At 51.9% G+C, this 139,023-nt stretch overlaps 7 protein-coding genes, 2 long non-coding RNA genes, 3 other non-coding genes and 2 pseudogenes across 12 annotated transcripts in view; 8 read left to right on the top strand and 6 right to left on the bottom strand.

Moving 5' to 3' along the window:
- Window positions 1-2,459, bottom strand: part of Ube2o (ubiquitin conjugating enzyme E2 O) — a 50,778-nt gene extending 48,319 nt beyond the window's left edge. The window contains exons 1-2 of the mRNA XM_032914199.1: window positions 2,454-2,459; window positions 1-387 (exon numbers count right to left, since the gene is read on the bottom strand). The exon at window positions 1-387 is cut by the window's left edge and continues 87 nt beyond it. Of these exons, the coding sequence (XP_032770090.1) occupies window positions 1-387; window positions 2,454-2,459 (393 nt within the window). The remainder of the gene's footprint in view (window positions 388-2,453) is intronic.
- A 9,026-nt stretch (window positions 2,460-11,485) lies between these two features.
- On the top strand, window positions 11,486-12,304 carry LOC116910243 (annotated as a pseudogene).
- A 2,697-nt stretch (window positions 12,305-15,001) lies between these two features.
- Window positions 15,002-19,597, top strand: Aanat (aralkylamine N-acetyltransferase). The gene is made up of 4 exons (XM_032913356.1): window positions 15,002-15,243; window positions 16,999-17,216; window positions 18,082-18,236; window positions 18,710-19,597. Exons 2-4 carry the CDS (start codon window positions 17,060-17,062, stop codon window positions 19,013-19,015), a joined length of 618 nt encoding a protein of 205 aa, XP_032769247.1. The 5' UTR covers window positions 15,002-15,243; window positions 16,999-17,059; the 3' UTR covers window positions 19,016-19,597.
- Window positions 19,598-21,081: 1,484 nt separating this feature from the next.
- On the bottom strand, window positions 21,082-48,305 carry Rhbdf2 (rhomboid 5 homolog 2). Its single transcript, XM_032913447.1, has 19 exons — window positions 48,220-48,305; window positions 34,186-34,361; window positions 30,076-30,232; window positions 28,982-29,106; window positions 28,186-28,381; window positions 27,904-28,107; window positions 27,253-27,381; window positions 26,804-26,922; window positions 26,528-26,725; window positions 25,232-25,343; window positions 24,935-25,009; window positions 24,669-24,830; window positions 24,360-24,466; window positions 24,162-24,225; window positions 23,971-24,065; window positions 23,690-23,765; window positions 23,459-23,559; window positions 23,123-23,276; window positions 21,082-22,272 (listed from the first exon to the last, which is right to left on the bottom strand). The coding sequence occupies exons 3-19, from the start codon at window positions 30,217-30,219 to the stop codon at window positions 21,853-21,855; spliced, it is 2,481 nt and encodes an 826-aa protein (XP_032769338.1). The 5' UTR covers window positions 30,220-30,232; window positions 34,186-34,361; window positions 48,220-48,305; the 3' UTR covers window positions 21,082-21,852.
- Window positions 48,306-55,259: 6,954 nt separating this feature from the next.
- Window positions 55,260-55,414, bottom strand: LOC116910753 (annotated as a pseudogene).
- A 9,835-nt stretch (window positions 55,415-65,249) lies between these two features.
- On the bottom strand, window positions 65,250-74,839 carry Cygb (cytoglobin). The gene is made up of 4 exons (XM_032913055.1): window positions 74,539-74,839; window positions 69,406-69,637; window positions 68,914-69,077; window positions 65,250-66,652 (listed from the first exon to the last, which is right to left on the bottom strand). The coding sequence occupies exons 1-4, from the start codon at window positions 74,679-74,681 to the stop codon at window positions 66,619-66,621; spliced, it is 573 nt and encodes a 190-aa protein (XP_032768946.1). The 5' UTR covers window positions 74,682-74,839; the 3' UTR covers window positions 65,250-66,618.
- Prcd (photoreceptor disc component) lies at window positions 74,655-77,934 on the top strand. The gene is made up of 3 exons (XM_032913056.1): window positions 74,655-74,739; window positions 77,421-77,606; window positions 77,862-77,934. Exons 2-3 carry the CDS (start codon window positions 77,536-77,538, stop codon window positions 77,932-77,934), a joined length of 144 nt encoding a protein of 47 aa, XP_032768947.1. The 5' UTR covers window positions 74,655-74,739; window positions 77,421-77,535.
- Window positions 77,935-79,440: 1,506 nt separating this feature from the next.
- On the top strand, window positions 79,441-88,895 carry LOC116909466. The gene is made up of 3 exons (XR_004389075.1): window positions 79,441-79,522; window positions 80,078-80,172; window positions 88,536-88,895. It is a non-coding gene; the product is annotated as an uncharacterized LOC116909466 (long non-coding RNA).
- Window positions 88,896-92,918: 4,023 nt separating this feature from the next.
- Window positions 92,919-92,994, top strand: LOC116910664. Its single transcript, XR_004389196.1, has one exon. It is a non-coding gene; the product is annotated as a small nucleolar RNA R38 (small nucleolar RNA).
- Window positions 92,995-94,036: 1,042 nt separating this feature from the next.
- Window positions 94,037-96,350, top strand: LOC116909718. Its single transcript, XR_004389092.1, has 2 exons — window positions 94,037-94,941; window positions 96,094-96,350. It is a non-coding gene; the product is annotated as an uncharacterized LOC116909718 (long non-coding RNA).
- LOC116910663 lies at window positions 94,713-94,788 on the top strand. Its single transcript, XR_004389195.1, has one exon. It is a non-coding gene; the product is annotated as a small nucleolar RNA R38 (small nucleolar RNA).
- LOC116910665 lies at window positions 95,210-95,283 on the top strand. Its single transcript, XR_004389197.1, has one exon. It is a non-coding gene; the product is annotated as a small nucleolar RNA R38 (small nucleolar RNA).
- Window positions 96,351-97,999: 1,649 nt separating the features above from the next.
- On the bottom strand, window positions 98,000-114,972 carry St6galnac2 (ST6 N-acetylgalactosaminide alpha-2,6-sialyltransferase 2). Its single transcript, XM_032913388.1, has 9 exons — window positions 114,645-114,972; window positions 110,840-110,900; window positions 106,821-106,995; window positions 106,103-106,271; window positions 105,377-105,515; window positions 102,854-102,957; window positions 100,967-101,050; window positions 99,019-99,118; window positions 98,000-98,282 (listed from the first exon to the last, which is right to left on the bottom strand). The coding sequence occupies exons 1-9, from the start codon at window positions 114,764-114,766 to the stop codon at window positions 98,115-98,117; spliced, it is 1,122 nt and encodes a 373-aa protein (XP_032769279.1). The 5' UTR covers window positions 114,767-114,972; the 3' UTR covers window positions 98,000-98,114.
- Window positions 101,051-102,725, bottom strand: LOC116909717 (pollen-specific leucine-rich repeat extensin-like protein 2). Its single transcript, XM_032913389.1, has one exon. The coding sequence runs from the start codon at window positions 101,918-101,920 to the stop codon at window positions 101,051-101,053; it is 870 nt and encodes a 289-aa protein (XP_032769280.1). The 5' UTR covers window positions 101,921-102,725.
- Window positions 114,973-139,023: the final 24,051 nt, after the last annotated feature.

Raw genomic sequence — 139,023 nt, 5'->3', positions numbered from 1 at the left:
CTCGTGGCCCGCGCCCCCGGCCTCGGAGCAGCCCGAGCTGCCGCGGCCGTCCTCCTCGCCCTCCGAGTCCGAGTCCTCACCGTGGATGAGGCGCACCAGCCCGAAGTGCACCGAGCCGCGGTAACGGCCCGACACCAGGTCGTGAGAGAACAGCAGGCGCTGCGAGCCCGCTTCGGGGCCGGAGTCGGAGGACAGCCCTGAGGCCGAGTCCGTGGCGGGCGCGGGCGGCGGGGCGGCGGCGGGGGCTGCGGCCGAGGTCGGGGCGGCGGCGGCCTGGGCCTGGGCGGGAGCGGGTGCGGGTGCGGGCGCTGGGATCCGCCATAACTGTCTGCGCGAGTCTCGGGCGGCGGCGGCAGCGACAGCGGCGGCGGTAGCGGCGGCGGCAGCCTAAGGCGCGGGAGGCGGGGCCGGCGGGGGGGGGCCGAGCGCGCTGACGTAGGCCTGCGTGCCGCCGTCGTTAGGGCGCCGGGATGCTGTTGCTAGGAGCCGCCGCCCGGTCGCTAGGGGACGCTGAAGATGCTTGGGGCGGGGGCGGAAGGACTGACGCGGGGCGTGGCAGGGCCGCACGAACGAAGAGGCAGGATCTAGGGCAGGAGGAAGGGTAGTGATCTACTGGAGTAGAGGGGCGGGGACTGTATGCAAAGCTGACTATAACTTGTTTTAAAAAAATTATGCCCCAGTCTGATGTGGTGGCCACGCCTTTAACCCCAGCACTGGGGAGGCAGAGGCAGGCAGGTCTCTGCCTGTCCAGGTTACACAGAGAAACCCTATCTCGAAAAACCAAACAAATTAAAAAAAAAATGCGGTTTAGCGATGGCACATGCGTTTAATCCTAGTACTTGGAAGGAAGAGGCAGGAGGATCTCTGTGAATTCGAGGCCAGCCCTGATTTACAGGACGGCCAGGGCTACAGAGAATCCAAAATAAATAAGAGTAATTTAAATTTAAAATTATGATTTTATATATATGTATATGATGTGTGTGTGTGGCAGAAATGTGCTAAAAGTGGAATACAACTTAGTGGAGTTGTTGGTTCTCTCTTTCCACCTTTGTATGGCCTCTGGAGATTGAACTCAGATCATCAGGCTTATGTGGTCAATGCTTTTCCTATTCAGCCAACTTTTTTCCCCCACTTTTCTATAATAATAATAATAATAATAATAATAATAATAATAATAAATGTATATATATTTTTTGAGGCAGGGTCTTACTGTGTAGCCCTGGCTAGCCTGGACTCTTCTCACTGACCCACCTATGTAAACTCACCATGTAAATCAGGCTGGTCTCAAACTCAATTCTGTCAGCTTCTGCCTCTCAAGTGAGTACTGTAATTCAAGGTATGTGCCCTCACTCCTAGTCAGTCAAGTTTCACCAGCTCCCTTAGCATCCCAGTCAAGATGGTAACCCTGCAGAGTGACAGAGTCTGTGTCCTCTAGGTGCCCACATGTGCCCACACTCATATAAGCAGATATAATCACAGTAAGTTATTTTTAAAAAGGTCAGCTGGGTGTGGTGGTGCCTCCAACATGTGCCTAGAGAACAGTCTAGTTGGGCACACAAAACAAATACTCATTGAATGGCTGAAAAAGCAACTCTTAGGCAGCTTGTAAGCAAGGCTGTAATAGACAGGTATAGAGTAAATAGGTAGAGTCCCAAGCAGAACCTGGAAGGTCGTGACCCCTTAGGAATTGGTCTAGAGGTTGTGATGAGAGCCCAGAGCCAAATGAGAAAGGGCGCCAAGGGGTTGGGGATTTAGCTCAGTGGTAGAGCGCTTGCCTAGGGAAGCGCAAGGCCCTGGGTTCGGTCCCCAGCTCCGAAAAAAAAAAAAAAAAAAAAAAAAAGAACCAAGAGAAAGGGCGTCAAATAAGAAACACCAGTGGTTTGCCTTCAATATAAGAAATAAGAAAAAAAAAAAAAAAACACCAGTGGTTTGCCTTCAAAGACCTTTTGGTGAATCCAGATCTCAGGGAGTCCCTCTATACATAACAAGATGGGGAGTTGGGAGTGGCTACAAGTTAGAACCAGGAGGATCTATGTGGGTTCAAGGCTAGCCTGGTCTACATAGTAAGTTCCAGGGTAGTCTATATAGTAAGATCCTGTCTTCAAAACAAGACAAAACAACAATTAAAAAAAGGGGAGCTGTGATTCCAATTCTTGACTGTTTATTGGTTTCGATGGTTTGAATATGCTTGGCCCAGGGAGTGGCGCTATTAGGCCTTGTTGGAGTAGGTGTGTCACTGTGGGTGTGCGCTTTTTAAAAAAGATTTATTTATTTCATGTATGTGGGTACACTGTCATTGTCTTCAGACACACCAGAAGAGGGCATCGGATCCCATTACAGATGGTTGGGAGCCACCATGTGGTTACTGGGAATTGAACTCAGAACCTCTGGAAAAGCAGTCAATGCCCTTAACTGCTGAGCCATTTCTCCAGCCTGGGTGTGGGCTTTAATACCCTCATCCTAACTGCCTAGAAACCAATCTCCTCCTGTCTGCCTTTGGATGAAGATGTAGAACTCTCAGCTGCTGTACCATGCCTGTCTGGATGCTGCCATGCTCCCACTTTGATGATAATGGACTGAACTTCTGAACCTGTAAGCCAGCCCCAGTTAAATGTTGTCCTTATAAGAGTTGCCTTGGGCATGGTGTCTGTTCACAGCAGTAAAACCCTAACTAAGACAAGGACCAAAGCCCAGGCTGGTCCCCTCCTGCACCATCAGATTTGCTTTTCCTGGAAGGACAACGTGAAGGGCCATAAAACCCAAACTAAGACACCCATGATCTATAAAGACAAGCACTGAGCTTCTCTATTCCTAAAACAAATAGTTTGGGGAGTGAAGGAGTCATGGTGCACATTTGGAAGGACAGCTTTCAGGGCCTGTTCTCTCTCTCCTTCCATCAGTGGGGTTCTGGGGATCAAACTTGGATCATCGGAGTTGAGCACTTACCCTCTGAGCCTTCTTGTCAACCCTTTTCTTTTCTTTTCTTTTCTTTTTTTGGAGCTGGGGACTGAACCCAGGGCCTTGCGCTTGCTAGGCAAGTGCTCTACCACTGAGCTAAATCCCCAACCCCGTCAACCCTTTTCTTAATTAAAAATTTTATTAAATTTGTTCTTTATTTGGTGTGTGTGTGTAAGAGAGAGAGAGAGAGAAAGAGAGAGAGAGAGAGAGAGAGAGAGAGAGAGAGAGAGAGAGAGAGAGAGAGAGAGAGAGATTGATGATTTGGGGGCAGGTGTAGGCCACAGCATTCCTGTAGGAGACATAGGACAATCCGAGAGAGTGAGCCAGTTCCGGTTAACTTCCTCTCACCTGCAGTACTGCAGTGCTGAGATTATGATGTGGAACAGGGCCTGGCATTAGCTCTCCCAGTAACGTTTAATCATTGCCGTAATGCTACAAACCCCCTGCCTAGACTAAACCACAGACTGTTACTCGACTGCCCTATGGTCGGCTCCTCATCACCATTGTTAAATATAAACAGTAATTCTATTAATTTGGTGCGTCACCTTGGTAAGGTCCTAAAGATTTAGATACAATCTCAGACAAAGGGTTTCTAATGGGTTGTTTAAAGGAGATTACGCACACTCGAGATCTGCCCCTAACCTTTCCCAATCATAAGCAGTTTTTCACACATTTCTCTAACACCATCCATGGCAGTTAGTCAGGTGCTTTGTTATTACAGTGCTCGGCACTTCAAAAGGGAAAAGAGGCCGAACCCTGCAGGTTGGATAATCTTTGGGATACTGGGGATATAGAACTACACGGAGGGAAAAATTAACACACGCACAGGGCCTGAAGAGATGACTCAGCAGTTAAGGGCACTGGCTGCTTTTCCAGAGGCGCCGGTTCGATTCTCAGCAACCAGTTGAGAGTTCACAACTCCAGTTCCAGGGGATCTGATGCTGTCTTCTGGCCTCCTCCAGCACTGCACCCTTGTAGTAGCAGACATACACACAGACAAAACACCCATATACATACAGTTAATTAAAACTTAGAGCTAGCATGGTGGAAAACACCTTTAATCCTGGCACCCAGGAGCTGAGCCAAGGCAGATCTCTGTGAGTTTGACACCAGCCTGGTCTACCAATCAAGTTCCAGACCCTGTCTCAAAAACAAGTAAAAATAAATTTACAAAAATTAGGAAAGAACCTGCATAGAGCCAGGTCCATGAGATGCCCTGGAACAAATACTTAAATACAATTAATTTTCGTCTCAGGCAGGTTGTCCATGGACCCAGATTTTGAAAATTCAAGTACACACACACACACACACACACACACACACACACACACACACACACACACACCCTTTGGCTAAAAGCAGAAGGAAAGGTAGGATATGATTTAGAAGCAATGTTGACTCTCAAGTCAGGGCTTCCTCCCCCCTCCCGAGGTAGCATGGTCATAAGTTGATGTTAGTTGGGTGTGGTGGTGCACACTCTTTAACCCCAAGCATTCAGGAGCCAGAGACAGGAGGATCTCTGGGTTTGAGACCAACCTGGTCTACATAGTGGCTTTCAGGACAGCCTGGATTACAGAGATGCCATCTCAAACCAACCAAACAAAAACCAAGCAAACAAAAAGTTAATACAATAAGATCTGGGGATGGGGGGCTGGAGAGGTGGCTCAGTGGTTCAGAGCACCGACTGCTCTTCCAGAGGTCCTGAGTTCAATTCCCAGCAACCACATGGTGGCTCCCAACCATCTGTAATGGGATCCGATGCCCTCTTCTGGTGTGTCTGAGAACAGCAACAGTGTACCCACATACATGAAATAAGTAAATCTTTTAAGGGCTGGGGATGAGGCTTGGATGGCAGAGTGCTTGCCTAGCATGCAGAAAAGCCTGGGTACCATCATCACTGAATAAAACATGGCGGCACACGCCTGTAATCCCAGCAGCCGGGAGGTGCAGGCAGGAGGATCAGAAGTTTGTCTTCAGCTGCACAAGAAGTTGGAGGCAATCCTGAGCTATAGGGATTCCTAAAAACCAAACCAAAACAAACCAAAACAAAAAGCAAACAAAACAAAACAAAACATTGCTAAGAGACAAGTTCTCATTTCCTCACCAAAAAAAATCTGGGCAATTTCACAGCTGTCATAGCAGCCTCTTAAGTACCCTTTCTGGTAGCTGGGTGAACAATCACAGTGCCTCAAAACAAAACCCCATTTCTTCCCACACCCCCATAACCTAACTCAATGCTTATTCCATATGTGTTTTTGTGTTGGCACTGTGCCAGGCTCGTTCACCTACGTCATCACAGGCATTGTTAACCCACCTTACTAACACAAGACCCTAGGTACCCACTGCCTAAGGTGCCTGGCACTGATGGCTTCAAGCACGCCAGGCTCTGACGCTCTGCCAGACCTCCCTCTGAGCAGCTCCTGATGTCAGGGAATTATCCACCTGTCCTTTTGTCCTTAGAGGTAGAAGTGGGGGTGAGGAAGAAGGCTCGTGATGTAGGACAAGGCAGGGCCAAATCTGCGTTTAGCGTTCCAAATCCGAGTGAGAGAGAGCACCGGAGAAATGACTTAGCGGGTAAAACACCAGCCGGACAAGTAGGAGAGCTCTTCTGAGTTTGGATCCCCGGCACTCCTGGCAACGCTGGGAGGGAGTGGTAACCTACCTGTAATGCCAGGGCTCGGGAGGTGGAGAGAGGGTAGCCAGAGCAAGCTGGTTACTAGACTAGCTAAATCAGTGTACGGTGGATTGATGTGGGACCACTGTGTGCGGGGTGGTTTCATGTCCATTTGACACAAAACTAGAATCATCTGAGAGGAGGAAACCTCAATTGAGAAAATGCCTCCATACGATTGGGCTGGAGGCAAGCCTGTAAAGCACTTTCTTAATTAGCGATTGATGGTGGAGGGCCCCACCCATTGTGGGTGGGACCAGCCCATTGTGGGCGGAGCCATCCCTGACCTGGTGGTCCTGGGTTCTATAAGAAAGCAGGCTGAGCAAGTCATGAGGAGTGAGCCTGTAAGTAGGACCCCACCTCATGGCCTCTGCATCAGCTCCTGCCTCCAAGTTCCTGCCCTGTTTGAGTTCCTGTCCTGACTTCCTTTAATGATTTCCATTTGCCGTGGAAACATAAGCCAAATAAACCCTTTCCTCCCCAAGTCGCTCTTGGTCACGTTGTTTCACCACAGCAAAATTAACCCTAACTAAAACGCCCTACCTCAATATGTTAGGGTGGGGAACAATCCCGGAAGACACGACATCCACGCTGCTGGCCTACACATCCATAAGCGAGCAGGTGTACACTCACCCAAACACACCCGTGCGCCCACAAACACGAGCACGCGTTCACACCGACGCACACCACACCACACACAGAATCTCAGTGAGTTTTGCGTCTTACTCCCATGTGCACCTGCGTTTGTTGCTCTGTTAGGAAAGAGCAGTGCCCTGCCTCCCTAATCGTTGAGTAGAACTCCAGGAAGATATGCCCCATTTAGTCCACGGCTTCTGGTAATAATGGCTAATAATAGCTTCACTCGTTGAGGTGTAACTTCGTGCCCAGTTCTATACCCAATGCTTTGCAATAGAGTATCCGGAACCTGTCTGGGCTGGGTGCCTCATGTCTGTCTTGTGTGTTTAAGTCTGGCAGCAGCACGGAAGTTTGCTCATGAGTCACATAGGTGCATACAAAATGATGTGAACTTCCCTTCCGTAAGTTTACTGTGCCCCCAATGCACTCTAGGTATTCAAGCCAGGAAGGGGAAGGACCCTGGTTCCACCCAGTTTGAGTTCTACTGGAACCACAGTAGAGACAGAACCCAGATGCGCTTCCTCTGGTGTCCGGCAGGGGGCGCTCCCAAGAGTGTGCCCCACTACATCTGCAGCGCCTGCGTCTCAGCTCAGGTCCCCTAGGAACTGGCCCTTGGCAGAAAATGTGAGGAAAACAACTCCGAATGGCACAATGCAGGATCTGCAAGGCCGACCTCAAGTGCAGGATACATGAAGTAAAGCAGGCTCCTGTCTGAAAGGTTTGTGGTTCCAGGGACCTGTGTCCTGCCCCAGGCTTAGGCAGATGCCCACGGCAGTTGCAGCACTGGACACTCCAACTGCCGCAGGCCTCAGGCCTGGGGATGAGGTGGGACTGCATGAATCTCCTCCAATCTCACTTGTTAGTGAGTCAGCATGCTTTTAGCCAATGATGTCACCCCACCACCTCTGCCTGCCACCCAGGTCTGTACCTGACCTCAACACTGTCCTCCGCTCTGGGAAGGAGTCTCTCTTTTTATTTTTCAGAGTAAGAGAGGACGTTTGCATGTGTGTGTGCTGTTGCTAAGAATCATCCCATTCTGCATCAGTCTTCTACGTGATTCATTGAGCCAGGGTCTCTCAATCAAACCCAGAGCTTGCCAATGTGTCCAGTTTTGCCAGGCAGCTTGCTCTGAAATCCCTTGTCTCTGCCTTGTGCGGTTAGAATTACAGGTGGACTTCTGTGCACACACAGCATTTACCCGGGGCTCAGGGGGTAAACTTCAGTCCCCGAGCTTGGGTGGCAAACACTTTTAACCAGAATCACCGCCCCAGTCTACTGTTCAAGGTTATCAGTGCCTAGCCTCGTGTGTGAAGCAAGATGGTCGTCATAAGTTTGAGCTTAGCTTAGGCTACAGTGAGGGACCAGGTTCTAGGCCAGCCTGGACTTCGAACACACACACACACACACACACACACACACACACACACACGCACACACACGCATACGCACACACACACACACACACACGCACACACGCCCCATAGGGGACATTAGGAACAACCTTGTTAGCAGATTCTGATCCTCATTCTTGGTGGCATTTGCTGCTGCTGTCTATTGTGCCCTTTGGGTTCTGGAACGTGTCGTGATTGTCCCCACCTCATGACCTCGCCATTCTTCCTGTCAATGGCTCCTCTACAAAGAGTCCACACCCCGAAGCCCAGCAGTCAGCGTAGCCAGCATGCCCTCCCCACCGTGCACCTGTCCTTTTACTTAGGCACATTTCAAGGTTCATCTGCATTCCTCCTGTTCGCTGAGGAGCACCCTGTCATATACATGCACAATTTGGTTAGCCACACGTCCCTGCAAGGGGACATTTGCTATCTTACATTATAAAAAACAACAGGGCTAGAGAGATGGCTCAGCGGTTAAGAGCACTGACTGCTCTTCCAGAGGTCATGAGTTCAAATCCCAGCAACCACATGGTGGCTCACAACCATCTGTAATGAGATCCGATTCGATGCACTCCTCTGGTGTGTCTGAAGCCAGCGACAGTGTACTTGTCATATATAAAATGAATAAATAAAATCTTTAAAAAAACCCAACTTTATTACTCATGGCAGTTTTTATGTAGGTGACAGCAAACCTGATTAGAAAGTACTCAGATTCTCCCTCCTCGCCTCCCCATAATCTTCTTCAGGACATCATCCCACACCAGAATGGCCCATTTGTTATGATCCTCAAACAGGGACGCACCATCGTACAGTGTTAGCGTTCACTCTTCTTGTTACACCTTCGATGGGTCTGGATACATACAGAAAGGAATTACGATATTACATGAGTCTCCTGTCCCTAGATATCCTCTGTGCTCTGAGGCATCAACTTTTAAAGGACAGACAGGAGAGGAATCTGACAGGAGAGGAATCTGGGCTGGGATATAGCTCAGTGGTAGATGGCTTCTTGCCTACCAGGCTTGAGGTCTTTGGTTTTAATTCCCAGCAGGAGGTGGGGAGCAGAGGAAGGGTGAAAAAAAAAATGGAAGGAAGGAAGGAAGGAGGCTGGAATGACAGACAAGCAGTGAGAAAGAACCAGAAGAGTGTGAAGTTGCAAGGGAGAGATGTGGTTAGTGTTGCCTAAGGCCCTGCAGACTCGAGTGCCCTGTGTACTTTCAAAGACATCCTGGTTGGAGGAGCTGCTTTTACAGTCCTACCCTACAGTGTTTCTCACTGTGAGAACTGGGCAGGGTCCTTTTGGATTTAACCACTGAGGAGTGGTTTGAGGATAGCCAAAGGTGTGTCGGTCCATGGTTTGGGGATGGCGGGAGGTGTCGGTCTGCTCTCCACTGCTATAACGAGTGCCTCACTCATTCTGGCTATTTCACAAGAGACTGCACCCCTGGAGGATGAAAAGCTTAAGATCCCAGAGCCCCCCTGTGTACTAAGTTCTGGAAGGGCCTTGTGACATATGATATCACATGATGGTGGGAGCATGTGTGTGAAAAGGTATCCCATGTCAAGAGAGCAAGCCAGAGAGATCCTGCCAGACACGCTCTTTACAACAAAACCCTCTCGACAGAAATAACCAGGGCCCCAGGAGAATCACACCAGCGCCCTTTGAAAGCAGTGTGCTTCATTACTGTTCACAGGGACACAGCCCTTAAGGGGTCCACACCCCCTCCTCAGTACACTACTCCTGAGGGACCCACTCTAAACTCATCCCAGCCACCTGATCGCAGGTTGAGGCTGAGAGAGGAGGCATCGAGAACAAAGACTCGGGGCTTACATCCACGTTGTGCTTCGCTATTCAGATGGCGCTTTCCCCCTCCATTCCCCTGAGCCCAGGCAGGAGGTCAGCACTCTGCTCTAATCAGCAGAGCAGACACAAACAGACGCCATTACCAGGGAGGGGTGGCCTCCCCAGGGGAAAGCAGGGGACGGGTGTTTTGAAATGGCTCCATCTCTGTGACATTCTGCTTTTCTCCAGGGATTCTTTTTTGCAGAGTGTGTGTGTGTGTGTGTGTGTGTGTGTGTGTGTGTGTGTGTGTGTGTGTGTGTGTGATTCCCCCTTGCTCCATCCTTAGTGAGCCTTAGTGAGCCTACTGGCCAGTGGGGGCTGAGGGACTCACTCCTCACAAGGAAGACAGACAGGTGCAACACTACCGGGCCCAGAAGGCTGTGGAGGGATCAGAGCTAACAGTGATTCTCAGCTCTGGTGAGCGGTGAGCGTTGGTGGCAGGGGACTGCCCTCAGCTTCTCACATCCTGTTCTAGAATGCTAAGGTCAGAGGAGTCTCTAGGGGTAACCCAGGTGTTGGATTATCCCCACTCCACCCCCCCCCTACCTCCCCCCCACCCCGCAGGGTTTCTCTGTGTAGCCCTGGCTATCCTGGAACTTACTCTGTAGACCAGGCTGGCCTCAAACTCAAAGAGTGTTGAGATTAAAGGTAAGCACCACCACCACCACCTGACTGCTCCCCCCCCCCACTGGAGCTGAGGACCGAACCCAGGGCCTTGTGCTTGCTAGGCAAGCGCTCTACCACTGAGCTAAATCCCCAACCCCACCTAACTGCTTTTTTAACATTATTTTTACTTTACGTGTTTGGGTGTTTTGCCTGCATGTGCGGTCTGTGTGCCACATTGCATGTCTGGTGCCCACAGAGGCCAGAAGAGGCTGATGGATCCCCTTGAACTGGAGTTATACATAGTCGTGAGTCACTAAATGAGTGCTGGAATTGAACCCAGGTCCCAGCTTTCGGTCATGGCGTTTGTCACAGAGGCAGAAAGCAAACTGGAGCTGGGGCTTTTATTCAACAGATTGTTCATCCTGGAGAGACGGCTCAGTGGTTAAGAGCACCATGTGTGCGCATGTGTGCGCGCGTGTGTGTGCATGTGTATATGTGTGTGTGCATGTGTATATGTGTGTGTGCGCGTGTGTATATGTGTATGTGTGTGTGCATGTGTGTGTGTGTGCGTGCGTGTGCTTGTGTGTGTGTGCTTGTGTGTGTGTATTCACATGTTCATCCTCTCAGTTCTGTTCTCCTAAAGAACCCTGACTACCATGCTGCCCTTGCAGAGGACCTGAGTTTGGTTCCCAGCTTCCACATTGGGTGACTCTCCACCACTTGCAGCTCCATGTCTAGGGGATGGTGGACACACTCCCGCCCTAAGCAAGCAACCTCACTCCCGTGCCGCCCTGCCCCTGTTCACACACAGACACACGTAATTTAAAAAAACAATAAAAACAAATAAAACGACTGAATTTCGTTGTTGCTGTCGCTTACTTGACATTTACACGTCAGCGGCCACTTGTATTTTCCAAATCTGCTAACTCTGGAAGTCCTACAAGGTGGGCAGTGTTTAGAAGACAGATATAGGAAGATCCAAAATTCAAGGCCAAAGTTCAGTACAAAAGACAGGAGTGGGGGCTGGAGAGGTGGCTCAGTGGTTAAGAGCACTGACTGCTCTTCCATGGGTCCTGAGTTTAAATCCCAGCAACCACATGGTGGCTTACAACCATCTGTAATGGGATCTGATGCCCTCTTCTGTCTGGTGTGTCTGAAGACAGCGACGGTATACTCATATACATGAAATAAATAAATCTTTAAAAAAAAAAAAAAAAAAAAAAAGACAGGAAGGGGACCAGGTGCGGTGGTGCGTGCGTTTAATTCCAGCAAACCCTATCTCAAAACCAAACCAAACCAAACCAGACACCAAGCCAGGCGTGGCAACATACACCTGTAATCCTATTCCGGACCGGAAGCAGATCTCACTGAGCGCCACCAACAATGGTGTTCAGGCGCTTCGTGGAGGTTGGCCGAGTGGCCTACATCTCCTTTGGGCCCCATGCTGGAAAGCTGGTCGCAATTGTAGATGTTATTGATCAAAACAGGGCTTTAGGGGATGGAGATGGCTCAGTGGTGAGAGGCAGGCCTGCCTTCAAATGCTTGAGTTCAATTCCCTTCAATCCACATGGTGGCCCACAACCATCTGTAATGGGATCCGTATGCCCTCTTCTGGTGTCTGAAGACAGGCAGTGACATACATAAAATAATAAATCATTCCTTATTTAAAAAAAAAAACAGAAAAAAGCAAAAAAGGACAGATTTTGAGTGGATGGACCCTGTCGGGTGAAGGCAAAGAAAATGAGGAACAAATAATGCAGCTGAATTGACTTCATCCCAGAGAGCTTCCCACACAGCTTCTCCTGAAAATGCATGGAAAGCTTGGGCTAAGGCAGACATCAATACAAAGTGGGCCGCAGCACGATGGGCCAAGAAAATTGATGCCAGAGAAAGGAAACAGGACAGATTTTGATCAGTTCAAAGTCATGAAGGCAAAGAAAATGAGGAACAGAATAATCAAGACTGAAAGAAGAAACTCCAGAGAGCTGCTCTCCTGAAAGACCTCCCAAAAAGGCACGCTGTTGCTAAGGACAGCGGCTGCAGCAAAGCAAAGCCAAGGTCCCAGCCGGGGAAGGAAACAGGTGGCCAGAGGCTTTTTGCACAGAAGGTTGCAGGCCGCAGGCCCCCTGCTAAAGGTCAGAAGGGTCAAAGACCCGGGCCCAGAAGGCACCTGCTCCAAGGACGGCCGGCAAGAAAGCATGAGGAGGCTACAAAAAGAATAAAGGTTCTTTTTGACTAAAAAAAAAAAAATTCAAAATCATCCTCGGCCACAGCGCAAGTTTGAGTCCAGTCTAGACTACAGAAGCCCCACCTTCAGGAGCCAAGTGAGCGGGCTGGTGGTGGTGCACACCTCACACCTTTATGCCCAGCAGTTGGGAGGCTGAGTCAGGTGGATCTCTGAGTTGGAGGCCAGTATGGTCTACATGGTGAGTTCTAGGACAGCCAGGGAAGAAAAAGGAGGAGGGGAAGAAGGAGGGGGGAAGGAGGGGGAGGAGGAGGGTGAGGAGGAAGAGGAGGAGAAACCAAATAACGATGGAGAAAGTTGGCTTTCTATCTGAAGATGACTTTAATGGTTCAGAGCACGGAGGACCTGGGTTCAGTTCCCAACACCCTCACTAAGGCTCACAACTGCCCGTAACTCCGATCCCAGGGGGTGGGGTGCTTTCTCCTGGCCTCCGAGAAACCAGGCACACATGTGCAGCATTTACACAGTGCAGGCAACACACTCATACACCTCAAAAATTTAATCTGAATTAAAAACCAACAGCAACCATCTGGCAGTCCTCCGCAAAAGCTGAGGTGAGGCCAATGTAATCATGGCCTCTAGAGAGGAGGAGCCTCCAGGGGCGGGTGTTCTGACAGGTCTCAGTGACGTCTCATTCCACATGGTTGGGAGTAGGAATGTCCCTCTGGATACTGGGGACACCCTGATCTGATCTTTGTTGCCATAAACTTGGGAAGCTTTCCTCTCTCCCATTCTCTCTCTCTCTCTCTCTCTCTCTCTCTCTCTCTCTCTCTCTCTCCTCTCCTCTCCCCCCACCCCATCTCTGTCTCTGTCAGCAGTTGTAACTAAGACTGCCCTTACACTCACTGTGTAACTCAGCATGACCTATGAACTCCCGACCCTGTCTTCCCCTCCCACGTGCTGGGACCCAGGTCTGCGCTACCACAGCAGACATGCAGTGCTGGGCTAGGTAAGCATCGGATCGGATCCATGTGCCCATGCCTGTAGTGTGTTTTCTTCCTATTGGCCAGAAGAGACAGACCCTAGCCATCACCTCCTTTCCCCTCCGTTTCCCTCTCTTGCCTGGTGCAGGCCAGGATCCTCTGGGTTACCAGGTAGGTTACCATGACTAATATATTGCCCTTCCCTGTTTTCAGGGGTTCACTGTGTTTAGAGGTGTTTTCCAGAAGGTACCTGGCCACCAGGACAGTCAAGGGAAAGGAATGCAGACTCACCATGGAACTGTGGGCATCAACACAAGTTTGCGGTTGGACACCAGGGGTGCAATGGAGCCGGTGACAAGGGAGGGACAATCTTGGCAAACTCTGGATGTTGGCAGTATGGGGTGCCTAGCTGAGATTCTCAGTATGCCCCCCCCCAACCAGGCCCAAGGGCTGGCTTTTTGTACTAGCTTTTTTTTTTTTTTTTTTTTTTTTTTTTTTTTTGAGCTGTGGACTGAACTCAGGGCCTTGCGCTTGCTAGGCGTAGCGCTCTACCACTGAGCTAAACCCCAACCCAAGAGCTGGCTTTTTGATCAGCCATGAGAAGTCCATTGAGGGGCTCCTGCAGAGGAAAAATGAAAGTGTCCAGGGAGCATACAGTTAAGGGGAGCAGGACCCCACAGATAGCGACTCTGTGTGTGTGTGTGTGTGTGTGTGTGTGTGTGTGTGTGTGTGTGTGTGTGTGTGTACCGGCCCTGGTCTTCCAAGGATCAGAGTTGGAACTGCACCTCTCTCTCTCTGAGGATCACTGGTCGTAGCAGGTGCACCCTCTGCTGGCGGCTTCAGGGAATGCTCCTCCTGGCTCAGTGCCTTGAGCTGGCAAGGACAGCTAATTCAGAGCCACACGGTGTGGAGCAGGGAAGCATATGGTAAGATGAGCTGACCGGAAGAGCTGAGGGAGGCAGGATGAAGTGTGAGTGGGAAGGGAAGGGGAAAAACAGAAGTGCGTGAGGGACAGAGAGATTGCAGGTGCTGAAGGCCCCAGGGCTGGCATGGTTGGAGCCCCGTTGAGCATAACATACGTGGAGACGGCTGCATGAGTTAGCACTGTCCGACTGAATAGTTACCTTGCCAGTGTCCCTGAGGCCTTCACCTGGGCATCCAGAAGCTGGGTCCTAACATCTGAACTGGATGTTGAACTAGAAACCACCATGTGTTTCTCAGCTCCTGTCACCGCTGTGTTGGTCTCCTTCTGGGGGCTGCATGATGCACCCCCCTTCACACACCCACGGTGACATTTTATATAGACCCATAGTTCTCTCTTCGGTTGATGGTATTGAGGTTTTTCTGCTCCGGAGACTGTGAAAACTGTTTCTAGAGACCTTCCTGCTCTCCTGGTACCTGACTGGGGTCCCTCAAGTAATGGAGCTGAGCCTCAGTTTCCTCCTCTGTAAAATGGACAGCTGCACTCACCTGACAGGTACCCTGTGGGTTGTAGAAGCTGCCTCCCTAGGTATGCGGCTGTAAGTGATAGGTTTCCTGACCAGGAAGGACCCTCAGAGGCATGGGCAAACTGACCTCTGAGGGACAGAAGGTGGTGACTGGTCCCCAGCCAGCTGGAGACAGAGCAGGGATTACAGTTAGACCCCAGGCTTAGCCCATGCTCTCCCTATAGCCTGAGATGGCTACTAGTAATTCTTCCTACGTCCTCAGTACCACCGATGACGCCAGCCCTCAGCAGGATTGGGTCAGGGCCTGACTGCCAAGGCCTGCTGGCATCATACTGCCTGGGTTAACATGGGAGGCAGGGCCAGGGGGATTAGAATCTCTGAGCCATCACATGCTGTCAGGGGGAATGTGGGCTACAGCTTCCTCGCAGGCAGGAGTCTCAGGTTCTCCTCGTTCCTGCACCCAGTAACAGCCCCAGGGTGACCAGCTCTGTGGTGGGGACACCTGGACTCCTTCTTACAGTTCTGGTAAGTGGGCCCCATCCCTGGCTCCTGTATGTATGTATGTATGTATGTATGTATGTATGTATGCATGTATTTGTGTATATATGTATGTGTATGCACATGTGTATGCATGCATGTATATATATGTGTATGTATTAGTGTATGTATATGTATGTGTGTATATGTGTATATGTATGCATATGTGTTTATGTATATGTGTATGCATGTATGTGTGTATGCATGTATTTGTGTATACACATGTGTATGTGTGCATGTATATATATATGTGAATGTATTAGTGTATATATATGTATGTGTATATATGTATGCATATATGTGTTTATGTATACGTGTGTGTGTGTGTGTGTGCGTGTGTGTGTGTGTGTGTGTGTGTGTGAGTGGAGACCAGACGTTAGCTTTGGGTGTCATTCTCTGGGAACTGCAGGAACTGTCTACTTCATCTCTTGGGGCAAGGTCTCTCACTGGTCTGAAGCTCACTAAGTGGGCTGGGTTGGCTAGGGGGGCCAGCGAGCCCCAGGGATTTGCCCAACCCTGTGTCTCAGGCCCCAGGACGCAGATGCTGGGTGATGGGAGCTGGTTTTTCACGTTCCGAGGCTCATGCTTAGGTCCTCGTGCTTGAACCATCGCCGTCGCCCATTTAAAAAGATTCCTTTCCAGTCACTTTATGTGCACGTGCGGTGCACACATGTGGAAGCCAGAGGACTTCTGTGGGAGTCTGCTCTCTCCTTTTATCATGTGGGTCCCTTGGGTTCTCAGGCTTGGTAGAAAGTCGCTTTACCTGCTGAGCGGCCTCACCTGAACTCCTCAGCCCCTTTCGAAGGCTGAGGGATGGAAGACATACTCTAAGGATCACCGCTTTTTAGGGTGTCCTAAGAAAGAGGCTATTGCATTGCCACGTTCTATGTGCCTAAGCTGACGGGACAGGCACGTCACCCTGAGTGTCCTCCAAACCTGACCCTCCTGACGTCAGACTCTCCAGCCTTAGGCTCTTTAACCGTCTTATTCCCCCATCTCCACAGCATGACCTAGTCTGACGTCAGGGCTCACATTAATTAAAGAGCTTTTTCTCCTGGTCTGAGACAATGTAAAAAGCTCTCAGCCCGGGGGAGGATAGATGGCCCAGAGAGTAACAGCGTGTCTGAGTTCCGCTTCCGCCCTGAGCTCAGTTCCCAGCACCCACAGTGGGGAGCTCACAACCCACCTGGAGCTCCAGCTCCAGGAGATGCATCGCCTCCGGGCTCTGGAGGCTCATGCACGCAGCTACACACAGCTACACAGGCACATACATTTCCTTCAAAAAACGAAAACTGGACAAAAACTCTTGGCCATACTGTCTCACTCAGAAGACAAGAAGTCTCTCTCTGGGTGAGGCAAGTCACAGGACTGGCAGTAGCTGCATGACTGGTGGTATGGCGGGGTTGGCGGGGACGGGGAGCTGGGAGCCTGCCCACCCCATAGACTCAGAAGAAGAGGCTACAGGTTCATGCTCCTTGCTCTACTGCGGTCTTGGGGTATGATGCCCACATATGATTATGGTGCTCACAGTCTCCCAAGGCTGGAGGACACGTAGAGTCTGGAGCTTTGACCAATTGCTTGAAGGGACCTCTAGCTCATGAGTGACAGCGAGGAAATCACGCGAACATCGCGAGCTCCTGTAATTGGCCTTGAGGTCCAGGCACCTGGGGACTGGCTCTACCCCAAGAGACGCCTGACATGCATTCTCGCAATGGAGGCCAGACTCTCTCTATTCTCTGACAGGTGCTAAGGGACCACTTCTGAAGCTGGGGAACCCCAGGGAGGGGTCAGTGGCCAGATACCCATGTTGAGCATCCACCCCCTGAAACCTGAGGCCCTGCATCTGCCTCTTGGGACCTCAGAGTTCCTAGGCTGCCAGCGGCGCCACACACTCCCTGCCAGTGAGTTCCGCTGCCTCACGCCGGAGGATGCCACCAGTGCGTTTGAGATTGAGCGCGAAGGTGAGTGGCGGCTGGGTGGGTGCTCTGAGCCAGTGTCACCTTCCCAGGCTTCCCAAGGGGTCAAATTTGAGCTCTGTCTGTCTGTCTCTCTGTCTGTCTCTCTCTCACACACATACACACACAGATACACACACACAGAAACACACACACAGATACACACACATACACACACACAGATACACACACATATACACACACACAGAGACACACACAGAGAAATACACGCACACAGAAACACACACACAGAAATACAAGCACACAGACACACACACAGAGACACACACACAGATACACACACACAAATACACGCACACAGAAACACACACACAGAAATACAGAGCACACAGACACACACACAGAGACACACACACACACACATACCACAGACACACACACATACACAGACACACACACAGAGACACACACACAGAGACACACACACACATACAGATACACACACAGAGACACACACACAGATACACATACACACACAGATACACACACGCACAGAGATATACACACACAAAAACACACACACAGAGACACACACACAGATACACACACACAGATATACACACAGATACATACACAGATACACATACACACATACACACATACACACACAGATACACACACACAAACACACACACAGACACACGCACGCACGCACGCACGCTCGCACGCACACAGAGCGTGTGTGAGGAGAGAAGGGGGAGGGGGGTGTGCTCTAGAGTAGGAAGCAACAGCCCAGAGTCACACGTCTTCCTAGATGGGTGGGGCGGGGATGAGCTGAGTGACCGCGTGTGTGCACAAACAACAGGCAAGCACACAGCAAGCGGCCATTCACCCTTGCCTTCTGCTGCAGCCTTTATCTCGGTCTCGGGTACCTGCCCCCTCCACTTGGATGAGATCCGGCACTTCCTCACCCTGTGTCCAGAGCTGTCACTGGGCTGGTTCGAGGAGGGCTGTCTTGTGGCCTTCATCATCGGTTCACTTTGGGACAAGGAGAGACTTACTCAGGTGAGGGCAGGGTGAGCTCCTCAGAGGTGGGAGTCTCCTTCAGAAGCAAAGCGTGAGTCCAAGCAGCAGGACCCCTCCCAAGGGAAGAGCCCTGTGCCCAACCCTTTAGAGCAGCAGTTCCCAACCTTCCTATCGCTGCAGCCCTTTAATACAGTTCTTCATGTTGTGGTGACCCCCAACCATAAAATCATTTTCACTGCTACTTCGTAACCGTAATTTTGCTCTTGTTATAAATTGTAATGTAAATATCTGTGTTTTCTGACGGTCTTGGGCGCGACCCTTACGAAACAGTCGTTTGACCTCCATAGGGGTCACAACCCCACAGGTTGAGAATTGCTGCTTCAGGGTCTCAAACTGAAGGGAGCCCTGGATACTCCCGGTACTCAGGACACCCTTCCTGTTGGTCTGGTTGGATTTGGAAGAGCAGGTATCAGCAGAAGTAACCCAGACATCTGTCCCTTGCTCACCCCCAGGAGTCGCTGACACTACACAGGCCCGGAGGCCGCACGGCCCACCTGCACGTACTGGCTGTGCACCGAACCTTCCGGCAGCAGGGCAAGGGCTCCGTCCTGCTGTGGCGATACCTTCACCACCTGGGGAGTCAGCCGGCCGTGCGCCGGGCTGTGCTCATGTGCGAGAACGCCCTGGTGCCCTTCTATGAGAAATTTGGCTTCCAGGCCATGGGCCCGTGCGCCATCACCATGGGATCTCTCACCTTCACTGAGCTGCAGTGTTCCTTACGGTGCCACACCTTCCTGAGGAGGAACAGTGGCTGCTGACCCAAGCTGCACACTTGGCCATGGCGAGGGTGGGAGTGACAAGCTTGGGGGCTCCTGTCCACTTCCCAGGTCACATCCTTCTCTGCCCAACTAGAGCTGGCTAGCATGAAGGGAGACAGCAGTTCCCAAGTGGAGTAGAGAGGTAAGGGTCAATAAAGAGGACAGGAGATGGCGTCCCTTCAGCACAGGCTGCTGTCTGTCCCCAGTGGACCGCTTGCCTTCTGAACTGTGCACAAAGGCAAGACCAGGACGTGGAAACGAGAGCAGCGGGAGGTTTGTCCCCACACTTCCTCCTCTGCCTGCTCTGTTTCTGGGCTCCAGTGCGGTGCCCTGGTTCTTGGGAGCCTCACTCTAGGCCAGGCTGACATCCCTTCCTAGCTCCTAAGTCTGGGAATGAGGGGCAGCCAGGAGCGGGGGACTTGTGAATGGTGGCATCATTGGGGTACGGACATGACACAGGGCCACACCAAACTACACTCAGGCACCCATGTGCTGGCCCACCTGCCTCCCTAGTTCCCCTTCTATCCTGGTCCCCCCACCAGCCCCAGTACTGACACTAATAAAGCAGCTATGTTCCCAGTGGCTGAGGCTTGTGGGTGTGTGCAGGGTCTTCTTTGAGCTGACTGGGGCAAACGCCTGGCCTCCTTCCCACTGGACCACCTCTGCCACAGGAGGCCATCCCTGCTGCTGGTCAGCCCCTGATGGCCCCCAAGGCAGGGGCAGAGCAGCTGGGGTTGAGGTCTCAGGGCTCTCTATGTAACCCAGTGCTCCCAGGGTCCTCGGGGGCTCCGTTGTGATCTCCATCTGGTTTCTGGTTCAACTAAACGACAGAGATCCCAAGTTTTCCAGTCTGCTTCAGTCTCATGGCTGCTCTGTGATAGCCACAGGTTTAAACTGTCTTGGCCACGCAATGGTGGCACAACTTTAATCCCAGCATCTAGGAGGCAGAGGTAGGCAGATCTCTTAAGTTCTAGGCCAGCCAGGGGTACACAAAGAAACCCTATCTCTGAAAAAATTTTCTTCTTTTTTTTTCCTTTGAGAAAGGGACTCACTCTGTAGCTCAGGCTGGCCTTGAACTCAGTGCTCCGTCTGCCCCTGCCTCTCAAATACTGGAGTTAAAGGCATGTGCCACAACTCCTTTGCTTTTAAACTTAAAAAACATTTTAAGGGTTGGGGTTTAGCTCAGTGGTAGAGCGCTTGCCTAGCAAGCGCAAGGCCCTGGGTTCGGTCCCCAGCTCGAAAAAAAAAAAAAAAAAAAAAAAAAAAAAAAAAAAAAAAAAGAAAAAAAAAAATTTTTTAAAATTATGTCTGTACCAGACATCCACGCAGGTGCCCGTGGAGGCCAGGTGGAGCTGCGTCCCCTGGATCTGTAATACAGGTGGTCGCCAACTGCCACACGAGCCCAAGGAGCCGAACCCAGGTCCTCTGAAAGAACAGAGCTTCAGTCCCTTCAGTCCCTGTGTGGCTTTTGATTGGTTAAGTCTTTGTCTATTTTTTGAGACAAGGTTTTTCTATGTAGCCCTGGCTGACCTGGAATTTTCTCTGTAGACAAGGCTGGCCTCAATTTCAGAGATTTGCCTGCTTCTGCCTCCCTAGTGCTGGGATTAAAGGCATGTATCACCACCTAGCCCAAATTTTTTAATATTGATTTTTTTAAAAAGATTTATCTATTTTATGTATATGAGTGTACTGTTGCTGTCTTCAGACACACCAGAAGAGGGCATCAGATCCCATTACAGATGGCTATGAGCCACCATGTGGTTGCTGGGATTTGAACTCAGGACCTCTGGAAGAGCAGCCAGTGCTCTTAACCGCTGAGCCATCTCTCCAGCCCCTTAATATTCATTTTTATTTATGTGTGTGTGTTGGGGGGGATGGGTGCTCACAGAGGCTAGAAGACAACATCAGATCCCCTAGAGCTGGAGTTACAGTAGCTGTGAGTCACCTGACACGGTGTTAGGAACTGAACCCAGGTTCTCTATGAAGACAGGAAGTGACATCATCCACCTCTGCAGCCCCAAGTTCTAACCTTTCCTTCCCCTGGAGGTCTGAGGCTAAAAGCAGTATTATGATAAAGAATGTCATTTAATAAACTTGAGACGTCGTCATCCATACAAAGTTAGCGTTACTTTACAAAATTAGGACCACAATATAAACTGGAAAAACAAATAGAACCAAGGGCCTGGCTGAGCCTCAAGCCTCCCCTGGGAGTTAGTCCTCAAGGAGGGCTCAGCCCACGGCCACACAGGAGTGACGCAGCGGTGGTGGGGACAGCCTGGCACCAGAGCCAACCTGTGCAGCCAGACGCAGGCTGGAGCTAGGGCAGCTGATAGGCTTAGGAGATCTGGCTGCTGTGCTTAACAAAAGCCCTTAGCATCCCTGTATAGCCGTCTCGCTACGCTTGTCATCCCCACAGACAACAGCCAGAGCCTTGCCCAAATGCTATGTCCAGGAGCCCCAGGAGCAGGCTCATGAGTCCATGGACAAATCCAGGAAGGGCCTGAAGGACAGGGAGGAGAGGAGAGACAGGAAAAGGGGGTCATAGCAGCATGGTAGAGACCTCAACCCTGGGGACAACTGAGGGAGCAGCTGTGTGTCTGGCGAGGTCACAGTCACAGTGACAGTGGGGAGACAGCACCTGCAGAAGCCCAAGCCCTGGGAAGAAAAGTTATCATCCCTATGGGGCCAGAGAGGCAGGCAGGGCCTGGGACCCGAGCCTCGGAGAAGCAGGTGTCCTGGATGTCCCCAAGACTTGGGTCAGGAACATTGGGACCTGAGAAAGGGAGGTGTCATCTCCCTGGGGAACCTGTCTCGTCTGGGGTCAGCCTTGTCTGTCGTTAGTGCAGCACCTGGTCTAGCTCGTACTTCTCACAGAAGCGGCTGGTGAAGGGAAAGCAGGTGAGGTACTCGATCCAGGGCCAGTTGATGGGGTAGATGTACAGCCACAGCACCAGGGAAGCGAAGAGCCCGGCGAAGACCAGCAGCGACACCAGGATGAGGGCTTGCTTGCGGTACCTATCGCTGGTGCCAAAGGTGATGTAGGGCAGGAAGGCGAAGGCCAGGAGCATGCCGCTGAGGAAACCGAAGATGTGCGCTATGTTGTCTATCCAGGGCAGGAGGCCACAAATGAAGAGGAAAAGCACAATGGCCGACAGGTTGAAGAAGGCCTTCCATGGTCGCTCCAGTAGCTGCCAGCTCTGGAACAGCTCCACGAAGAGGCAGGCGAGGAGGCCGAACTGTGACCCGGCTGGGCCCACCTGGGGTTGGGGAGGAGAGATGTGGCATGTTGATGCTGGGGACCAGGTACCGGGGCACATCTCCCACTCTGGGGATGCCACAGGAGCTGCAGGGCTTGCTCTGTCCAACCCCGCAGCAAACCTGGGTGTGGTACCCCTGCGCTTAGCACAAGCCAGCCTGCCCTAGGGGACCACAGGCAGTGGAGAGATCACAGGCCAGAAGGAGCAGCAAACAGACTCAAGACCTCTCCTCCTGAAGGTGGAGAGCAGCCACATGTAGGGCCTCACAGAACATGGAGGCGGGATCCCTGTTCCCTCCTGCCATGAATTCAGAGACCAATCAATAGGTCCCAGCCTAGCTGCCCATCTGTAGGTAAGCTTGACACAATAGGGACTCTCAGCAGATCCTGGGATGGGACCAGAGTAAGAAGCAGCGGGGTTGGGGATTTAGCTCAGTGGTAGAGCGCTTGCCTAGGAAGTGCAAGGCCCTGGGTTCAGTCCCCAGCTCCAAAAAAAAAAAAACAAAAAAAAACAAAAAAAAACAAAAAAACAAAAAAAAAACAGAGTAAGAAGCAGCATGGTTGGTCCTCCCCACATGCCAAATGATCCTCCCACATGCCCCTATGGTCCTCCCCACATGCCCCTACGGTCCTCCCCACATGCCGCTACAAACCTCCCCACATGCCCCTGTGGACCTCCCCACATGCCCCTACGGTCCTCCCCACATGCCACTATGATCCTCCCCACATGCCACTATGATCCTCCCCACATGCCACTATGGTCCTCCCCACACGCCACAATGCTTTAGATCCAAAAGGAAGGGCTCATCCCACCCTCTCTGCCCTCTCTGCCCTGTCTCCCAAGTTTGTACCTCTGCCCGATAGGGAAGGAAGATGGCGCTGGCCAGGTTGCCTGTAATACCACTGAGGATGAAGATGATGGAGATACGGTGCCAGCCGGCCAGCTTCTCTAAGTCCCTCAGGATGGTCATTTGGAAGACCACAGACACAAGGCAGTGCACTATGCTAGGGTAGAGACACGAGCACTATCAGCCTTCCCTGGGTGCCCACGACCACCAGCAGGTACACCACAGGGGCAGTCAAGCACCCGCAGGCTGAGCCCGTGTGCTTGGTCCAAAAGCCCTTTCTCCAGCATCTAAGACGGGAAACATAGGGGCCTGGGCATGGGGCGGCAAGCCACCTCTTACCCAGCATGCAGGAACAGAGATAGCCAGATCCGGTAGAACTGGTCGGGGATCTCAGGGTTGAGGAAAGGCAGAAGGCCACACACCTCATCCAAACAGTGCACCTGGGTGGGAGACACAGGGTTGTTAGTTCTGCCTTGGGAGGCAAGCCAAGTCTGAGGCTTCCACATGGAGAGGACCCCAATGGTCCTCAGGGTCCCTGCAGCTTCCACTGTGCAGTCTTCCTTCGCCTACCTGGGAACAGAGTGTTGCCTCTTCGTGGAAATAGCCATGCATGAACTCACAATACTCCCGGGTGGTGATCTCACAGCTGTGGACAGGAAGCACATGGGTATCGGCCTCCTAACGGGCATCTGCCCACTAGAGCCCAGCACCTGAGCACAGCAGGCTGGATGGAGCGAGCTCCCTTCTATCTCCCTGCCCCTCATCCCTGCCTCCCCCATCACCCAAGAGCAGAGCAGAGAAGACAGTTCCAGAGGTCCGTCTGTCTGCAGGGGTTGGGGGCACCAGCTCACCTGCCCTTGGTGCCGATGCAGCAGGGGCGGCCTTTGATCTTACAGTCTATGTGCAACAAGCCCGTGCGGTTGCTCTGGGCCTGCTCTGTGCAGATCTAAGAGAGAGGGGACCGATGGCAGTGGGTCTCATGACAGAAAGCCAGCTGTCCCCACCCTCATCCCACAGCCTTCGCCATCCATCTCCTGCTCACCGGCCACTTGGTAATGTCATCAGGCCAGATGTGGGCCCCACTGGAGGCTGGCTCTTCACAGGTCCTGGAAGTGGTGGTCAGATCACCCGATATAAAGATCTGGGACACCCCAGCCTGTCACACTCACCCACCCACCCACAGAAGGCAGCTCCAATAGCTGGGTGCCACTCTGGACCCATAGGAGGCTCTAGGCTGTACCTGGGGTCTTGGTGGCACACAACTGCTGATGGCTGCTTCTGGCCCAGGTCAGACTTGTCTGAGGACTCCGTATCATTCTGCCACTTCACAAACGTGGCTAAAGTCTCCTAGAGGGTGGACAGGAGGTCAGGCCATACCAGGGTGATGTCAGTCAGATGGTATTGGCAGTGAACCCTCCGGGACAAGAACTATTCCTGTCTCCCCAGGACTCGGGTACTTCCTAGGAACCACTGTCCAACTTTCCGAGCCCAGCTTTGGGCTTGCCCACTGGGCTGGGGAGGGAAGGAGGCTGGCAGGGGCAGGACCCACCGAGCAGTCCTTCTTCAGAGTCTGGATGCAGCCCGAGCGGTCATTCTGGACACAGCAGCCAGAGGTGCGCTCGATGTCACGCTCCCTCCGTATCAGCTGCTCAATTTGCCGGTCCTTCCGGATGCAGGGTGAGAACTTTGCTCCCAGGTGGATGAGGTCAATCTAGGGTGCAGGGAGGGGCTGTGAGCCAGCACTCACCCCACATCCACCCATCTGCCCAGTGTGGAGTGGCAGGATACAGGGCTCCCAGGCATCCTGGGCCTCACCGAGCTGGGGCCAATCCAGAAGTTCTCCTGCTGGATGTATTTCACGCTCTCATACACGCCTCTGTTTTTCAGCACCTATCGAGGAGGGAGTTTGTGGCATTAGAGGAGCCAGGGGAGAGAGGGACAGGCAGGAGCGGCAGGGGGCATCCCCAGAATAGGGCATCTGGGAAAGACTCAGGCTATGTGAGCCTCAGGCACCTCCAGCTTGGGCCAGGGTGCTGTGGTGGGAGAAATTGGTGCCAACTGTGCCTAAGCCCCTCGGGGGAGGCTGGGACCCCCAGGAGGAACCCTACTCACCAGCTGGGTGGTGACATGCTGGGCAAAGCCCACAGGTGCAATGCCGTAGGTGCAGATCACCAGCAAGGTGATGAGGATGTGCACGAAGGTCAGCCAGTAGGTGAAGTAGGGTCTGTAGGTGGAGGCCTCCAGTCAGCCTGGCAGAGCTCACACCCCGCCCTTCGTGCCTTCACCCGGGCACGGCAGACATTCCTAGGCTCTCGGATCACCCCAGCCCAGCCTTCCCCATAGACACTTGGACGTATCCCTGAGTGTCTCTCTCTGAGTTCAAGTCCCACGATGGCTTCCCACTGCCTTCTGCATGAAGATCAAAATCACCCCTGCTAACCTGAAAGCCTTGCTGTGCTTGCCTGCAATCCCTCTCCTCTGCTTGTGCTCCCTGAACAGGCTGTGGCCCCTGAAGCCCCAGGGCCTTTGTGCACACATCGCCTGGGGGGCCTCACACACCTCTGCTCTTGTCCTAACAGCGCCCCTCCACCCCAGCCGCTCGCCCGCCCGCCACACCTGTCACACTTCTTACTTTGAATAATCTGGAGTCCAAAGCCCAGCAGGTCACACTGTCAATCCCACGTTGGCTACCATTCTTTTCGCCCCCTGAACATCTCGGTGCCCAGCTTCCCCAGAATCCCTCACTGCAGGGTCCAACTTCCTTTGTTCTCTTTCAACTGCCTTTGGCTTTAAGATAATGTCCCTCTACGGAGCACTAGCTAGAACTTGCTGTTTTAGGCCAGGCTAGCTTTGAACTCATAGACCTCTGGCTGCCTCTGCCTCCTGAATACTGGAACTAAAAGCATGTGCCAGCGTGCTGGGCTTAAAAGATCCTTTTAAAATTTATTATTAGTGTGTACATGCATGACACATAGGGGCTGTGTGTGTGTGTGTGTGTGTGTGTGTGTGTGTGTGTGTGTGTGTGACACGCAGACATGTGGAGGTCAGAGGACAACTTCTCTCTTTCCTTTATATGGGTTCTGGGGATCCCAGGCACAGTGCTCTTCTCTCTAGGCTGTGTCCTAGAGCCTGCATATGGTTGTGCTTGACCATGTTTGTTGACTGACTGACTGACTGACTGACTGCTGTCTGTGGGCTATGTTGAGGATAAGGCAGCAGTGTCAGCTCTTTCTAGGTTACAGGCTGCTCCCTGGGCTTGTGTGTGCCCTGGAGCTTGTCATTACAAGCAGGACCTGCAGGAGGCGCTCTTGAAATGTTTACTGACATGAGAAGGGTCCACGTTGGGGTGAAGAGTCCTGGGAGCTCTAGCAGCTTAGCCCTCTGCCCGGGCCAGCTCCTGAGGCTCACCGGTGGCTGTCGAAGCTCTCCAGCTGCCGCTGCACGGTGCTGCTGATGCTGCGCCGGTAGCTTCGGTTCAGCCAGTTGCCCACCACGCCCAGGCCGTAGTGCCTCTTCTTCCGGTCAAACGCAAAGTGCTTGACTTTGGAGGCAATGCGCTTGCCGCGCTGGGTCCCGGGACCTGGGGCTCGGCTGCTGTATTCTTTTCTGAGGATGACAAAGGCTCTCAGCCTGAGGACCCTGCAGGGCCCAGCAGAGGCTGGAGCGTCCCCTCCCTGTACTCACAGTGGGATTTGCACTCCATCGGTGGAGACTGGGGAGGCGGAGGATGGAACACCTCGGAAGTAGCTAGCAGAGAGTGGAGGAGACTCAAACACGTCATCAGGCATGGAACTCATTTCTTCCTGGGGTAGAGGGGACACCAGAGACAGTGTAAGGAGCCACTGTCGACTGGCACCCCATCAAGGGAAGACACAGCTATCTACATAGTCTCTGCAGGGCGGAAGGGAAGCCAAATGCTTGTCATCTCTGAACTGACTTTCCCAGCCGGTTCATCCCCATCCCCATCTAATGGCTCCACACCTGAGACCAAAGGCTCACCCAAGACACACCCCATCCTGCCTGCCTTAGAACCTTCCCGGGGTCCTAACAGGGCACGGTCACGGCCAAGGTCACTTTTCCCAGCTCTCAGGCCACCCCATCCCCTGCCCAGAGAGTCCACGCCCCATGCTTGCCTTACTAAAAAAGGAGGAGTCGAAGGTGTCTGCTCCGTCCACGGCGTCCTCCTCCAGGAAGCTGGGGTAGACGAAGCTGCGCTTGACATTCCGGCACCGCTGCCCAGTTGCATCCAGCACGGAGCGCCCCTGGGCATGGAACAGAAGTATTCAGGGGGACCCAGAAGCCCAGGACCGGGTCGGCAGAGGCACAGAGCATGGATAAGTGCATGGGCTGAAAGAACTTCTCAGAGCAGAAGGATGGGGCTGCAGCTGCAGCCGGCCGTACACAGCCTCTCTTTCCAGAGTTCGGGATCAGCTCTTCCCTCACAACCTCCTGCCTGCTAATGTGAGCAGTTGGTACCCTGACACTCAAGGCGTCCACATGCCATACCATCAAGCTCCAGTCTGGGGCCTTGTGCCCTTGCTGCAGCCTCTTGTCCCAGCACACCAGGCCCCTCCCATGGCCTCATCCTTTATCTCCTGTCACTCTTCCCATAACCTACTCCAGAGGGGGTTGTGGGGGGCTCACAGGGGAACTGGGGCCTGAAGGATATAGGTTCTGGGCTTCAGGGTACGCATGCGTTCACTGCTCTGACACAGAGGGTCCATATGTGGCTGAGCGGAGTGGCTACCACAGATGGGAGCATATATCCCTCAACTGGGCCTTACCTTGAGGAGGGCTGCGGCTGCCTGAAAGCTCATATGGGCAACAGATATCCTCTTGCGGCGGGGCAGATGGGAGTAGCCAGAGCGGACGCTGGAGAAGGACGTGAGCGACAGGACCCCTGGGGTCAGAGGCGCGTGGGCAGCATGAGGCCGGTCCACCTCATCTGGGTGGCGGAAGGCCCGACCCCGAGCCAGTGGATCCACAATCTGCAAGGGACAGCGGGTGAGCAAAGCTGCCCAGGCCCTGGGAGAGCCACTTACTGCCCCTCACTCCGCGGAGTCCACCTTGGGCATCTTGCACGGTTTTGGAGACTCAGTGCCCTGGAAGGACGGCACCTCCTGGCTGGGCAGCTCCAGTTCTCTCTGGCACGAGGCCTTGAGGCGGCCGTAGTGCACGCTGCAGTGGTGCAGGCTGCGACGCTGCCAGTTCTGTCGCTTGCCCTCCCAGTCGCCGCTGACCCCAAACCACTGGGCTGTGCCCCTGCAGAAGAGATGGGGTGTGGGTGGGAACCTGTGCACGCACCTGTCCTGGTGCACACGTGTGCACCGGGAGTGGGGGTGGGGCGAAGGTACAGGTGTTTAAAGGAGGAGGGAGGGGGATGACAGTACACGTGTGTGCTGGGTGATGCGTGGGTTGTGAAAGGCTGTGGCGCATGTGTTTAGGAGGTGGCCTAGGGGTGGTGGCGTGTGTGTGTGTGTGGAGAGGGGACGTGAGGGTGAAGGCATGTGCGCTCCTGTGACATACAGGGTAACTATGCCATGTACCTTCAGGGCCCTACAGAATCAATTAGTCTTCCGTGAACCCCCAAGCCTAGCTACAGCCCAGTGACCAGGCTGAGGGTGAGGGCTACCCCACGAGGGGTGGGACTGAGAAGGCTGTGAACCTTCCTGTCAGGTGCACGTGCCCAGCCCCCTCCCCCATCTCCGCCATCACACTAGATTCTGGCTCTCCACCTCCACGGGGAGCTGCTACTCATTGTCTACACCTCTGGAAAGGGACACAAGGCTCAGGCCCCGGGAAAGGTCAGGTGCCCAGAATGTGCAGGCCACTGGGGTGCCCACATAGGGCACAGGCGCTCACTTGCGGATGCTCTGGGACAGGGAGGCCTGGCGGCGGAAGCCAGGGCGCTTCTCTGCGCCATCCTGCCATCGTCCCCGGGGTTCCTGGAGGCTGACGCTCTTCAGGAAGGCTGGGTTCTTGGGCCTCTGTGGGAAGACAAGGAGGACGTGAATGAGTGTCTAGCCCACTCACCTGCTGGCTGCTTGTGGGCTCCCTGGAATCCTTTCTATTGCAGTGTTGAAGACATAGCCCAGACCCTTTAGCACACTGGGCCACTTTAACACTAGGCCTGGCTGCACCCACTCCCTCCACAGGCCCTCATTCTGAACCTAAAATGGACATTTTCTAGCAAGGTCTGGGGGTGCAGCTCAAGTTGGCAGAGTGCCCAGCACGCCTAAAGCCCTGGGTTCCCGCCCCAGCACTACACACGCCAGGTGCAGCAGTGAGCACAGGCCACCCAGTGCTGGGTGGGGTAGTACAGAAGGATCAGCAGTTCAAAGACACTGTGACTATAGAGCAAGTTCGAGGCTAACCTGGGCCACATGAGGCCCTGTCTCAACAAACAAAACCCATGTTTTCCACTGATCTCCAGCAAATCCTCCCTACCCACGATCTGCCCGGGAATCAAGATGTCCTGTCTTTTCTCGCCTGTCTTGCAGCACTCAGGGTGAGTGGGCAGCCCCAACACAGCTCCTCTTTCTCTCTCAGGCTGTGTGCCAAGCCCACGCTATCTGGGGTCTGCTCTCAATGAGCCCTTTGTGGGACAGGAGCCCCAGATGGACGGGAACGATGACCTGTCCCCCTGAAGGACAAGGCCCTGCAGGGGTGTGCTGCTGGCACTGTGGGGCCCTAGGCCCACTCGGGCCTCCACAGATGGCCCACAACCCCGCAGGGTCAGGGAGGGGAACTGTAAACAGCCTTCCCAACAAGGCCTTTTCTCAAAGACAGTGTTCCTTGTCCCCTGGCCACCAGGCAGCGGAACTCCCAAGTTTCAGAGTTCAAAGCCTTGCTCCCTGCCCCATCTCCGTACACTGAGGCTGCAAGACTGTCATGGATGAGTGTCTAGGTGCCGTGTGGGCAGTCACATCCGTTGCCTGTGGCAGGCAGCCCCTCACCTCAGGAAGCATGGTAGCCTGCTCGCTGGGGGCCTGGGTCTCTGGTGGCGGGATAGTGATGGATAGGTTGGGTGGCTTCCGGCTCTGCAGGCGGCTACCAGACACGGATGGGAGGTTGCTGCCATTCTTGTCAGCTGAGGCCATGGTGGGCAGGATGCTGGAAGTGAAGACAGCACAGGCGTACAGAGGGGCCGAGGAGCTGAGGGGACGGAGACCTTGGCGCCAGGGAAGGCAGCCCTGGCATCAACCTGCCCTGGCTGGTCTCAGACCCGTGATCCAGAGAGATGTGGCTGGGTGGAGGATCTTGGAGTCTATTTCTGACTTTGATTTGCATTTCTGACCTGCAGGGGTGAGGAAGATCTCGACTCTTGCCTTAGCCCCTTTGTGGTCTCTCTGCTTCAGAGAAAACCAAACCACGACAGGAGCAGAAGAGTAAGAAGTGGGTGTGGTCAGAGCAAGTCAGTGGCCATGGAGTGGGGCGCAGACAAAGGGCCCCTCCTTGGTGCTGAGGGAAGGCTTGAGGGACAAGAACGTTCCAGACAGCCAGACACGCTACTGCTAACAGGGGGCTCCTGGTGTTGCTGGGCAGGCACCAGCTGCTGCGACCAGGGATGGGATCGACTCTGCAGGGCAGGTGCACTTCCTGGGGAACCAGGCCTTGAGTTAAGCACAGGAAGTGGTAGCTTAGCCTAATTCCCAGAGGGACAAGAAACCCACCATGCAGGTCCCCAAGGCTGCCTAGTCCCTCCTTGGAGTTAAGCAGAAGCTACTTCTAGTGGTATGCACCTCTAATCCCAGCTCTCAGGAGGCTGAGGGAGGGAGGATTGTTTGGGTCTGGGAGTTCGAGGCTAGCCTAGCAACATAACAGGCCCCTGTGTAGTTACTACAGGACTGTGATCCCAGTACTTGGAAGACCAAGGACAGAAGACTGCGAGTTTGAGGATAGTCTGGATGTAGCCTGGGCTACATCTGTTAGAAGAGCGGGAATGAGAAAGATAACTGAAACTGCTACTAGCCTGGTATTTCTCCTTTCGCTAAGGGGAACGTCTCAACTCAGGCTGGCCTTGAACCTGCTGTGGGTCTAAAGGTGACCTTGACTTCCTGATTCTCCTGCCTCTCCCTCCCGTGTGCTAGGATTACAGCCGTGTGCTGCCATGGTGTATGCGGTGCTGGAAACCAAGCACAGGGTTTCATGCCTGCTAGGCAATCGCTCCCCCGAGTAAGCCATGTTCCCAGTCAATAAAGGTGACTCATGCTCACTGATCAAAAAGACTGAGTGTGGCAAAGCAGAAACTGAGGTGTGTGTGTGTGTGTGTGGTGTATGTGTGAGTGTGTGTGTATGTGAGTGTGTGTGTGTGTGTGTGTGTGAGTGTGTGTGTGTGTAGGTGTGTGTGGTGTGTGTGTATATGAATGTGTGTGTATGTGTGAGTGTGTATGTATGTGAGTGTGTGGTGTGAGTATTAGTGTGTGTATGTGTGTGAGTGTGTGTGTTGTGTATGTGAGTGTGTGTGGTGTGTGTGTGTGAGTGTGTATGTGAGTGTGTGTGTGATATATGTATATGTGTGTGTGATGTGTGTGAGAGAGAGAGATCCCTCAGGGCAGCGTCTCTCTCCTGGAAACAGCCGAGGTTCTCTGGTCTGGTCTGGACATCTTTCCCTAGAGGACACACATTCTAGCGTGTTTGCCTTTGACAGAAAAGGCCCCACTGAACGGAACACACCAAGGCTCCATTCCTGATAGATGGGTACAGGTTGTCTTGTCTAGTACTGATCATGCTATGCGGTGTGTTAGTTAGACAAAGATCTAGAAGTGGGAAGCCGGAAAGAGCGTGGGTGTGGGAATTTCAGTGGGTCTGGATGGATGGTCCCATCAAGAGGAGGTCACTTTCCTTGCTTGGGCCACTGGACCGTACTGATGTCTCCCAGGCACCTGCTGTCTGCCTCTCTCCCTGCAGCTCTGGGAAGCTCAGGTGTCAAAGACCGGCAAAGTACGGGTGGGTGGTGCCTGACAGGAGTCACACGGAGCTCCAGTTTCCAGTTTGTCCCCATGTGCATGTGTATACTGTGTGCACCCTGGTGACCGTGCATGTACACTAGTGCACAGTAAGTGTGCCCAGTGCCTACGGAGGCCAGAAGAGGGCAACAGATCTCTTGGGACTGAGGTCATGGAGAGTTGCCTGCCCCCATGTGGGTGCTGGGAATTAAACTCAGGGCCTTTTTAAGACCAAGAGCTCTTAGGTGCAGTGCCATCGCTCCAGCCCCCCAGCTCTCTCCACCTTCACCCTTCTCCACAGCCTGCCTGCCCTCCCCACCCTCCATCTGCTGCCCATGAGTCCAGTAGACCTCTGCTCAGTCCCAAGACTTCCTATTCTTTAAGGCCAAGCTCCTCCATGTGGCCTCCAGGTCCCATGGGTTCCTCTCCCTCAGCTCTGCCTGACTGTCCACTTTGGCCCCTCAGTGAGAGAGAGAGAGAGAGAGAGAGAGAGAGAGAGAGAGAGAGAGAGAGAGAGAGAGAGAGAAGCCCAAACCACTGTCACTCAGGTTTGCACCCATGTAACAAAGACAACGCACTCACTACACAAAGGAACCAAAGTATCCCTCAAGTTCGCCCCCAGACACTGTGCTGGGAGGTACCAGCAGTGTGTTCACCAGAGCTAGAAGGTGACAACCACCAAATATCGGAGGGCTAGACAGACAGATGGTGCAGATCCACACAATAGCCTCATCCTGACATCTACTCAACACAAAGGGACCAAGGTGCTGACCCAGGCTGCGACCTTGAGCACCGTCTAAGTATAGATGTCACTCACAAGAGACCACCTGTGGGCTGGAGAGATGGCTCAGCGGTTAAGAGCACTGGCTGCTCTTCCAGAGGTCCTGAGTTCAATTCCCAGCAACCACATGGTGGCTCACAGCCATCTATAATAAGATCTGGTGCCCTCGTCTGTCATATATATGCAGAACACTGTGTATGTAATAAATAAATAGATCTAAAAATTAAAAAAAAGAGACCACCTGTGTTGGTGGCACAGTGACACACATCTGTAATGCCAGCACGCAGAGGACAGAGGCAGGAGGATTGTGAGCTATGGGATAGGGCTGGTGAGAAGGCTCAGAGACCTTGCCGCCAAACTTGACAACGAGAGTTTGATCCCTAGAACCCATATGGTGGAAGGGGAGAATTGTCTCTCACATAAGTTGCTCTTTGACCTCCAAAGGTCCATGGTGGTATGGGTAGCACATAAATATGCATACACACAAGATAAATAAACAAGGTGGAAAAGTGTTTGTTTGTTTGTAAAAAAAAAAACAACAAAAATATTGGAGGCCAGTCTGGGCTACATAAAGAATTCAAGACTATTTTGAACCCTGAGATTCTATTGAAGGGAAAAAGCGGGGGAGGGCTCTTCCAGAGGACCCGAGTTCAGTTCCTAGTACCCACATCGGGTTCCTCACAATGGCCTGTAACTCCAGTTCCAGGCGATCTGACGCCTTCTGCAGATTTCAACAGGCACCCGCACAGACAAAGGATACACACATATACATACACATTCAAAATAAAAGCCAGAGGTGGTAGTGCAAGGCTTTATTCCCAGCACTCAGGAGGCAGAGGCAGGTGGATCTCTGTGAGTACAAGGTCAGCGTGTGCTCAGAGTGAGTTTCAAGGCAGTCAGGTCTGCGCAGAGAAACCCTGTCTCTAAGAGCAAAACAAACAAACTAACAAAAAAAAAGCCAGGCGTGGTGGCGCATGTCTATAAACCTAGCATTTGGGAGGCAGAGGCAGGGGGATTGCTGTGAGTTTAAGTCTAGCCAGGGCTACATAGCAAAGCTCTGTCTCACATACATAGAGTGACAAACAGAAGCTGAGAGAGGTCAGAGGTCGGCGAATGGTCCAGTGTGTTCACGGTCCCGGGTTCTCTCTCCAGCAGGTGGACTCTGCCTGTACCGGTCACTCTGACTGCTGACCATCGTGGGGCAGAGAGGGGCATCTGGCTTCAGCCCGGATGCCACTCCTCAGAGGGGCTCTCCCCGATGCCTGAGATGCACCTCTGAGGCTGAACTCATGTCCTCTAAAGCACATACGTGAATAGAGGTACTGGAGGCCACCCACCTGGCCACCCGCTTCCTTCCTTCAGATGTGCGGGCCTGGGCTCCCTGGGCTTGCCGGAGGGTGTCTACACCATGCTCCACTCCTTTCCTTGATCTCTGGGTCTCCTGGGGTCAGGATGGCAGAAAGATTGACAGATGTCTGTGGGTCAGGCAGGGCAGCTGCCTTAGCAGGCCAACCTGTGAGAACAGAAGCGCGGGTGAGGGTCAGGCCAACTGCCGGATCTTTCCATATTTTGGACCTCAGTCTCCCCACGACGCATCCACCCATCTCCCACGGGCAGGAGACCCCGCGTGCGATGCTGATCCAGGTGGCAGTGACCCTGGAACATTAACCTGCCACCACTTAGACAAGGGTCTGCGCCACGGCTTGACTAGAGCCACGCGTGAATCTCTGCTCCTATTCTATTGCCTTAATATTACCTAGTAAAAGCGTTTAACCTTTAGAGAGAAGGTCTCAAGCAGTCTAGGTTGGCCTTGAACCCGCTACGGAGCTGAGGATGGTCTTGTACTTCTGATCTTCCTGCTCTACCTCGAAAGCACTGGGTTCATAGGCCTGAGGCACTACTCCCAGCTCTCTGTTACCTTGATAGAGATACTCATTCCACAAGTCCAGGAACTGTTGGCTTTTTTTAAAAAAAAAAATTCATTACTCTCTCCTTCCATTGTGGGCACCAGGGATCAAACTTAGCTCACCAAACTTGTGTGGCAAGCACTGCTGGAAAAAATGTGTATGGTGTTCTGCCTGAACGTATGCCCGTGCACCACATGCATTCTTGATGCCCACAGAGGCCTGAAAAGGGCGCTGGATGGTCTGCAATTGGATACAGACGTTTGTGAGCGGCCACTGGGTGCTGGGAACTCGACCACTCAGCCGTGTCTCCAGCCCCAGTGGGCGAGCGTTCTTACCAGCTGATTCATCTACTTTACCTTGTCTTCTGACTAAGACTCTCTCAGGATGGAGAGATGGGCTCAGAACTAAAGTGCCTTTCCATATAACACCCAGGGGCCCTGAGTTTGGTTTCTAGTATCCTCATTCACGACGACAACAACAACAACAACAACAACAACAACAACCACAGCAGAGCAGGGCGTGGTAGCGTGGATTTGTAATCCTTGCCCTGGATCAACGGTGGCAGGAAGAATCCATGGGGCTTGTTGGCCAGAGGCCAAGTTCCAAAGCCACGAGAGACCTTATCTAAAAACAAAAACGTTGTAAGATGAGAATGACCCTGAGGTTGCCTTTTGGCAGGCACGCGTGCGCGCGCGCGCGCGCGCACACGCACACACACACACACACACACACACACACACACACACACACGGAGGAGGAGGAGGCTGGGGCTAGGGATGACTTAATAGATACAGTGCTTGCCATGGAGAACCCATGTAGACCCAACCAACCGCAGTACCCGTAACCGCAGCGCACCTCCAGCAAGATGGAACGCAGAAACAGAGGACCTTCAGAAGCCGCGGGGCAGGAAGCCCGGTGTGCTCACAGCAGATAACAAAAAGATCCTGTCCCAAACAAGGCAGACGTGAGGACCAACGTCTGAGGCTGTTTTCTGACCTTCCCCTGCACCATGACGGACAGGCCCCACTGACGCGTGTGTGTGAAGCCGTGAAAGAGGAAAGGAAAGGGACCAAGGCTATGTAGCTCGCCACGCATGCAGGAGGCCTTGGCTTCAACCTCCAGTGCTACAAAAACACAACGTTTAACTTCTGTTGGTCGGCCTGACACTAGGGCAGTGCTTAAGCAATGGGGACCCTTGTCTGTTTTATTTTCTTCTTAATAATTTACTGATGCAAAATCCACCCAACAGAACATTAACTGTTTGAAAGAGAGCACCATGGTGCCTGTGCTTTAGAAAGCCCTGTGCAGGCACATACCACAAACACAGCACAGGAGCACAGCAGGTCCTCCTTGGCGTGAGCTCCAGGAGCAACTGGGAAGTGGTTTAGTGCCAGGCACAATTAGTGCTACATGTGCCAGGCCTGGCTCAGCCCCACACACACTGTCCCTCAAATCCTTCCCAAAGAGACGTCACTCTGCTTCTGCTTTGTAGATGGGTGACGAGGCTCAGAGGGGTTGATTAACTTACTCAAGCTCACACAGCAGGGAAGGGGTGACATCTGACAGCGGGTGGGAGTCTGGCCCCCTCTTTTCCTAAAGCCTAGGGTACACTGGGGCTGGAAGACTCTTTTTTTTTTTTTTTTTTTTTTTCTTTTTTTCGGAGCTGGGGACCGAACCCAGGGCCTTGCGCTTGCCTGGGCAAGCACTCTACCACTGAGCTAAATCCCCAACCCGGCTGGAAGACTCTTATGGTGGGTCAAGGCAGTCACTCATGCAGAGAGCTATGGCCTAGCATTGTTGTGACTCTCAAAGCATGGTTGGCAGAGGCCCGGGCTGCCCAGAGGCTGCCTAGCATGGGTGAACCAGAAGCAGGGGCTGCTGTAGGCCCAGGCGGTCCCATCTCCAGGCCCTTCTAGGTTTTGCTGTATTGAGGCCTGTAAAACTCTCCACATCACAGATCCCGGGCATTAGGTGGGGAAGAGGCAGAGCTGGCCCAGGTCATTACTGCTTCTTTAAGCCAGCTTTGGCTCCATCACGCCAAGAGTCCTGTCCCTCAGTCCTCTGAGATCCCAGTTGGAAGACACTGGGGGCTGGACTGGCAGACTCTGAGGAGCACTGTTAGTCACAAGCAGACACTGCTTGGGGACAACTCCAGGACAACAGCCTCACCTGGGGCCTCTACACAGAAGCTCAACCTGGCCTGGGACCGGGTGCAGGGAGAGGGCCTTAGTCGGGCGTTAATCTGGGAACCTGATACCAAGGGAGAAGAGCAGGCAGCAAAAGAGAGAAAGGTGGCAGAGGAGGTCACCAGCAGAGATGGGTCCAGCTGTGAGGTTGCACCATGAGAACACTGTCTGCGGCTCTCTGGCTAACAGCAGCGAGACCCTTCTGGTATGAGAAGCTGAAGGCCCAGCCCAGGAGTCAGCCGTGCAAGCTTGGCTCCCACCCAGCCAGCCAGCCAGACTGTGATGGTTTGAATGAGAATGGCACACAGGCTCACATGTGAATGAAGCAGTCGACCTGTTTGGGAAGGATTAGGAGGTGTGGCCTTGCCGAACGAGGTGTGTTGGTAGGGGTGAGCCCATACCAGGCCCGGTTTGTTTCTCGGTCTCTGTCTGCAGCCTACAGACCAGGATGTAACGATTCATCTTTTTCTCCATCACTGTGCACCTGCTGCTACCAAGCTCCCTTCCATGATGGTCATGGTCTCATCCTCTGATACTGTAAACAGCCCCCAATGCTTTCTTCTATCAACTGCGTGGCCATGGCGTCTCTTCACAGCAACAGAACAGTAACTAAGACCCAGATCTAGGCCCTGCACCTCTGCTAAGCGCCCACTCCTGTCTCTGAGGCCCTGAAACCCTCACGCCAGCCTCCAGCCTTGTCAACCTGGCCAACCTCTATTGCTTCTTTTCCCCAACATAATATTTTTATTAATCATTTGGGAATTTCATAAAATGTACCCCTTCCCATTCTTCCAGGCCCACCTTCCTCCCCTTGTGCTCCCCGCAAACCCACCCAAATTCAATCTGTCTTATCCATGGACTCACTGGAGCATGGTCAGACTCCCAGTGGCCAGCCTCTTTAAGAGAACTGAGTCCTTCCCCGTCCCTCGCCATCAATTGTGAAGAGCTACACTTAACGTTTTATCGCTTTTTGTTTGCTTGTTTGTTTGAGGTAGGCTGCTGTCCTGGAAAACACACACACACACACACACACACACGACACACACACACACACACACTTTCTCTCTCCCCTCACACACAGAGGTGGGGAGAGGTTCACAGAAACCTCAATGTCACCCACTCTCAGTTATGACTCTGCAGCCATCAGTACCACTGCAGAAGAAACTTTCCTGCCCACAGCAGCCTGTAGGGCAGCAGGGATCAGGGACATCGATATGGCCTCTGGTGACCGCAATGGTCACAGATATCAACACAGCACAGACCACGAGCCACAGAGATCTTTTGAGAAGACTTAACCCAGAAAGTGAACCGTGGTTCATCTCAAGTGTCTACGTGTCTTCTTGTTGCTCAGAGTCAGGGTGATTGTGTGGCCGGGCAGCATGTGTGCGTGTGCATCTGTGTGTGTGCGTGCTGTGTGTTTGTGCGTCTATGTGTATGTGTGCGTGTCTGTACCTGTGAGTGTGTGTGCACGCATGCGTGTGCATGTGTGTGCATGTCTGTGTGTGTATGTGTGCGTGTCTGTATCTGTGAGTGTGTGCGTGCGTGTGCATGTGTGTGCGCGTGTCTGTGTGTCTCTGTGTGTGTGTGTGCGTCTGTGTGTATGTGTGCGTGTCTGTATCTGTGTGTGTGTGTGCATGCATGTGCATGTGTGTGTGCGTGTCTGTGAGTGTGTTTGTGCACGTGCACGTGTGTGTGCGCACATGTGTGTGCGTGCTGTGTGCATGTGTGTGTGTGCTGTGTGTGTGTGTGCCTGCATGCTGTGTGCATGTGTGTGCGTGCTGTATGTGTGTGCGTCTGTGTGTATGTGTGCGTGTCTGTATCTGTGTGTGTGTGCGTGCATGTGTGCATGTGTATCTGTGTGTGTGTATGTGCGTGCGCATCTGTGTGCGTGCTGTGTGTGTGCGTGTCTGTGTGTGCGCGTGCGTCTGTGTATGTGTGCGTGTCTGTGAGTGTGTGTGTGTGTGCACGTGCGCGTGCATGTGTGTGTACCTGTGCAAGCTCTGGGCTGCTACACATCACCCTGCCCTCGGCATCGGCTGCCCTGCCAGCACCCTGGGCCCTGGGAGCAACGTTTGTGTTTACTGCGTTTCTAAGGAGTGTCACTTCCAGGAAGCCTCTCACCACCCTGCTGTCTCACACTGCATCCCACAGCTCTGTCCGATGGCAGGAGTCCCCTACTCTCGTCTCACACCAGTCACTGCCCATGAAGTCCTGGCTGGATGGGTCTGGTGAGCACAGGAGTCCGTCCAGCTGGGGACAGTCTGCATGGACACTGGGCTGAGGCCGCCTCTCGGATTCTGCAGTTGGCTCTGGCGGTCATTCACCCTTGACCACCATTCAGGGCTGGGGTGGAGAGTGGTGCGTGCTGGCTGACGATGAGGCCTAGTTCTTCAGTTAACCATAAACACCCTTTCCCTTCTGAGGAGCTGCCCTCAGAGCCCAAGCCATTTTTAGCTGGGGACACCCCTCCCTCCCCATACATCCCTCCCTCCCCATATATCCAAGATCCCTGTGCCAATCTCCACGTGGAAAAAGCAGGTGTGACTTATGGCCACAGGACTCAGGAAGTTAACAATCTCTGGGACAATCTCAGGGTGCCCTAGAAAGTAGTCTGATGGCAGAGGTGGGTCAGGGACGGGTAAGGGGTCACGTGCCAGGAAAGTTTCTGCCGCCATTGGCAAAGACATCGCCAGGCTCCATAAGCTGCCTCCCTGTGCCTCAGTTTCCCTTTCTGTCCACTGGCAGTTGGACAAGGCGATGGCTCAGACCTGCTGACCACAGGCAGCCTAGATAATGAAGGGTTTTCTCTGCTGCTTTCTCCCAGAACTTCTCCTAACCCCTCTGCCGGAACCTGCGCGGGGTGGGCCCAAAGTCCAACCCTTCTTGGGACTGGGTGTGTTGGCAGCTGCCTGGCACAGTAGTGGGAAGCATCAGATTTGCTCTAGACTTCTGCGTGACCTATGTCCGCGTAAGGCCACAGAAACTAGACACACACACACACACAAAAAAAAAAATTGCAGGAGCCGCCGCCCTACCCGCCACTTATTTCCCGCCCCCAGAAGTGCTTGCTCACTTGCAAAGGAAATTGTGACATCCTGGGAGTAGGCTTCCTCTTGCCACAGTCATATCTGCTGAGCTCTCCAAGACCCCAGACTTGCTGCCCAGCTGGCCCATGGGTGGGGGTGGAAGGGCCCAAAGGATCCTGGTCAAACTTCTAGGGAGAAGTCTTTAGCCGGAGGGGTGGGATGGGGTGAGGGGGAGAGGGGAGGTCAGTGTTTCCTCTTCCTTTAGGGTGGTGTCTACCAAGGGGTGGGGGTGGGGTGGACAGAGGAAGAATGCAGTGCAATGCCGAGATTCCCCCCAGGTGCCCTTGGCAGATGGCCTCCGCTAGGGTCAGCGTGCTCTCCTGAGAGCCTTCAGACAGTGCCGTCCCATTCAGTGGTGGCCAGGATCAGACACACAGAAACACAGGCTCAGAGACTGCCCAGATGTCCCACAGAATCCGGTTTCCCCACAAAGGGTGGGGCCCAGCCACTCCCAAATGAGGCAGGTCCAACCCAGGCAAGGTAGGCAAGGTCACCCACAGGGGGTGCTCCCCCCAACCACACTCAGCAGGGTGCCCTCTCTTCCCACGAAGGCAGCACAGCCCCCAACTCTGCTCCAGGAGGGGGTCGACCTGTACTCACAAGTCTGATCTGAGGCCCTTCCGGGGACCAATGCACCCTCACTCTCCTGGAGCCCTAGCATTCTTAATAATCCGCTACACCCAAAAGTAAGCTCTGTAGACTCAAGGAGACAGCACACTAGGGTGGCCTGACAGCTGTACTCCCAAACAAACAGGAGCCTGATGGAATAGCCAAGGCCACATACGGCCAGAAATGGGGACAGAGGGAGGGGCCGATGGACAAGAAGTGGGTAGCCCTCTCCCCTCCAGGGAAAGGGAAAGACATTCTTGACTGGATACGGCCAAAGAGGGTTGTTACAAGTCACCTGAACGGAGGACACAAAGGACACCTGCCCCAGAAGTCTCACTCCGCTCTGGGCTGCAGGCAAGTCCTGGGCCATACAGAGATCCGGCAGAGGAGGAGGGGGTGGTGGCAGACAGACCACATGCCAGGTCCTTGCTGAGTCACAGGATGATGACAGTGTGGGCTGGGGGCAAGCAAGCAACTTCTCTCCCCGGTTTCCCTGCCACAGAAACCAAAACTGTATCTTCCCTCCCGTGGCCCTGCTGGGAACCTCTGAGTCTTTAGAAAGCTGCAGAAAGGAAGTAGAACCCTCAACTGTTGCAACCCCATTAAGAAAGAAAAAAAAAAGAGCTTCTACCGCTGACCTCCCAAAGTGCGCCAGCCCTGGTGGCCGTGGAAGGCTAGCCCATGGAAGACAGACTGCCTTCTAAGAAGTCTCCAAGTTGGTGTTACACAGCCAGTGACTCACTGCTGGGCATCCCCCGGCCCTGGGAAGAGGCAGTCGTGATGGAGCCGAAGGCAGAGACGTGAAGAGGCCAGTTCTGGGGACAGGACCTGGGAAGGGTCGTGAAGTACAGAAAATTGGGAAGTGGGGGGGCAGGAAGGGAAGGGTGTCTGGCAGCAGGAAGTGCCGTCTGCTGGGAGGCTGCAAGGACCACAGAGTATGGGGAAGAGGGCTCTGTGCTCCCTCCTGACATGATTTCCCACAGAGGCACGGGGGATAGCAGGTGGTAGCACAAAGTCAGCTCGCTCTGCTGGCCTGCGCCTGGTGGCCACCCACAAGAAAAGAAAACTGGCTTGTGGCTTCACACGCTGTTCCAGACCTCCCAAGCAATAGGCCTCCCTCACAGAGTCCTCACTTCTTTCTCCCCTCTTCCTCCCAGGGCTTGTGCCAAACCCATTTCTCAAGACCAGACCTGCAGGAGCAGGCTCAAGGACTTGGCAACAGGCTGGCTCCTTTGGCCGTGTTCCGCATAAAGACCCCGTGCTCTGGGCTCCCGCTCAGCCAACTAGAGCAGCCTGGGCATCACAACACACTGTGGTACTAGGTTCCAGGGAGCCGCCAACAGGAGTGAGTGTGAGCGTGTGAGCGTCTCTGTGTGTGTGTGTGTAGGGGGAGGGGGCCCTGCTCTTAGGGAGAACCAGCCCTCTCCCCTCCGCACTATCTGTCTGGCCAGACCGGCAGAAATGTGGATGCCTTCCTCCTATGCTGGGGACTCTAGTGCTAGGAGCGGGCTGAGGTAGGGGGCAGGGCAGGTTCTGCATCCCCAGAGCTCACAACTGGGCATCAGTGTCGCTCAGTGGTAGAAAGCTGGCTTGGCATACACAAGGCTTTGGATTCCATCACAGCAACACACACACACACACGCTAACACTGGGAAACCGGTATGCAGCTAGGAGCCCAGTTCAAAACTCCTCTGGAAGCTTCATGACTCTAGAAGCTGCCGGCAGATGCAGGTGCTCTGAGGAGAGTTAGGAACTGAGCCCTCTCACAGCCTAGGCGAGCAGCAGCAGGTCATGCGGCCGGGCTGAAGGCTGGGCTGCTGACCACAGCTTTGGGGGATGGTACAAAGATAGCACATGGGTGGCTGGGTTCTAGGATGCTTGTCTAGCCGGCTGGTCTCCTGAGGAGACTATATACTCTCTCCTACTTCTGCTGCCCCTCCCTGAGGGTCAAGGCATCAGGACAAAGGAGGCTCCCACAGAGGGAGAGCTCAACACTGGACACCATACCAACATGCGCTTACTCTGGGATGGGAGATCTGCCTGTCATGGGAACGTTGGCTACTGGGAACTGGGTTTTCATCCATCTTCAAAACCAGAAGAGTACAGACCGGTGGTTGGGGCAGGATGCGGTGCAGCCTGGGGGACGAGCGGAGGATGGGGTGTGGAAAGGCTGAGTAAAGTGGTGCATTGAACTTCTCTGGGGTTCCCTGACACCGAGATGTGATACACCACACACAGCTGGGGTTTCGCCTGGTAACTTGCAGGTCAATCGCCCACCCAATTTCCATCCACCATCTTGGAGTGTGGCTACAGATAAAGCAAGTGCCTGACTAGGCGAAGCAGGGTCAGGGGTCCAGCTCTACCGTGTGATCATGAATGAGTGAGTGAGCTACTTAATACCTCTAACTCGGGGCTGGAGCGCTGGCTCAGCGGTTAAGAGCACTGGCTGCTCTTCCAGAGGTCCTGAGTTCAACTCCCAGCAACCACATGGTGGCTCACAACCATCTGTCATGGGATCTGATGCCCTCTTCTGGTGTGTCTGAAGACGGCTACAGTGTACTCATATATAATAAATAAAACAAAAAACCTCTAACTTAACGTGTTGTTGCACCACTGACGGACAAAGCCTCACCCTATGAGTCCTTGCACGGTGTGGGTCCTTTAGCCAAAAATGGGCGGTGCCCAGGCCAGGTATGAGCACCAAAGGATTGCAGTGTGCCCTGTGATCATGCCCAGGACCGGGCGCTCGGTCTCCTGCCCTGATCTCCTTCTGCGGGCTGGAAGTCCTTCAGCAGGGAGGGACCTGCCAGCCAAACACTTTTCGGCTTGTAAACCATCATTAAGAAGCTAATAAACTTGATTTCCCAGAACTCTGCCCTGGGGCACCCTACTTCCCCAGGAAGAGGCTGGTCCCAGTCACAGTGGGTGCCAACAGGTTAGGGTACTTGGAAACAGGGCTATCCAAGCAGTGCCCACAGCAGGGTGAACGTTCAGTGCTTAGCACTTTGGGGCAGTGTAGGGCTCTCATTGCATGCTGGGAGCCAGAGTCAGGGCTCACATGTGGTCTGGTTACTCCGTTATGGTTTCCTCTACGAGATGGGGTGACAGTCACTACACAGATGGCATTATACTGCCTGGTGCAAAGCTCACTAATGGCTTTTCCCCTGGGCTGGAGTTTGCCACCATGGCCCACTCATTCGGGCTAAGATGCACCTGACAGGATTCTTCCTGACAGGTGGGTTATAAATCAAGGCTCGATGATGTTAAATCACGGTTCTAGCCTCAGGAAGTGCTGGGGCTGTGGCCTGATAGGGCCCTGAGTTTTTAATATTTTTTTTCTTTTTTTTTTTTCGGAGCTGGGGACCGAACCCAGGGCCTTGTGCTTGCTAGGCAAGCGCTTTACCGCTGAGCTAAATCCCCAACCCAGTTTTTAATATTTTAAAGAATTACTTTTATTATTTTTTTCTCTGTGCGTACAGGTTTTTTATTTTACCTGCATGTATTTCTACGCCCCACACTGCGCCCGTGGAGGCCAGGGGAGAGTGTTGGGTACCCTGGAAACAGAATCACAGATGGTTGCCAGCCAGCACGTGAATGCTGGGAATGGAACCCAAGTCCTCTCCAAGAGCAGCTGGCGCTCTTAGCCCCTGAGACAGCTCTCCACTAGTTCTTAACCCTAGCCCTCTTGAAACATGAAAAGCCAAGCGGCAGAGGCCGCGTCTGGAGTGGCGGCTCGCTCTGTGTAGTCTCTGTGTGAATGCCTTTGGCTCCCGAAAGCCTCGCTCTAGCATCCACTATGAGTGGCAACAACTACTGCTTGTGTGGCCTGACTCAGCTATCAAAGAGTTTTCCACAAGCATTATCTCATACGCTGAGGCAGGGCGGAGGCCACTGTCATTTGCAGCCTGACCGATAAAGTCCCTCAGGGCCTGGCTGAGCCTTCAGCTTTCCATCCTGCGTCTATCCAGAATACCACAACAGGTTCTGCACCCTTTGGAGACCCACCTGGAGACCCCCTACACCAGCTGTGACACCGTGGACATTGGTTCAGCAGCCACCTACTGAGGCGGAGCAAGGCTTTGCGACCGACACACTCACTCCCAGCCCCAAGGGGTCCTCTACCTGACGACGCAGCAGCTTGTAGCATTTAGATGCCCCTGAGGTGCCTTCTAGTCTGACATCTCGGCATCCTACACGGCAGGGTTTCTCCCGTGATCCAAGCCTATGCCATGCACAGCAGCCTTGCTCCAAAGACAAGTAATTTCAGGACTGTGAGGATGCCTCACTTCAGTGTTCCCACCAGTCACACCCAGGCTGGACAGGTCACAGGTCATTAGTGGAATCTTCACCTCATAATCCTCCCCGGCATAGCCCAAGAAACTGAGGCCCAAGCCTACTTCAGTGACTCCCACCCTCCCTACAGACTGCCGGCCCCAGGATCCTGCCTCCTGGATCTTCAGCTTGGATCACCTGCCCTTCCGGTCAACCATGGTGTCTCTCATCCCATACCCTGACAGATCTCACTTGGCTCAAACCACTATGCAGGAGAGCTGGAGCCGGGAAAGTGAAGCTGAAAATGCCTTCCAGCAGCTGCTGAGGCCCAAACGCTTGCATCTGGGTCCCAGACTGAATAAATCTGGTGAAGGGAGGATGGTACCCAGCAACTCTCCATAGCTCTGTGAGGATGAGAAGACAGGTTTTCCTTCTTATGTTTGTCTGCTGCCTGGGGAGGCCAGGGATACTTTGGGGCAATCCCGGAAAAGCCTCCATTCCTCCCAACGACGGGGCAGGCGTGGCTAGCTCCTCTTGAGAGGCTGTCTGTGTGCCAAGAGCTGCCCAGCCTGGCAGCGCCCCTGTCCCAGGGCCATGCTGGCTGCTGAGGTCAGCCAGCACTCCTCCCCCAGCCTGTCTGAGCTGGATAGGAAACTAGGAGCTGCTCCCAGCAGCACAGATGGTGAGGTCACTTTGGAAATCCCCTCGAGCAATGGGGCAATACCTAGACAGGATCCCATTAGTCCCGAGAACACGCTGGATTGGGGTGTGGGGATGAGCTGCCTGGAGAACACACAGCTCCCACATGCTGTGGGAGGGGACCCGGGGCCCAGAAGACAGCATCCAGTTTCCCAAACACAAACACGAACACTTGCCGGCCCCTTGACATCCTCCTGCTGTCATCTGGTGCCTGTCTGGGTCACAGTTTATACAAGTAATGGAGCTAAAGAGATGGCATAGCCGTTAATAGCACCGGGAGCTCTTCTAAAGGACCCAGACAGATTCCTAGCATTTCCACGGCAGCTGGCAACCACCTCTAACTTCCAGGGGATCCAACACCTTCTTCTGGCTTCAGCAAGCGTCAAACACACACGTGCTGCACAGACACACAATCGAGGGGGCCGCTGTCCGGAGCTCAGATCACAAGAAAAATATCAGTGAGCCCAGAGTAGGCCTGAGCCTCCAGTGGTCCTCCTGCTCCAGCCTGCTGTGAGTGATCCCTGCTCTTTCGGACAGCATAGGGTATAGAATGGTCAAGTGAAGCTGGAGTCGCAGGTTTGGGGTAGGTGGCTTTGAGGCGATCTGAGTGTTTTAACTTTATGCCTTAAGAGGCACATACAATAGAGGTAACTGCTACAGCATAGACCCAATTGAAAAGGTCTGGTCTTCCCCTGGTTTTTTGAGACAGGGTCTCATACAGCCCAGAGTGGCCTCAAACTCACTCTGTTACGGAGGGTGACAGACTCCGGACTCTCCCGCCACTACCTGCTGGGATTCCAAAGCACACACCACCAAGTCTGGCTGCACATCAGGCTACTATGGTTAAAAAGACCCAAATCAACCAACCAACCTGAGACACTCCCCGCCACTCCCTTTCCACCCGATGAGGGCCCCCAAGCAAGAAGTCCAAAACTAGACAGGATAAGGGGAGATGGGAATGTTAGTTACCGGAAGGATTCTGGCCTTGACGGACCCAACAGGAAACACCCCTACCTCCATTCTCAGAAAGCTAGGAGTACAACCCAGGGCCCCATCTCACCCTGACCAGGATTCCTACCACCACAAGGACAACCCATCCATCCTGTTGGAAGGAAAGAGACGGGAGCCACAGGGAATCAGTAGATGCCTTATTCCTTGGAAGTGCCTTTCCTGGTGTAAATAACTAGCAGGGTTATTCTGTGCTCGGAAGGAAAATTCCAGTTGGTCACATGGCATCTCCCATCCATGAGGCCTCAGCTTTGGGAAACTCCATGGGAACAAAGTTTGGTCCTGCCCTTCCTCCACCCCCAGGGCTACTCTGGCTCACCCTGGGGTTACGCTGTGTCCAAAGTCATCCTGGGTAAACTACTACAGACCTGTGCTTCGAGGGGCACCACTGTTCCCAGCCTCTCCTCCACAGGGCCAGTGGCCAGCTGGCAAAAGACATTGTGGCACCAACATAGGACACTTGCCAGGGCAAAACCTGCCGGCACACCTCTTTATCTCCCATCTTATTTAGATTCACCCTGGTTCTTCCCACAGCCCCCGGAGAAACTGAGGTAGGGAAAGGAATTCACAAGAAGTACCCTAGTGGGCTGGAGCTTATAGGATGGTTCCTCAATATTGATTTTTTTTGGGGGGGGGCCTCCCAATTCTGTACTGTGGCTGTGACGACCAAGTGGCTCCAGGCATTGCCAAATATCCGTAACGGGCAAAAAGCACCCCTAAGCTGAGAACTACTGCTTGGAACCAAGTTTCATTTTCTTCTCCCTGACCACAGCACAACACGGATGCTGGGGACAGTTTTTCACCAGCAGATGCCACACACACACACACACACACACACACACACACTGGAACCCCCACTCTAGCTGGTTGAGAAACAGCAGCCACTCCACCTATGGGGCAATTACTCAGGTACACCTCACCTGCACGCGCGCTAACTCCCAGCCCCACAGATTCGCCGCTCTGTGTTTCCTGGAGCTGGATCAAGGCATGGATTGGAGTTCCCTTCTGCCCTGGGGTTGAGGTAGAGGTCCCAGCCCTACAGATCTTATGCTCCCTAACCTTCAACCCCTTCAGCTGGAGGCCCGACACTCCAAACCCCTCGGCCCTGAAGCCAGGACTCCTGAGTACACTTTCTGAGCCTCCCCCACCCTCACCCCCGCACCTGTTACCACCACGGCGGCGAAGCTCCACGCACAAACTGCAGCCCGGGGGACTTTGGAAGTTCACCCGGGAGCCAGGGGAGTAGAGCCTTAAGGTCTAAAAGGAATTCTGGTTGGAAGGTGGAGCCGCATGTTCCAACACTGGGCAGTGCCCTCTCTTCCTCCCTGGGCTTTTGAACTTCTGCGCAAACCACGCGCCCAGTCATCTGGTGACTGTGCCCCGGGGAACCCCTTAGGCGTCCTGGTCCTGGCAGAGGCCAAGGATTTGCGCGAGGGATCCAGCGGTCCTGCGGGCACAGAGTCCACAGCCTTGGCCTCCAGGGCGCTCCGCGGGGCGCGCAGCCCCCAGGCCTCCCCGCGGCCGTCCCGGGCAGCCCCGGGACTCCGTAGACACCCGCGGCCTAGCGGACCCGAGCTCCGCCGCGCCTATTTCCCCTCGCTCACCTCTCGGAGGCCCCACGTCCCGGGAAGCGCCTGCGAGCAGAGTGGGCAGCGGTGGGGCGGCGGCTACAAGCCTGGGCACCGGAGCTCCGCCTCTTCCCTACCTGCGCGAGGGCGCAGGGGCGGAGTCTGGGGTGGGCGGGCCTCATAGGGCGTGGCTTCTTGGTGTGGGCGGTGCTTCTGGGGGCGTGGTCGACCCGCTGCCTCTGCCGGGACCTGGGGTTCCTGCTGCTTCACTTAAGGCCACATTTAAACACTTGCCTAGTGTAGGGGAATCTTAGATTTGATCTCCAACAACGCACGCGCGCACACGCAGACGCACACACCCCTAACAACCAGCAAAAAACATTCAAATTCCCCTTCTCTTTCTCGTGCGACCTCAGGCCCCTTTGACTCTAGGAGCCTCGACTAGCTCCATCTAGGGAGCCTTGGTCTTCTCTAGCTGCTGTCTCTCCTTCCTCCATTAGAATGACCTCTCCTCAGGCCTGTCATCCCTTCTAGGCCAGACCAGGGCCTTGATGGAAGTCGGGTCTTGTCCCATTAACCACCCCAGGACTAAACAGAGTTGCAAAGGGGACCGAGCTGTGCAGAGTTATCATGCTTGGAGAGCCCTCCACATCTTGATGTAGTGGTCAGCCTCCTGGACAGTGGGTGGTGGGGCCCAGCTTTAGACACTCTAGCCTAGCCAAAACTCACCAAGTAGCGTGCTTTGTTGTCTGAAACAAGAAATAACTATAAATGGTTCTAGCTAACGGAGCATCCTCAGGAGCTGGGGATTCAAATCCTGACCTGCCATTGACAACCCCCGTGTCCTTAGACAAATCCCCTCAGCCTCCTGGGCCTCAGCCTTCCCCTTTCTGAGTGGTGGTGGTGACAGGAAGCCCCTGTAGGGCACCTGGCTCTAACTCACAGCTGCTGTGACCTTTTCTATTATTAGCAGTGGCGAGGGCAGGACCTCCCTCAATTTTTAAACCAAAGGCGTTTGTCCTCCTCAGCCTACATCTCTAGCCACACTGGGCCCTTCCTCATCTCCCTCCTGGACCCAGAAGTCCTTCCCTTAACTCTGCCCTGGTAGGTGGTATCTCACGATGCTCTTACCAACTTCCCGGTAGGGTATCCCTCTTCATGTTCACACGTCTAGCCCTGTGCAAAGGCCGAAATTTATGACACCCTGTCCAACACTCATATGCTCCGACCTAGAAGCACTCCCTGGACCTGTCCAGCTCTTAAACAACAGCTGCAGGCCGGAGAAGGGCAGGGAGCGTCCCTTATACAGATTCCTAGAACCTGGCTCAGCCCCTCACTTGGGATTTGATGTGGAAACGTGTGGCAGGCACGGAAGGGCACAGGAAAGAACTGTACCCCCAGGTCTGGAGTCCTCATCCTCACCCAACACCAATGGCCTCAGCTTTCTTTCTGGAATCCTGGTCCAGCCAGAGCGTTTGGAAAGACCACCACCAGGGGGCGCTGCAGCAGGGGCTGCTTCCAGAGGTAAGCCAAGACTCTGGCCTCCTGCGTTGCTCTCAGCCACCCTGCCTCCAGCCTGGCTTGGTGGCTTGGGTGGGGTAGAGGTTAAGAGCGCTGAGTGCTCTTTCAGAGGTCCTGAGATCGATTCCCTGGGGTGTCTGAGGACAGCTCATAGACACAAAATACATAAGTAAATCTTGAAAGAAACAGAAAGGGGGAGTCTGTTATGGAATATCAGGACTAGGGAGATCCCTGAGTTCAATTCCCTCACAGCCATCTGTAACGGGATCTGATGCCCTCTTCTGGTGTGTCTGACAGGTACAGTATACTCATAAATAAAATAAATCTTTTCAAAAAATTGTGGAGAAATAATTCTATGGTTGGAAGTCTTTGCTGCTCTTACAGAGACCCAGGTTCAGGAATTTGCTCTGTAGACCAGGCTATCCTTGAACTCAGAGATCGAACTCCTTGAACTGTCTGCCTCTGCTTCCCGGGTGCTGGGATTAAAGCTGTGCACATCTACCAACTTGCTTATTTTCTTTTTAATTTTTTAAAATTTTATATGTATGAGTGTTTTGCCCGCATGTATTCCTACACACTACTTGCATGACTTCTGGCCAGAAGAGGGCATTGGATCCCATGGAACTGGAGTTACATACAGGAGGTGTGAGCTATTCCACGGTTCTCTGAAAGAAGTCAGTGCTCTAACTGCTGAGCCATCTCTCCAGGCCCAGGCCTTGAATTCCTGTTCCTCCTGCCTTAGTCACCCAAATGCTAGTTGGCAAAGAACCACCGTCCCTGGCTAAAATTGATTTATTTATGTTGGGGTTTATTTCGTTTGCTGTTTTAAGACAGGCTCCACACTGGTCTGGACCTCACTTTGTATATACCTCAGGTTGGCCTCCAATTCAGCAATCCTCCTGCCTTTACTTCTTGAGTGCTAGTATTATGGGTAAGTATCACCAGGCCAAGTGTTCTCAGTTTTAATACATTATCATGACTGACTGTAACGTGGTCTCTGTTTAGGTTTGGAGAGATCCAGGGCTGCATTCAGGGCTGAAGAGTAAGAGACTGAGGTAGGGTCCTGGATCGGAGGCCATGTTCTTGCCAGCCATCATGGTGTTCAGGGCATACTGGGTTGTGTGAAGGTGGAGAACCACAGAAGGGCTGCTACCAGAGTCTAGGGTGGAGGAGTTAGGACCCCAGGAAGCATACAGGAAGGATGACAAAGATGTCTCCTTAGAGTGTGGCTGACACGGGCCTAAGGCATGGGTCAGCCTCCAATCCCCCAAGGAGCAAAATCAGATGTCACAGAACTCAGTGAAGTTAAAACTTCAAGGGAAGGAAGGGACCAAGATCATTGGGCAACAGCAGCTGGCATTCATAGTGCATAGTCTCCATCTAGTGGCCATATTCAGTACTGCAAGAAGGAATCCACGTGTCCTCCCCTCACCCCCACTCCCACCCCCACCCCCCAAACAGAAAACTTCACTCTGCAGCCTCAAGGTTAAAAGGGTAAAAAGGTAGGGCAAGGGTTAACTCCAGAGAGCTTGTCAAACCCTAGATAAATCTTTAAGCACTTGCCTGGAAGATCATCGCGCCTTGGAAGGGCGCCAGCGTCCACTTTCTGATCTGCCTGCCACTACTCGGGGAATCAGACAGGAAACTCAAGTGGCCAGAATCTTGGGATTGTGAGAAGTTCTCATCTCTCCCTGGCACCTCCCTCTTGAAGGTGACTTTGTGTTCCGTTCCCGATTTCCTCCCGGTAGCGTACTCCTTTCTAGGATTCCCATCCTTCAGCACGGTCATCCAACTGGCCTTTGGGGATGGGTAGACTTCGTTATTTCAGATCCATTCTCACCTACAGTTAATTTCCCAGCTGGTTACATTGTCACAGTCCCGCCCCTCCACACCGCCCCCCTTACAACGCACTCCTTAGAGCCCCTCCCTCCGGCATCCTCACATCCCCACATCCGCGGAGGCAGGCAGTCTCCGTCATGGCCTGAGAGAACAGCTTTGTTGACACGAAGGCTCAGATGTAATCATCTCTCTACTGCTAGCTGTAGTAGTTAATGCGCTCTAAACTCCCGGCGGATGCGCACTGTTTCTCTCTTCTTTTTTTTTTTTTTTTTTTTTTTTTAAGATTTATTTATTGTATATGAGTACACTCTAGCTGTCTTCAGACACAAAGAAGAGGGCATTGGATTCCTTTACAGATGGTTGAGGTCCACCATGTCAGGACCTCAGGAAGAGCAGTCGGTGCTCTTAACCACTGAGCCATCTCTCCAGCCCCCGCGCACGCCTGTTCTACACCCGCCCAAGAGCTCTGAATTCACGAATGAAAGACATGGACACGCAACCTTTATCTATTTTAATACGTCCTAGGCTAGCTCCGTGGTTAGGCCACTCCTGAACGTCCATGTGGCTAACGCACTTTCCCCTCTGATATCTTGAATCTATGCTTTATCTCTGCTAACCTCAGACCCAAATTGGGGGGCAGTGGCCCCTGCGGTCAGTTTTCCCTGATTCTTACATGGTTGGTTCTCTGTCTTCCACAGCTCACATGTTTGTATTTCCTTTCCTTTTCCTCTGGTGATTCTTCTCTCTCTCCTGCATTTCCTCTCAGAATCCCCAAAGTCCCGCCTTTGTCCCTCTGCCCGCCCATTGGCCACTGGCTCTTTATTGACCAGTCAAAAAAACCAACTGTTGGCAGGGACCTGCAGCAGCCGTGTGAACTCCCACGTGAGCATAATCAAGTCCCCAACAACTAGCTTGTGATGTTAGGGAAACTACCTGGCCTTGGGGTGCTGAGCCTCCCTAAAAAAACACTTTGGGGCTGGAGAGATGGCTCAGTGGTTTAGAGCACTGACTGCTCTTCCAGAGGTCCTGAGTTCAATTCCCAGCAACCACATGGTGGCTCACAACCATCTGTAATGGGATCTGGTGCCCTCTTCTGGTGTGTCTGAAGACAGCTACAGTGTACTTCTATATAATAAATAAGTAAATCTAAAACAAAACAAAACAAAACAAAATAAAACAAAACAAAAATCCACTTTACCCAGAAGCCACCAGCTTAAAGACCATCAGACTCAACAACATGAAAGCATCAGGCCTTTAATCCCAGCACTCAGGAGGCAGAGGCAGGCGCTGTGAGTTTGAGGCCAGCCTGGACTACAAAGTGAGTTCTAGGATGGCCAGGGCTACACGGAGAAACCCTGTCTATTATTAGGCTTGTGTTGACTCATAGTTTGGGGGACAGTCCGTCGTGACAGGGAGGCAGGGCAGTAGCATGAGGCAGCTGGTCACATGGCGTCTTCAGGCAGGGAGCAGAGATGAGAGGTGAATGCTGGTACCCAAGCCATCTCCTTTTTCTGCAGCTGAGGACCCCAGCTGGTGGGGTGGGGCCTCCGGCACTCAGGACAGTTGGGTGGATCTCAGGGTGCCCAGGGTCTTCCTGCCTCTGTTAAGTGAATCTAAGAATGCTCACAGAGGTGCCCAGAGGTCTGATCCTGCCCCGTTGACATTATTGGTTATCGCAGGGACTTTATAAGAAGATGCCTCGTCAATCATTAGGAAAATGAAATTCAGAACCGTGAGGACAACACTACCAGCGTTTGTGTGAATAGATAGCACCCCAGGAGGACCCAGAGCTCCCTGAAGAAGAAGATGCTACAGGCCTGGGATGAAGCATGTTGTATGCCAGGTGAGATCCCTTGTCTACAGCAGGAAAATGACCACGGGTGATTAAGGTACACTATAGTCATGAAATGCAATATACCCATGCCTGAGAAACTCAAATGGCAGATACGCAGAGCTATCTTGAGACTTACAAAAATTCTTTTTTTAATTAATTAATTTATTTTAAGTATATGAATACACTGTAGCTGCATTCAGACACACCAGAAGAGGGCATCCGATCCCATTGCGGATGGTTGTGAGCCACCATGTGGTTACTGGGAATTGAACTCAGGACCTCTGGAAGAGCAGCCAGTGCTCCTAACAGCTGACCCATCTCTCCAACTCTACCAAAATTCTTTTAAGTTGTATTTACTGTGTGTGTGTACCTCATAGCACACTGCATGGGTCAAAGGACAATTTGTGGATGTCCCAGGAGTTGAACTAAGGTCTCCAGGCTTGGTAGTAATTACCGTTACCCGCTAAACCAGCAGTTCTTGACCTGTGGGTCATGATCCCTTTAGGGGTCGAATGACCCTTTCACAGGGGTCACATATCAGATGTTCACATTACAATCATAACAGTAGCAACATTACAGTTATGAAGTAACAGCAGTGAAAATAATGTTACGGTTGGGGGTCACCGCAGCTTGAAGAACTGTATTAAAGGGTCACAGCACTAGGAAGGGTGAGAACCACTGCCCTAAACCATTTCTAGCCTAAGACATTTTAAACTTGCTGGTCCTGAGGATAGGCCTCACACTTTCTGGGCAAGCACTCCACCACTAAGCTACATCCCAGCCTTCCTACTGAGATGTTTTATAATACTTTACTTTAAATTCTTTTAAAATTATGTATATGTGTGTGAGTGGGTGAGTTTGTGCACCCACCAGAGTGCAATGCCTAGAGAGGCCATAAGAGGGCGTTAATTGGTTTTCTCTGCTGACAAAAGAAGCCAATTCAAGCCAAATTAAAAGTACGAAGGCAGGCTTACTGGGGCAGCTCCAGGGAAATCACTATGTAGACATGGAGGAGGAGGAGGAGGAGGAGGGAGGAGGAGGAGGAGGAGGAGGAGGAGGAGGAGGAGGAGGAGGAGGAGGAAGAAGAGGAGGAGGAGGAGGAGGAGGAGGAGGAGGAGAAGAGGAGGAGGAGGAGAGAGGAGGAGGAGAGAGAGAGAGAGAGAGAGAGAGAGAGGTGCTGATGACTAATTTAGATTCTATAGAGGTAGAGAAGGGCCTCTGGGGAAGGGGAAGCTCAACCCCCTTAGACTGAAAACTTGAGAGTAGAGGGTGGGGCATGCCAGCCATACCCTGTAACAGGGAGGAACTGAGGCATGCTGGGAGAACCTGGAAGCCAGGTCCACTCTGATCTGTTAAATAGGCACCTCAGAAACCCAATGGACATTGATGTCCCTGCAGCTGGAGTGGCCGGAGGTCATAAGGCACTTTATGAGGATGCAACGGACTGAATCCTGGTCCTCTGCAAGAGCACACACGTAACCAGTGAAGCCATCTCTCTGGCAACCTATTTATTCTTTATTTTTGACTATGCCTTTGTGTGTATGGGGGTGTGCAGAGGCCAGAGAGGGAGTCAGATTCCTGATCTGGGGTGATTGCCAGGAGCCTGCCTTGGGCACAGGGAACTGAACTCTGGTTCTATGCAAGAGTAGCAAGTGATCTCACCTGTTGAACCAGCTCTTTAACCTGTCTGTCTGTCTGTCTGTCTATCTATCTATCAATCATTCTGTCTATAGACAAGGTTTTACGTTATTAAGATTGGCCTTAAATTCATGGGGTAGGGCTGGAGAGATGGCTCAGTGGTTAAGAGCACTGACTGCTCTTCCAGAGGTCCTGAGTTCAATTCCCAGCAACCACATGGTGGCTCACAACCATCTGTAATGGGATCTGATGCCCTCTTCTGGTGTGTCTGAAGACAGTGACAGCGTACTCACATACATAAAATAAATAAATAAACCTTTGAAAAGAAAAATTCACGGTGTAGCCCAGGCTGCCCTTAAACTTCTACACTTGATCTTAGCCAAAAGGCTGAGAAGCGATGGTCTTAAACTAATCATCCTGTCTAAGGTAGGGTAATGACTGTCTCCACCCACTGGCAGGTGCTTGGCTAATTAATAATCAGTATGATAAGAAGGGTGTGATAAGAGTTGAGCCTTAGGAAGGCCTGGCGCAGAGGTCGGCACACAAGCATATACCAGAGCATTTCATGAGGTGGGGGAGGCTCATAAAATTCCAACGCTCACTCTTTCTGTTGTTGTTTTGTTTTGTTTGAGACAGGGTTTCTCTGTAGCTCTGGCTGTCCTGGGATTCTGTAGACCAGGCTGGCCTCAAACTCAGAGACCACTTGCCTCTGCCTCCTGAGTGCTAGGATCAAAGACGTGCACCACCATAATCAGCTTAAGAATTTCATATCTAAAGCCACAATTATGAAGCAGAGTAATCGAGCCAGGAATGTGAACAGGCTTTGAAACTTAAAAGGACTGCCCAGTGTCAGAACTCCTAAATCTACCAAGACAATGCCACCCAGCAGGGACCCCATACTCAAATCCCTGGGAATATGGGGACATTTCACATTCGAAACAGCAACCTTCGAAGAAAAGATCGGTGTCCAATTATCACACTCTGCTTGGGAGGGAACCCAGGGCCAGGTTATGCTCAGCAACCAAGCAAGCCTCACTTTTTAAGGCACAGTTCCACCGTCAGATGCTCACCGGTACTGTATTGCATGTGGATGTACGGTGAAGTTCAGGGCAGCCGCTGGCCTCCCTGGAGTGGAGTGAAATAAACCAGTCGAGCTGGATTTGTGCAGCAATTGGCTGTGTTGCTGAGAACAATACAGGCCGTGGTCCAAGTACAAGTTGTGAAATGCAAGCTGTGTGACCACACTGAACCTGTGTGAGCGCTTCTGTTTGCATGGGATCTGCCTCTTGCCCGAGGGCCCGACTTTAATCCCTGGGACCTATGTGGTAGAAAAAGAGAGTTTAGCTCCCGAAAATTATCCGATAACCTTCATGATAGAAATATCTTAAAATTATAAAGCCGGGATCTGTTGCTGTATTCCTTTAATCTCCGCACTCTGGAGGCAGAGGCAGGCAGATCTCTGTGAGTTCGTGGCCAGCGTGGTCCACATAGAGAGCTCCAGGACAACCAGGGCTACACGGAGAAACCCTGTCTTGAGAAACAAAACAAAAAACAAAGTGTACTGACTGGTTTTGTGTGTCAACTTGACACAAGCTGGAGTTATCACAGAGGAAGAAGCCTCCCTTGAGGAAATGCCTCCATGAGACCCAGCTGTAAGGCATTTTCTCAATCAGTGATCAAGCGGGGAGGACCCAGTCCATTGTGGGTGGTGCAGTCCCTGGGCTGGTGGTCCTGCGTTCTATAAGAGAACAAACTGAGCAAGCCAGGGGAGGCAAGCCAGTAAGTAACATCCCTCCATGGCCTCTGCATCAGCTCCTGCTTCCTGACCTGCTTGAATCCCAGTCCGGACTTTCTTTGGTGATGAACAGCAATGTGGAAGTGTGAGCTAAATAAACCCTTTCTTCCCCAACTTGCTTCTTGGTCACGATGTTTGTGCAGGAATAGAAGCCCTGACTGAGACACAAAGTAAAATAAAGCAAACAAAAAATAAATTTATGAAAAAAAAGATGAACGCTATACTTTTTGCTATTAGTTCAATATTTTTCAAAAAAAAATTATGTTTATTACATTCTTTTTTGGTTGGGGATATGCCATGCTGCACATGTGGAGGCCCGGGGGTCAGAAGATGGCGTTCAGGATCCAAGTCTTCTACTGTGTAGATTCTGGAGAAGGAACTCCAGCCATCAGGCTCAGTGGCAAGCTCTTGTGCTACAAGCCATCTGGTCGACCTATGTCTTAGTTTTTATAAATTTCATTATTTAGGGTCTGGGCTTGTGGCTCAGTTGGTCAGACACCAGCCTAGTATGACAGAAATTCTGGCTTCAACCCTTCCATCTCTGCTGACTACCAAACAACTGGGTGTGGTGGCCCGTGGCATCAATTCCCAAACTCATCCGACAAAGACAGGAGGCTCAAGAAACTCAAGGGACAAAGACTGAAGAGATGGCTCAGAAACTCAAGGTCCCCTCCTTGATCTATAAAGAGATTATGCCCTCTTCTGGTGTGTTGAAGACAGCTACAATGTACTTTATATATAATAAATAAACTTTAGCATAGCATACATGATACCCTGGCTCAGTAAACAAACAGAATTTTATCTAGAGGACATGACGGGGACCTGAGATAGGGGAGGCACCCGAGAATCAACGGGGTGACCTTAGCTGAGACTCATAGTGGTGGGGATATGGAACCTGAAAGAAGCCACTTCCTGTAGCCAGGCAGGAACCGCAGTGGAGCAATAGGGACACCCACCCAAAATGTATCCTGTCTACAAGAAATGCAGGGACCTGGGATGGAGCAGGGACTGAGGGAATGGCCAACCAATAACCAGCCCAACTTGAGACTCTTCACATAGGCAAGCACCATCCTCTGACACTGTTAATGATACTCTGTTATGCTTACAGACAGGAGTCTAGCATGGCTGTCCTCTGAGAGGCTCGACTCAGCAGCTGACTCAGGGATGCAGAGACCCACAGCACAGCGGATGGAGCTTGGGGACTCTTATGGAAGAGTAGGGGGAAGGATTGAGGACCCCATAGGGAATAGGAACTCCACAGGAAAACCAACAGTGTCAACTAACCTGGACCCTTGGGGCTCTCAGAGACTGAGCTACCAACCAAAGAACATACACGGGCTGGACCTAGGCCTCCCCCCACATGTAAACAGAAGTATAGCTTGGTCTTCATGGGGGTCCTAAACAACTGGAGCGGGTGGCTATCCCAAAAGCTGTTGCCTGTCTGTGGGATATGTTCTTCTGGCTAGGCTGCCTTGTCTGGCCTCAGTGGGAGAGGTTGTGGCTAGTCCTGCAGAGACTGGATGTGCCAGGGTGGGGGATACCCAGGAGGACCTCCACTCTCTCAGAGGACAGGGGTGGGGGATTGTTGGAGGGAGTGGCCAGGAGGAGGGGCAGTGAGCAGAATGCAAAGTGAATAAACAAAAATAAAAGGAAGAGGAAAAGAAAAACAGAAAATCAGAAGAAAAGATGCTAAAAAACAAAACAAAAAACAAAACAACAACAAAAAAACCCACAAAACAACAACAACAACTACAACAGCAAAACACTGCCAGGTAAGGCAGCACATGTCTTTAATCCCAAAGCTCAGGAGGCAGAGGCAGGAGGATCTCTGTGAGTTCAAGGACATCCTGGTCTACAAAGCGAGTCCAGGACAGCCAAGGCTGGTTACAAGGAGAAACCCTGCCTCAAGCAAATCTAAACCCAAACCAAAGCAAAACAAAAAAACCCCAAACCTTTTCATTTTTTTTTTTTCTTTTTTTCGGAGCTGGGGACCGCACCCAGGGCCTTTTGCTTGCTAGGCAAGGGCTCTCCCACTGAGCTAAATCCCCAATCCCAAACCTTTTCATTTTTATTTTTTAGAGATAGGGTTTCTCTATTGTGACCTGTCCTGAACTCACTCTGGAGACCAGGCTGGCCTTGAACTCACAGCCCGTGCCTCCTGAGTGCTGGGCTTATCGGCTTTCTGTGTCAGGCCTGGAGAGGTGACCCTAAGGTTAAGAACACTTGTAGCTCTTGCAGAGGACCTGAGTTCATCCCTGAACTCACATGGTGGCTTACAACTGTTGGGGGGGGGGGGAAGTGTTGCCATCCTCCTGCCTCAATCCCTTGAGCACAGGGACTACAGGCGTGAATCACTTAGCTAGTTGATTCCTGTGAACAAATCCACTTGGCTCTCCCAACGGCTCCTTCATCTCCTGTGGACAAATGGAGCCTTTGCTCTTCAACACAGGCCTGCCCAGAACTGACCTCTCCTGACCTCCCCTGACCTCCCCTGACCTCTCCTGACCTCTCTTGACCTCTCCTGACAAATCAGGACTGCCACTCAGGCCCCAACCCATAGGAGGGGATTCTCCTCTATCAGTCCCCATGCCTACCTTTTCTGCAGGGGTTAGCTGTTTTTATTTTTTACTTTTGTTGAGATGAGATCTCAACCTTGCTGGTTGGCCTGTGTAAAACAGGCTGGCCTTGAACTCACAAGGACCTGTCTGTCTCTGCCTCCTGAGTGCTGGCAATAAAGGTGCCTGGGATTTGCTTCAACCCAGGCTGGTCTTGGTAACCCTCCTGTTACCACACCTGAGCTTCTGTGGAGTCTTACATACTGTGCTTGGTTTGTGCTTGTGTGTGTGTGTGTGTGTGGGTGTGTGTGTGTGTGTGTGTGTGTGTATGTGTGTGTCTGTGTGTGTGTATGTAAGCTGTATTTGCCTGTGCCCATGTGTGCACACATGTGCGTGTATGTGTGAGTGTGTGTATGTGTGTGTGTATATGTATGTATGTGCAGCATATGTGTTCGTGTGTGTGTGGCTGTCAACTAAGCCATCTCTCCAGCCCCATATACGGTTATCGTCCCACGCGTGTAACGAATGTCCCCATGAATGTAAACCCACTACACCAGACCAGAGATTTATGTATTACCATGTACAGTGTTCTGCATGCATACATGCCTGTCTGCCAGAAGAGGGCACCAAGACCCCCCATGTGGTTGCTGGGATTTGAACTCAGAACCTCTGGAAGAGTAGTCAGTGCTCTTAACCACTGAGCCACCTCTCCAGCCCCCTCAAGAGTCTTAATAAAGTCAGTAGATGGGATGTGATCCTGACTTGATAGAATGTGTAGTAACATGATGCTGGGGGTGTGCAGAAGGCCAGGGCGTGGGGGTAGGGTTGGGGGAGGTGAAGGGGGAAAGATGGGAGGATTCTACACCTGTCACTTCTAGGGCAGAGGATTCCTCCCACCCCCTTCCCCCTGGTGATTTCTGTTGTCCTGGCCTTGACAACTCCAGTGCTTCAGGCTGGATTCTGTCTGCTTCTTGGACACGATCGTGGTGTGATTTCTTCTCCCCTAGATGTCTCGTACCGATCTTACAGCACCTTTGACGATCCTGCCTAGGCCTACTGACGCTACACATAAAAGCGTTTAGGACTCTGGGACTGGAGAGACAGCAGCTCAGTGGTTAGAGCTCTGACTGCTCTTGTAGAGGACCTGGGTTCAGTTCCCAGCACCTATGTCTAACACCTTCTTCTGACCACTGAGGGTGCCAGGTACACGCGTGGTATGCAGGCAAAACAGTCATGCACATTTAAAAAATACCCCTAAAAAATATATTTTTTAAAAAGATAAGGTGTGATGGTTTGCATATGCTTGGCCCAGGGAGTGGCACTATTAGGAGGTGTGGCCTTGTTGGAGGAAGTGTGTCACTGTGGGGTTGGCTTTGAGAATCTCCTCCTAGATGCCTGAAAACAGTCTGCTCCCGGCCTCCTTTGTATGAAGATGTAGAACTCTCGGCTCCTCCGGTGCTTGCCTGGATGCTGCCATGTTCCCACCTTAATGATACTGGACTGAACCCCTAAACCTGTAAGCCAGCCCCAATTAAATGTTGTCCTTAGAAGAGTTGCCTTGGTTATGGTGTCTGTTCACAGCAATGGAAATCCTGAGAGATAACATTTTGCTGTATAGCTCAGACTGTCCTGGAACTCACTACCTAGCCCAGGCTGGCCTTGAACCTGTGATAATCCTTTCACCCAAGTCTCCCAAAATTGCAGGGATTATGGGGTGAGCCATCATGATGGGCAGATTGGGACCTTTATAAAAGAGACCCTGAAGCCCGGAATGGTGGCATGTGCCTGCAATGGAAGATGAAGGCAGGAGGGTCAGGAGTTCAAGGTCACAGGTGGGAACATCTATGAACTAGAAAGTGTATCCTGCCATGTTTGGTTATTGGTCTTAATGATTTTGCATGGCTGTTGTGTCTCCACGAGGAAAGCAAGGAATTATGCAGGCCTTTCTCTTTTCTTCCTAAAAATGCATTTTAAGAGTAGCTGACAGCTCTATGGAGGCCCTGGCAGAAGTTCAGCATATGGATGGGACAGGTTGCTGGACACCACTCTCAGTTCTTGGCAAGGTCTGAAGGTGGAGGCAGCGGCCATAGACGTTGCCAGCTGAGCTCCTGGGCCTCCTCAAAGCTGTTGGTGAAACAGGCACAGGTCCCCTTCCCAGGCTGCTGGAAGGGCGTGAAGCTGAAACCACGCAGGTAGGGCCGAAGCGTGTTGTTGATGTCTTCCTAAACTGCCCTTTGACCTGGTTGCATCAAACTGGTCAAGGCCACAGCAGAACCCCCACTCTCCCTGCCCTGAGCCTGTGTTTCCCTGACGCACGCCTAGGGCACGGAGAACAGAGAACAGTGTGGGATTTGATGGCCACCCCGTAAGGTGAGGCCGCCACATTTGTTCCCTAATCTATTGCTCTGATAAACACGATGACCAAATCAACCCGGGGAGGAGAGGGTTTACTTCAATCCACCATAAAGGGAAGTCAAAGCAGGAACCTGGAGGCAGGAGGCTACTTACTGGCTTGTTCTCCAGGCTTGCTTGGCCTGCTCTCTCCTCCTTGGTTTTTGTTTGTTTTGTTTTGATAGAGGATTTTTCTGGCTGTCCTAGAACTCACTCTGTAGACCAGGCTCGCCTTGAATTCAGAGATCCACCTGCCTCTGCCTCCCAAGAGCTGGGTGGCACTGCTCACAGTGCACTGGGCTATCCCACACCAATCCCTAATCAAGAAAATGGCAGGGGTTGGGGATTTAGCTCAGTGGTAGAGCGCTTGCCTAGCAAACGCAAGGCCCTGGGTTCGGTCCCCAGCTCCGGAAAAAAAAAGAGAGAAAAAAAAAAAAAAAGAAAATGGCATCCTGGCTCGATCCACAGGCTCTTCCCAGATGACCCTATCTGGCGTCAAGTTGACAAAAACAAACCACAAAACTTCCTGTCTGATTTTTTGAGACAGGTTCTCACTGTCGCCTAAGCTGCTTTTGCATGTAAAGTGCTTCAGCCCAGAGTGCTGGGACTATAGCAGAGCTTCCTCGTACTCCCCTCCTCCCCCGCCACTCCCCTCCCGCCTCCCAGCTTCTCTCGTTTCTTTTGTTGTGTATAGAAGGACAGAGGGCACGCTCAGGTGCAGTCTCTCTGGAGGCACCCACTTCCGTTTTGAGACTTCCTCCAGGGACCTGGGATTCACCAATTAAGCAAGGCTGGCCAGCAAGCCCCAGGGATCCGCCTGGAAACATCCTGTTTTCTGTTTGTATATTTAGAGAAGGATCAGCCTATATAACTCTGGCTGACCTGGAATTCACTAGAGAAGCCAGGTCCGCTTTGAACTCAGGATCCTCCTCCTCCCAAGTGCTGGGATTGTAGACCCGTGTTATCTGGTGCCAACACCTTCATATATTAATTTTTTCCACTTGGTAAGTGCGGGAAGTTGTTTCCGGTAGTTTTGGGGCTCGGGTTTCAGTAAGGCTCGCATCCCTTTGGGTGTAATGTGGAGGCCAGAAAGCCGGCAGGCTAGAGATGAACGCTTTCTTGGATGAAGTTCATGCTAGTGCCAGCAGGGGTCACTGTGAGGCTGTACTGAGAGCCTCTTTGTCAGGGACGAGGTGGCAGTCTCCTTGCAAATGCTCCCCGCTGGTTGCCCACACTCCCCGGGCTCTCAGCTTGATCTCACCAGGGGGAGCTGACCCAGTTGCTCTGCCTCTCACCGAGAAGGCTGACTACTTGTGGAACACAGAACAAAAGACCAGGCATCGTCCCTGCTCTGGTCTGCATCCTCTCCTGTTCCTTCAGCATCCCCCGGCTGTGGTGGGTGATGGCTCACATCCTTTGTAGAAGGTAGAGATTAGAAAGTGTTCTTCTCAATGGCAGGTTCCAGGATAGCTCCAGTTTCCCGCCCACGCAATTCTCAAGACTTCTGTAGGGAGGCCTTCTCAGGGATGACTCCATCACGACCTGCTAATACTCTACCAGCCAGCGCAGGCTGGACCAAACCCTCAGGGATCAGGAGGCTCAGGGACTCTTTGCCTTTTCTTGTTGCTATGGTACAGCCCCTCCCCCCACTTCTCCGTCTCGTCCCAATGTCTCTCACAGGATTCCTGCTCAGCCGCTCAGTTTGTTCTCGGTTCTCCCGGTTCTCAGCGTCCAGCCATCCCGCGCCCTTCTGAACACCTTCTTTGCGCCCCGCCCCATGCCCCTCCCACTGTCCTGCAAAACCGACTTTTGCTGAAAGGAGTTAACGCTGTGTCTTGCTGTGTAGTCCTCCTTCCTTGGCCTCTCCAGAGCTGGGAGCACCAACACACCAGGCCTCCTATTTTCGAATGGAAGCTCTGAAAATTTTGCTCTCTTGTCCAGAGTCACACAGCAGCGCCGCTGCCGCCGACTGAGTGTGAGCTCGGAGGCCACCCGTCTGGCACGCTCCCTCTTTGGAAAAGGCCTGGCCTGCGCTGCCCTCCCAGCGCCCTGCATCCTCCTTTGGTTCACGGCTCACTCTTGGCCCGTGCGTTTGTCTTGCTTTCTAAGACTGTTGTTTATTTTTTCTTTGGATTTCCAGCGAGTATTCTGCTGTGCCAGGCCCGGAAGATGAAGAGAGGCCCTGCCTACATTCAAGTGCACGGGCTGGGAGACAAGACTTTTCCCGTGTCAGCTGAGTCCTCTCAGACAGCCAGAAGCCTTCCCAAGGGGCAGAAGCGGTTTCCGGCTCTCCTGTACCCCTCCCTATGGTGACCTCCTTGATCCCCCCTCGGAGACTTGATGCTGCTGTTGTGTTGTGACCATTGTCATGGGGGATGGGGATTGGGAAGAGGTTCTGGGCTGAGAGTTTAGGGTTGAAGGTTAATTCCAGCAGGCTTCCTTTCTGCCCTACCCAGGGGGGGATCCTGGAAGCAGCAGGACCTATTCAGCTTCTCAAATGAAATGCCCCCCCCCTCCATGTGTAGGCTTAGAAGGAGGTTGGGGTTTGATTTTTGGCTATGTGACTAGTGCACACAAACAGGGCCCTTCTGTATGGGCACCTAGACAGTACTCCCACCCCACCCCCTTTTTGAGGCAGGGACTCATCATGTCCTCCAGTTTGTCCTCCAACTGGTAATCTTCCTACCTTGTATGATGGATCCGAGCTGGGCGCTCGGATGACAGGTGTGTGCTACCAAGCTCGGCTCTGACAACACTTCCTTTATTCCACACTGACCCTGTCCTTGCCAGATTTCCTGGACAAAATCCAAAAGGCACTGGCTACCCTCCCCCTCACCCCCAGTGGGAGTGTTGGAGGGGGCCTGGGTATTCCCAGGCCAATGTTCTGCACTGAGCTGGGTCCTCGGCCTTCTTCATTTTTTTATTTTGAGACAAGGACGTATTAAATTGCCCAGGCTGGCTTTAAACTTGTGACCTCCCCCCAGCCTCACCTTCATGCCTCAACCTCCCAAGAAAACTAAACCACAGGGTAGGCCTAGCTTCTCTGAAGTTTTAATACAACAGACCCATGCCTTGCTCTTATAAAATCCAGCTTCTAAAAAGGAGGGGGGTGGGCTGGAGAGATAGCTCAGTGGTCAAGAGCACTGATTGCTCTTCCAAAGGTCCTGAGTTCAAATCCCAGCAACCACACGGTGGCTCACAACCATCTGTAATGAGATCTGATGTGTGTCTGAGGACAGCTACAATGTACTCACATACACAAAATAAATAAACCTTTTTTTAAAAAAAATTCAGCTTCTGGCTTTTTTTTCTCAACCTCTGAGCAAATCAACTAGTCCAACCCAGAGCGCTAGGGCCATGGAGCAGCTTGGGCCAGCACGAGGGAAGGGGTTCCCTCGCTGGCACTGTTTTCAGTGAAACTGCCCTTAGCTAGAACTGCTGAGGGGAGAGAGAGGTGAAGGCAGGTCGCAGAGGAAAAGGAGCAGAGGCCAGATACAGGAAGAGCAGACCTGTTTAATGACACAGCTGGGTCTGGTTACAAACATCAGAAACTACAAAAAGACAGGCAGTTACAGGAAGGCTGCGTGAGGGTGGGACCAGAGGGGACGCAGGCACGGTAGCCACAGCAGTAAGACGTCCTCCAGGACAGTACACGTGACCAAGGGGTACACACGGGGTCCCCAGCGAATGTTACGGAGACTAGTTGGAGAGGATGGGCAGGTGGCCCCCGAGGAGGGCAGGAGAGAGAGGCCCTGGTCTCTGCTGAGGGGTTTGAGTATGGCCCCTGGTCCTGTGGCCTGGCTGCTGTCTGAAGTGAGCGGGTGAGGCTGACATTCTAGGGCTCCACGCTGAAGCTGCCCCTCACCCCACCCCCAAATGCCGGACACCTACACTGGCCAGCACCCCACTGGGGTCTCCTGAATTCTCGGTGTGCCCCTTTCCAGAGCAAGTCAGTCGGGCAAACCCTTGGGGAGGGGAGGGGGGCCAGATCTTCTCTTCGCTTCTTGTTTTGTTTGACACGGGGTCTCCCTGAGTCGACCCCAGCTAGCCGGAAACTCACCAAGATGGAGACCAAGCGTAGACCACCTGACCTCAGACTTGCAAAGATTGTCCTTCCTCTGCGTCCCAAGCTCGGGGATTACAGGTGTGCGCCCCGACACCGGGCAAACCAAGTGTTCTCTTTTGGGGGGCGGAAGAGGGAAGATTGCAGGGCACTGAGCTGTGCGGGGTGAGCTGAGTCACCCCGGCTCTCCCACCCGGCCCCGCCCTCTCGTGCTGTTGCAAGCTTTCTCCCTGCTCCCGGTAGAGCTGCCCTGAAGTACGGCCAGGACTCTTCCGGGTCTCCCACAGCTGTGCGAGGCCTAGGCTTCTGGGCCTGCAGGTGCACGCGACAGATATGTACGTGTGTGTGTATATATATTTATATAGAGATCGTATATAGAATATATCTGTGTATATGGTAGACGTGTGTGTGCGCGATGCTCAGAGATGGTGAGGAGAACCTGCATGCTGGTAGGCAGAGTGAAGCAGGGCTAGTTCCTTTCTGAAGTGACTCAAAGGCTTGTCCTCGCTTCCCACCGGCCACATGCCAGGTCCCTCTCTTGACAGTGAAAGCTAAGGAGGGTGTGCCCTCTGCTGCGAGGCAGAAGGGTTCCCCTCTGCTAAATTCAGCATCCAGGTAGCCAGCCCCACCTCCCAGTAACGCGGGAGACCACAGCCATGATGAAGGCCTCCTTTCGGGAAGTCCAGTCAGGGGTTCCTCCAGCTTCCTTGGCACCCAGAAATGGAAGGTCAAGGAGTGTCTTCAGAAGTCAGCCCTTCTGCCCAAAGTGCTGCCAGGGAGGGGGGAGCCGGGAGGGGTCCTATGGCCCTGAAGAGGGCAGTGTGGCTGGTAGGCTGTGGATGAGATGAAGGTACAGGTTACAGGGGTCAGTGGGGGAAGGTGGGTGGGACACCTGGGGTGCTGGGAGAGGTGACTTGGGGGGGTCACGGAACGGGACACTTTCTGCTGAGGGACCCAACACCACTGTATAAGCACCCCCCATCACAACCAACCCCACTGTGCTACCTCAAGCTAGTTGGGTGGCCCACGAGGGGTCTGGATCTGCCCCTCTAAAACGTGGCCGGCTTCGGATAGGCTTGCGCTCTGAGAACAGAAGCATTTCACACACTCTATAAGACTCCACGGGGCCAGCCCGAACTTGTTCTCCACTCATCTGGAAATAGGACGTGCTGCTTGGCCGAGCAGGGCGAGCGCTCCCTGGCTTCTGTGTAGCAGTGTCCCCATCCATGGAACTCCTTCTAGCTCGGTGGCCATCACATGTCCCTGCCCCAGCACCCCTCCACCCACACAGAGTCGCACACCCCGAAGCAGAGACAGTTCAATAAACAGTGGTGTCTGGCTCTCTGTGTTTCTCTGATAAGAGGAGTTGGACGGGGCCCTTCTAAAAGTTGGCCCCGAGACTCGTCCCCACCCTGTGAAGCAAGGAGGTCCTGGCAGTAGGTTGGGTCTCACAGGCCCTGGCCCATGCTCAAGCCCCCAGGATACCAGAGATGGGGGATGAAGGCTGTCAAGGGAGGAGGGGATACTCCCAGTGTGACATCTAGGGAAGCCCACGGTGGGTGCTCAGGCCCGGTGGGTGGAGAGGTGGTTAGGCCCTGGGATGTCTGGTGCCTCATCGTCCCCTAGATTCAGCTCGGTAGGACCAAAGGGGGACAGATGTTTGGGGTTTGGCTAAGTCCCTGGGGTCCAGCTGGGGCAGGAGTGGGAAGGTTCGGCCATGTGTTTCTGATTCACTGGGGCTGGCTGACCAGTTCTTCCCCACAGTCCCTCTAGGCCTAGTAAAAAGCTCCTTTCTCCAAAAGCAGGAAATCTTGTGTCGTGCCTGGTAAACAAACTCATCTCGGGCTGCAGAGCCTGCCCCTGGGGGAGGGGGGGAGCTGGGGATGGGGGGGGGAGTGTGAGCCCCTCTGACTTCTCCCCTTCCAGTCTATTCCCTGGTCCCTCTCAGTGCTAGCTGGAGGTAACCTCAGTTTTCCAGCCTGGCCCCTCCTCTGGCAGGTAAAACTCCAGGGTCTGGGGCAGGCTAGGTCCAGCTGTACACATCTGGAGCTGACCTGCGGGTAAAGAGCAGTTCTTGAGAACTCTGCTCTCCTGGGGAACTGCCGATGGTGGGGGAGGCACAAGTGGACTGGTTGGTCAGCAGCGGGAAGGACAGCAGGCCTGGCCTCTCCCTGCCCTTGGGGACCTCCTCTGCAGAGCTGGGTGGGGAGGCCCGTAAACAGGAGGTGGCTCGGGGGGGGGGGGGGGACCTTGGAAGAGCCTGGGGGAGACGTTGCTTTTTCTGTGGGAAACTGCTGGGAATATTTCTCTACAACACGTGTCCCAAGCCGCTGGCTGACCCCCTGGTTCCTGTTCCCGCCTCCGCTCTCCTCCTCCTCCTTCAGCCCTGCCTCTGCCCTTCCATTCAGCTCCCAGAGTCAGCTCCCTCTTGGAGGTCTAGGGGGGTCTGAGTGTTCCCAGCCGCCCCATCCGAAGCTTCCAGTCAGCAGGAGTCATCGAGTTGGGCCACCCTGTTGGGAGCTGTCCTCTCTGGTCAGACTGGAAGTAAATATCCCCTAGTTTTGTCCGTGTGGGTGACACTCATGTAGGTCCCTTGTGAGCCTGGGCATGTGTATGTGTCCTTGTGACCTTCCTGGCTCCAGCTATGCTAAGGCAGACGATGGATGGAACCACTGACTGGTCACATCGAATGGGGAACAGGCCTAATGGACTGGTACTCCAGGAGGAAGGGTGGAGTTGGCCCACCCTGCTCAGCTTGAGCAGCCATCGCCCTGCCGGGAGGGAGATCATCATAACCTTGGGTGATCTGAGCCTTCCCTGCTCCAGACAAGGAGAAGCCATGCCCAGATACATCTACTTGGAGTTCACGGCTCTGTGTAGCCGAGAGTAGGGGCTGGACAGGAGCTGGCCTGTGGTCTGAGAAGAAGAGTGCTGTGCCCACAGGCCCTCTGCCTTGTGCCTACTTTTCCAGCGTGTCTGCATAGGGCTCCTGCCACAGCAGCCAGTCCCTGTTCCTGGGAGAGATGGGAAGCCCAGGGGACAAGAGAGGGACACCACAGGGAGGCTGCCCAGACCACCCTTCCCCCCTCCTCACGTGGTGGTGTTGGGGACCTGCTGTACCCAGCCCACTTCCTTGTAGGCCGCGGTCACATGGCTGTAGATGAGACCGCGCAGCTTGGTCCAGGCTTTCTGCGTCTCGACGGGGAAGTCGTTGGCAAACTCCTCGGCGATCACGTCCAGAATGACCCCAGAGAGAATCTGGGGGCAAAGAAGGTGGAGTAAGGGCCTGGGCACCCTGCCTCCCGCCTTCCTCAGGACCCCTGCTAGGACCACATTGGCTCATGTGACACAAGCTAACAGCCTGGTGCTTACTGGAGACCATGCTCTCAGGACAAGGACTACAGCGGACTGGTCCCACCTCTCTCTCCTGCTGTGCTGCCCTTTCAGGCCGGCCACAGACTCCCCAGGAGAACAGGCTAGCAGCATGGTGCCCATCTCTGCTATTCTGGGAGCCCTCCCAGAGTCACAGCTATGGCCCAGTGGCTTGTGGGCTCTGGACAAGAGCGAAGGGAAGGAACGGACGTACCTTAAAGTACATAGGTTCCACCTTGTGCTTGAGGGCGTGGGCCTTGCCAACCAGTGCGAGCACAGAGGACACCTTGTCCGGGTCATGCAGGTTCTCCACGACCGTGTTGAGGGCCCCCATGACCCGGCAGGCATGTTTCCGAAGCTGGGGACTCCTCTCCATCTCCAAGGGATCCTCCATGTGTTTAAACTGGCTGAAGTACTGCTTGGCCGACGGGAAGTTCACAAAGAACCTGGGAGGGAGGAACAGGGTGGGCACTGAAGCAGGGGGCTGCCTCCAACTTGGAGGCGGGGGGTGGGGGGTTAGTAGTTACGCTGCCACACCAGTGATGGTTTTTACTCCCATACAGAGCTGTCCTTCCAGTCACAGGCTCTCCAACTTGTCTGGGCTGGCAGCCTCTCGTGCCAGGCCACCGTCCACCTCACCTCTGTGTGCTCTCTGAGCCTACACCCCACTGAGACCTGCTCTCTCATCACCGAGAGAGTCTAGAATCATGGAACAATTGTTTTAATTTTTAATTAAAGGCTCAGTTTGTTGCCCAGGATGGCCCTGAACTCCTGGGCTCCAGTAATCCTGCCTCTGCCTCCCAAGTATGTACCATTCGTTGTACTTTCCTTCTTCTCTCCCTCTTCTTTTCTGAGACAAGATCTTGCCAACTACACGTGGGCTAGCCTGGATCTCTGTGTAGACCAGGCTGGCTTAGAAACTTGCAACATTCCTACTCCCCCCGGGGCCTCCTGAATGCTGGGGTTACAGGCATGGGGTATCAGGCTCCTTCTCCTCCATATCCTGCTTTTTTACTTAGCTTCCCCTCAGCACTGGTGGTTCCTAGGCAAGCACCCATGACTTCTCTTCTCTAAGCCTCATTCCTGTCCCATTAGGGCTGTGAACGTCAAGAGAAACTGTGTGTCTGTCGTCAGCACGGTGTCCACGACACTTGAGGCTCGGTCAACATGGTGTCCTTAGAGGATAGCGAGAGCCCCTCCTTGTGACCAGAGTGAGGCCGGGGGTGACCTGTCTGTGCTCGTGCAGCCAACGAAGAAGAGACGGACAAGAGAAACCCTTTTCTCCTCGCCGACTGGTCCATCTAATTTAAACAGTTGATTTTCCCTTTGTGGAGTGATTTGTAATGACTTATCCGTGAGGTCTTAAACTCACACCACGCCCTGCCTCTGCCTCTCAAATGAGGGATCTAAAGTCATGCTCCACCACACCCCCCGCATCCCCAAAAGAATCCCTTGGAGGGGAATTTGGGCCTTCCCGTCTCTGGTTTATCTAGGTTTGTTTAATTCCCCCACTCTCCTTTCACCGGGTCTTTCACCATCCGGGAAACACCCCTGGGCCCCCTCGTTTACACCTGAGGTAGACACTCCAGACATTTTACACATGGTCCCTGCCCACCTCCCTAGCGCCACGTCTACATTGTCTTTGCCCAGAGTCCTCTCTCTGTCCCAGCCCAGCAAAAGGCACTTAGCATTGGCCAGGCTTCCTTCCCATGATGCAGTGGGATGCCTGACACATGCCCCATGTCAGACCTGCCCTTTTCTGGCCACCCAGGGTGGCTGTCCCTCCATGGCCATTAGTGCCGCTGAGTAGTTTTCTCTGCTACCCTCTCAGTCTGTCGGGCCAGACACCAAACCATAAGCAGTGGCAGGGTCTCATGAAATGCCCTGACCCTTCACCCCGGCTAGGGTGCTTCTGGCTGGGGCGCAGTGAGAGTTCTTCAGAAAGAGTATAAAGTGCCTGACCAGTGGGTGTCATCATCCCCTGAGGCGTTAGAGGAGCTCACAGCTCATCGCTCAGGCCCGAGAGTCTGATGTGAAGGAGACATAGAACATCATGCTGGCCAGCCCGTCTGTGGCCACAGCTGATTTTTGTCAGGAAGGGTCTGACAATGACTGGGGTGTTGTCCACGTGGAGAGGGACAAGGACCCCCTTGGATGCTGAGTGTGACCTTGGACACTTCACGGCCCTTCCTCCTGTCTGTGGAAGTTTGAGAGAAGCTCTGTCGCTTGCTTCTGCAGAGGTGCGTGGGTGTGGAACAAGGTGGCAGCGGGATAACATGCAGGACTTCTCCGGAAGTTTTGTGATGAGGGACGAACGAAGATGCCCCCCGGAGGGCCAGGGAGACGAGTCAATGTGTAAAGTCACTCGGAGTGCAACTAAGTTTGATCCTCGGAGTGTATAAAAACCCCAAAGGCAGGACGCTGCGGCACATGAGTAACCCCAGCCCTCCTTGGCAGTGGGACATCATCCCCAGGGAAGAGTGCAGTGGTGGAAACAAGAGAGACTCTTCCTCAATGACCTCCACATGAATGCCGTGACAGAGAAACATGCCCCTCACCCCCTACACAAAACCACCAGCACCTCAGACTTTAGGGTGTTCCCGATTGCAATAAAAATGAGTTTTATTTTGGCCCCATAGGCTGCCATTTGTAAGCTATTTGAAAGGCATCTCTTACAGCATTCTGTTGCCACAGCCTAGAGGCTATTGGGTCCTTTCCCCTGAGGGCATTCCAGCCAACAACTATCCCTGAACATTGCTTTGCTCCCCATCTGGTGGATCAGGAACTGACTGGTCCCCAAGGCTGCCCAGCAGGCAGGAACCAGGCCTCAGCACAGGTGAGAGTCTCTTGTCTGGGGGTGGGGTGGGGTGGGGTGGGGTGGGGCTGCTAGAGGGATGGCTCAGTGGTTAAGAGCACCGACTGCTCTCCCAGAGGTCCTGAGTTCAATTCCCAGCAACCACATGGTGGCTCACAACCATCTGTAATGGATCAAATTCTCTCTTCTGGTGTGTCTGAAGACAGTGACAGTATACTCACATAAAATAAATAAATCTTTAAAAAAAAAAGTCTCTTGTCTCAACACAGCGGCACCGGCACTACATGTGGCCCCAGGAGCAGGAGCCTTGAGCTCTGCCTACCATGCTGGCTTCTCCCGAACCTGTGTTTCCTCCCACCCCTCCCTGGCTGGCTTGAGCTGCTAGGGAGAAGCCCTAGCAGCCAGTCTTGGGGAGTTTCTCAGCTCTCAGAGGCATCTGGGTTTCCAAGAGCCTGAAATAGGCCCATCTGCGTGTGAGGGGGAACGTGTCAGCATTACAACTGGGGGGGGGGTGGGCGATACTCCCTCCCCAGGCTTCTTTCTGACATGAGTGGAAACATGGATCTGCCTCAGACTCTTAAGGCAACTTCTAACTCAGGATAGTTACATCCTATCTCCAGGAGCTGCTGCTGGAAGTCAGCCTCCTCCTCGCCCCTACCCTGCAGGCGGAGTGGGTGGTCGGGACGGAAGGGGAAAGTGATCAGACGGTCCTGTGGATGAACATGCTGGGCTTATCAACATGGCTTTATGACCAGGATCTATGTATGGATGGGTCCCGTGTGAAGCTGCGAGAAGCTAAGGGGTCTCCCCTTTTCCATTGGTCAGGCCTGGGGCAGACAGGAACAGAGGAGTCGGGGGCATCCGGAGCCACAGGGAGTGGCCGATATAGGGTTGGCCCAGGTTTGTCTGGCTGGCTCTGTGGAGTTAGGTGAAGTGTGGTGTCCAGCTGCTCGGCAAGCCAGATCTGATTGCCATATCAGGTCTCCTCGGGTTCACTGTGGGCCTTTGGGTGCCTTGTCTATCAGTAAATAGCTCTCCCAGCCGGGACTGGTCCCTTGGGTGTCAGGGGGAGAACCAAAGACGAAAGGGCTCACAGGATACAGAATGAGCCCTACTCTCAGGTCCTGTCCTTCTTCTGCCCCCCCCCCCCGTTCCCCTTCCCTATTCCTGGAGAAGCAATTCACTGGCAAATAACAAGACTATGTCCAGGTCCTATGCGCCTTGCCTTGTTTCCACGTATGCTCTGTGGGCCTAGGGGGTACGACATACGACCAAGAGCAGCCCGCTGGGGATGCAGGCTGGTGGACCTGCAGCTCTCTTCTCCACCGTGTGCTTGTGTGTGGGTGCCCACACTGCCAGTCTGGGTCTCTGAGTGTTGGCAGCTTGAGGCTCCCGGTGGCCCTCCTTGGTTCCTGTCACCCAGGGCAACGTTGCCGGGTTAGAGAACTCGGAACTAGCCCTCCCTTCCTCTTCCCCAGGAATCCTCCCCTAACTCCTCCAAAGTGCTTCTGCTCTCTTCCTCAGAAGCTATTTCTGAGTTGGGATCCAGGCATCTCGTCGTCGTCGGTAGGGAGCTGGGTCCCAGACTTGCAGGAGGCAGAGGCAAAGAGAGGAGAAGAGGAACCAGAGCAGGGGTCAGGACTGGAAAACAGCTGCATCACAGCTGGCCTGCCCCCAGGTTCCACCTTATCTCCGCTCGGGAGGCTGCCCTGCCGGCCTAGATTTGACAGCCTGCGGGCTGAGGGTGTATGTGGTGGTTCTGCCTGAGCCCCTGGGCCCAGCGCCTGTAGGAAGGTTATAGATTTGACTTGTAACTAGAGTCACTCTGTAGTTTGTGGAGCTTGGGGACATTCCCAGGATGCAAGGTATACATATGGCGTCACTTGGAGAGGGGGGTCCTTAAGGATACCGGGGTCAGATGATATCCTTCTTACCTGGCTGGAGGGTCCAGAGTGGGGCCCTGTCTCCTGAAAACCCCCATCCCATATCAAAAAATAAACCTCAACCAGGGTTGCATTCCAGGAGTCTGCTGTCTCACCTGCAGCTCTCCCTGGTCTCACTTTTGAGGCAGAAAGGGGCGGCTGGGAAGCTGGGCCTCTTGACCTTTACCCCCTGCTCTCTGCTGTGTTCTTCTAAAGGGCCTGAGTGGACAGGGCGTTCTGTTTCCTCTTTAACCTTCTTCCTGACTGAACCTCAGTGTCTCTTGTCTGTCTCTAAAACCCATACGTCTTAGTTGGATCGCTAGGGTCACTCGTGAGGAGGACCGTGAGGAGGACCGGCTGGGATGGGTGAGTTCTGAGGCCAGGGAGACCAAGCGCTCTCCCGCATCTAGTTATTGATGATGAGCTCTACTCTCAGAGCTAGGAAGGAGCCAGCTAAGGTTTCCATCTCTCCAAAGCACCCTTCACCACGACCTGTCCCCAATCACTGGGGAGGTGGCGCCGGAGCTCGCAGCGGGCCGAGCCCGCCTCTGCCCGCAGCCGCTGTCACCCTCCCCGTCCTGGGCCCCGCCAAGCCGGGAGCGACACCTACCTCACCAGGATGGCCACCCCCACGTCCTCGCAGTTGGCATACAGCCGGGCCCACGTAGCCTGAACCGCCTTCCTCTCCGCCTCGGACAGCTCCTCGTTCCTCTCCCTGCGCTCTATCTCCATGTCGCCCGGCACTTTCTCCATGAGCTGCTCCGATCCCAGCGCAGCTTCGCTCGGCGGCGGGCGCGGGGAGCCGAGGCCGGTGCGTGCGAGGCGGGCGGGCGGGCGAGCGGGCGGGCGGGCGCGGAGTAGAGCGCCGGAGGGAGGGAGCGTGTGTGTGTGTGTGTGTGTGTGTGTGTGTCTGTGCGCGCCAGTGTGTGTGCGCGCGGGTGTGCAGGGTATATGTGCGAGGGGCGGGGGACTGCGAGCTGGGGGCGGGGATGTGGTCTGCTGGGAAAAAAAAATGTTAAAAAAAAAAATGAATCCGCTCCAAAATCTCAGTCCTGTTTTGGGGAGTCAATTTTGGCAAGGTGAAGGAGGTTAGGCAGGATGAGGGGTGTTACGGCTGACGGCTGCCCGCTTGGCTTGATCACCCACCCGTTAGCAAGGCCACCGTGGTCCGGGCTGGGAGAGGTAGGTGTGGCCAATGTGCAGAAGGGGCTGGGAGGATCGGGGGTCACGGGGCGCTGGGCAGCGCGGGGTGTACTGGAGTGTGCCCCGGGGATGGTGCCCAGTCTCAGCTCTCGATATCTGGTGTCTGGACGTGTGTGTGTGTGTGTGTGTGTGTGTGTGTGTGTGTGTACCCTTAACGAAGTAGGGATCTAACTCAAAGTCAAACACACCCAGGCATCGCCTGCTTTGGAGGAACTTGCAGAGAAATCTAGGCTTCCCCTGTAGCCCTGCCACTCCTGAACGGGAGACTGGGCCGAGACACCGTTGTCAGACGTAGGGACTTCAAGTTTTGGCAGGTTTAGAGCGATGGGTAGTCTCTCTTCCCATCTGCTCTTCCAGCTGGCCCTTTGAACTTGTGCACATGTCCAGTCTGGGGAGCCAGAGTCCGGTGCCCCACTTCCCTCCCCACCAATGCCTCCCCAGCGAGTCCTGAGTGGCTAGTTAATGATAGGACCAGACACTGTCCTGAATTATGGCCCTGGCCTTAGTGGAATGAAGTTCCACAGAGAGGCCGTCAGGCAGGTATGATGGATCGGCTCTGGGCAGCTGGAAGTTCTGAGTAAGGCACCGGGCAGTGAAGACATTTGTCACCGTTGAGGGTTCAATTTGAGAACTGAAAGGCAGATCCTTCATCTCCGTAGGCTGCTCAGGGAGAGGTGACACTGGGACAGAGGGGAGGAGTGCAGTCTTGAGAGAACCAGAAACCTCATCTGCCATCAGCTGCTCAGGCCTGCGCGGCAGACAGCAGGACCCCTGAGACCACGGAGGCCTAGTCCTAACACAGATAATTGGGCTGTCTCTGGCTCTCCCCACGTCCCCAAGGCTGTTGCCCAGGAAGTGGTTCTCCCCTTCAGCTTTGGTCCCTGTTGATTTAAAATCTTTAAAGGCATTTGCCCCACAAATCTTGACAGTTTGAGTCCCGTCCCTGGGACCCACAGGGTCGAAGGAAGGAACTGACCCCTGCAAGCTGCCCCACCCCCACACCAACAATTTAAAAATCTATAGAAAATACAGACTTGAAGGTTCAGTCACAGAGGGTAAATAAGAACCTTTGTAGGCCAACAGGGCCCTCCCTGCAGCTCAGTGTTGGGGTGCCTGATGGAACTCCTGGGTGGCGGCATTACCTCCCATCTTGCTTAGGGAAGGAAAGCTGAAGGTCCTGGAGAGGGTGGGGGCGGTGTGGGTTCAGGTCCCAACATCACTCAGCCCTTGTCCCAGCCCCGTGGTGCTGGCTCCAGCTTTCCTGTCCAGGCCCAGGAGGTCCAGGTGGGATGTGCAAAGAATGTTAATATTGATTCTCAACCTCTCTTCTGACTGCCGTACCTCATAACTTAGGACGTATTGGTACGGTAGTCTAGTACATAATTGATAAGCTTATAATTTCTATCTAAATTATATAAGGTTGTTATATAAGATAGAATTTATAGTTCTGTGTGCACACCTCGACTCTGCCTTTTACTGCAAAGGGAGTGTAATTAGAAGAGCTCAGAGGGCATGGGGGAGGTCCGGTGCACACACACACACACACTCACATGCACGGGCACACACACGCATGCTCCGCTCTCTGTCCCATCATCCATTCCTTCTCCTCTCTGCCATTCTCTCCTGCCTCAGCTGCGACGGTGCAGCTCTTCTGCCTGGCGGCCTGCGTCCGTCAGGGAAGATTGGCTACCTTTCCTGTCGGCGGCAGAGTTGGCTGAGGGCCCCTCCTTCTCTGGCACCTGCACGTTCAGACACCTCCTGCGGTAGCTCGCTCTTTCTCTCCTGTATGGGAGACTGAACTTAGGGCCTTGGAACCCCGGGCGAGTACTCTGCCACTGAGCTTTCTCCTCAGACCTCTTTGAGAGACTCTTCCCAGGCTGGCCTCCAATGCTCTCTGTAGCTCCGCCAGGCTTTGAATGTGAGTGAGGTGCTCCTCCCCTCCCCGGTGGCTTACAGGTCTTTGTCACTGGGCCAAGGCCCCAGATCCTCTTTGAAGTTATCCTTGATGCTTGCAATTCCCCAAGTGCTCTGCGGGTGCCTGTAACACTGGATGGAGGGAAGTCACTCATTTAACTCGGTTGCACTACCTGCCAAAAACCTGGATAGAGTTGAACGCTCTGGGTAGGACATTCTGGATAGGCACTCGGGGTCACCTTGCATGTCTTGAAGGAGGCTGGCTTACTCTGCCACTAGGAGGGGAGATCTTGGGCCTGGTGAGTTTAATCTCTCTTCACAAGGTCAGGTCTGCTCACTCCACTAATCAGCTTGAATCTCCTAATCCCTTCCCAGGAACTTCAGGAAACACAGCGGTGGCTTGGGAGAGGCGGCTTGGCCATTGTGGGCCCCCGGGCCTGTGTCCTTCTTCAGCAGGGTTGGTCGTCGGTGGGGATGGGGCAGCTGAACCATGTGCACCACCCTCTTCCTGCTCAGCGTGGCCATGCTGTGGCGCCGTAGATTTACCAACCGAGTCGAACCGTGAGAAACTGATGGGGCTGTGGACTGGGGTGGTGGCTGGGAGGGACTACCAGGGAAGGTTACAGAGCAGCGCAGGGTGAACAGACCTGCTCTGGGAAGGGATTCAAAGGACACCCTGGAAGGGTCACTCTCACAGCTGGTGGTGCTGGGTTGAAACAGCCAGCCCATTAGTCCTGTGCTGCTGGACTGTGGAAAGGAGGTGGGGCCGAGGCTGAGCGTTGCCTACAGGTTCTCTTGCCTGCTCTTCCCTTCCAGAGAGCCTAGCAGAGTGGATGGGACAGTCGTGGGCAGCAGCTCGGAAACAGACTTTCAAGCTACCAGGAGGTAAGAGAGTCAGGGTGGGAAAAGTGGTGCTAAGGAAACTATTGGTGTGCGCGTGTGTGTGCGCGCACGCGTGCGTGTGTGGGTTCCAGCCCTCACCATAGTCACTCCTTGTGTAGTGGGCAGGTTAGGTGGGAGAGGGAGTCCTTGCTCCCCCTTTCAGCACCAATGCTGTGTTGCTTTTTGCTTCTGTGATGTGTGGGGCAGTCCCCACGAGGACCTTCTGTTGAAGGAGCAGCGAGCAGAGGGAAGAGGCAGGAGCCACTCTGGGTCAATTTGCTGCTCTCTTGTCCTTGCCATCCCCCAACCCCCTCCGCCACCGACGGGCTCTGGAGCTCGGTTGCCTGAACCTCCACCGGGATTCGCTGTCCAGTCCCCAATAGAAGGCGCAGGAGGAGCATGACGTCATCGACACTGAGTGCCATTGGCTGGGCAGCCCCTGCGGGCAGGACGCTGTCTCCAGTGGCCTGGAAGTTAACTCTTCCTTAGGTTGAAGTCACGTGGCCTTTGGGGGGGGGGAACAAAGTTGTGCATGCTTCTAGACTTTTCCTTCCCTGGTTTACCAGAGTCTCCACGTCCATCAGGACACTACAAAAGTGCCAAATTAGTACCTATGTGTAAGACATTATGCCCCATGGACTCCGGGGCATGGGCAACATCTCAGGATCAACTCTCATTCCTAGTGAAACCGAAGGGCAAAAAAGATCTCCTGGGGCTCTGGGATTCAGGGCCCACAGAAGGAGGGCATCCTTACTAACTTGGCTCAGCGAGTGTGGGAGGGTAAACATATACCATGCTCCCTAAAGCTGGAGTTGTTGTAAAGCTGCAAAGTTGCTGAAGCACAGGGGAACGTTAACAGCTGAGCTTGTGTTAGCCCAGCCGCACTCCTGGCTGCACAGCCACACTCCTGGCTGAGTACTTGATGGGTGCTTCCTAGTCCTTTCTTTTTTGTTTGTTTGCTTGTATTTATTAATTTATTTTTTGAAACAGGGTCTCACTGTATTGCTCTGATTGGCCAGGAACTTGTTATGTAGACCAGGCTGGCTTCAAACTCTCAAAGATCTGCCCACCTCTGCCTCTTGTGCACTGAAATTGAAGATATGCCCTACTATTCCCAGCTCCCAAACTTTTCTTATACAGTAATTCTCGATAACTATAGGCTTAACAGGAGATGCTGGTTTATAATCGGTTGGTAGTGACTGAGTAACAGCAAGATTTGAATGGGGGACCATCTGACTTTTAAGTATGTCTTGCCTGCAAAAATAAATAAATAAAAACGGGCCTAGACCTCCTGACAAAAGAGAAAAGGCCAAATCTGGGGACTACCTGGGCAGGCCTAGCCTGATGCCTTTTAACTCCTTGGCACCCAGTTACCTGGAAGGTTGTTGAGGGGAGCTGACACAGGGTTGGCTGGACTGCCACAGGGGTAGTGGCTGGGTGGAGGTGGGAGGAAGAGTCCCCAGACATGACAAGTTTAACCCTTCCATCTCCTGACTCCAGTGCTTCTTTCCCTCAGGGAGAAAGGACCTGTGACATAGGCCTTCCCTTCTTCAGGCAGCTTGGCTTTGGGGACTGCAACCCATCAGCTCTGACAGGTAAAGGCAGGGCCATGCGCCCTGGAGGGCAGAAGGCAGGGCATTGGTCCTGCTGTACGGGGTGAGGGAGGCGGTCTTCAGCTCTCATGATCCCCGGTAGAGGTGGAGTGAGCTGGGCTTTTCTTTCTCTCTTTCTTTCTTAAATGATTTTATTTACTTAATGAATATGAGTACACTCTGTCTTCAGACACACCAGAAGAGGGCATCGGATCCCATCACAGATGGTTGTGAGCCACCATGTGGTTGCTGGGAATTGAACTCAGGACCTCTGGAAGAGCAGTCAGTGCCCTTAACCGCTGAGCCATCTCTCCAGCCCAGCTGGGCTTATCTTCAAGCTTGCTACTTGCGCTTCAGGCCACGGGGCGAGGGCTGGCTGGAACAGACTTGAGTGTGGTCCTGACACGTTTTCGAGGCTTGGGGGGGTGAGGTGGTGGCTGAGCTAAGTCCTAAGGGCAGTGCTTCTAAGGGAGAGGCAGTGGAATGGGCCACCCTGAAGCACACATCTCTCCTCTGGGCACCGGGGAGTGAGCTGAACTGTCTGACTTTCCATTCTAGCTCAGTCCTTGCTGGTTCACCTCCCATCCCAGGAGGATGCCGTGTGGCTGGAGGCAGCAGCAGGAGGGAAAGCAGGAGAAGCAGTCATGGAGAAGGTAGGGTCTCCTCCACAGCCCCCAAGTTTGCTGCTAGGCAGGCCATGGCTCAGGCTCCTGAGCAAAGCTGGGCTGGCGGAAAGAACATGGGGTGCTTTGTTTCTTAGGTGCTCATTCCCAAGTTCCTGCTCTAAGGGACTGCCAGGCTGGGGAAGGCACGGGGAGGGGCTCCTCCAGGTTAACTGTAGAGAACCCCAGCATCTCGGGCAAGGGCCAGGTGCAAGCAGGGAGCACGAAGACTCCAGAACCAAGGGAAGGATAAACAATAGCTTGGGCTTAGCCGTTAAGGGCTTCTCCGTTCATTCTCCAATCCTGAGCATAACCCACGGGCCGTACGTACTCTGTGGCACACACAAGAGAAGGCACAGCCCATTACTATGATCTTCGTAATGAGGGACCCAAGCCTAACCCCCCTACTCAACTTTGCTGCAAAAGGGGTTTCTATTGGCCTGGCCATCTGTCAGCTCAGGAGCTGTCTCGCTAAACCCTGGCGGTCTAAGGCTGGCTCGTGTCACTCTGCTCCAGTGATTCTCGTTCCTGTGGCATCTGCCTCCTTTCGGTCCCTAGAACTCACCCTGTCATTGGCTGCTCTCCTGAAATTATCAGTAAGAGGCCAGCTGGATCTGTGGCATATCTGTCTGCCTGAAGCTGGATGGGGGCAAACACAGCTTGTGCTCCAGATGGGCTTTGTGTGTGTGTGTGTGTGTGTGTGTGTGTGTGTGTGTGTGTGTGTGTGTATGTGTACATGTGTGCGCGCATGTGTGTGTGTACCTATGTGTTTTTGAGTGTGTGTGTGCATGTGCGTATGTTGAGTGTGTGTGCATGTGTGTGTGTGCATGTGTGTATCTGTGTATCTGTGTACACACACACTCTAAGTGGGTAGCAGAGAGTGGGAAGGGGAAAGCATGACACTGTTTGTCACTGTGCTGACTGCTCAGTAACTCGGTGGTGGCCTCCCTTGCCCCCAGCTGCTCTGCCATTTCTGTCGTTACTGTCCTGCCTGATCCAGAGCAGAGATAAAAGCACATTTCCGCTCCTGCTCCCAGATCCAGGCTTGCCCTGCGGGCAGCTGCTCCCAACTGTCTGGGAACCATTCATCTTCAAAAGCGCCCCCACCCATGCATCTCTCTTCCCCATCCAGCTCCCCACTGCCAGCCCAGCAGTGATGCCTCTGTCTAGCCAGCCTCTGTCCTTGACTTTCAGGTGGTAGAAGACAGTTCCCTAGACAGCAGGATCCCAGCGCTGTTCCACTTCAGTGGAGGGAGAGAAAGGATGAGAGATGCAGCGGCTGAGGGAACCACGGTTGAGGGAGGAGGAACCCACTGACAGGAGCTGGCTCAGGGGTGTTCACTGGCAGATCTGTGGGAGCTGCTCAAGTAGGGCAGGAGGTGTGTGTGTGTGGGGGGTCACACTAGGGGAAAGAACCTGCCCGAGTGCCCCCGATTCAGGCCATGAGCCCATGGCCACCTGTCTCAGCTCCTGTCAGCCTATTTTCTCCTGGGAGGCACAAGTTGTGTCAGTGACAGGGCTGTGAGGCTGACGGCCAGAGGGCACTGTTCCTAGGACTCTGTCTTCTCTGATCCCAGCGTTGCCCTCACTCTCTAATCTAGTCACCATGTTCCTGTCATTCCATCCTTGTCTCTCCTCTCTGCCATTTCCAAGACGCCCGCCTCCTTCCAGTGATGCGAGGAACTGTCAGGCCAAGGTCATGGAGTGGCACCGGGGCTGGCTCCCCGCCCAGCTCCACTTCTCACAGGCCAGCACCTTTTCTGGAGCTCTCCAGATGAAGGGCAGGGTCGGGATGGGGAGGGCTTGCTGGCAGTGGGGGTGGGGGGTAAGGGACTCCCTGGGACCTGGCAGCTGAGGTGCTGTGGGCTGGGAGGGAGCCGTCCTCTCCCCCAGGGAGCAGGCTGGCTTTGGTGGGAGCAGACTGTGTTTACACCTTCCCCGCACACCCTGCCCACGCTCGCTCAGCCTATTCCCAGGGCCTCTCCCGTCCCAGGCTCTCGGTGCAATCTGCACATTTGCAGCTTTTGCTCAGAGAGTCCCTTCCCTCACAGGGGAGGCTCCTACTGCCCTTGTACACTCCCTCAGCGCAGAACTCCTCTCCAGGAGCCTCTCGGTGCCCAGGTGCCCTCCCTCAGCCTGGAAGTCCTCTACAGGAGGCTCTTACTGCAGAGGTACCTTTCCCTCAGCCCACTAACTCCCACCACATAGGTCAAGGCATGATCTTTTTTTTTTTTTTTTTTTTTTTTTTTTTTTCTGGGGCTGGGGAACGAACCCAGGACCTTGCCCTTCCTAGGTAAGTGCTCTACCACTGAGCCAAATCCCCAACCCCTCAAGGCTGTTGGTTAATTTCTGGTCAGGATGCTGTCCTCACAGAGGCTAAGTCCTTCCCTTTCCGGGCTAGCTGCTGAGAGGAGGCAGGAGCAGGACTATTCCGGCTTTTGGTACACAGAGGTGATTCGAAAGGATGGGGAGCTGCTGGCGCAGGGTGCTGGCTCTGAGTAACCAGGCACCTAAGAGCCAAGGGGCTGGAGCCAGGGCCCCAGAACTTCCTTCCTCTGTGACCTTGGGTAGGGATAGCATGTCTTTGTGCTTCCATTTCCCGGTCTCTAGGACAGAGTTCGTTCTGTGAGGGTTGGAGGGTTGTATAGTGCTCACCACACAATCACACTACACAGCACACGCAGTGGGTGTTGCGGGTCTGCCAGTCTTTGGATGTAAGCTGCTGTACAGCTGTTGCAGCTCCCCCTCTCCCTTACCCCACGCGACTTCTCCCTCTCCTGCCTCCACATACATCACACTGGTGATGGACAAAGGAGAAGAGGCGGGGAGGACGGAGGGCTGGGTGAGAGCACCGGTCCAGGGCCTGAGTGTCTGTGTGCAGAAGGCTGCCTCAGCCCGGACACCTTCCTGGGACAGGCTTTGCTTTCCCAGCTGTGGAGGACAGGAGCCGGCTGGCTGCCCTGGTGCCTCCCCTCCCTTGTCTGGCTGCCCTGGTGCCTTCCCCGCTTGTCTGAATGCCCATCTCTCTGCTGGTGAGAGCCTAAGTGACAGGGAAAGGGCCGCTCTGAGCTGCAGGGTGGCCAAGGGCGGTGGCCAGAGCAGGGGAGTGCTGCTTCTGCGGCTGACACTCAGTATGGCCTCCAGTCTCTCCTGGAGACAGGCAACGTGACCAGAGAACGGATGAGATGTTGTGGGGGGGGAGCAAAGTGGTTAGAGCAGTTTCTGCAGCTGCTGCTGGGTGGTTCCATCCTGTGCCACCTTAAAATGCAAGTATGGCTCTGGGCGCTCACCCACCTCAAACATGTAGCATGTGCACGCATGCAGAACTGTCCCGTGATGGGACTATGGCAGGGGTGCTGGCCTGGTACTAGACTAAGTGAAACCTGGGATCGTTTGAGGCAGGCAGACAAGAGCCTCACTCTCCTGGCCCCATTTTTAATGCTCTTTGCAGGGCTCTGCTGTTAGGGAGAAGCCAAGTCTTAGGCTGATGGAAAGTGCTGTTTCTTTGTGAGCCCCCGGAATAAGGAGACCATCAGAGCCAGAGCGGCTGTGCCGAGGCTTACATTAGCAGAATGCTAATGATGCTAATAATACTATTAATAATGGCTAACGTGGGTCACACTTATTATAAGCCAGGCACTGTGCCCAGTGCCTTATTTGTAAGCATGGTCTCATTGATGAGACAGGGACTGCTGGTACCCTCATTTACCCAGTGAGCCAAGTGAAGTTCACAGACTTTGCTCAAGGTCACAGCTGGCAGTGAAGCCAGGACCTGTGTCTGGGAACCTGGTGGCAAAGCTCATGGTAGAGAGGTCTTGAATCAGCAGATGGGGGCTACAAGGGAATGCCGGGCATGGCTTTACCTACAAGGACACAAGGCCTGGAGCTGTGGGCCTGTCCGCCACGGCTGTCTGTGCAGGTGGGTTAGGGTGCCACAGAGAATCCAGCTGCTTTCTCTTCAGGCACACGTCAATCAAAGGCGGGCCAGAGCCTGGGAAGAGAGTCTGCCTCATTAGGACCCATCAGTGCCCCGAGACAGGAAGTGTTGGCCCCTGACAGGAATGATAGACAGCAAGGCCATTACTCCCTGTCATGTCTCTGTCATGCTGTCTCCTCCTTCAGCTAGGGCCAGGACTCTGGGGAGAGGGTGACAGCCAGCGGCCTGGTGGCAGAGAGGGAGGGCTGAGGAAGGTCAACAGCTTTGGTTTCTTTGTTTGCCACGGGGAGGGAGAGGGGTACAGGCTGTGAGAGAAGGTGGCTTCAAGGATCCATTAACTGCACTGGCACTGGGAGCACAGACCCTCTCTGTGGGGTACCTGTGCCCTGAGTTGGGGGGTTAGAACCCAGGTGTGGCTATGAAAATTCAAACAAACCCAAAGGACTTAAGGACAGACTCTGGGTATATGGACCAGTATGTCAAAGTACCGGCCTCGTTCCTATGTCAACACACACACACACACACACACACACACACACACACACACACACACACACACACACACACACACACACACACACACACACACACACACACACACACACACACACACACACACACACACACACAGACACACACACACACACACACACACACACACACACACACACACACACAAACACACACCCACAAACCCACACACACAACACCACACACCACCACACAAACCCCACACCACACACACACACCACACACACACACAGACACACAGACACACACACACACCACACACACACACACACACACAGACACACACACACACACACACAGACACACACACACACACACACACACACACACACACACACACACACACAGACACACACACACACCACACACACACACACACACACACACAGACACACACACACACACACACACACACCACACACACCCACACACACACACACACACACACACACACACACACACACACACACACACACACACATCAATTTTACAAACAGAGCGGAGAACTTTTACAACTCAGGCTGGAAAGCTGGCTCTGCAGCTATGAGCTGCTCTTCCAGGAGACTGGATTCTGTTCCCAGCACCCCATGGCTGCTCACTCACCTGTAAGCATCTTCAGGGGATCTGACTCCCTCTTCTGGCTTCTGGGTGCTAAGCTGACATGCACAGCCCTCACCCCTACCACAAAGGAAGGTAAACTACTTCTTAAAGGAACATTTCCACAAAAACAAAACAAAACAGAAGAAAAGCACATGGGGCTGTGGTGCTGTGCTCCTTTGATCTCTGGGACGAGGCCAGGACAACTAGGGCTGCACAGAGAAACCCTGCATCGTTAAACCACAACCAACCAAAGAAACAAAGAACCTTTTACAACTCAACATCTAGTACAATTTCTAAAAGGGGGAGGGAACGGCTTTAATAACTACGCTGCCAAATATATATGACTATAGCCAATCAGCTCAAAAGCAGCAGCTGAGGTGCGCAATACGCTTACCACGAGGTGAAATCCTTCCCTGCAGTCTCTTGGGAACTTTAGTGCTGCAGTCTTAGAACATAACCCAGGAATAGTGAGCACTTGTGTCCACGGAAAGATTTTACAAAAGCGTTGACTTCTGCCGAGGGCGGCTCCACACTGAAAACAGCCCAGAGACCTATCGACAGGCATCAGTGGGTAAACGGCGGTGTGCTCAGCGGGATGACACTCAAAACCAAAACCAAAACGAGGGCTTCACCTAAGGGGCAGCGAGCGCAGGAGGATTAGGAAAGCAGACATAGAGGAGGGGCCGTGTGTATGAGATGTTAGGACCAGACAAGAGCCGCTGACTGGGACAGGAAGCAGAGCAGTGCTGACCCAGGCCACAGCTGGACGTGGGAACCGACTGCACAGAGTAAGAAAGAGCCACGTGGGTGCTCAGGGGAGCAAAGACGTTCACCATCTTCACGGGGATGGTGCGCGCACAGGCACGCGTGTGCTTACTGGACTCGGATGGTACATTCTGAATATACTTTATTTTGCGTATCTCGGGCCTCAGTAAGAATGGCTTCCATAGTTAAAACAGAAGCTATTTGTTCACAGTCCAGCAAGAAAGCGAGATACTCATAAGCAGATGTGGCCCCAGTCTCTAGTCCTAGACAGCAGAGGGGCTGACCACGAGGTCAAAGCCAGGCCGTGCAACTTTAGAGGGGTCCCATCCCCCACCCCCCAAAAAACGTAAAAATAGGGGAGAGGAGGACATTTGCCTCACGTGCATGAGCCTTGGGTTCAGGGCCTGTTACTGGAAGGGAGTGGGGGAAGGGAGTGGGGGAAGGGAGGAAATTATGTTAAAACCTGGAATGGGGCTGGGGAGATGCTGCTCTTGTGGAAGACCCGGGTTTGGCTTCCAGCCCCCACCTCAGGTGGCTCGCAGCCATCTGTAACTCCAGCTCTAGGGGGATCTGACTCTCTATGGCCTCCATAAGCGAGCGCACACACGTGCATGCACGCATAAATAAAGCAAATATTAAAAACAGTGGGGCAATGAGTGTTAGAAGAAACGGAAGCTTCCAGAGTTCCCGTGTGTGTGCCCTTAACTCTGTGTCAGGCACTATGCAAGTGCTTTTAGAGATACGGTCTTTTTTTTTTTTTTTTTTTAAATGTTTATTTCATGTATGTGAGTGCACTGTCACTGTCTTCAGACACGCACCAGAAGAGGGCATCGGATCCCATTGCAGATGGTTCTGAGCCACTATGTGATTGCTGGGATTTGAACTCAGGACCTCTGGAAGAGCAGTCAGTGCTCTTAACCGCTGAGCCATCTCTCCAGCCCTAGAGACACAGTCTTAAAGCAGTCCTGTAAGGCTCAAATTATCATCCTTCTCCCTCACTGTCAAAGTGAAGATTTGAAGCTGGGTTTAGTGGTGCATGTCTTTGATCCCAGCACTTGGGAGGGAGAGGCAGGCAGAGTTCTGTAAGTTCCAGGCTAGCCTGGTCTACATAGTGAGTTCTGGGACAAGCGGGAGCTACATAGTGAGAGCCTGTCTTGAAAAGAAAACGAAAAACAAAAAACGGAGAGGAGGTGAAGCGGTCTGTCCAAAGTAGTTCAAGCTGCATTCAGGTGAGCTGGGGTTTCCTCCAGCCTGGTCCCCATAACAGAGCGTGTGCTTGCTAAAGGTGTCACAAGGAAACCCCAGGGTACCGCAGTGCAGGGTGGCAGCCCAGCCAAGCGCACGGAGAGGTGTTTGAGATGAGCTGGAATGTGCCAAGCAGAGGCAAGGCTGAGGGTAAAGGAAGCCAAAGCAAAGGGAACAGACACGAGGAGCAAAGCTTACGCAACACTAAAAGGCAGGGATTTCCGGGAATGCCGAGACATCCAGGAAACATGAGCTGAGGGCCAGACAACACTGCGTATTCCTCAAACTTGTTTATTTTTAAAAATCAGATTTTAAGTGGCAATTTTATTAGAGGAAGTGGCTTTGCAGATAAGGTGGCTGAAGGCATGGCTTTTCTTCCTGTGCGTGTGTTTTGTTTTCTCAACAGAAACTTTTTTTTAAAAATCGATTTATTTTATTTATATGAGTCCACAGTAGCTGCCTTCAGACACACCAGAAGAGGGCATCAGATCCCATTACAGATGGTTGTGAGCCACCATGTGGTTGCTGGGATTTGAACTCAGGACCTCTGGAAGAGCAGTTAGTGCTCTTAACCGTTGGAGCCATCTCTCCAGCTTTGAGACAGAAACTTACCGTGAAGTTCTAGCTGGCCCAGAACTCGCTATGTAGTCCAGGCTGGGCTTAAACTCACAGAGATCCATCTGCCTCTGCCTTCTGAATGCTGAGATTAAAGGTTTGTGCCACCATGCCCGGCTTCTTCTAAGGAATTCTTTTTTTCCTTCCTTCCTTCCTTCCTTCCTTCCTCCCTTCCTTCCTTCCCTCCTCCTCCCCTCCTTCTTCCTCTCCTCCTCCCCCTCCTCCTCCTCGTTTTTATCTGAGATAGGGTTTCTTTGTGTAGCCCAGGCTGTCCTGGTCACTCTGTGGACTGGACCAGGCTGGCCTCAAACTCAGAGATCTGCCTGTCTCTGCCTCCCAAGTGCTGGGAATAAAGGAGTGCACCAGCACAGCCGGCTTACAAGGTTTCCTTCATGAGGAAACGAGAAATGTGGGTATCACTTAGGTTGACTAGAACCAGAACTCTGAACAGGACCCACAGCTTGACACTTAAACAAGGACGCTTCTTTCTTATATCTCACTCTCTGTCTTTCACTGAGACTTTTAAGGCACATCCCGCATACAGAAAGAGTAAACAAAGAAGTGTATCTTTAAACCAAGGAGAGGTGAAAGCCAAGGGTTTCAGGGCTGGCTCTCTCCAGCAGTTGACCAGCAGCCTCCAAGACTCCTTTCTTCTTTCCAGTCCATCTTCACAGGGATTTGGCTCTTGCCCTGAAGGGAGCCTCACAGATTCCAGACGGCTGCACAAGTCAAAGCATCACGCCTCTACAGTGTCCCAGAGCCAGGAGAGAGGCTGTTGTTTTTAAAGGCAAGAAGAATTCCCCAAACTTGGCCAGAATCGGAGACAAGATGGAGGGAGAACCACTTTCCAGGCTGGCCACCGACATGCCCGCGTACAGACACACTTCCTGTGAAACCACGGATGCAGATGCTCCAAGCGTAAGCAGCCAGCGTCTTGGAGGTTTCACCAGCCCTCCTTCCCGATCTTGTTAATAAAATCCAAGGTTCCCTTTGCAGTGAAGAAGGGAACACCAATGCTGTATAGACGGCTTTCTTGCTGTGGGTTTCAGAAACCACATCTTTCTCAAATCCTGTCAGTGACTTCCCCAGCCTGGCAGGCTGGCTGACTAAATTCCTCCTGTGCACTCCAAGGTTGAGTCTCACGGCCCTGGGGTGAGAGTCAGCCTGCCTGCTCTGACCTGAGCACTAGGCCGTGGCACTTCATGAGATAGCGGTAATCTGCACTTGTAGATCTTGTAGCATGGCTAAGGGAGTACAGGAGACTCGGCCGCACCGGGTGCGCATGAAATCACAGTAACATTAGCTCTCCATGCTGAGCAGCTCTGTCCTTGGCTGCTCATTCAGGAATCCTGATGCAATCTTTGAAGTTTCTCCAGTGATTTCTGGACTGCCTACACGGTTGCCCCTCATGTACGCTCAGGCGCAAGACCTTTGGAGTTTGCTCCAGCCTCTTGGCCACTGCCTAGCGGGCTGCGGGTACCCTTGTGTGTCTGTGTCGGTTCCACAATGTATAACTGAGTTGTGTAGGAGAAACTGTGCCCTGTCAGGTATGAAACCCACAGAGACCCGCAGGCAGAGTGAGGTGCTAGGCCTGTCTGCACACTGGGTGGCAATTAGCCTGCAGCCCTGAGACAGCAAAGCCAGACACCAAGTGGCTCCGGCAGATGCTTGTTCTCAACTCACTCTGCCACCGTGTGGCTCAAACCAACAAAGCGGGTGGCCGGCGTCCTTGTGTCAACGTTTCTTATTAGTCTCCAACCGCCTCTGCAAAGACGGAACGTTGCAGCTGGGGACATGGCTCGGTTGGGTTGGCAAAGCAGCCGTTGCACAAGAAGGGGACACTAGGCCAGATCCCTAGCACTCATAGAAGAAGCTAGGTGTAGAGGCCAGAGAGATGGCTCAGTGGCTGAGAGCATTTGCTCTTCTATAGGGCGCAGGTCCTAGTCTCAGACACCAAACGGCACCTTACGACTGTGATCCTAGTTCCAGGGGTAATCTGACACCCTCTTCGGGCCTCTGCAGGCACCAGAAGCACACGTAGCGCACAGTCGTACATGCAGGCAACCCCCACACCACACACAGAGTAAGTAAACAGACAGACAGAGCAGCAGAAGGAGGTGGGAACAGGGTCTGTAGTCTGGGCTCCGGGAAAGCAGAGACAGAAGGATGCCTGGAGCTCCCCGGCCAGTCAGCGGAGCTAATCCGCAAGCTCTAGGTTTAGTGAGAGACTTTTGACTGGAAGCCTCAAGCGGAGAGTGACTGAGAAAGACACCACAAATTGATGTCTGACCTCCACGTGCACCCAAATGCTCACACATGTGCACCTGCACACACATTCCCACCCCCACACAATACATTTTTTTTTTTTTGGATCTTTTTTTCAGAGCTGGGGACCGAACCCAGGGCCTTGCGCTTCCTAGGCAAGCGCTCTACCACTGAGCTAAATCCCCAACCCCTCACACAATACATTTTTAAAGACACACAAACCCTCCTCTGTTTTACTTTTCCCCCTGAGAAGAGGAGTTCTTACGTAGTAGATCAATTCACTCAGCGCACGTAGCAGCTGAATGGTAAAAGCACAAACTCTGTAGGTTAAGATGAAACGGAGTCTGCCAAATACCGGGGTGACTTTAAACAGCACCCTCTGTCAGACGGGATAGTCACAGGGCTTCATAGGGAGGATTAAAGGGACGGAAACAGCGAATAGCCCATAAAGTATCGACTACTGTTATTATCGTGTCTGCAGAATACAAGTTTCGCAAGCGGCTTTGGGCAGATTCTTCAGAATTCCCTCTGCAAGTCTCACAAGCAAGAACTTAGCGTGCTGGGAGAAAACACATTCTTCCCGTCAGTATTCGACAAAATAATCTGTCTTCAAGGGTAAGATAGAAAACTCAAGGGCCTGTGCGCTTGCCGAATCCATTAATGATTATTTCCTCAGAACGTTCTGTGAGAGGACACAGCCAAGCACTAAGCTCAGCACTGTGAGGGAATTAAAAAAGAAAATATTAAGAGAGGCCCCCTGCTACTGGAGTACTCAACAATCAAAATAAAGGAGAGAAATATATACGGATATGGTCATTAAGAGTATGTGTCTGTAACAGAATTCCACATTTGAAAGATGATACAGGCTAAATGCTACAGAGTCCTGATGGAGGAGAATGGGGTTAGGGTCATCTATAAAAGTCTCTTGGTCTTGCAAATTTAAACTTGGCCTCTAAATGGGTGTAAGTTCTGGCCCTGCCTTGACGTTTCCTACGATTTAAAAACGGAGCCAAGATGCTTCGTGTAAAATGATACTCCAAACGAACGACGCAGGATCAAGAGGCTAAGAAAACAACGGCCGTGAAGGGGGAAGGGGGTCCCTCATTCAGGAATTCTGTCAAGTCTCTTGTCAAAAGAGAAGCAAGAATTTTGGTGTAATTAACAACTGCTGAAGGCCCTTTCACCCTTCCCAGATATTAAATTACAATTTTCAGCGACTCACACCAGATCCTCGCTCCCATGCAACCCCTAGTGACTCCAATTCCACCTCTCTGGGGCCAGCACACTTATTTCACTTACCAAGAGAGCAAGAAAGCGGGGAAGGGGATGTCGCCTAGCAACCTTTTAAGATGCAACTCGGATGCTACCAGAATAGTATACAAGGCTAACGCTAAGGCTAATTGCAACTCTCCCTTGGGTCCATTCCCACACTGGGGTAATGCATTCTCCCTGAGCGCCTCTCTTTCTCCTAATCCTCACACTAGATGCCCCCATTAAAATGATTGTTATCTCCCAAGTTATACTTTCTAGTCCTCACCGCTGTTTTCACGGTTCTTCCCCGTGAGAACAGTGCCACAGGCAGGAGAATACCTGCTGCTGCTAACGGTCGCCCCAGCGGCTCTCGAGCGCCCCCTGCCGCCTGCACCCGCTCTCGTCCCCGTCTTAAAAGCCTCTGTCGATTTTCTGGGACTCTCCCTGGACTTCACGAAGGAACCAAGCCAAATGACGCCTCTCCACCCCAGATAAAATTTGCAGCACAATTAATAACGAGCCTCGGTCCCTGAAAACCTTCGAACATTCTCCACTTCCCCAGCCTTAAGCCGGGGACCGCCGAAGTGCTCCACAGACCAAGCTTCTCGCCCCGACCCTCTGCTGCCCCTGGTGGCTGCCACCATCTTACCCTTTCTCTTCACTCAGGCTGAGGTGAGACGACCCACTCTCGGCAACGGTAGCTTTAGAACTACATTTCCCATCGAGCCTTTCTCAACATCGCGAGAGTTCTAGCGAGACTTGGGGGAGAGAAGACTGCGCGCAAGCGCAATCTCGTTCTTTCCGAGGTCCTCTGCCGCGTGCACTAAAGTTATGGTCGGTCCCGTCCGTGGTTCGCTCCCTGAAAGGCCTAGGGTTTGGGTGATGGTGAGTTGTGGAAAAGGGAAGATGGGTTTTTCCCCTACACATACTGTCGACCGTAAGCCCTTCCCTTTGCTATTATAGGCCGTAGGAGGTCTGAGAGTCTTTCTAGGAAAATCTTTCCAGACTGGAGGAATTTTATGCGAAAGAGCTGAAGCCCGATTTGGGCTTCGAACTTCCTTCTCTTGCGGAAGTGGGCGGCGGGTGTCCTTCCCCCTGTGCCTCACAGCCAGCCATGTGCGGAGCATGCAGCTCAGCTCTGCCCTGGGGTCTCCATTGAGGGTGGGGGCCTTAACTCGTGTGGCCCCTGGTAACTGCAGATGGTAACAGAGAGGATTGTAAACGGAAAACCCCCAGTTCTAACATGGCGTAATTCTTCCTTCCCCGAAGGCACGCCATTGCACATGGGACGCAAGCCGCAGGTTCCATCTCAGAAGTAATGGCTGGATCCCTGGAAGCAGACGGACTCGGTGTGGTTAGAGGGCAGAGGTAGATGATGCGCATTGAGCCCTCCTCAGCCCACTTTGGTAAGTGCAGAAGAGAGCAGTGTGATTTGGGGCTACCGTGTCTTCTCAAACTCTGCGCGGTTGCCCGAACGGACTTCCAAAATTGAGTTGAGCTGGCCCGGGATCTGGGAGCCTCTTACCGGTTGAGCTAAGGATGATCTAAGTTATCCCTGTCTGAAACGACAGTTTTGTGAAGAGTCACGGTTTACTGAGGCTCGACTTTTTTAAGACCTGATTTGAGAGTGATTTGAGGTAGCTTCTGTTAAGAGTGAAGTGTGATCTCTTTATTACTCCTTCAGATAGAGGTGTTGTCTCCAGGAAGCATCATCGGAAGGCGTGGTGAGGAAGGGCCTTCGTGACCAGTCTGCATGGTAAGAGCTTCGGAGAACCGCAGGGGCTGTGGTTGCAGGGAAGGATTGATTGGTTGTTAGGTTCGGGGTGAGATTGTTGCAGGATTGATTGTCAGAATGGTTCCGCTCTGCTCTGGGCTTAGCACTCTCACGAGCTGTATTTACCTACCCGGCTACTAGGTAAACTGAAGCCGTGGTGGTGGTGGGGCGGTTATGTTTCTTTCGTATGTGCATGTGCCACCACGCATGTTTCAGTCAGGTTGACTTGCCTGAGTTTCATCTCTTTAGCAACTGAGCTGTCTTTTGGCCTGGAAATTGGATACTGGGTTAAGTAAAGATTTGGGCCTGCTACCTGATAGTGGCACAGAGCTAAGGCTCGCTCTTCTGTGACGCAGAATTACTAGTTTGAAACCTGGACGTATCTCAGAACACGTAAAAAGTGTTAAAATAGGCACCTTTCTTGGGTCCACACTCACCAGTGGATGTAACTGTTCTGGAGTGGCATTAAGAATCTTCGGGGTTGGGGTTGGGGATTTAGCTCAGTGGTAGAGCGCTTGCCTAGCAAGCACAAGGCCCTGGGTTCGGTCCCCAGCTCTGGAAAAAAAAAAAAAAGAATCTTCGGGGTTTGAGGGTGGGCATGTAGAAACGGTTCAATGACTTTTTCCATGTCAGTTCTCTCTAAAGATTTATTTATTATATATGAATACACTGTCGCTGTCTTCAGGCACATCGGAAGAGGGCATCAGATCCCATTACAGATGGTTGTGAGCCACCATGTAGGTGCTGGGAATTGAACTCAGGACCTCTGTAAGTCGGTGCTCTAAACTGCTGAGTCATCTCTTCAGCCTGAGATAGGTTTTTTTTTAATCCTCAGTCTTAAAACAGACCTCATGCTTGCTTTTGTACATGTAGGTGGGGGAAGGACAGACTCCTTTGTGTAGTGTCATCTCTTGGTGGCAGGTGTGGTAACGGCTGTTCTTCAGTGGGCTCACTGTAGTGGGTGCCTGGTACTATTTCGGGAATTCCACTAGAAAGACTTGTCAACCAGTCTGGCTCAGCTGTAAGACATGCTGCTAGGTGTGGCCTTCATCACTCCAGAGTCTTACTGTGGAACCTCTATTGGCCTTGAATTTGTTAGGGAGCATGGGTTGGGTTCAAACTCACAATTCTGTCCTCGTTTCCTTCGTATCTTGTCTTTAAGAGAACAGAGTGACTAGAGAAATGGCTTAGTGGTTAAGAACACTAAAAGCTGTGGGAGCCAGGTCCATGATGATGCAAAGCTATCTGTGCCTGAAGGCCTTTCTGTGTGAGTGGGTGCCTGGCACACTCTGCGTGAGTTAACCTCGTGTGTTTCCTTACCTACAGGGGGAGGCTGAACCGTAGTTTCTAGGCCTTCAAGGGGTGTTGCTGCAGCCACGGGGGCAGCCCTCCTGCGCCTGGACTTATGCCTGCGAGCAGAGGAGCTTCCGCACATAGCTCGTCAGAGCATCCATGCATCTGCACTAAGTGCAGGCAAGTTTCAGCGGGGTTTTGTTTCTTTGCGAGGATGTGTGGCTCCCTTGTGACAGATGAAGCAGTTGTTACCGGTTGAGCTAAGGATGATCTAAGTTATCCCTGTCTGAAATGACACTTCAGTGAAGAGTCACGGTTTACTGAGGCTCAACTTTTAAGACTTGTTTTGAGAGTGACCACGTTAGGTAGCTTCTGTTAGAATGAAGTGTGTTGTCTTTATTACTCCTTCAGATTCCAGGACGGCTCCAGGGGGGCATCATCGAAAGGCGTGGCACATCAGGGCCTTCGGGATGGCTGCGTCCTGGTAAGAGCGTCTTTATAGAACCGCAGGGGTTGTGGTTGCTGGGAAGGGTTGGTGGTTAGATTTGGGGTCGTAGGTGGTAGAGGATGGAGTGTGTCTCTTCCTCCTTTTAGAGTCTCACTGTACAGCCCTTGCTACCCTGCAACTTGCTAAGTAGACCTGGTTGACCTCAAACTTAGTTTGTGGCTTTCCAGATGCTGAGATTAAAGGCATGTGCCACCGTGCCTGCCCTTTTGTGATTTATGTTCTCATTGTGTTCCCAAAAAAGCCCTTAAGCCTATGATGGATTAGTTATCCCTGTCTGAAAATTTGAGCTGAGGGAAATAACACTACTCTGAGGCTTAGGGGTGTGGCTCTGTGCTGAAGAAATCAGCTTTCTAAGGGATCACGGAAGAGAAGCTCGCTCTCCTGTAGAGAACTGGGTGCCTGCCTCCCAGCGTAGGGTCTAGTTACCCTGTCATCCTCTCCCCTGAGTGCTCTGAGGGCGAAGTTCCCAAGTCAGCAGAAATGGACAGATGCCAGCACCCATTCTCTACTCCGGAGTGATGGTGCTTGTCATGTATTTCTAGAAAATGAACGTGTTCCTTTAAAGGTGCAGGAATATAAGGCTTAGGCCAGCTCGTGCCGTGGGAACGCTCAGCAACTCTGTCCTTGCTTCTAGCAGTGCTGACATTTAGGACAGAAGATGCCGTGACCTTGGCAGCCTCCCCAGTACAGCCTAAGTCCTGTCTTGATGGTACAGGAGCAGTGAACTGAGTGGTGGGGCTGGGCGTGGTAGGCTCTGCGCAGCCTTGATGGAGCGTGCAGTGTCCTCTTTTCCATGGAGGCTGGGAGGTGCGGACAGGCCTACGCTTAGGTCCATGGAGGCTGGGAGGCCTACGCTTAGGTTTGGTTTCACCACTGAGGTAGCTGCATTTGTGGTGGAATTTACTGCAGGCGAGAGTGGAAGCCAGGTCTGCTCTGCTTCTGAGCAGACTCGGGTTCAGGTCCTCAGGGATTTGGTTGAATATAAATACTCCAATGTTTCATGAGAAACCTTTCTTGGCCATTTACCAGAACCTCTTAAAACTTTTTAAAAAAGTTATCAGCCATCAGCCTGCGCCTGGAGTTAAGTCAGTCACTTAGCTGGTTCTCCTTCAAATTCTTTGTTTCTAGGTTATTGCCCTGTGGTGCCAGAGAGAACCACACAGCCTGCTGCTGCTCCTGCCTTTAATTTCCCAAAGAGCCATCAAAAGACCTTGGACTTTGTTCTGCAAGAGGAGCTAGCAAAATGGAGTGACTGTGGTCACCCTGGAAGCCTTTGACAGCTGGGGAGGCCCTGCTGAGCTTAGAAAACCATCTGATAGATTTCCTGAGTAAGGATTGGGCTTTGTATTTTGAAGCACAAATAAACTTGATAAAATTAAACTTGGTATCATTGTGGCTGTTCGAATGAGCCTTAGAAACACTTAAGGACCGTTCCAGAATAACACTTAAACTGCAGAATCAGACTTTTCCTAGTGACCGACTAAAAACTGACTTGTCACTTAAAGCATAGGTTAACATTGACTAACACCTCAACCATCCAGTGGTGATGGACTGGAGGGCACAGGTTTCTTCCAGAACACCTGGCTTCAATTCCCAGTACCCACGTGGTGCTCCCGACCATCGGTAACGGTGGTCCTAAGGATCCTATACCCTTTTGCAGACATCATAGGTACCGGGCGTGTGATAGCTATATGCTATATATGTATATCTACCAAATGGAACATTGGCAAGGACTGCTAATGCAACTGCACATTGGGTGGGGAGTGTGCTGTGATCTGAGGGTACTGGGATGTGAGTTGCCAGGACAGTGCTGTCAGTTGTGTGAGGGCAGGAAGGGACTGGTAGTCCGCCAAACTGACAGCTGTCGATGGAGTACAACCGCTCAACTGCAGCAAGAAGTTGTGCCTCCCCAGATAACTAACCCCAGACCGGGTCTCTCAGCCTCCTCCATTGGGGTTAGGGTGGCTGCCTACGTGGTTAGACTGTTAGATGCCTGAGGCTGGCCTGGTCTGCCCCGCCCCCTGCTGGGAATAAAGGATCCCCCACCACCACTCCCAGCCGCACTGGGGTGTTTAGGTCAGCAGTTTCCCTAAACCATAGAACCAACGGTCAGTTCTCAGCCTTGGGGAATTGGCCAGTGTGACGGTGCTGTTTTGAGGTATCTATCTGGCCAGCAGTCCCTAGAGGTAGCCACCCCAACCCCAGCCTTACAGTTTCGGGGCTGTATGGTGTTTTGGTTGGATGAGACTGAAAATGGCTTTGAAAGGCTCATTGGACTGCATCAGGTGCTGTTTATTGAAGCTGTGAGGTGAGGGCCTGTCACTAGTTTCCTGTTGGTGACAAGGACCGCTCCAGCAGCACTTCTCAGCGGAGACGACTTATGCGCAAGGTGGTCAGATGCCACAACCTCCCAGCTGTGGTGCTAGGTGCTCATAGCCTTGGGTCTTGGTGCATGAGCCACCAAGTCTGTCCTGAGTGCCACCACAGCCCTTCCCACCAGACATACCACCTTGCAGTTTGTGTCTTCTACTCTACCAACACACACAAAAGACAAAATGGTCATCCATCACTTACCCTATTATCTACCCTCAAACTACATTCTGCCTCTGGTTCTCATCCTCTCTCGGAGGTTGGGTGGGGGGGCAGGAGGGTCATGTTCTTAGAAACGCGTAATGTGTCCTAGGTTGAATGGCTTTGGCATTTGGGATGCAACCTGCCATTGGTTTCAGCTGGGGCGCAACCTGCCATTGGTTTCAGCTGGGGCGGGTGTCTGTTCCACTGGTCACTGGATACCACTGAGGGGTTCCATTAATGTTCCTAGTCGCTCCAGACCAGGTGCTGGCTTTGAACTACTTAGCTCTGAAATGTGCCTGCCTCTTTGCTGGTGAGGGTCACTGTCTCATATGGGGAGGGTTTATGATCTGTTTACAACAGATCCTACAAAGCAGTCTGCCTTCCCTTGGCTAAGACTTGGAAGAGCTGTCTTGTCGCGTGACGGTGTCGTGCATTGAACAGGCTCTGGTATTGGGATGGGTCTTGTCTCAATACCCTCTGTTGGGAAGCGGAGGGCCAAGGGGAGTCTTGCTTCTTCCAAAGGTTGAAAGGTCAGGAAAAGTGCTTTTGAAGCACAGACATCGGACACTTTGGGGTCAGCGTTGGTACAGCCAGAGGATGCCGGCGTTGTGCAGATCTCGCCATAGCGCAGCTTCCAGGGACAGATCATGGTTTGCGTAGAATATCAGTGGTTTCTTCTCTCGTTCGAAATAGTGGTCTGAGTACTTCTGGTAGTTGTTAGTGATGAATCCGTAGGCACTAACCTAGGCGAGGACAGCCACAGTTAGTGTTCATTGACTTGAGATAAAGAGTGTGCCTGTCCCCAAGCAGGTCCCCTTGTAAAGATGGGGGGTGCACATAGAGAGCTCCACACAGGCCCTGTGCCCTTGGTACACATTCTCAAAGGTGAGTCCTAACCTAACCCCTTGCAACCAGAGGTGTGGTGTAGTCAGTAGTTAGTAAGAGCCGGGTTTGGAACTTAAGTGTGACTCAGCCGTCAACCAGGGCTACCATGACAACAGTCAAGAGACCTCTGCATTAGAGTAGCTGAAATGTCCAGGACCTGGGTGGTGTCTAACCTCCACCCACCTCACGCCTTTACAGGGACCACACCACAGCCTTTTTATTTTTTCTTAAGGTCCTGAGGCTTGAACCTAGGCCCTCATGTTTGCCTCATTTGCATTCCAACGCTTGCCTTTGAAAACTCACTCAGCCTGCCTCTGCCCCCTTGCACGGCACCGGACAAGAACCTACCAGGAACCTTTTACCAGTTTCAAATTTTTTGATGTGGAAGGCTGAACCTGGTGTCTCAGGCCAGCTCTGGGATGTCCCCAGCCAGTTCTGAGAGTTGGCTTTTAGAAGATTTGTTTGGCCAGTGACTCCTTAAACACCACAAAGGAGGGAAGGAGGAAGGGAAGGCGTGGGAGCCGAGGCTGGGCTGACCCAGAACCCACCCTCCTGGTTAACAGGCCGCAGGGAGTTCTGTTGACGGCCCCCTACCTGGTCACAGGCGTGCAGGGCTGTCAGCAATATGAGCGCTCCTGTGCTAGGCATGTACATGTCTCCAAAACGTGTGTTGATCAACTTGGATTTCAGAAACCTGCGAGGGGATCAGAAAGGGTAAAACCCGAGAAGGGGCTTGAGAGAGTTCATAACAGCCCTTATCACAGAGCGTGACCACCCAGTGGATGCCCAGAACCCAGGGGAAACAGGGTGTAGCAGCATGTACCTGCAATCCCAACTGCCCTGTGGTGAGAGGAGGCAGACAGCAATCCCACAAGCTCAAAAAGGTCAGTTAGCCTGGTGAATGCTACATAACCTAACCTCCACAGGCTGCGGCTTCCGTGTCTTTTCTTTTTTCTTTTTTTTTTTTTAAAGGAAGACTGGCATAATAGCTTGGTCCAAGACCTGAAGGCATCCATATTAAAGATTCCTTTTTCTTTTTCTTTTCTTTTTTTTTTTTTTTTTTGGTGCTGGGGACCGAACCCAGGGCCTTGCGGTTGCTAGGCAAGCGCTCTACCACTGAACTAAATCCCCAACCCTATTTTTATTTTTAATGTAAGTACACTGTCGCTGTCTTCAGACACACCAGAAGGGCATCAGATCCCATTACAGATGGTTGTGAGCCACCATGTGGTTGCTGGGATTTGAACTCAGGACCTCTGGAAGAGCAGTCAGTGCTCTTATCCGCTGAGCCATCTCTCCAGCCCCATGTCTTTCTCTCCATGTCTTTTCTTCCATGTCTTTTGGGCCTCCAAAGTTTTTTTGTGTGGGGGAGGGGTGTTATTTGTTGGTCTCCCCAACCCCCCAAGATATAGTTTCTCTATTGGTTGTCCTGGGACTCGCTTTGTAGACCAGGCTGACCTTGAACTCGGAGATCCACCTGCCTCTGCTTCCCCAGTACTGGGATGAAGAGTGCGCCACCACACCCAGACCTCCCCACAAAGGTTTAAAGACCCGAAGAAGACACTCAAGTGTTGAGTCTTTAGACCATGCTATCCACTCAAACAGGCAGGAATAGTTTAGAACTGGGCCCTTCTACCCCAACCAGTTCTCTTTAGAGAAACCACAAGGGGACGCCTAAGTGTGAACGTTTGGCTGAGCGACTCCCCATCTCCCAACCCACAACTGCTGTCTTCTACCATGGTATCTTCAATGCTTGGACACACAGAGATTGCCTCTCTAACCTGAGACCGAAGCTTCTCCCCACCCTCTCTCCCCCATCCCCCGTGGCCAGTAGGAATCGCGGATGATCAGGGAGCACACCCAGATCCTAGCTCTGGGCTCATGGGTGTGATGGTCCTGACCTCGACCTGGATTTGGCACTCAAGCTCACGGGGCTTCTGCTGGCCTCCCTCCCGCTACTGCCCGGACCACTTTCTTCTGAGGCGTTGGCCTTTGTGATGTAGGCTAGGTTCTCTACTGTGAGATGGCTAGCATTGGGCATCACTGCTGGACCTGCGCACTGGAGGACGTTTGGCAGATCCTTGCCTTCACCTACTAATGTCATGCTGTCCATGACAACCAAAATATGTCCTGACAGAACCAAATCACCCACCCTAAGTACTGTACTGGGAACCATGAACAAGGAGAGAGGCATGGAAGCCAAGGGAGCAAGAGAAGGTGTCTCTTCCCCTTGGTTCTTCCGCCAGTGACTTTTGATGGGGGGTTGATTTTTAACACCCAACACCGCTGTGCATCTTCTGGCTTTGTGAAGCTTCCTTGTTTATCTTGTGCTGAACCTGTCCCCCCTATTACCACCTCCGTCAAGATGGGAAAGCAGACAGTGAATGAAACCACAGGCTTTCAGTGGGAGCTCAGTACAGGTTCTGTCTCTGCGTATAGTGAAGCTGGCCCAGCACCCTGGATGTGTGGGGTCCATTAAAAAAGGGAAAAGAGGGGATGTTGGTTCCCCATCTCCCACTCCATCCCCACGCATCCCCCATACCTTCCTGTCAGGTAGCCGATGAAGTCCGGATGCAGGAGCTTGAATTTACTGGCAGAGGTTTCCGGTCCAAAATAGATGTGAGGCCTAGGTCCCACGATAGAAATGGACAGAGCGCCCAGCACCATCGTATTGAAGGGAGAGTGAGGGTAGTGTTAAGCGCCTGTGATAGCGATAGGGCCGGGGCTGGGAGTAGAAGCGCGAGAACGGGGTATAGAAGGTGGCTGGTAGGACCGACGGTACGACGTGCGGCTTCCCCTTCAGCAGGACCTCCGTCGGTGGAGTGTAGGAGAGGGAGGATGGGGGTATGAACAGGGCTGGGGGTGTGGGATAGGAGCACTGGGACTGGGGAACGTGGGGGGGAGGTGGCAGGAGGGGGAAGTAGAGAGAGTCGGGAGGTGGTGGTGGTGGCTGCCTGGTTTGCTGGGCCTGGCATGGGAAGGGGCAGGGGAAGCACCGATTTTGTGGAAGAGGTGCTGTAGGGGGCTGGAAATAGGGTGGCTCTTTCATGAAACGTGGCACATAGGGGGCGATGTAGGAAGGGATGGAACGAATGGGACCAATGGCAGGCCCGATGTAGGAGGCTGAGGCGGCAGGGCTATGGGAAGGGGACCTGGTAACGGTCACCGAGGGTGTCAGGGAAGGGTTTCGAGAGAGGGATTTTAGACCAGTCTGGGAGGGAGATTTGGAGGCTGGAGGGGTAGGAACCTGAGCAGACCCTCTGGGCACATGCTGGACATGGGGACTCGGAGACTGGGAGGAAGCTCGGGAGGAAGGCTGAGAGGCAGCTGGGGTAGGGTTGTGAGAGGTTGGGCGGGAAGCCCCCCGGGTGGGGGAAGGGGAAGGGGCTGAGCCTCCAGAGCTTAGGGGGAGCTGCTGATTATCAGCGTGGTTAGATCGGGACTGGGATGGGGACTGGGTTGGGGACGGATTAGGGGTATGGGAGGGGGAGCTCATTGGTGTTAGGGAGGCTTATGTCCACCCGGGACTCTGAAGCAGTTCCCCAAGGTCGCATTCCCAAAACATCACAGAACCCATCCTCAGTCCTTATGACCTAGAGCAACGCTAGGGAACAATTGTTAGGTAATCACAGGGTGGGGGTGGGGCACCCAGCAGGGGCTAGCCTGGGTTCTGTCCTATCACCCATTAAGAGCTCCTCCAAAGCTGCCCTTTGAGAGAATGGGTCATTAGGTCCCAAGAACCATGAGAGGGGTTTGGTTTTCTGGCCAGGGCAGTGGCTTAAGTTTCCAAGGCACAAGACACTAAGAGGAGTTCAGGCAAGGGCTCAGTTGAGGATCCAAAAAGCTGGAGTCATCTGACATCCAGGAAGTGGGGAGGAGGACTCGGCACCCTCTGTTCTCAACTCTCTGGACCTAGCCTAGGGAGCCAGTGTTCCTGACCTACCAGGATCAGTGATGTGGATACTAGGCCGAGCTCTCTCTGTTTCCAGAGCCCTGTGTTAAGTGGGCCAGCGGCCCTGTTGCTTGTCTGTCTAGCAGGACAGCAGGACAGCAGCTTACAGTCGAGGGGCCAGGGCTGCATGGGCCCCAGCCACCTGACAAATCTGCCTTTAGTTTTAATGGTGACACTTCAGGTAGCCAAGAATTACCTCTTCATTCACTGGACAGAGTCCCATGATTCCCATGGCCCACTCCACCCAGAGGCTCCCCGAAGACGACACCCACTATTAGCTAGATTATAATCCCCTGTGCTAAGTTATGTTGAATATTTAGGGATTACTGAATTCTGAGGAGAGTTTTCCCATCACACACCCTCTGATCATTAGCTGCTCCATCCAGCCAGGGGTCCTCAGAACAAGGGGACATAGCTCATGTGTCCCCTGGCCCCAAATGTCACAGGCTCACACAGTCCAGTCAGCCGCTTGCTCACCTGTCCCCTTTATCTGGTCCTTCTGGAACAGGCACACCCAGAATGGCAGATCTCAGCATCAGGTAATCCCGGATGCTTGAGGGGATGAAGATGTAGCGCAGGTCCTGTAGGGGCATCATGCAAGGCCACCTTCAACTCCAGAGAAAAGTCCTCTGTCCCATCTCCCTACTGAAGCTTGTGAAGGGTCCCTTACCAAGCTGCGTTCCCACTGGGAGGTTCCTGGGTGGTTTCACTGAAAGGCTCACAGAGCTTTAATGTCCCTCCCCATAAGAGGTGACCCATGATTGCCACTCCCTTGAGGACTGGCTAGACACGTGACTAACACATAAAAACTTTCCTTGTGTTTTTTGATATTTGTTTTAAGACAGGGACTCATGTAGTTCAGGCTAGTCCCAAAACTCCCAACACAGCCAAGGAACTCTGGTCCTTTTGCCCCCGATCCTCCTACCAGAGTCTAAAACTAGAATATAGATGGCCAGAGAGCTGGCTCAGTGGTTGTGAGCACTTGATGCTCTCCCTGAGACCTGGATTGGGCTCCCAGCACCCATACGGTGGTTCATAGCTCCATGACAATCCAAAGTCCTTTGGCCTCTGCGAGTGTCAAGTATGCATATGGTACACAGACAGACGCACAGACAAGTTTCTAAGGCACCAGACACTGAACGCGCAGCTCTGGAAACAGAGCTCGGCCTGGTATCCACATCACTGATCCTGGTAGGTAGGCATCCTGCCCAGGAGCCAGGAACACTGGCTCCCTAGGCTCAGTCCAGAGAGTTGAGAACAGAGGGTGCCGAGTCCTCCTCCCCACTTCCTGGATGTCAGATGACTCCAGCATTTTGGATCCTCAGGCAAAATACACTCGGTCTTGAAGACTCAGTCATAAGAAGTTCATGGTTCCCTTGCTCCACCTGGATTGCTCAATCTGGGGAAGGGTCTTGTCGTGAGGACTCTTGAGGGATTTCCAGAAGAGCCCAGGTGGAAGGCCTGGCTTTCCTGTGACACCCCACTCCCTCCCCGCTTTTGGAGGAAAGCAGTTTACTGCTGGAGAGGGCTTGAGAGGACCAATCCCTAGGCCACTCCCAAATTCCTGACACTGACTTGGGATGATAAAACGGGTCGACGTACTCCCACAGAGACGCCATGACTGTGTTTCTGGTCTCTCACAAACTAAAAGCTTCCACAGTGGCAACTCAGTTTATGCCGAGGACAGTTCTGAATGTCCTGAGCAGAGGTAGACACGTCTAGAAACATGGCCCATCCCTTTCTAGGCCCTTACGGAGATCTCTCTCACTCTGAATGTGGCACCCAGAGAGATCAGGGCAGAAAGTATGTATTACGGCCAGTGAGTGTGGAGGGAAGATGCAGGGCAGAGAGTTTCAAGGCTGGCTCTGGCATGTGGGACTCAGCCTCTGTGCCTCAGTTTCCTACACGAAGCTCTGGTGAGGGTTCAAGAGGACCCATATCAGTCTTTGGGGGTAGTCTGGGGGCATGGAAACATCTCCAGAGGGCCTACATCTGAGTAATTCCAATTGAATGCTTTGGACATGTTCCCAACACCCCCTGCACTCCTCTCTGACAGTCTTATTGTATAGACCTGGCTGACCTGGATCTTGCTACGTAGATCAGGCTGGCCTCAAAAATCACACAGATCTACTTGCCCCTGCCCTCTAAGTGCTGTGACTAATGGTGCAGAGTACCCTGCTTGGCAAACCTCTCACTTGCCCTTAACTCTGCCACCGGAAAACAGAGATGATGATTTCACAGGCACTGACAGTGATACTTAGCTCCCTGCCCTCTAACACTCCATGCTCTATAACCCTGAACAGAGGAGGTACCCGATAAATGCCCTCGAGCTGTGAGTAGATAAGCAACTCTGAGGTGGGCACTCTAGGTTTGAACCTTGGGCTGTCTGCTGACTTGCCTCCAGAAGGATACTGAGGCTTCAGTCTCCTCCCCAGTGAAGTGGGGTTCACAGAGTGCCCGTTTATATTCAGTAAATATTAACCCCTTCTGGGATTCCCATGCCTCAGAGGCAGCCCCGAGCCAATAGAAAGAACAGGGAAGTGTCCAGCAGATCTGCCTGCCTTTGGTTATACTGTCTACCTCAGGTGGCCAAGATCTTTCTACTTTTTCTTTTCCTTCCTTCCTTCCTTCCTCCCTTCCTTCCTTTCTTCCTTCCTTTCTTCCTTCCTCCCTTCCTTCCTTCTTCTTTTCTTCCTTTATTTTTTGGTTTTTGTTTTGTTTTTGAGTCAAGGTCTCTCTATGTAGCCCTGGATATCCCAGAACTCACTATGTAGATCAGGATGGTCTTAGACTCACAAAGATCTGCCTGCCTCTGCCTTGGGCATACTGGGATGGAAGGAGTGTGCCTTTGGCCACCCAGATGGTGGCCAAGATCTTAACGCTACCCAGCCATCCACTGGACAGAGTCTGTGAACCCCAAAGCCCTCCTCATACAAGGGTTCCTAAGAAGACAGTGCCCACCACCGTCAGCCACCATGGTTCATCCATTGCTGGCCTCACCTGCCCTTGCGGCACAGAGGTGAAGCCCAGTTTGGAGTAGGAGATGAGCGAGTTCTTCATGGTGTTCACGGTGAAACCGTAGAAGGAGGTCTTAGTGCCCACGTCGAGCTCAAAGCCTTTGGTTATGGCGCCATTGAGTCTGGCCCCAGCAGAAACCTATCAGTGTCTTTGTGGGAACACCACACTGGCTGGCTGACTTCCACCTCCACGGCCCTGTGTCACTAGTCCCCATCCCTCTGGTTTGTACTGCCCCCTTGCCCATGAGAATATCTGTTTGGGGGTCTAGCCTGATCTTCACCTCTTGGGTCCTTAAGGGATGCTCTCTTTACACAGAGCACCTGCGTTCTGACTTCAGGATTGGCTGGTACCTGGCTTAGACCAGCAGCTCTCAACCTTCCTGATGTGTTGACGCTTTAATGCGGCTCCCTCATGCCGTGGGGACCCCCCCCCACCGTAAAATTTTCACCACTACTTCCTGACTGTAATTTTGTCACTCTTATGAATCGTAACACTAATATCTGTGTTCTCCGATAGTCTTAGGTGACTCCTGTGACAAGGCTCTTTGACCCCCTGCCCCAAGGGGTCACGACCCACAGGTTGACCATCCTAACTGCTGAGCCGCCTTGGGCTGGCAGCCACCTTGGCCCCGGTCTCTGGGCAGATGTTCCCTCAGGGCTAGCAGAATGAGGGCTGACCACCCAGCTCCCCGGCCCCTGTCCTCATTACCTGAAGACATAGTCGTGCGCATCGATTTTCTGACCCTGCCGGGACCCATTCAGAATTCCTCCATTACCCACCACGGCACAGCTGATACAGCTCAGGGGTAGTTTCCCGGAAGCACCAAACAGCTCTGCGCTCTCCGGGTCCTTCAGAAGTGTCAGGGTAGAGGCAATGACTGTGGGCAAGGGGGAGCCATGAGGAGCAAGCCGTCCCTTGGCTTGGGACCTGTGTTACGGAGACAGTCCTAGGGAGCACAGGGACAATGTGGGCAGTGCATGTGTGTAGTGGGGATAGAGAAAGGTTGCGGGAAGCTTAGGAGGCTTGAATATCTAGAATAACTGGTTTTCTAGGACTGGGTACACTCCAAAAGAAAAGAATTCAAGGCATGGGGGTGGGCCCGACGGTGGTGGTTGATGTCAGCGGCTACAGTGGTATCACGAAGGCCCTTAAACCTCTGATGTCAGACTACCACTCAACACTGGTCATTCCCCATGCTAGGGAGACCCCGAGGGAGTGAGGGTGACTGAGCGAGGGAATCCCAACTTAGTCCTGGCTGCTTGGATGAAGGAGGAAAGGGAAGGCAGGGGTCATGCACGGAAGAGCCCACAAGGCTTTCCAGTGATACTGTGAAGGCAGCCAGGGTTGGGATACAGAAGGACCCACAGTGGGAAGAAGGGGCTGGCTGAGGGAGAAGGTAGGGGAGAGGCAACAGGTAGCAGGTTACCTTTACGGGAGAGCCCCTGCCATCCGTAGGGGACTTTGTGCTGACTCAGATTATCCCACAGCTCTTGAGTGAAGAGGCCATCCCACAGAAGCACTGGGGTGGAGAGGTCAAACAGGCCCCGGAAGCGATGGTCCTTCTGAATGGCCAGGGATAGCGAGTGTTGGCAGGATCGGCTCTGGGAAGGAGGAAGAGGAGAGGGCTAAACCCATAGGTATGGGCCGAGAGTGTATCTCCCTGGGAGCCTACAGACCTCACTGGAGAGTTCAGGAGGGTGAGTTTCCCTCATCCCTCTAGATGGGGCCATCTCTGAATCTTTCTGCTGAGATTGCCCGTGACCCAGCAGCCTGATAGGGACAGGGAACGTTCTGGATTTAGCCTGGTCAGCCAGCCCTTCCTTGCATCAGCAGATCTGGCTTCATATTCCTTCACATCCACGTAGGCAAACTTTGGGTTCTCTGCAACCAGTGAATCAGTGGATTCAAGCCTGGTAGGGGATTGTCCGATCCCAGTCCTACCTCCTGCTGGGAAGGATTAGGGTTACAGCTGCCCGCCATCCCCTGGCTTCCTGTGAGAACCTTAAACAACATGGCCTGATGTGCCATTCGGATAACTTTGTCCCCAGTTGGTGGAGCCAACCACCGAGAGCATTTGGACCACAAGAGCTCTGTCCTTTATCGGTTAACCCCGCAGACGCACGCACTAATAGTTTGATGGCAGCCCGGCATGGTGACACAGATCTTTAATCCCAACATTCCGGAAGCAGAGGCCAGGAGGATCTCTGCCAGTTTTAGGCTAGCCTAGTCTAAATATGGAATTCTAGGATAGCCAGGGCTACATAGAGAGACCATGTCTCAAGACACCAATACTACTAAAACTAATGATAAAAATTTGATGACATCATCGGGAGATGGTGGAAACTTCTCAGTCGAGGCCTTGCTGGAGGACGTTGGTCACTACACGTTTCGGGGGATCTATCTTGTCCCAGGGTCCCCTTGTGTCCTCCTACCATGCTTACTGGCTGCCACGATACAACTGGCTCTGTCATCTGCCATCTCCCATGATGCTTTGCCTTTAGAAACAACCTATCTAAGTGCCCACGAAACCGCGAGCCAATGTAACTTTTCTTCCTTTGAGGTTGTTCTCTCAACAGTCTGTCACATCCACGGAAAACCTAGTACATCTACCTTGTGTGGAAATAAGATATTTGTGGATGCCACGAGAATAAGGCCTTAGGGGCATAGGCTAGCCCTAAATCTACTACCCAGGCTCCTGTGTGGAGATGGAGTGATACCAAGCCAAGCCAAAGATAGAAGCAGACTAGGGCGGTTTGAGAACCTCTGAATGTAAGGTCCCCTGGTGTGTCCTCTGGCTTTCAGAACCAGTGGAGAGTTGATTTCTAGTGGTGGTGGTGGGGGTTGTTTTGTTTTGGTTTGCTTGGCTTTGTTTGTTCTTTTGCTAATGGTATATTTGCATGTGTTTTCACATCCTAGAGCCGTGGTCCCACAGACAGCTACAGGCCTCAAATCACCCCTGGAGTTGGAGTTCCAGGAGGTTAGGAGTGAGCTATCTGATAAAGGTACTGGAGACCAAACTTTGGGGGGTGGCGGTGGCAGGGAGAAAGCAGAATCCCCTCACAGTCCCAAACTGTTGTTTTAAGTCACCTGGCCTGCGCCCCCAGTTGTGGGAGCCGCAGGAAACAGGACCTCACTTCTGCACTCAGGGCCCTGCAGGAAAGTAGGGTTTTTAGCCGGCTCCGAAGTATCCAGTCTCAGCCTGGATGTGGGGGTAAGACTGGGCTCTGCTACATCTGAATAAGCTTCTTTGTTAAGCCCCTGATCAAAGGACAGGGCAGGAAATGGTCGTACAGTGGTTTCTGCTATCAAGCAACACATGAGCATCCCACACTGTGCAGAGAGGATGCAATTCAACCCACAACGCATGTGGGGGGAGACGTGAGGATGAGGGGCGTGACGCTGAGAACGTTGTCAGTGGTGCATTAAACCAGAGGCAGACACGGATGTTAGAAAGCCACACTTGTGATCCACAGCTGAGGAATACACGACTTTGGCCTAAACCATGACACCCTTCCTTGGGAAGACTGGAGGTTTGCTTGTGGACAGCGGCGTCTCGGGGTGGGTGTAAGCTCTCAGTAAGGGTCAGCAGAGTGGCAGAAAGGGGTTGCCTGGCATCAGAAGGGACGATGCAAGTGGGTGATCCCTGACACAGGGAGACAGCTGATTTTGTATAGTCCCGCGTGGTGCAGTGTGTCTGGTACATTTATCTAGCTATCCTGCACCGTCCTCACCAACAGATGATAAACCAGGCACACTCCAGCTCAGAGGAAGTCCTTGGTCTAAGCCATCAGTAAATCCCTCTTTCTGATCCACGCTGTGGGAGTTTGTGGCTTCCTTTCCATCAATAACTCCCCAATAAAAGACCTTCTATGCAACCCAAGGTGTGTCTGCCTGTCTTTCTTTGGTCTCTAGGTACCTACCTCATGCATTAAGATGGGCTTGTCCCCATTTTAGAGTGCCTTGCTACCTGTGTTCAAAAGTCACTACCGATGTCTGTTTTAAACTAGCTGAGACTACACATCAATTAGCACCAAGCAGAAAACCTGTTGGAAATTTCAAACTGGCCTGGCCCAAGCTCTCAAGACAGCTAAAGCCTCTTCAGCTGCTTACCACGTGCCCTGGACCTGTTCCGAATACGGCTCTCCCTCATCACCTGCCCGGAACCACTTGTGCTGTCTCCTAATGACCGGTCTATCATCACTGACCTCTTGAACACAAGGGCATCTTTTCTCCCTGAACCACCCAAACCTCAGTGAACTCATCCAAGTCCAGTCTCCTAGGCACTGAAAGCTGTGCGGAAGCCTGACTGAATCCAGAAAAGAAACAAGCATTCCCCAGTTCAACCAGTATGGGGAGCTGGGAAGGCTGTATATTATCCAGTATCCGGCCAGTCCTGGGGTCAGATCAGAACTCTCATCCGGGTGGCACCGATTACTGCTGAGTGGGTCTGGGTAAAGCATCTAACTGCTCTGTGCCTCAGTTTCCCCTGTAGAATAGCTCAGCACTATTTACCGCTTTCCTGAACCTTGAGAAAGAAACGGCACATCAGGTATCCGGCTTAGGGTATTGGACCAGAGTCCCTAAGACCCTTGAAGCAAACACGGGGCGTTTCCCAGATGGTGACTACTCTTCAGTGAGCGAGCAAACTGTGACTTATAAGTAGTTTTTAGAGAAATAGAGTAAAGAATCCATTCAACACAAAGATACAGCTTTAAGGAGCTGGAATGATGGCTGGGTGGGTACGAGTGTATTGCTTTTACAGCTTTTACAGAGGACCAGGGTACGGTTCCCCGAGTCCCCTCTGGATGACAGGTAACTGCCTGTAATCCCAGTTCTAGTGGATCCTACATTTTTTTGTATATCTGTACACACCTGGTGCATGTGCACACACACAAGCAAGCACATATACACTACTAAGGGCAAATATTAGCAAATTAACAAAAATAAGATTAATTTTTAAAAAGGGAGATAATTTAAAGGTCCTCGAGTGATGATGACTCAGCGGTGAAGGACATTTACTGCTCTTGCAGAAGACCTGAGTTCAGTTCCCGGCACCCACCCATGACTGCCTGTAACTCCAGCTCCTGTGGGTTCTGCTGCCTGTATCCTCTGTAACACGTGTACTCACACACACATACACGCACAAACGCACACGTGTGCACACACACATACACACACAGTTAAAATAAGGACACAAGACTCCCGAGAACGTTCCAGCTGACTACAGCCCGGGGGTACTAATCTACCCGCTATTTTCTGCTGGGTTACAAGAAACACTAGTGGTCGGATCTAAGATGTCTTGAGAAGATGTTTACCTCTATGCGGCTGGAAGTACAAACAGATCATACCCAGAAGCCTCAGGAATGTCTTGTTTGTTTTCTCCTCGTCTCCTCCCCTCCCAGCTAGAACACGCTCAGACTGCCCCAGAGTGGTAGATCACTGTACCTTTCTGTTTTCCGAATTCGGTGCCTTGGGCTCAAAGAATGCTCTAGGCGTCGTGGTGCTCCTGTGGGGAAAGGCAGAGGTAAAGTGAGGGTCCACCCAGCACCTTAGAAGCTTCTAGACTGATCTCCTCAACTTTGAGACCGACCAAACACCAGGGTTCCCAAGATGTTTCTTTGATCTTTGTTCTGGACCATGGCTCCCTCTTTGGATGTACATTCACATTCTGGATGTGCTCACATTCTGGCCAGCCCCAGAAACCAAGAGACCAAGTGAGTCTCTCGGCAAGGGGCAGAAATGTGGGGTTTATAGGAAATGTGGGGTGGTTAAAATATGAAAACGTAAAACAGGAAATTGTATCTGAGAGGTCTCCTTCCAGAACCCCAGGGGTGAGTGTAGCAGTAAATGCCTTAACTTGACTATTTAGGAGATGGGGGCAAAAGGATCAAGAGTTCAAGGCCACCCTCTACTATTTAGGTTTGAATGGAGGGTGAGCGGGTGGCACAGAAGCCTGGGGAACAGTCCTTGGGACTGAGAGGCCATGGTGTCTTGCTCCTCCAGTGGAGTCTGTTCACTGGTGCGTGTGAATCTCGGTTTTGGCCTCTGTACAACAGTACCTGGATCACCTGGTTGTTGGAAGGGGCCCAAGAGTACAGCTAAATTACCCAACGTGAGAAGGCCTTCTAAATGCCAGCCATTGTCCGTAAGGGAGAAAGACGAGGGATCTCCTATCTCTCTATCAGTCTCTTCTAAAGGGATGCAAGAGGGACAGGGACGCTCACAAGTCCTGGGCACTATGATACCTCAGGGCAGAGGGGGAGAGCAGAGGGAGCCTGTTCAGAGGACGGTGGCCAGATGCTCCACTCCTTTATTACCCCAGCAGCATCCCGGAGGACTTGGGACCTGCAGTTTTGCCTGGGAAACAAAGGTCTCCTGTTAGTCCGGAGCTGGCTGAGCCAGTGTGGAGCCTGGGATCCATGCCACCCTTTGGTTTCCCAGGTTTCTAGTAAGATCCTGGAGGGACATGGGATGATCCCTTCTCGCTCCCCCCCCCCGCCCCTCCTCCACCAGCCAGATGTCCACCCCTATAATCCTATAGCTCCTCCCTCCTCTAAGGAGGCCCTGTAGAGCCCTGCCGGTCCTGAGGTGCTGATGGAGTCCAAGCTCGCTTTTCTACCCTCCCCCCACCCTGTAGTAACTCTTGTCAGGCAGCAGGCCTTGGGACTCCAAAGGGAAACTGTCATGGGGTATTGAGAATGGGGACTCTCCAGAACCCTGGTCCCTCACCCAAGGCCTCATGGTACTTCCCAGCTTCGCTGGGTTTGGTGACTTCATAGCCCTCTCTCAGAAATCTATATTCTTCCTGCTGCCTAGGGCTCCTTAAAGGGAGGTAGGCACCGTACCCCTCTGTGAAGACTTTGCAGCCTTAGAAATAAGCACAGAAACACATGTTTTAATAAAACCAAAGGTGCCCATCAGAGATGGTGGCACCTGCTGTAATTCTAACGCTCTAGAGACAGAAGCAGAAGGATCACGAGTTCAAGGCCACCCTCAGCTATGAAGCAAGTTTGAGGCCAGTTTGAGTTTTCTGAGCTACTTACTGTCTCACAACAAAGGAACAAAGTAAGCCCAAATATATCCGGCCTAACTTAAAAAGTAAGCACGGAGCGTGTACACGTGTGCTGTGTGTGCATGGGTTCATTCATCTGCGTGTATGGACGGACACTAGGGAGGTCGTGTGGAGGTCACAGGAACACTCCAGCACCCTGGGCAGCAAGGGTGTAAGGGTCCAGTGATGGGGGAGGGGGTGTGCTGTGAGACACTGTCTTCCGGCAGGTCATGGCCACTGCCGTCCTGAACCAAAGCTGTTGCAGCTCACTGCCTGCCCTGAGCCCGCTTGAGTTGTGGCCCCACTGGTGAGCCCAGCAGGCTCCCAAAGACAGTTCCACACCCATGCCCACGCAGATCCCCGAAGAAACTCAGCAGTTCATAAAACGAAGCAAAAAAAAAAAAAAAAAAAAATCAAAGGGGCTTACTTGTAGAGAATAAAGGAGTGCTGGTGGACTGGTAGGAGTGAGTGGGAGACAAGAGGGGGAGGGGAGGGGAAAGTCATTAGAATACATTATATACAAGAACAAAATTTTCTTTCTTTCTTTTTTAAATTCCTTGGTTTTTCAAGACAAGGTTTCTTCTTCGTGTAGCCCTGGCTGTCCTGGAGCTCACTCTGCAGACCAGGCTGGCCTGGAACTCAGAGATCTGCCTGCCTCTGCCTTCTCACCACGGCCCTGATGATGTATGGAAATTTCAAAGAACAAGTTTAATTTTAAAACACTGAGCTACAAAAAGTTCCCAGATGGGAGAATTCTCTGGAACCAGAGTCTTGTGAATAGAGGACTAGATCCCCCTAAGGTGCAATGTGCCCCAGGCTCAGCCATTCTCCTATCTGATGTCATTCACAGTCCTGCTCACAGGAAGGACGCTCAGCCTCGGGCCATACTCAGAAAGCCATCTACCTTGCTGGACTACCTACCTGCTGCCTACAGCCAGGCTGAGCCCTCACCAGCCCCTTCTCCCTCACACCCGGGCTTTACTGTAGCGAAGGAACACCATCATAAACAAGGGAAAGGGTGGGCTTTTGATTTATAGCAGATTTTGTCAGGTTGTTGTTGTCTTAGTTCTAGTACTGGGGACCGAACCCCAAGACTTCATGCATGGAAGACAAGCGCTCTACCAGCTGAACTCCATCCCCAGCCCCCAAGTCAGATTCTGAAAGGAAGAAAGAGATCTCTTGAGAAGGAAAAAGGTTTTGCCAGAGTGCACTGAGGAGAGAGTGCACCTCGGGGCTTTTACCCCATTCACAAAGAACTACAGTCAACTCCGCTGAGAGAGAGCGGGAGAGACAGGAAAGGGCACGCCAGCTGGTTAGCCAATACCAAGTGGTCAGCCCTGAAAACATATGTACAAATAACATCATACAGACTGAGCAGGCTATAGTTGGGATTATATATGTCTGTGTGTATTATGTATATGCGTGTATACATGCATGTATATGTATATATATGCACATGTATATATGTATTATATATGTATATATGTTGTTTTGCATCTGATGTGTGTGCCCTTCAGCCAGACACTAAATACCCATTTTGGTCTCATGTCAGCAAGGTTTGCTCAGGAGTGTGCAAAGGTGCTAGGAGGACTCGGGCAGGCTGCTGAGGTCTCTGCCTGCTACTCTGTGCGTTCTTCTGGTCCCCCAAGCCCAGATATGGTTTGGTTTACCTCTCCGAAAGAAAGCGGAAACCCTTTGGAGGCTCCCTCAGTCAGCCAGGTGGAAGGCTCAGAACCAGTTCTGTGCTGTTCCAGATGGAGCTCGCCTTCCCCCAGGGCCATACCCAGATGCAGCTTAGCAAAGTAACTACTCAAATAATAAACAAAGATAAAAGGGAGCCAGATGCAAGTAGGCCGGAGCTCAGAGCCTGGAGTGAGCGGAGCAGGAGTTTGGCCACCTGAAGAGTAGGATAAAGTTGGAAAACAGGGGACTTGAGTCCCTACTCTAAAAGTGGATCCAGGAAGAAAGTGGTAACAGGAAGCCTCCCAATTAGGCCTGGGCAAAATTCACCAAAGACTCCAGGGTCGCCAGCGAGCTCCAGGCAGGGCAAAGGCCCAGAGTTCCAGAGGCAGCACGAGATTAAGGTGGCAAAAGGCGTGTCGCCGCTGCGAGTCACTCCACCGTGTCCGCGGGCGTCCGGAGAGCTGGGAGCGCGCGTGCCCTCCCCGCGCCCTGGGCGCAGCGCCCCGCAGCGCTTACCTGGCGGGAACCTGGGTCTCCGGGGACCCCTGCCCCGCCGAGGAGTACAGCATGAAGAGAATCCCAGAGCTGGTGGCGACGAGCAGCAACATTCGAAAGAGCCAGCGGCGCGGGAGGTCCATGCCAGCCTGGCCGGGGTGCGCCCCGTCTCCCGCCCTGCGCACTGAGGCCCGGAGCGGAGAGGATGGTCCCTGTGGGACGCGCGGAGGCGGCCGCCCTGATCTGCCCCGCCCTGCTCACGGGCCGGCCGTAGCGCGCCTCCGGGTCCTGCAGCTCCCCCCTGTGTCTTCGCCAGGCCTGAGGTCGCCGTAACTCCAGAGACGGAGCGTCACTAGGGCGGCCCCGCGAAAGGCCGTCGTGCAGCTACTGGTGGCTGGAGCCGGGAGCGCTGTTCCAGGGCTGCCCTCCAGGGACTTCGATGGCGGTCACCCCTGAGGCTGCTCTCCAAGGACAGCCACACCCCGGACGTACCTATTCCAGAATTGGGCAGGGATGTTCGGTTCTCACCGTCCAGGGCTAGCATGTGCAATGAAGGGTAGGAAGGGCACGAAGAGACAAACTGACTGAGCACCGTGCGCTTAGGGACGCCCACTTCAGGTTTCTGGACCAGAAGCGGGTTGCTGGCAGCTGTGAAGCAACCTGTCCGGCTCCCTCACAGAGGACTTGATAGGTTAAGGCTCTATTCAAAGGATGGAAAGAAGCCCCTTAGCTTAGATTTGGGGTTATAGGTGGAGGGTTCAGGTAGGGAGCCTGCCGGCCGTGGGGTGCACCGAGGGACTTAGGCGGTCATCTCTTTGTTTGGTGACTACCCATTGAGATGGAGGACGTCATGTAGGGAGCCCACGGTGATGGTTGTTACTGCTCTGTTTGGCAACATGCGAGAAAGGCCAGCTCTCTCCATCCAGTGCCCAGACTTGGCCTGAGAGGCAGAGAGACACTGAGTGGGAAAGATGGAACAGGACATCAGCGTCACCGGGGGGCTGGGGCAACTGGACTGCTTCTTGGAAGCAGAGCCTTTTCTGTCTGTGAACCATCCAGGAGGTGGTGTGTTCTTCAGTAAGCCGCGCTTTAGGCCCCAGAGCCAAGAGTCTGGGGGGTTGGGGGTGGGGTGAACCTAAGCTTTAACCTGGTCTGATAGCTGAGAAAATTGGGGTCCACCAATTGGTATCTGCCTGATGTTAGGCTTCCTAGACCCTTGGGTCTGTGGATAAGAGTAGCTCTTCAAAGTCTTCTGCCTAGTCCTATGTGGACCAGGACGGAGTCCCTGGAGTGTAGTCATCAAGTCAAGAGCGGCTGGGAGTGCTTCGGTGCTAACGGCCAGGGCTATGAATTTGTGGTTTCAAGGTTTGTTTTATTTTATGTGTCTATATGTATGTTGGTGTGCAAGCACACGTATGGAGGCCAGAGGCCAATTTGTGTGGAAGATCTGGTCTCTCCTCCTACCATGTCTGTCCCAGGAATCGAACTCAGATCCTTAGACTTCGAGGCAAGCACCTTTATCTGCTGAGCCATTTTCTTGACTCCCTGATTTCAAGTTTTCCCTTTGAATCTTTGTGCTCTTCTTTTGTCAAAACTGCTGTTACTTGGCCCCATACAATTCCTGGGGGACGCTCTGTGTCCTCCTCGGTGGGAGTTGACCCCTATCCACGTTAACGATGTAGGTCTACCTTTTTTTTTTTTGGGGGTGTGTGTGTGTATGTCCCAAACCAAAGCCTCCAGCTGTCCTCCACAGTCCTCACTCCCCCCCCATCCAGTCTCTCAAGCCCCTGCAATCTCTCCCAACACCTCAAGAGCTTTCTTTTTCCGGGTCATAATCTCTGTTGCTGTCTCAGCAGCACGCAAATCCACTTGTGGGCTTGGCTTTCCGCCCAGCCAAACTCCAACACAGACTCAAGCTTGGATCTGCGCTACGGGGCTCCCTGCCCCCGCCCACCCACTCATTCCAAAGCGGAACGGAACCACCAGAAACCCAGCTCAGCTCACTTCTTGCCAGCCATTGTCCAAGCATTGGTTGACGTCAGCTCCTGTTGTGCTTCCCGGTGACTCGGGAACATCACATCAAGTCCTCTCTTGTCTCCGCCATACTTCTGAGGAAGGAAGATCACCGGAAGTGAGCATGGGGGCTGGGGATTTAGCTCAGTCGGTAGCATGCAAGCCTAGCATTCATGAAGCTCTGTGTCAGTCCCCAGCACTACGTACATCAGTTCGGTAGCATACGCCTATACTTTTTTTTTTTTTTTTCTTTTCCTTTTTTTTTTTCGAGCTGGGGACCGAACCCAGGGCCTTGCGCTTGCTAGGCAAGCGCTCTACCACTGAGCTAAATCCCCAACCCCATACGCCTATACTCTTAGCAGGGTAAGGCAAGAAGATTAGATGTTCAATGTCATCCTTGCCTATTTAGAGAGTTCGAGGCCAGTCTGGGATACATGAGACTCCGGCCAACGGTTACTGCTAACTGTTAACACGACACAAAGGAAAGCGTCTGGATGGGACCTTGCCTCGATCCAGGTCGATTTTTTTTTTTTTCTTTGTTCACCCTTTTTTTTTTTTTTTTTTTTTTGGTTCTTTTTTTTTGGAGCTGGGGACCCAACCCAGGGCCTTGTGCTTCCTGGCAAGCGCTCTACCACTGAGCTAAATCCCCAACCCCTCTTTTCTTTTTCTTTTTTTGAGGCAAGGGCTGCCCATGTAGCCCTGGCTTGCCTGTGTAGCCCAGCCTGACCTTGATTTGGCCTGCGTGAGTTCATCTCTCAGACTAGCTATTTCAGGTTCCGTGGCTTCCGTGCGGTGCTGTGCCACAACCTGGACTGGAAGGAAGGTGAATAAACACTTTTCTCCTTGACCTTACTTTTGCCGGGGTAGTTTATCATAGCGAAGGCATGGCACTCAGATGCCCCGTGTCAAAAACCAAGCAAATACAGACCAAAACCTCTGGTGGGGTGGCACACACCTTTAATCTCAGAGCTGGAAGGCGGAGACAGGCAGATCTGAGAGCTGAAGGCCAGTCTGGTGTACAGAATGAGTTCCAGGACAGCCATGGTTGCCTAGTTAGACCCTGTCTCAAAAACAAAAGCGCAAACCTGTTTTTTGGGGGTTTTTTTTGGTTCTTTTTTTTCGGAGCTGGGGACCGAACCCAGGGCCTTGCGCTTCCTAGGCAAGCGCTCTACCACTGAGCTAAATCCCCAACCCCAGCACAAACCTGTTTTAACTAGCATGCCCCTCACCACTGTTGGAACTGCAAAGGCCTTGAGATGTTTCCCTGTGGTCAGGAGACAGGTCAGCCACAGGCACAGGTTCAAGACTCGGGTCAAGAAGATACGGCTCCTGGATGAGAGTGCCATTTTGGCAAAGTAAGCAATATGGCCTCATGCTTGGTCTTGTCTCATCCTGCAAGCCCGCAGGGATGAGGCAGGGAGGTAAAGGGCCTGCAGCACAGCCAGAGAACTCTGTACCGAGGGAAAGGAAGCATACTGAGTGAAGGGCCAGCTTCAAGCACAGTCGCATTTCCTGGACAGAGAGAACTTGATTACCCTCGACAGGACAAAATGTGTCCCCTGCTCCAGAGGAAGGCACCGTCTTCATCCTCCTAGGTTGCTTACTGACTAGACAGGTTGGAACAAAAGGGTGAATGTGTCTGTCCTCAAAGGTGTGACTAACGGCTCAGAATTGTCTTCCCACACAGCTCACACCTGTGCTGTGGCATCCAGGCTCTGACATCCGGTCCCGTCCCCCGCTGCACGGTCCTCCCATGAGTCAGGTTTTGCTTTAGCAGCCATTCCTCCTCCCCACAACCCCGCTGCGGAGTCCTGACTGATCCCGTTCATAAATGCAGGGACACGGAGCCGGCTCAATGAGTAAAGGTGTTGGCTGCCAAGTCTCGAGTTCAATTCCTGTGACCCACAGCGTGGGAGGAGAGAGCCGACTCGACAGCCACCCAGTCTAGCCGTGGCATTGTATAGATGTGCGTACATATACACTAAATGTGGTGATGACCATGATAGCATCTTCAAGCGACGTCGCATCCTCAAAGGCTAAAGGGCAGACAGCACACTGTTCAGCGGGTTCTTACCCTGTTTCTTCCCAGTCCGTCCTGTGTCCTCTCCTCTCGGAAGCTGCCTTCCACGGCTGCAGTGTCACTGTGGCTGAGCCACCATTCCCAGTGTTCTCTGGGTGTCACCGTGGCTGAGCATCTGCCTGTGAATTCAACTCGTAATCTCATAATCTCTCCTTGGAATGCTTTCCTCTCGGGAAGCTAACAGCCAGCGCTTTGTTGGCCTGCGAGTCCGTCTGTCTCTATCTCTGTCCTATCAGCAGCTCATTTGCTTAGCTTCAAAGGGGCGCCCTGGAAACCGGAGCTGCTGCTGCTGCTGCTCTTTTGGCTTTTCAAGATAGGGTCTTCTCTGTGTGGCCCCGGCTGTCCTGGGACTCACTCTGTAGACCAGGCTGGCTTCAAACTCAGAGATCCATCAACCTCTGCCTCCCAGTACTGGGACTAAAGGTGTGCACCGTGCACCTCCTAACTAAGCTTTTTTTTTTTTTTTTTTTGGAGCTGGGGACTGAACCCAGGGCCTTGCGCTTGCTAGGCAAGTGCTCTACCACTGAGCTAAATCCCCAACCCCTAACTAAGCTTTTTATTTTACATGCGTGGATTATGTACTTGCCTCTATGTTGTCTGGGCACCAGTTGCATGCCCGGTGCCTGCAGAGGTCAGACAGGAGTGTTGGATCCCCGGGACTGAAGTTAGGGACCAGTGTGAGCTGCCAAGTGCTTTCAGGGAGTCAAACTCTGGTCATCTGTTGTCTGGAAGAGCAGTCAGTGCTTTTAACTGCTAAGCCATCTCTCCAGCCCTACCCGAGCTTCTTTAGAACCACCTCCGCTTTCCCACAAGCCCCTCTGCCTGCCCCTCTGTCTCTTTTAACAGCTGCCTCTGTGACCTCAGTTGCCAGCCTGGAGCCACACTTGAAGCTTCTCTTTCCTTCACGCTAATGCAAACAAGGCTGAATCATTGGACAAGTTGAGGCCGTTTTATTTTCCTGTAATCAAATGCTAGGCGGGTGGGTGTTACTGTTTGGGTTTTCATAGTTCTTCTGTCTTTCTCTTGCAACAGTTTCTCTATGTCTGGCTGAGTTTTCGTTTTTGTTGTTTTTTTTTTTTTTTTTTAAACTTTGGCCTATTTATAATTTTTTTAAAGATTTATTTATTTTATATGTGAGTACACTGTTGCTCTCTTCAGACACACCAGAAGAGAGCATCGGATCCCGTTACAGATGGTTGTGAGCCACCATGTGGTTGCTGGGAATTGAACTCAGGACCTCTGGAAGAGCAGTCAGTGCTCTTAACCACTGAGCCGTCTCTCCAGCCCTATTTGTAATTTTTAAAGGTATATTAATTACAAATTTCAAAAGCAATGGGGATCCCAACAGTGCCACAGCCATAGAGTGGAATATTATGCAGTCTTAAAGGCAAAGTTTGGGGCTAGAGAGACGGCTCAGAGGCTAAGGGCGTGTTCCAGTCCCAGCACTGGGTGGCTGGAAAGTGCCTGTTACTCCAGCTCCGGCTCTGACACACTCATGTGCACATCCCCACACACAGATGCGCATACTTAAACATCGCCCCTGGCTTTTCCTGGCTTTTCAAGACACGGTTTCTCTGTGTAGCCCCGGCTGTCCTGGGACTCACTCTGTAGACCAGACTGGCCTTGAACTCAGAGATGCTCCTGCCTCTGTCTTCTCAGTGCTGGGATTAAAGGAGTGTGCCAGCTTAAAAAGAAATCTTTAGGAAGTAAAAAAATGGGGTGCTGGGGGAATGGCTCAACCCTTGCTGCTCTTGAAGAGGATTGGGGTTTTGTTTCTAGAACCCACGTCAGGCAGCTCATAATCTACCTCGATCCAGTTCCAGAGGATCAGACACCCTCTTTTAGCCTCAGAGGGCACAGTATGCATGCAGTGACCATACAACCAAATGGACACACAACGTACATATAAATAAAAATTACATACACACATACATACACTCTCACATACACATACACTCTCACATATACACTCTCACACACACACACACATATACTCTCACACACTCTCATACACATACACTCACACACTCTCACACATACACACACACACACAGACACACACTCTCACACACACACACACACACTCTCACACACACACACACACACACACTCACACACACACACACACACACACACACACACACACACACACTCACACTCACACACACACACACACACACATACACTCACACACACAGACACACACTCACACATACACACTCACACACACACACACACTCTCACACACTCACACACACACTCACCCCTCCCACAGACACACACTCTCACACACACACTCATACATCCCCATACACACGGAAAGCCTGACATCTGCTACAATATGAATGACATTGTGTGAAATAAGCCTGTCACAAAGAGCTCCACACCACGTGTAGGATACACTTATGTGAGAGTCAGAGTGTAGAATTAATGTTACTAGGTGTGGGGGAAAGGGAGATGGGGAGTCATTTCTTGGGCTCAGAGTTTTATTTTTTGCAAAATAAAGTGTTCCGAGTATTAGGCTACAATACTAATATATTTTTTAAAGGACTTATATATTTCATGTATGTGAGTACACTGTTGCTGTCTTCACACACACCAGAAGAGGGCATCGGGTCCCATTACAGATGGTTGCGAGCCACCATGCAGGTGTTGGGAATTGAACTCAGGACCTCTGGAAGAGCAGTCAGTGCTCCTAACCGCTGAGCCATCTCTCCAGCCCCTATAACACAAATATTAACATTAATGGGTTGTTTCCTAAAAAGGGTTGGGATTTATGTTCTGTGTGTTTTGCCACAGTTTGTTAAAAGGTGTTCGAGTGGAGCTGGAGGGATGGCCTAGAGGTTAGAGCACTTGCTGCTCTTACAGAGGACCTGAGTTTGATTCCCAGCACCCACACAGCAGCTAACAACTGTAAGTCCAGTTCCAGGGGATCTGATGCTCTCTCTGGTCTCCATGGACACTGCGTGCATGTGGTCCACAGATATGTGCAGACAAAACACTGATAAACATAAAGCAAAATAAAGCCTCAAAATATTAAAAATAAGATGTGTTGTGTGAAAGAAAGAGAATTGGGCCTGCATGTACATCTGTGTACCATGTGTATACCATGTGTACCACACATGTACCATTCATGTACCATATGTAAACCATGTATATACCACATATGTACCATGTATTACCAAGTGTGTACATGTATGTACCATGTGTGTACTATGTATGTACCATGCATGTACCACATATGTACCATGTATATACCACATATGTACCATGTATTACCAAGTGTATACATGTATGTACCACGTGTGTACCATGTATGTGCAATGTATGTACCACATATGTACCATGTATGTCTGGTGCTGGTTGGGGTCTGAAGAGGGGGTCAAACTGCCTGGGCCTAGAGTCAACATGTGGGAACTGAAATAAATCCCCTGGAGGAGCAATGAGTGCTCTTAAGTCAGCCATCTCCTGCCCTATTGAAGCATTTAAATTAAACTTCTGTTCACAAAAGTTCTTAGAAAGCTGCAGCTCTGAATGAGCCTTCGGCAAGTCTAGTTGATTGACTAGAACACTGTGATCATGGATAGTTGGGGTGTTGCAAGTCCAGGGGCAAATTTTCTTGGGCCAATTTTAGTCCCTCCCCACCCCCATACTCCCAACTCCCACCGCACCCCTGCTTCCTGGAACTGGCTTAGAACTGCTCCATGCCTGACCTAACGTCTTAGTGACCATTAAGTCAGTCTTCTGGAATGTACAAACAAAAACACGTTTGCCACTCAGCTGGAAGGCAAGGAATGCCAGGGCTTGAGGCCCCTGTTCCGCTGTTCCGCTCACCTGATGTTTCCACCGAGCCGTTGGAAAGTGCTTTGTTTATGACTGACTTACTTTGTTCAGTTACTATAAGAACTCAATGAAACCGCCTTCGTGATGAAACACAGATTGTTGGGTACCGTAAACCTGCGTTCCCGGGCCAATGCTACTCATATTTGACTTCAGAGTAAACTCTTATTGCCTTGGAGACAGCTGCAGGGCCATGTGCAGCAGCACACTTACTTCTGACCAGGGTAGGTGCAGTTGTCCTTTACCCAGTTTCCCCAGATACCGTCTTGAGAAAACACGCAGCATACTTGAAAGTAGGATTTTGAACTGGATGAGGTGAACATAAATCTGTTTCCTCTTATTGATGTCTGACAAGGCCATCCTCTGCTACATATGTAGCTGGAGACATGGGTCCCTCCATGTGTACTCTTTGGTTGATGGTTTAGTCCCTAGGAGCTCTGTGAGGGTTTGGTTGGTTGATATTGTTCTTCCCATGGGGTTGCAACCCCCTTCAGCTCCTTCAGTTCATTCTCTAACTCCTCCGTTGGGGACCCTGTGCTCAGTCCAATGGTTGGCTGTGAGCATCTGCCTCTGTATTTGTCAGGCTCTGGCAGAGAGGCCCTTGGTCCTAGGAAGGCTTGATGCCCCAGTGTAGGGAAATGCCAGGGCGGGGAGGTGGGAGTGGGTGGGTGGGTGGGGGAGCACCCTCATAGAAACAGGGGGAGGGAGGATGGGTTAGGGAATTTCCAGAGGGGAAACCAGGAAAGGGGATAACATTAATGGGGAACAAAATAAAAGGCTTATATAAGTCACAAAAAACAAAAAACAAAAAACAAAAAAACCCCAAAAAACCCTGTTTCCCTGGCTACTGGATTCCTCAGGCTGCCCTTTCAAAGTCATGCCCTCTTTCCCCCTGTCCTCACCTTCCACTTCCACTCCTCTCTCACCCCTGGCTAATCTTTATTTCTGTAATTCTGTCACTTCAAGAAAGCATCCATTCTCCAGCTTTTAAAAACCTTTTAAAATCATGTTATTAATCAGTTAGTTAATTTTGTGGTGGTCAGAGAACAACTTGCAGGAGTCCATTCTCTTGTTCTATGTGAGCCTCAAGGATGGAACCCCTGTTGTCAGCCTTGCTACCAGGTGGCTTTACCTGCAGAGCCATGTTGTGACCACCCCTCCCCCCAGTATAATTCTTTTTTTTTTTTTTTTTTTTCTTTTTTTCAGAGCTGAGGACTGAACCCAGGGCCTTGCGCTTGCTAGGCAAGCGCTCTACCACTGAGCTAAATCCCCAACCCCTGAGCACGTTTGTTTTTATTGGGTGCTGCAGGATATTTGATCACACTGTGAACCCCAAGAACAAAGGTGAATCAGAGAAAGATTTGATGCAATAGGATGTGCCCAACTCTCAGGAGAAGAGGGAGGAAGGGGAAGCCACTTGAGGGGAAGAGAAAGGAGGCAGTTTTCCTGGGACTGTTGTACAGAGACAGGGTGTGGAGAGAGAGAAGCTAGACACAGGTGAGAACAGAAGGAACCAGAGAATGAGAAGGAGACACAAGGTCAGGACAGATTGCCGGAGTTTTAGGCCAAGCAAAACAATTCAGGAGAAGCCCGGAGAAGCCACATTGAATCAGTCAGCTTGGAAAGGAATTTGAGTTAAACCAGCGAGCCAGAGCTCAGAGAGAACTAGAAAGGGTGAGTTTATTCAGCAGTAAGTCTCAGAGGCTGAAAACATTCTAGGCCTAGATTAGATTGTAAGGAGGCTAGAAGCTTCCAGGTCTAGGCCTAGGTTAGCAGGTGGGGGTAGTTAAGGCCTAGGTAAAGTGTTAAGGCTCAGGTAACTGTTGTCCGTCTGGCCTGCCATTTTGTGCCCTTTATTAATGTCATGAGGAAACTTCCTCAGATGTTGTTTCTGCTGAACATCCTGAACTAGGATGTTCTGTGTTTGGATGTCCTTGGACACCAATCATAACATGTCACTTAGAACTGTTTTGTGTAGTTAGCCACAGTAAGCTTGGACATGACCCAACCACCAGGCAGTATTTCCTGCACCTGGGTATGAGATTTTATTGTGTTTGCTTTTATAAGCTACCCTTGGATGAACCCCACCATAAGAGAGACATCTATTAGGGGTTGAGTAAATAAGTTCCCAAGACCTCCCTGGGAACCGATGTCCCAATTGGCAGAAGGAGCAGGTGCACGGGTAATTAACATCTTGGTTGGCAAGACATGTTGGGCAAGGCTCCCACTACAGTTGAATACCCCAAGTAATGGGAACAGGGTAAGTGAAGGACAAAGTCGTTTCTAAGGAAATCCCCTATCCCTAAATCCTGATTGGTGGGAGAGCTTGGCACAGATATTTATGACTCTTAGGCTTAAAAGCCCTATAGGATCTTAACTCAATGCCGCATAACCAACTTCCAAGTCTAGTCTGTGGCCCTGACCAATCAAGTCTTGGGGTGTGGCATTCAATGAATCATCCCTGTCAGGCTGAGATTGTGCGATGGATCCCCAGACCTCAATAGCAGTAAGCCTCTGAGATGATCATTACATCGGGCGATTAAAAGTTACTTTTACTTTTGGGGAGTGTTACTTTTCTTTGTTATTTTTATTTGAGGGCTTTATTGTTGTTGCTGTAGGGACAAGGGACAGGGTGGCTGTGTATTGAAGGATGACTTTAAACTTCTAATCTTCCTGCTCCTCCTTCCAAGTGTGCGCTACCACACCCGGCTTCCTGGTGTCTGTGGTGCTGTGGTCCGAACCCAGTGCTTCCTGTGTTGCTTGGCCTTCCTGCTTTGATGCGAAGGTGTCTTGGGACTCGGAAGCCCAGGGAAGGGCATCCTGAGACACGGGATCCTAGGAACTCTCAGCTCTGAGAGGAAGCCTCTTTAGCAGAGGTGTGCAGCTCCCAGAAGCGAGTATTCTCAACTGCGCTGAGCTCAGGGACCTCAGCCCCGCCCCTTCTCTTCGCTTCTTCTCTTTGTTGCTTCTTGTTTTCGGATGAAATTCACATCAAGGAGCAAATCTCATAAAAGAGATTTATTGGAAGGTCCAGGGTGTAGAGGAAAGAAACCAGGAGTAGCTGCATTAGACCTCAGAAAGGAACATACAACCCAGAAGCAGAGAAGTGGACAAAAACACAGTGCTTATATAGGGAGCTTGGGAGGTGGAGCTTTCTAGGCTGGAGATTTCCAGGGTGAGGATTGGTGGGACTTCAAGTCCTGAGCTTGAGGATTGGTGAGTTTTCTTGTTCGGGATTGGTGGGTATTTGTGCTCAGGGATTGGTGGCTTTTGTCCCAACTTTTCACCTAAAATTAGCATAATCTGGGGAGGGTCCGTTTGAGGGGCGGGAGATGACCTTTGTGACAGTTACAGAGGCTGGGGGAGGGGCTTGGCTGCTGGAGCGCCTCAGGTCCGGGCCTGGCCACTTTCCCGCCTTGAAGGTTTAGGAGCTTTACAAAGTGTACAGTGTTCACAAAGGGAGTCCAAGGCAGGGAGAGCCTTGAGTGGCGTGACTATCCGACGCCCTGTGCTAGGCGGCACTCCTCCAGCTGAGTTGCATCCTTGGCTAAGCTGTGGCTTTTTGACTCCAAGTGGTTTATGTGACTGGCCAGTGGAGTCGAACACCTTTCCCCGCGTTTATTTCCTGTTTCTTTATCCTCTGCGGTGAACAGTTGGTTCATGACTTTTAGTCCATTTTCTAACCACATTTCTGAAGTTTTGAAGGTTCTGAAGTTGTTTGCTTGTATCGCGTTCTTTATGTATTCCGTATACATACCACCAGTCAGTCTGATGTTGTCAAATACGTAGATTGCCGTTTTTCTCTGACTTTTTGTTCTTCTAGAAAACTCTTTCCAGAATAAAATAAAATCCAAGTTGCCAGATCTTTTTTGTTAGCGATTGTGTCTTAGGCGTGTCAAGACTTAAAAAACTCTTTGCTTAGTTTTGGGTCTCAAATGTTTTCTATTTTTCCCCCCTTAAAGTTTATTGGTTTTTTTTGTTTTGTTTTTGCTTTTAGTTGCATTTTACTGTGTGTGAATGCGGGTGCATGGACTTTATACACAGAAATCAGAGGACAATTTGCAGGGGTCAGGTCTCTTTCTCCTACATGGGTCTCCAGGGCGCCCTCAGGTTATTGGAATTGGTGGCAGGTGGCTTGACTTGCTGAGCCATCTTGCCAGCCCTTTGTGGGAGGGTACAGGATTGTGTTTCAAATTTAAATGCTTGCCCCCACTGAACAGCTCTGTTGTCTTGCTGTTACCATCTGGTTGCTCCCCTAGCCCAGTGAACCGATTGTCTGGCATCACCTGTCGCTCTCTCTTGCCTAAGTTCTTTTACTGCTACTGGTAAGTGTGTTGCTAACATAGGAGGGAAGGGTTAAGCTCCAAACAAAGGCAGTGACTAGGGTTTGGAAAGGGAAGCCTCAGGACTGAAACAGGGCTGGGTGAGGCTGGGTAGGTGACAGACAAATGGCCTTGTGCCCACCTATTGAGAGCTTCGGGTGCTGCTTCTAGGAATTTGACCTTTGTCACTGGCCTCTGACAAGAAAGTGGGCTCAGATAAGAACATCAGAAACAGTGACGGAGGGGCTCTGTTTACTGCTTTGCTGAATGGCTACCTTACGGGATGATCCCTTTGGCTGACTACTTCACTTACTCTCTTGTGTCCTCTCCTTGTTTACTTCTTTGCTTGATTACTTTGTCTTTGCTCTAAGAGCTGACCCTGTGGTTTGGATGTACCTAGAATGATATAAGAGCGGGCTGGAGAGGAAAAGAGGGCCTTCAGCCTCAGTACGGGCTGGAGTCATGGTATAATTTTATCTGTTTTTCTTCTTGTTCAATCCTCACTCCCTCCCTTGAGACCCTGTTGACTGACTGAGCTGGCTTGGTCACCCACCCAGAGCCAGTTCCCCCAAGAGCCTCTTTCATAGTGTCATAGAGCCTCTCCTCCATCCAGTAGCAGCAGCAGGGAAAGGACGGTTAGGCAATCACAGGCCGGGATGAGGCACTTAGATGGGGCTGGATACAGGATGCACAGGACTGGGCCTGGCCTGGCTCTAGTGGCCACCTATAAAGACCGTATCTCAAGCTGCTTTTGGCCAGGGGAGAGGACAACAGGTCCCGAGAACCACGAGGGGGGTTGGTTATCACCTCAGCACAGCGGTGATACGAGTTTCTTTTGTTTTTGCTTCTTTTTGGTTTTGTTGGAGACAGGGTCTCACCATGTGAAGCCCTAACTGGCCTGGACCTTGTTCCATCGAGCAGGCTGGCCTCAAACTCAAGAGACTCAGCTGTCTCCTGAGTGCTGTGACTAAAGATGTGCACTGCCACACTGCTGAGCTAAAACCTCTTACCAACTCCAGGACTCAGTGATACCCATGAAGGGTGGAAGGGACTCCATCGCTGTTGGCCACTCTTGTCTTGGCTCAGTCTCAGCAGCGGGCTTTTGCCTCACTGAAGTGGGGAGCAGGATGCTGGCCTCAAATGCAAGGCAGCGTACGTTAGCAGACCTCAGGGAGCTGCTTTGTTGGCTCGCCTCCCCTCGGAGGGTTTTTCTTCCATAAGTTTCTCTAATGACTGGGTCTGTGGAGTTCCGTCTGCGGTTTTGTTGGTTTTCAGGGTCTCCTGTGGCTCACATTGGCCTTGGACCCACTGTGTAGCACAGGCTGGGCTTGAAATCCTGACCCCCTTCTTCTGTTGAAACGGGGTTTCTCTGTGTAGCTCTGGCTGTCCTCGGACTCAGACGTTTGCCTGCCTCACCCTCCCTGCATACTGGGATTAAAGGTGTGTGCCGCCACCACTCAGCTAGTGGTTCTTTTTAAATATAATAATTAATAATAATAATAATAATAATAATAGTAAATTTATAAGGGGCTGCAGCGATGGCTCAGTGGTTAAGAGCACCATCTACTCTTGCAGAGGTCCTGGGTGGATTCCCAGCATCCACATGGTGGCTCACAATCCTCCATAACTCCACTTCCAAGCGATCCTGTGCCCTCTGTTGGATGCCTCTTCTGGCCTTCCTGGGCTCTAGGCATCCACGTCGGTCACATATGTGCATGCAGGCAAAACATCCACACACATAATTAAAAGCCTGAGGTCCCAATTTTCCCACCCCCATGACTGGAAGACGTCCATCAGACTCCATCTCTTTTCTTTTTTAAAAATATTTATTTATTTCATGTATGTGAACACACTGTCGCTGTCTTCAGACACACCAGAAGAGGGCACCTGATCCCATTACAGATGGTTGTGTGAGCCACCACGTGGTTGCCGGGATTTGAACTCAGGCCCTCTGGAAGAGCAGCAGTCAGTGCTCCTAACCACTGAGCCACCTCTCCAGCCCCAGACTCCCATCTCTTAAAGCAGTGGTGTTCCGCCTTCATGTTTTGAGCTTTTAATACGGTTCCTCACGCTGCGGTGCCCGCCCCCAGCCGTAAAGTTGTTTTCATTACTATGTTCATAACTGTAATTTTGCAAATTTTTGAATCATCATGTCAATATCAGATGTGAGGGATACCTGATATGTTACTCCTGTAAAAGGGCCGTTGGGCTCCGAATGGGTCGCCACTACAGGTTGAGAACCACGGTCTTTTTCGTTGGGCTCCGAATGGGTCGCCACTACAGGTTGAGAACCACGGTCTTAACAGGGTCAGTCGCCTTCCGCTGTTCTGATGGCGCCTCAAGGCTTTGAGGCTCACACCCAAAGCACAGCCACAGGTGGAAGAAACCGGTAGCTTGTTTTAAGGATAGCAGTGTTGTGCGTGGCTTTGTTGGTGTTTTGCTGGTTGTTCCTGGTTTTTGGCTGTTTGGGTTGGTTGGTTTTGAGAGGGGATTTCACGTGTTCAAGCTGATCTCAAACTCTGCATCCTCCTGCTTTCTCAAGTGCCAGGAGATGTGTCACCAAAGCCTGCTCTTATGTCACTGTGGATGGAACCCAAGGCTTCAGACAGGCTAGCAAAGCCCTCCTGCTCTACCCACTGAGCGACGTTCCCAGCCTTCCTTTCTTTTCATTTATGACTCAGTTTCCCAGTGTAGCCTTGGATGGCCTGAAACTTAGTCTAAGCTAGCCTTAAACCCTCAGGACTCCTCTCACCTCAGCCTCCCAAGCACTGTGACTACAGAAGTTGAGTCGCGATGCCCAGCCGCACTGCGGACCTTTTGAAGAAGATGTGTTTTGATAGTCAGTAGGATATTGATGAGTGAGCTTGTCTATTAGTGATGGCTAGGGAGCAGACAAAGACGAAACGGTGGACTATCAGACCATTGTTGGTCCCGTGCAGTTTTTTAAAAACGCGTTTGAAGTTTTTGATAAACAAGCTGAAATTGTTTCTTTTGTCTGCTTATGAAGGAATCTCATTCTAGCAATAAAAAATAATAATTAACTTGAAATAAAAAAAAATATTTAAAAGTGGCCAGACCATAGTGGTGCATACTTTAATCCCAGCAGGTGGGAGGCAGAGGCTGGCAGGTAGGTCTCTGAGTTCGAGACCAGCCTGCTCTACATGGAGAGTTCCAGTCCTAACAGGGATACATAGGGAGACCCTGTCATCATCTTGGGCTACAGAGTGAGTTTGAGGTGAGGTGACAGGAATATTGAGAGTTAAATAAATAGAGTTTGTAAACACACATCTCAGGTGAGATGGGTTATAGATTCATGGCTTCTTATAAACCGTGAGATGCCCTGCACTTGCAAGGCAGAGACAGAAGACCTCCTGTGAGTCCATCCTGGTCTACAGAGTTCCTGGTTAGCCAGGGCTGCAGAGGGAGACCCTGCCTCAGTAAATATTCATTTTATTTTGCCAATTCTAACTGCATACAAATTCATTAAGAGAGGTATTAGACTTTAGGTCTGGTTAATTTGGGGCTGTGATGTTATTACGTGCAAAATTTTCAAAACTAATGGAGAGAGAGAGAGAGAGAGAGAGAGAGAGAGAGAGAGAGAGAGTTAGTTTTTCAAAACTCTCACTCTGGAACAACTCCGCATAAGCAGCTCCCGCAGCCACATTTTCACAAAAATCTTTTTCTTTCTTCCCAGTGTCTAATGGGGGCTGAATCTCAACCAAGTTCCCAATCAAAACTCGTTCGACTTTCTGCACACCAGAGCCTTATTTTGTCGTTTCCATCAAAGTCCCTTTGAGATGATTAATGGTTTTATGGGAAAGAGTGAAATAATGATAATTGTGCTGGCGGGGTGCCAGCAGCATCCCGAAAGGTAAATTTACACCCAGAATTCCTGCCGAGGGGAAACTGAGTTTGCAGAAATGAAACGCAGCTGATGGCTGAGCTTTGAATGTGAACAGGGACATTCCGATCTGGCCAAAAATGGATCAGCGCCTGTGACCCACACAATCGGAGCCTAATGCCTTTCAGAACTGGGAAAGTATCTTCTTTGTCCCTAATTCTATAGACGAATTAATGGGAAGGCTTCCATTCAGCTTCTTGAAAACACAGTATTTTGTTGAAAAATGAGAAACTAATTTTGACAATCAGTAATTCGCCCACTTGTACCGCAGAGCCATCGACAACGTTTTGCACAGTTTCAACAGGCCCCGGTGACGATAGGAAACAAAAATCCTCACAATTCTGGGACTTAAAACCCTCCCGACGCTGATCTCAGTTCTTTAATATTGCTTGTGTTATGTGGTTCGACTGTCTTAAGAACAAACCACAGTGATTTATTATTCTTAGGGGAATCGTCTTGTTTTGGGCGTGAAATGCTCACAAAAGCACACGAAGACTGAAGTGCTTGTCGCGCTGCAGATCGAGGGTGTAGCCCATCATGGCGGGGAAGCCATGCTGGCTGGTCACATCACATCCACAGTCAGGAAGCTGAGAGAGATGAACGCTGGTGCTCAGCTCGCTCTCTCCTTTCCGTGTCCTCTGAGACCCCAGCCCGTGGGGTCGGGCTGCAGTTAACATCCGTGACCCCTCACAGACATGCCCAGGGATCTGTTCAGGGTGATCATAAATTCTATCAAGTTGATAATGGAGATTAATTGTCACAGGTTTACTAAAAGCATCCATAGATTGCCCACAGTGATTCTGTTTGTTCTGGTCTGTCTGTCTGCCTCTCTCTCTCTCTCTCTCTCTCCTCTCTCTCTCTCTCTCTCTCGGTTTTGAGACGATGTCTCATGCATCTGGAACTCACTATGTAGCTAAGAATGGTTTTGAGCTCTTGATCCTCCTGGTTCTAAACTTCCAAGTACTGGAACTACAGTTATCATCTCCACACCTGATGACGAATGGTTTGTGTTTTTGTCTCCCCACTACTGTGTGTGCATGTGTACGTGAATGTGAAGTTTGGGATCCAAGTTAAGTCCATGTTCTGTGTTAGGGACATACAGGCCAGTTTGAGCTACATGAGACTATCAACAAACACACGCCTGGGGCTCGTTTTAACTCACAACTGTGGAGATTTAAGAACCGGATGGTGGGGGCTGGGGAGATGGCTCAACGGTCAAGAGCACTGACTGCTCTTCCACAGGTCCTGAGTTCAATTCCCAGCACCCACATGGTGGCTCACAACCATCTGTAATGGGATCTGATGCCCTCTTCTGGTGTGTCTGAAGACAGCGACAGTGTACTTACATATAATTAATAAGTTAATTAATTAGAGAACTGGGTGATGATATGTTCGGTTCTGGTAATGGCCTCCTAGCAGATGATATCACAAAGGTGGGGAAATGTATGGAAGAGACCACATGGGGAGCAGGAAGTGAGGATAGCCCCTCGATTCACAGCACCTCGCTGCCCAGTGTACTACTCTACCGTACAAGCCCTGAATTAGCCCCTGAGGAAGAGGCTTCCCTGCTATCCACCCATCTCCAGCTTGGGGCTGCACCTCTAGAAGCTTTGCTTTTCTTAATGTTATGCCGGTGTGAGATTTCTAGAACATAAACTGTGGGAAAACAATAGCACCAAGCGAAGGGCTGTTTTCTTCCTTCGGCCTTCAGAGACGTGCTCTGGAGGATAGCGAACACAGGTTCCGAAGAGCCTATCAGGATGGGGAGGCAGGGCACCAGGTGGGCGTGGCGATCAGAAGAACGGGAAGCCGAGAGCTCACATCCTCCACCACCAGCAGGAAGCAGAGAGAGTGAAGAGGAAGTAAAGGAAAACCCAAACCTCTCAAAGCTCATCCATGATATCCACATCGACGAACTCTCTCGAGCAAGGTCACACCTTCTAAACCTCCCCAAGAGGTGCTGGCACCTGGGGCGGGGGTGTTATTCAAATATTGGAGCCTTCAGGAGACATTACTCAAACAACTAGCCTGGAAGATACATATAAAAGGCACAATGTCTAAATAATAGAGCTAGAAAGAGAAGGAAAAGAAGTGAAAATAATTCCATACATTTTTTTCTAGAATCCAGGCCACATATCTGTAGTAAAAGGACCAACAGGGGCTAGAGAGATGGCTCGGTGGTAAAGAGCACTGGCTGCTCTTCCAGAGGTCCTGAGTCCAAATCCCAGCAACCACATGGTGGCTCACAACCATCTGTAATGAGATCTGATGCCCTCTTCTGGTGTGTCTGAAGACAGCGACAGTGTACTTATATATAATAAATAAATCTTGAAAAAGAAAAAAAAACAATCAGAAAAGAGTCTACAGGACTTCAGAGAGGAAAAAATGGTCCAGTCTGTCGGAGTTCTGGGTTATGAGGGATGCCTCATCTGAGGAGAGAGACTGCGGCCTGCTTCTTGTACTTGCTGTCATCAAACCATTAAGTAATAAAAGACGATATAAAATTTTAATCATATTTTATTTTTATTTGTCCCCTTGAGATTTTTGTTTGTTTTGTTTCTGTTTTGAGATAGGGTCTCTTTACATAGTCTTGGCTATCCTGGAACTCACTGTGGAGATCAGGCTGGCCTTGAACTTACAGAGATGAGCCTATCTCCCTGGAGATTTCTAACTAATCTCCCATTAGTAGTCCAGCTTGTCTCAAATCGTAAACTACCTGTTCTACTCTGTTGACTTCAAGTTCGGTAGAATGCTTGCGCCAGGCTCTAGTAATCAGCAGTGTGAATGTCTTTACAAAGCGCCAGCCCAGTGGTAGCAGCAGGGACAATAATTACTAATCAATGCGATAACCCCCACAGCTACAGCAACAATCTGTGCAATCATCCGACGAGTTCTTCTTAGTCCTCTTCTAGCGAGCTTCTGCGCCAGAGTCATCCCAGGCGAGTCTTGCCAGGGTCTCAACGGCTTCACCAGTACCGAGACTGCCTGGCTCTGAGAACGTATGTAAACTTTCAGAGGTGATCTTTAAGGGCAAGCTAGAATTGGGTATAAAGAGTACTGTTGCGGTAAAAATGCTCACAAGTAATAACATTGTTGGAGACAGTTTCCTGAGTCCAGCCATCTCAGGAACGAACCTCGCTGGCAGGGTCAAAACATGTTCGCAGGTCCCAGAACTAACTCCTGTCCTGTTCTTCACGCTTGCCTGTTAACCAGTAAGGGATGTAAAGAGGGAAGACGCTCTTATCCCGTTGTCTAAAGTCTCACAGGTCATAAATGCGCTGCTTGTCTTGACATAATCGACTACGTGCTTAGCTTGCCCACTCCTTCATTCCCGTATCAGTCTAGACCGGAGGGGACCTGGCTGCAAAAACCGACTCAAGGACCCCGAAACCACGTGACCCGGATAAGGTCCAGTCACGGCACTAACTTCCCTGCTTAACCCCTTGTGTTAAAATATGATTGGTCAATACAACAGCCGACCCCTCCCCCTCAATTCCTGTTTCCATCCTATAAAAATGTTACACAGTCTCCGGGGATGCAGTTCAGATCCTGAACCGGCCATCACCCTGAGCGCTCAGAAAATGAAGCTTTCGTTTTTAAACTTCTGTCTCTGAAGTGAGTTCTCTCGGCTTCCACCCTGAGCCCTGCACTGTAATTATTGGAGTGTCGTTGCACACGCTCTTTCAGAATAAGTAAGGTAGTGGCAGGAATGCCACAAAGGGGTGATTTTGACTTAATCTAAAAGACAAGGTATACTTACCCTCACTAATGTTTAACCTGCTTTTCCATGCTTTAAGAGGACGGGAGCTTTAAGAGGACGGGAGACACTTTTTAATTTCCACTAGTTTGAAGTGAATCACCAAATTGCAAGAGGGGACCTGACTCTCCAACTCCATGCCAGTGAATAGGTTCATTAACAGTAGAACTAATTCCCACAGTTCCACTGGAACGACACCATTGCCATCTCATCCGAGGGAGGATATTTTCCTTGAGGGAGGCCAGAGGGGCGCCAACCAATGGTTTCTCCCTGAGAGATATCAATAAGCACTTTGACATTGTTGCCAACGTATCTTGCCAGATTCCTTCCTTGCAACCCACATCTCACAAAACGGCAGATTTATGGAACTAGTCGCGTTAATGTCCCGTCCCTTAAAGCCAGATGCATGGGGCATGTAAAACTTATTATGAAAATCCTAGGTAGCATTAACTCTAGATAACCACATTTGAAAAGTTACGTTTAGACTTTGAGTTCCATCAGTCTCCGTTACCCGGACAATTACCAGAGAGGGCAAACCGAAGAACAGAGTTTTAGCATTCAGGGGTACCTCGGCCTGTTGAACCATTGCTTCCCTCATCAGAGAAGTTCGATGGTATCCACGTCATTTCGTCTCCTGCAGGAACATGAGCATAACCCGGGCTCCATCTTCACAACTCTGATGTCCATTCTGACGTTAAAACATCCCTGTAGTAAGTACACAGGCTGACTCAATTCAACAGTTTTCTTTTTTTTTCCTTTTCCCACAATCCAAAGCCTTTCAGCGGCTGACGTCTCTGCTTCATTAGCATCTGAAAAATTGAATTTAGTAAGAGATTAGGTCATCTGTCCCTGGGAGGCCCCATAGCCCCCTTTGTATAAAAAGATGCTGCTCTGCTTCTGCTTCTGCCTCTCCTCCTCCTTCCTCCTCCCCCTCCTCTTCCTCCTCCCCTCCTCTTCCTCCCCGTCCTCCTCCTTCCTCCTCCCCCTCCTCCTCCTCCTCCTCCTTTTTTGGAGTGCGATTAGACAGAAACCATTGCTTGTCCTGTAGGATTATATGGTGCCGCTGTAATGTGTTTTACATTATAAGAGGCAAAAGGTTGTCTCATTTTACTGGGAATGCAAGCAGGAGTGTCATAACTTGCTTTTTTTTTTTTTTTTAAATCAGTAGCCCATTAGAGCCATCACTTCTAATAAATGAGCAGAGTCAGCCTTTACAGAACTCAAGGCAGATGCCCGTTGAAATCCAAGGTATATATCAATACTATAATGTATACACCTCAACTTTCCAAATTCTGCTAAATGAAATACATCCATTTGGCAGATTTTATTTTGTTGTGTGCCTTTAGGATTATTTCCTACAGGTAAAGAAGTTTGATTAGGCAAAGAAGTAGCACTTTTTTTTTTTTTTTTTTTTTTTAATGATTTCTTTAGCTTGCTGCCAGGTGATAGAAAAACTTGTAAGTCTTTACTATGATAATTTTTACTGTACGTGATTTTTTTTATGATGCTTCCAGTACCTATCCTATTAGTAATTGATTAACGTCATAATTTCCTTTTGCTAATGGCCCAGGCAATCCGATGTAAGATTGAATATATTATACAGTAGATAATATCTATCCCAGATTGCTTGTCACGGTTGCATGGATATCGAGGTTAATTCTGAATTATAAGGAACAAATTCAGCAGTTTCTATAGGCAATACAACCCCTTCTGCATATGGAGAACCTAATTATATTAAGAGATTCATTAAAATCTAATAAAACCATCAGGGTGACATATAACTCTGATTTTTGGGCCGAAGCATGTGGACTTTGAATTACTGTGTTTCCTGCTTTATAACTAGCCATTCCTACACAGGAGGGCCCTGAACTTCAAGGGCCTTACAGCTTTCTGACGTTCTGTATTGGCATTTTCAAAAGCCAAAGACTCGATTAACACTTGCTTAGGCTTTTATCAGTAAGTGATTATTTTTATGGCTACGTCCTTAGTGGCCACATTTAATAAACTAACAACCCATTCTATTCAGGTGTGACATTTTTATGGAATTTAACTGAGAGGTTTTGTTATGAAATATAATGCATCAGTGAGAGTAAGGGGGTAGCTGGGGGGCCCTCACCAGGGTGCTCCTCTGAGAAATCACACCCTGAGGCAGATCTGATATAAGGAGAGTTTATTATGGGAGCAGGGACCTGGAAAAGGGGTAGAGGCAGAGAAGAGGGGTGACTATAAGAGACAGAGAGTGAAAGGGAGGCTAGCTGGGAACACATGGGGAGAGGGGGAAGAGGAGAGAGGGAAGGGGGAGGGCAAAGGAGGGGGAGGGGAAGGGGGAGGGAGAGAGACACAGAGAAGGAGATGCCAGGAGTCAGCAGCCTGGCTTGGAATGGTTTGAAGTGGGGCACTGAGCTGCACGTAGAGTTAGCTTTAAAGACTTATGGTCTCTGGTTTTCTAGCTCTCTAACTATACTGAATGCTTGCTGATAACTTCTAAAAAAAAAAATCCTAAAAACTTTCTTGCTTATCCTGTGGTTAAAAACCACCAGCTTGGGTGATTAACACCTGTTGCAGCAGGGAATTAAGTAAAACATTTATTGCTAAAGCTCCCGTTTTGGTCCAGGTAGCCAGAAGCCTGTCTGGCTTGGCTGGTTAACTCTCTGTGAACCAGGGAGGAAACAAAGGCAAAAAATTGATATGCTTTATACAGGCAAACGTGCACACAAATACATTCACGCTCACAGTTTCATTTTCACATCAACACACCTGTCTCATGCACTCCACAAATGTTCATGTATGCTTACATACACACATATACCTACACACATACATATAGACAAACAGACATAGATAAGAATGGATAGATGGACGGATGGAAGGATGAATGGATTAATGTATGTATATATGTATATATGTATATATGGATGGATGGACGGACGGATGGATGAACAGAGCCCCCAAGCCAAACCATCCAACCAACTTTATTTCTTTTCCCTGGCTTTTTTATCTTCTTAGCCAAAAAGTTCTTTAGAAAGTTACCTCAGAGATAAATGTTGCATAACTGGGAGTTACAGAAGGATGTTGATATTAAGTTCAAAGCAGTGTTTCATACTGTAAGCTCATTATAAGTTCAAAGCAACAGTTTTCACATGGCCTTGCCTTATCATAGTGCACACCTGTGGCTTTGTCTTTGGATCTAAATGTTTTTCCTTGGACACAAATTTGTCCCAAGCCCATTTCTCTTTTTAGTGTGATGATGAAAGCTCATTGTATTTCTTATTATGCAGCCTTTACTTACTGTTCTGAGGAGTGGGCACATTCTATTCTTGATTCTAGCTTCATTACGTCTTTCTAGCAGACAACTAAAAACACCTCTTAAAACTTTCTTCCTAAAATTATTCGAATCAAATCAGGAATTCTATAGAATCGTTAATTCATCTAAACAGCATTAATTAATGAAAATTCATCTTTACCGTTAGTGGGCAGGAATGCCAAGGGAGTATCATATTAATTTGATAATGACAGGAAAGGCATATCAGCTGCAAAAGGCATTCCAGAGATGAAGTCTCTTTGGAGCCTTGCCATTGTGCTTATCCATCAAAGACCATGCAAAACCACCACCACCACCACCACCACCACCACCACCAAAATGGTGGGCTATTTCCAGGAAGGTCACCTGCTAGCTTAGTCTATCTTAGATGGGGGGGGAGATAGAAAGAAAGAGGAGGAGGAAGAGGAGGAGGAGAAGGAGGAGAAGAAGAGGAAGAAGAAGAAGAAAAGAAGAGGAGGAGGAGAAGGAGGGGGAGAAGAGGAAGAGGAAGAAGAAAAGAAGAAGAGGAGGAAGAGGAGGAGGAGGAAGAGGAGGAATTGGGTAGAGAAAGGGAAAGAGAAAAGAGAGGGCTGGGGTAGCAAGCAGTCATCTTATATGCTGCCAGGCCACCTGGACAGGGTGGTGGTGGTGCAATTTCTGATCCAAGCTGCTGCTAGGTTGCTGTTGCTAAGTTCCTGGGTGGAGCCTAGCATAACTGTCCGTAAGCCAATAGTTTTCAGAAAAGCAACTTAGAGAGCAGAGCCAAGTCCTAAGTGATAAACAGGTAAGAGTCCACCCAATGATATAGTTCAAACTTGTGAATTTCGGTTTTTTATAGTTTATTTACTATGAAAATTAAAATCCATTTAAGCATTAATAAGATGATCAAGAGAACATCCTCCATATAACGCACGACTAATACCTCTGGCAATTTAAACAGCATTGGGTTAGAACTTCCTAAAATTATTTTTGTACTAGAAGCTGGGCTTGTTTTAAATTTTTTCCTCCCGTGAAGAGACCACTGGTAATGAGATATTCCTACTATTAGAGGAAAACAAAACCATTTAAACAAAAAATCAAGCAAATAAACAAGAAAATTCTAAGTTCTGAACCAGCTGCGTCAGCTCAGCTGCAGGAGCAGAGCCCCGCCCACCAGAGCCCCGCCCACCAGAGCCCCGCCCATCAT

This window comes from Rattus rattus, chromosome 9, assembly GCF_011064425.1.
Source record: "Rattus rattus isolate New Zealand chromosome 9, Rrattus_CSIRO_v1, whole genome shotgun sequence".
NCBI classification, from domain to species: Eukaryota; Metazoa; Chordata; class Mammalia; order Rodentia; family Muridae; genus Rattus; species Rattus rattus.
Note: the sequence above shows the minus strand (reverse complement) of the source record. Positions and strands in the feature narration are given on the sequence as shown.

Coding starts and splice junctions, on each gene's coding strand:
- Aanat (XM_032913356.1), top strand. CDS start 17,060: ATGTTGAGCATCCACCCCCTGAAACCTGAGGCCCTGCATCTGCCTCTT. Junction 17,217..18,081: donor GTTTGAGATTGAGCGCGAAG/GTGAGTGGCGGC, acceptor CTTCTGCTGCAG/CCTTTATCTCGGTCTCGGGT. Junction 18,237..18,709: donor ACAAGGAGAGACTTACTCAG/GTGAGGGCAGGG, acceptor GCTCACCCCCAG/GAGTCGCTGACACTACACAG.
- Rhbdf2 (XM_032913447.1), bottom strand. CDS start 30,219: ATGGCCTCAGCTGACAAGAATGGCAGCAACCTCCCATCCGTGTCTGGT. Junction 27,382..27,903: donor CAGCCGCAGCCCTCCTCAAG/GTAAGGCCCAGT, acceptor TTCCATGCCCAG/GGGCGCTCCGTGCTGGATGC. Junction 23,560..23,689: donor AGGCAACACTCTGTTCCCAG/GTAGGCGAAGGA, acceptor TCTCCCACCCAG/GTGCACTGTTTGGATGAGGT.
- Cygb (XM_032913055.1), bottom strand. CDS start 74,681: ATGGAGAAAGTGCCGGGCGACATGGAGATAGAGCGCAGGGAGAGGAAC. Junction 69,078..69,405: donor TGGAACCTATGTACTTTAAG/GTACGTCCGTTC, acceptor CTTTGCCCCCAG/ATTCTCTCTGGGGTCATTCT. Junction 66,653..68,913: donor CAGGTCCCCAACACCACCAC/GTGAGGAGGGGG, acceptor TCTCATCCACAG/CCTACCAGCCACACTGCCCT.
- Prcd (XM_032913056.1), top strand. CDS start 77,536: ATGTGCACCACCCTCTTCCTGCTCAGCGTGGCCATGCTGTGGCGCCGT. Junction 77,607..77,861: donor TTTACCAACCGAGTCGAACC/GTGAGAAACTGA, acceptor CTTCCCTTCCAG/AGAGCCTAGCAGAGTGGATG.
- LOC116909717 (XM_032913389.1), bottom strand. CDS start 101,920: ATGAGCTCCCCCTCCCATACCCCTAATCCGTCCCCAACCCAGTCCCCA.
- St6galnac2 (XM_032913388.1), bottom strand. CDS start 114,766: ATGGACCTCCCGCGCCGCTGGCTCTTTCGAATGTTGCTGCTCGTCGCC. Junction 106,996..110,839: donor CGAATTCGGAAAACAGAAAG/GTACAGTGATCT, acceptor CCTCCTTCCCAG/AGCCGATCCTGCCAACACTC. Junction 99,119..100,966: donor ATCGGCTACCTGACAGGAAG/GTATGGGGGATG, acceptor ATCCCCTCGCAG/GTTTCTGAAATCCAAGTTGA.